Source organism: Octopus bimaculoides, chromosome 25, assembly GCF_046866305.1.
Source record: "Octopus bimaculoides isolate indiv1 chromosome 25, ASM4686630v1, whole genome shotgun sequence".
Lineage (NCBI taxonomy): Eukaryota > Metazoa > Mollusca > Cephalopoda > Octopoda > Octopodidae > Octopus > Octopus bimaculoides.
Window position 1 is genome coordinate 21,950,422 of NC_142952.1, and position 144,179 is coordinate 22,094,600.

A 144,179-nucleotide genomic window follows, 5' to 3' on the forward strand; every position below is an offset into this window, starting at 1 on the left:
ACCAGACAAAATCCTTAACAGTGTTCTATTTGTCTTTCTGTCCTCAAATTCTTCCAAGGTCAACTTTGCTTTTTTCATCCTCTCAGAGTCGATGAGGTCAATAAAATAAGTACCAGTTGAACATCGTGGCTGATGTAATTGATTTACCCCCTCCCCGAAATTACTGGCCTTGTGCCAAAATGTGAAATCATCATCATCATCATTTAACATCTATTCTACATGCTTCCATGGGTTGAATGATTTGACTGAAAACTGGTAAGCTGGGGAGCTGCACTAGGTTTCAATCTGATTTGGCAGGGTTTCTACAGCTGGATGCCCGTCCTAACGTCAACCGCTCCATGAGTGTAGTGGGTGCTTTTTGCATGCCACCGGCAAGGGTGCCAGTTATGAAACACCAGCATCAGCCATGATTACAATCTTGCTTGCTTGACAGGTTTTCTCAAGCACAGTATATTGCCAAAGGTCTCAGTCACTTGTCACTGCCTCCGTGAGGCCCAAAGCTTGAAGGTTGAAGGTTGCCAGATATGCAACACTGGCATTGGCCACAACTACAATTTCATTTGGTTTAATGGGCCTTCTCAAGAAAGCATATCACCCAACATTTAAAGGGTGCTTTTTATGTGCCACCAGCACGAGTGCCAGTTACATGACACTGGCATCAGCCACAACTTACGATTTCACTTGGCTTGCCGGATCTTCTCAAGCATGGCATATCACTTATCATTGCCTCCATGAGACCCAACGTTCAAAGATTATGCCTCATCACCTTGTCCCATGTCTTCTGCAGCTTCCCTCCACAGATAGAGATCAGCACTTCTTCACACAGCTGTCCTTGTCCAAATGCATTACATGACCATACCAGCACAGCCGTCTCCCTTGAGCATCACACCTGATGCCTCTTATGCCCAACTTTTCTCTCAAGATGCTTACATTCTGTCATACATGCACACTGACATTGCACATCCACTGACAGTGCACAATTCTGTCAAGCTTACACATGTCCTCAGTGGTCACAGACCATGTTTCATTACTGTGTAGCATGGCTGTTCACACACAGGCATCATACAATCTGCCTTTCACTCTGAGATAAAGGCCCTTTGTTACAAGCAGAGGTAGGAGCTCTCTGAACCTTGCCAAGCCTATTCTTATTCTAGCAGCTATGCTCTCAGAACATCCACCTCTGCCACTGACTTTGTTCCTAGGTAACGGAAGCTATCAGCTACTTCTAGTTTTTCCTCCTGGCATTTGATGGAGTCTGTTTTCTGTACATTTTTAGTGTTAATTGTATTTGTTCACCTTCCACACACGAAAAGTATTTTCCCTGTTAACCTTCCTCTGATATTGCTGCACCTCTTATGTACACCAGGTACATCTTATGGAATTACTACCTATGCCTTTTCTACAAATCGAGCAGGGTCATCTACCTGAAGGGACTTGTGATTTGTCTGCTCTCCTACTTACTAAGACTTCGATCTTTGCTAAATTAATTCTAAGGCCCTTTGATTCTAGACCTTGCTTCCACACCTGAAATTTCTTCTCTAGTTCTGGTAAGGATTCAGCTACAAGAACAAGGTCATCAGCTTAGAGAAGCTCCCGAGAGCAACCCATCTTAAATTCTTGTTTATTGCCTGGAGGACTATGATGAACAAGAGGGGGCTGAGGACTGATCCTTGGTGAATCCCTACTTTTACCCTGAATTCCTTGCTATACTTATTGCTGTCCTTCACCTTACTGACAGCATGGCTTGTACAGCTCTCACCAACCACTCATCTATCCCTAGCATTCACTTGGACCACCAGATAAGGGATCAGGACTCTGTCAAAAGCTTCCTCTATGTCAACAAAAGCTAGATACAGGGGTTTATTTTTGGCTAGATATTTCTCCTGCAGTTGCCTAACCAGGACTTTAGCATCAGTTGTGCTCCTGCCTGGCACAGATCTGAACTACATCTTATCTACACTAACTCTCTCCCTAATTCATTGAGCTATGACCCTTTCTGTGACTTTCATCACGTGGTCCAGTAGTTTGAAACTTCTCTAATTATTCCTGTTTAAGGCATTACCTTTGCCTTTGTAGCAGTTGACTATGATGCTGCTACACCAATCATTAGGTATGACTCCCTCATGGACAACCTGATTAACTATACAGGTGTGATTAACTATGAAGTTGGATTAACTATTTGGGTGAGATTAACTATTATTATTTTATTTTGGTTTGACTCAGGCTTAGTCTTATTCCTGGTAGGATTTATGTGGGTAGCAGATTACTACCTGTAACCTTAGGTATCCACAAGTTTTTGGTAGTCTTTCAAGTGCTTAGAAACCTCCTGATAATCCTTGTTGTCCCTAAGAGACAGATCTACAAGACATTCTATTCCAATCTCCTTCAGCCATTTCTCTATATCTTTGCTTACTGTTCCCAATGCACTAATTATTATAGGCACAACCTTTACAGTTCTCATACTCCAAATTCTTCTTATTTCAAATTTCAAGGGATTGTATTTTTTTGTTTTTCATCCTCTTTCTTTATGATTCTGGAATCAAACATCCATAAACCACAGGTTGTTTACTTTCACCCTGCCTAGCATGTACCCCACACACATCTTTATTAAAACACTCATTAGTGGCAGTATGCAGACAATAAATATTATTATGATTATTATTATTATTATTATTATTATTATTATTATTATTATTATAGAGTGGATTGACCAATCCATTAAAACATTGAACAAAATGCTTTGCAGTATTTGTTCTGGTCTTCTACCATCTGATTTCAAATTCCACTAAGATCAACTTTGCCTTTCATCCTTCCAGTGTCAATAAAATGGATTTCCTGTCCAGTACTACAAGCTCCACCACCATTATAAACACACGGACCTCCATCGTGGTTTTTCCACCATTACAACCCAAGAGTTCAGCAAAGACAACACCAAACTATGCACTCATAAACACACATATGTAGGTGCATCCAAACATGAGGTTAAAGATTTGGTCACCAGCCCAATACCTCCTCCAACCCATCCACCCCAACACACATACCAACCCTAACCAACTTTTACTGGCAAATACAACAATCGAGGTTCTTTTGATACAAGAGAAGACTTCCTCTCTTAACTAACTTCATTTCACCTTTTTCACAGCACCCACTAACCAGACGTCATACTTCCTCACCTCCAATATCAGAGAACAGTCACTATTTTTCCACACTAGCCATCTCTGATTATGTGATATCCTGTGTGAAAACATTTAGTAAGATCAGCTGTGATGGATCTATAATAGCATATACTTTCATTAATATATGCACTGAAGTGTGTGTGTGTGTGTGTGTGTGTGTGTGTGTGTGTGTGTGTGCACGTGTGCATGTGTGTGTCAGTGAAGGCATGGCTGTGTAGTAAGAAGCTTGCTTCCCAATCACACGGTTTCAAGTTCACTTCTATTCTACTATAGACCCTGGCCAAGTAAAACCTTGTGAGTGGATTTGGTTGGTAGAAACTGAAAGAAACCCATCATATATATGTACATATGTGTTTGTGAGAGTGTTTATGTTTGTGTTTCCTTGTCTTGACATCACATGATAGTTGTAAATGAGTGTCATTGTCAGACAAGTTATGTCAACCAGTTTCAATATTCTACAAAGATTTGCCTGGCCATAGGGAAAGCTTGCAAGAGTACAAATCCTGAGATAGACTAGCATATATATTAATGGGTCCAAAAAATGTTCAGTGTGTTCTCTTGAAAAACTATCTTTTAAAAAACTCAAGAACCTCCAATGACTACACAAATTTCAGGAATTTAAAAGTAGACCACTGGACAGTTAGTAAACCATTAACATCTTGTTTACATGTGCTTGACATTGAATTATTGTATCATTGGTTATCTCCCTTGTGTTTTCCCTCTTGTCTTCTTTTCTAGCATCTCTTGCTTAAATGTTATCAACTCAAAAGACAACTGACAAACAGTTTTGTTTTCAGCTTGATAAATGGAAGAACAAATTATTATTTCAACCAGGAAACCTTGGGTAGCTGTATTTACAAGATTTGTGGTTTTTAATTATAAGTGTGTGTGTGTGTGTGTGTGTGTGTGTGTGTGTGTGTGTGCGCGCGTACAGGGTGAGGCAAAAGTCACACACCATAGGAATTAATTAATTAATAATGTTTTAAAAGTATAATTTGCTCTTATATTTTCTTATTTGCAGAAACAATTTTGATGAAGTAAGATGGGTGAAAAACTAATGAAAGATGAACAAGTTACCTTAGTGTTCATATATGGCAGTGGTTCCCAAACTTTTTAGAGACACGACCCACTATTTATGACACCAGTTTATGGCGACCCACTTAACTCTATTGGGTAAAAACATTAATGAAAGAAACAAATTTATTTCAGATTACATTTTCGTTGAGGCCTGTGAGAAGGATGAGCCTGTTTCTTGCTTCGCTCGATAATAGAATTAACATCAGGTTCAATGCGTGATGCATCGTGGTCATGGATCTTCTTCAACACCATTCCATGTAAATCCCATTTTTAAGTACTCGTAATCATACTTTCTCAATACTTTTCTTCGCTTTGACTGGACTTTTCTTCGTTTCAATTCACTGAAGACTCGTCGTCATCAACTTCAACTGACTTTTTTAACCATTTATCCATAAAATAAAGGACTGAGTAAATACGAAAAAATCGAATTTAGAAAGATAGACAATTTTGACTTACCGATAAATTTGACAGAATTAAAGTACAACGCTTGAGATCATGCGTCACTCTATAATTAATAATAAGCGTCGTTTCAATCGATATGCTGCTATTCAAACCATTTATCAGATAGACTCTATTGATCCATCTACCGTCTAGCTGCTGTCTATTCCAATCATTTCATTGGCTAATTAATAGCCTCCTGGTGATCACTCCTATACTTTTTTGAATAATTTATAAACTTATTAGTGAAATCCATACTGTCTTATTTATTTAAATTCTTTACTATTTATATTAGATGTGAAACAAAACGTTTTATAACTGTTTCAACGTCTCCATACCCTATGGGCAGGTATTAACTCTAATACAAAACCTCGAAGCAGTAACTGTTATCGGCTTGATCAGTGTTGTACTGCGCCTAGTTAAAGTTCTCTATAAATAGGTAAGAACAGACTTTTCCTTTTTACGAATACGTACGAATAAATAACTTGAGAAAATGACCACCTCTGATTTGTTAAGTTCGTGAAAAAAGTCTACTGCTTGATAAAACAACCAGTCTGGTATTGAAAACATGAGTCTTGAACTATCTTGATAGACAGCAGTTAATCAAAGCTAATGCGTAATTTTATAACTTTTTGCGACCCACTAGGATTCTGTTCGCGACCCACTGATGGGTCGCGACTCATAGTTTGGGAACCACAGATATATGGGACACAGATCTGTTGCAGAGGAATTTAACAGGCAGAATCCACGCCAACTTCCAATTGATAAGTCAACTGCTGGACATATAATTAACCATTTTAAAGAAACTGATAGTGGCAGTGACCACCCTCAAATTGGCAACCAATGCAACCAATCCAACATCAATGGCAGTTGTTTTAGAAACTCCTACAAACAACCCCCAAAACTGACAAGGAATTTAAGTCAAGAGACAGGTGTTTGCCAAAGGGAAGTACTTTTTGGGGACAGCACATATAACAATTGAATAACTAGCAAATAAAAATTTGTGTAATTATACTTTTAATAAATTATCCCTATGATGCGTGACTTTTGCCTCACCCCGTATATATTCTGTCATTCTTCTACTTGTTTCAGTCATTTGATTGTGGCCATGCTGGAGCACCACCTTTAGTCAAACAAATCAACCCCAGGACTTATTCTTTGTAAGCCTAGTACTTATTCTATCAGTCTATTTTGTTGAAATGCTAAGTTACAGGGACATAAACACACCAACATCAGTTGTCAAGTGATGGTGAGAAACAAACACAGACACACACAAACATATACATACATATATATATATATATATATATATATATATACATATATATATATATATATATATATATATATATATATATATATATATATATATATATATATATATATATACATACACACACACACACACACACACACAATGGGCTTCTTTCAGTTTCTGCTTACCACATCCACTCACAAGGTTTTGGTTGGTCCAAGGTTATAGAAGACACTTGCCTAAGGTGCCATGCAGTGGAACTGAACCCAGAACCATGTGGCTGGAAAGCAAACTTCTTACCACACAGCCACATGTGTGTGTGTGTGTGTGTGTGTGTGTGTGTGTGTGTGTGTATTTATATACAAAATTTAATTACTAAAATGAAGTAAGTTCTGTATAGTATTAAGAATTGCTTCATTCATATATTACATCTTTTATACATCTTCTACTGTATAAATATTATATAGTTATGTATGTGTGTTTAGCCTTGAAAAGCTCTGAAATGGTGCATCTACAAGAAAAACAAATCTCATTTTCAAAATCTGCATCCCAAAAAGAGGCTTGTCTGTAAATAATAATAATTTTTCTAGAATAAATGAATCACAAAATTGGATTCATGAAAAAGAACACATCAATATACCATATCTGGAAATTTTCACTTAATTTTAAAATTTCAAAATCTGTGACAGCAACAGAAAATCTCTCTCTCTCTCTCTCTCCCTCTCTCTCTCTCCCTCTCTCTCTCTCTCTCTCTCTCTCTCTCTCTCTCTCTCTCTCTCTCTCTCTCTCTCTCTCCTCTCTCTCTCTCTCTCTCTCTCTCTCTCTCTATTTGTCTATCTCTTTCGTTTTTTGCCTTTCTCATGGGAAACTTCCCCCTCTATATATATATTTACTACTCTCCCTCTCACTCTATAAAAAGTATATCATTCATGCTGTGTGTGTGCATGTTACTGTCTCTGCTTTTGCACAATAGTTGTAAATGAACATTACCATCATGCAAGCAGAGTCCTTTGTTTTCTTCTGGCCATGGGGAAATAATTGCCTTGCTTGGAAACAAGTGAGTGTTGGCAACGGGAAGTGCATCAGGCTGTAGAATACCCCCCCCCCCCCCGCAACAAATTCTATCCAACCCATGCAAGCATTGGTTGAAGACACATGGCTTAGTGATTAGGGTGTTGGAGTTGTGATCATAGGATTGTGGTTTCGATTCCTGGGCGATGCATTGTATTCTTCTGCAAAACACTTCATTTCGTGTTAGTCCACTCCACTCAGCTGATAAAAATGAGTAATCCTGCGATGGTCTGGAGTCCAAGGAGGAATATATATACTCCAGAGAAACTGAGAAACCAACCCTGTGCTCCTTACAGAGTAATGTGAACCCACCACCAACCCATGCAAACATGGAAAAGATGACAAAACAATGATGCTGATGATGTTGTTTTCCCTCCCACTCTTATTCATTTTCCTTCCTTACTTTTCTCCTCCTCCTCCTTCTCTATCTCTTCTTCCTTTTCATCATCTTTCACTAACTCTCTTCCAACTCACTATTTTTCTCCCTATTTCACTCTCTCCACTGCCCCCTCTTTCATCTTTTCTTCTCTTTCCTTTCCTCCTCTCACTCTGCACCTCCACCTCATCTTTTGTACCCTCTTTCTTCTCCTTAATTCATCTTATTTCACTTCACTTTCCACTTGCTTCTCTCTCCACCTACCCTCCTTTTCACCCCTTATTACCTCTGTTATTCTCCACCCACCCCTCGCCAATCTCATATTCTCCTCCTCTTTCCCTTCACCTCTTTGCTTTCCCTTCATTTTCCCCTCCTCCCTTCCTCAACCTTCCTTATGACCACCTTCTTCTCCTCCTTCTCCCTCAGCTACACCCCTAGCTTATCAGCTACCTCCTCCTCCCCCTGCTCCCTCTTTCCCCCCCCCCCGTATCTCTTTTATTCAGCTATTTCTCTTTGCATCTCCTCCCTCCCTCCTTCACTCCCTTACTCTATCAGCTACCTTTTCCTTCCTCCCCCCTTCTATCACCTTTATTCCACTACTTTTTATACTCCTCTCCTCCCTCCAATCTCTACTTTATCATCTATCCCCACCTCTTCCTTAACCTTATTTTCCAACAATACCCTCAATGTATTACACAATAAAGACAGGTTTATAAACTAACCCACATATCAAAATATCAAAATTGCATCTACTCCTGACATGATATATATATATATTTTTTTTTTTTTTTTTGCTTACCCATATTTTTTTTCTTTTAGTTAAAGTGTGTGTAGGTGCTTAATCTCTTTTACTACTCATTACTCTATTTACTGCAAGTCATCAAGGTAGCCTTTATGTGGACACTCAGTCTGCTAGTAATAGTAATAATATCTTCTTTAAATGACTCCCTGCTATCAAAAAGAAAATGGAAGGACACATTGCATAAGTCAAAGGGTCGATTCATTCCCCTAGCATTTCTGTTATGGGAAATTCAGGTTCTGACATTCTTTTATTCTTGTTTCAGTCATTAGACCCCTGCTATGCCTGGGCACAACCTTGAAGAATTTTAGTTAAATGAATTGATCCCTGTACTTTTTTTTTTTTTTTTAAGCCTGTTACTTATTTTATCAGTCAGTTTTGTTGAACTACTAAGTTATGGGGCATAAACACACCAGCACTAGTTGTGAAGTGGTGGTGGGAGACAAACATGCATGCACGTGTGCACACACAAACACACATAGACAATAGGCTTCTTTCAGTTTCTATCTACCAAATTTACTCGCAAGGCTTCGGTTAGTCTGACACTTGCCCAAGGTGCCACACAGTGGAACTGAACCTAGAATCATGTGGTTGGGAATCAAACTTCTTATTATCACGCAGCCACTCCTGCACCTATTAATCTTTTTTACTAATTTCCCCCATTCTTAGGCTCTATTTATGCATTTTGACTGGTCTAGTATAGAATTAAACGTTGGCATAACATCCATTGCTTGGTAATCCTGGTGGCACCTGTCTCCTTTTCAGGATATTGGTGCTGGTGCTAGAGTTAGTGACATCTGAAGAGCTTATCTGCCACTGACAAGTTTTATTTTTAATACTGTTGGGTGCCCATAGTCACTCTTTACTCTGTAGGGGCCAGTTTAGTTGCCAACATCTTCATCTCAAGTAGGGAATATTTCATGGCTTCTCGTACAAGGTTCCTGTCAGCTTGTGAAGGAATTAATCCTGGCCTAACTGGTTAGGACAAAAACATTTTATGTCCAAATACTTAAGGAAGGGAAGGTCATGGCTGGAGTATCTTTGATCATAGGTCTTCTGGATCAGGACTGATCAGATGTTAAATAGCAAAAATCAAATACTGGCAGATATTTTTCCCACAAATTACACCCTACCATCATAAAAATAAGAGAACTCATTAGCTAATGTAGTCCTGAAAAATGAATAATGTAAAGAGCAGGAGTGGCTGTGTGGTAAGTAGCTTGCTTACCAACCACATGGTTCCGGGTTCAGTCCCACTGTGTGACACCTTGGGCAAGTGTCTTCTACTATAGCCTCGGGCCGACCAAAGCCTTGTGAGTGGATTTGGTAGATGGAAACTGAAAGAAGCCCTTCGTATATATGTATATATATATGTATATATTTATATATATATATATATATATATATATATATATATATATATATATATATATATATATATATATATATATGTATGTATGTGTGTTTGTGGGTCTATGTTTGTCCCCCCAACATTGCTTGACAACTGATGCTGGTGTGTTTACGTCCCCGTAACTTAGCGGTTCGGCAAAAAGAGACCAATAGAATAAGTACTAGGCTTACAAAGAATAAGTCCTGGGGTCGATTTTCTCGAATAAAAGGCGGTGCTCCAGCACAGCCGCAGTCAAATGACTGAAACAAGTAAAAGAGAGCATGATTGGAATACTTTCCTCATGGTTTTTCTACCTCAAGGCTGACCTTGGGTTAAGCAACAACTTTCAAGAAGTAGCAGCAAAATCTTACCCCTCTCTCTAGATAAAAAAAAGAAAGGAAGGATACAGCATCATTTTAACAACCACTTTTCTATGCTTGCAAAGGTTGAATGTAGTTTTTTGAGGCAGATTTTCTATGGACGGATGCCCTTCTTATCACAATTTCTCATCTGTTCCCAAGTAAAGTAATATTTCCTCATGGCCAGACATTGTTCTTGCAGAATACTAATACAGGAAATGACTTGACATGGCTTGTTTATACAAGTGACAATCATTTTACAACAATCACACATAGAGATACAAACATAAACTCTCTCTCTCTCTTTCTCTCTCTCTCTCTTTCTCTCTCTTTCTCTCTTTCTCTCTCACACACACACACGCATACATACATACATACATATTGCATATATGTGATGGGTTTCGTTCAGTTTCTGTCTACCAAATCCACTCACAAAATTTTGATCATTCTGGAGCTATAATAGAAGACACTTGCTCAAGGTAGTACACAGTGGGACTGGATCTGGAACCATATGGTTAGAAAGAAAACTTCTTATCACACAATCATGTCTGCATCAACACATTAAATAATATTTTACAAGAGACACTATAAACAATGAGTTGGTAGAGTCATTAAATCAACATTCCATGTTCTTTGAGTTTGGTTAATAAGAAAAGTGCCAGTCCAGTGTTGCAGTCAGTTTTTCTTCTCATGCTTTTACTCTTTCTCTATTTCTTCCTGGAAAAAAACCCAGCTTTCTTTAGATATGGAAGGTTGAACTCCATAATTCCTTCAAGATTTGAGGGCCAAATGAAGAAAATATACTATGTGTGAAAAATAAAACATGATCTTTGCTCAGTCAGGAATGATGTATTACCAGGGGCTAAATAAAACCAATCCCAAAACATTTACTTCCCCAAATTACACTATTTTTCCAGTCTGACATGTCCAGTCTTCAAGCTTAGTCTAACAAAGTTATTATAAGATACTTTACAGCTGCTAGTTGTTCATTCTGCTCAATGGAGAATCAAATAATCTTAAAAACTTTCTGCTGTTTTTGGAAAACAATGATGGAATGATCAAATAGGAGCACTTCTTGAGGCAGTGAAATGTCTCTCAATTATATTACATCCCACTTTCTTAAAAACAAGACAGTAAGATTGGATGATGTAGTTGTCCTAAATACACTACTTCTGATATAAAAAAAGAATAATCACAACTTTACAAGTTTGCAAACTTTCTTGATCATGTCCTGTCTATGCAATATCTTTGACAAAATCCAAATCATAACATCATCTCAATGCCCAGTATGAGTTCATGGCCTTTTCAATTAATCTGTTTGAAAACATGTATGAACTCTGTTAAGACACAAAGAGGAAATTTTATTAATGATTTAATGTGAAAAGTACGCATATATGACTATCTAAAATCAAAAAGGTTTTAAAAAAATGTACCTACATATAGATGAGCAAAGTGGCAGGATGTTCCACATCTGAACTTGAAAAGTTGGGCAGCATTTGGTGGATTTGCCAGCTTTAGGAATTTAAAAACTAACAAAAATAAATCATTATAAAAACTAGAATTGTAGTCAAGAGTTCAATGTTTGTTTTCTATGGTAGTAAAACATAACCACTGTGCAGAAATGATGTATTCTATCATGTGTCTGCTCAGAAATCTACAGGCAACATACAGAGACTTAATCACAAATGCAAGAAAATTCTGGAGAACAAGACAGAAGGAACTAAACAAGAAGGTTAAGGTGACTGGACCAAGAATTGAGAATAAATGATGGAACGATATTCAAAAATGCACTGGAACATAAATCTGATGATGACAAATGAGCAATGGGTAGGTCTAAGTTGACATGACAAAAATGCATAAGAGAGGACAACAACAGGACAACAACAGGGTTGACATATAGGATGAGCAGGGGAGTGTTCATCCCAGGACATTAACAGATATATCTGATGACAACAAGTCTAGTATTACACAAAACCCAGAGTTATGTGACCTATTTTGTTTGTGTCATTTTATGGTTGAGTAATATTTTTTTCTTTTGTTTTGGCTATGAACCAGACCCTATCGCATATATGTGAATGTGTATATATGTACACACATGCATATATATGCATACATCTATATATATAAAAATGAGAATGTGTGTCTGTCTGTCTGTCTGTCTGTGTGAATCCCTAAAACTCGAGAACTACGCAACCAATTTCATTCAAATTTTACAGATGCCTTACTTAGGGTTCCAGTTGTGTTTTAGTCAAAAAAAATTTTTAACTTCTTGCTGAGTTCGAGCCCACAGCAACATAATATCTCCTCCACTATTTAAAGAAAGAGAGAGAGAGAGAGAGAGGGGGAGGGAGAGGGAGAGAGAGAAAGAGAGAGAGAGATGTATATGTATACATATAGATGTATATGTACACGTTATTCCACTAACTGAAACAATCACATTTCGATACTTTCAGAGAGAGAGAAAGAGAGAGAAAGAGATGTATATGTATACATATACATGTATATGTATATGCATGTATACGTATATGCATAGATATATATATATATATATATAGATATAGATCTATATGCATACATGTATATGTATACACATGTGTAGATGTATATATATATAGATGTACATGTAATATGTACACATATATACACATATATACATGCATACAGATATCTATACATATATACACCCATCACACACAAACACATGCACACAAACACACACATTAGTCATTTGTTTTCTTATCCAAAACTACGTCAAAAGTACTGAACGGATCTTTATGAAATTTGGAAATTATATTCTATGTATAACGGCCATAACTCCCATGAAAATTCATATATTTTTGATGTTGATGAAATTTTAACCCGAACATAACAGATGAGCATTATTTGTAATTCAACGGTACAACAGTGTAGGACTACCCTTTCAGATATACTTTCATTGGGATTTCTGCAATGTGGTGCATAAATTGTCAAGTAAATGAGACGCATCTTTGCCTCCACTGATTCACTTGCAAAATGTTGAGTAAAATTATTTCGTTGCAGACCTCCTTTGGGTCTTTTTATTATCACTACGACACACATAGTCCCCAGTTGGTAACATTGATTTCAAGGCCCTCCTAGATGAGAGACTGGCATTCCACTTAATGTCTATGTTCCATGCTGGCTTGGATTGGATAGTTATTAATGTAGAAATATGGTATCGTAGCTACTAACAGTTGAGGGTTGCATAGTCTAGACAGCGTTTTTAGATTTCATTATTCTCTTTAACCCGGGCAAAGCCGGGTATTTCTGCTAGTATAGAATAATTTTTACTTATAAATCATTTTTTAATGTTTAATGAGGATGACATGGTAGTGAATCACCCATGCTTGGCGATGAGGATTCAGATGTCCAGTCAACCAAGTTATCAATTCTTGAAATAACATATAAGTGGCTGAGTATTCCATCCTTAGTGTAATACTCCAACAGAATCAGCATAACACAATTGTATGACAAGGCTGTATCTGACAAGCTTCTATACAGTTTCTGTCTGTCCAGCTTCACTCACAATGGATGGGTCAATCCAAGGCTTTAGAAAATGTCATTCGTCTAAGATGCTATGCATTGTGATTGAACTCAGGGACTCGTGCATGTGAAGCAAACATCTTAATCCTTCAGCTCTCATACACTTTTGCAGTGCATTGATGACACTACAACAAAAGTCTTCCTGATTCAGCATAAATTCTCTGACTTCTCCCATTAGACAAAGCCATAATGTTCCTTTATTCTGTCTTTCTTGTAGTGTTTTCTTTACTAGCATACTGGGGTGGTTTGCCATTGCTTTTCCTAATTGGTTGGTCATTGGACCACAAGGAACTCATCCGCCCTTCAACAAGTCTTGTTTTTAGTTCTGCTGAGTGTCCAGACACCCTCTTCACAAGAGTAACAAGCTATTCAAGATGGGGCAGCCAGTTTAGTCACTGACCACACAACTATGAAACAGGCAGTACTGGTTTACATGGTTCCAATTGCAAGTTTCATCGGCTTCTCATGAGACCCCTGATCAGCTATACTGCCCCCGCAAAATGTTTAATATTGTGTATTTCAATTTTCATTATCACCAATGTATTCTTTTATTTTTCAACTCTCACTTGTTTCAGTCATTAGACTTCGGCCATGCTGGAGCACCACCTTGAAGAGCTTTATGTCAAGCAAATTGACCCAAGTACTTTTTTTAATTCTGTTACTCATTCTATCAGTTTCTTTTGCTGAACTGCTAAGTTACAGGGACATAAACAAACCAACACCAGTTCCCAAGTGGTTGTGGAGGACAAACACTGACATGAACACACACACACACATGCATACGTGACAGGTTTCTTTTAGTTTACACCTACCAAATCCACTCACAAGGCTTTGGTCGGCTCGAGGCTATAATAGAAGATACTTGCTCAAGGTTTCATGCAGTGAGACTGATCCTGGAACCATGTGGTTGGGAAGCAGGCTTCTTACCACACAGCCATGCATGCACTTATCATCCTCATCATCATCATTTAATGTCCGCCTTCCATGCTAGCATGGATGGGATGGTACTACAAGAGCCAGCCAGGCCGAAGTCTGCACCGGACTTCTGTGACTGTTTTGGCAGGATTTTTACAGCTGGATGCCCTTCCTAACACCAACCACTCAGCAGAGTGGACTTAGTGCTTTTTACGCAGCACAAGCACAGGTGAGGTCAGTTTTAGCAAAATTTTTACAGCTGGATGCCCTTCCGAACACCAACCACTTTATTGCAGTGTGGACTGGGTGCTTTTAAGTGGCACCTACACTGACAAGTACTTGCAAGACAAAAAAAAGAAGATTTCAAGAGGGAAGAGGGCAATGGAGGGGTGATCTTGTGTCAGATGATAAAAGGTTATAGTGAGACAGAGACGCAGGAACAGGTGTCTTGCTGTAGAGGAAGTACAAGGTTACTCGGCTGGAAAGAGAGAGAGAGGGAGAAAGGGAGAGATCAAGAATGAAGACAGAAACAGGTGTGCTACCGTAAAGGAAATACATGGTTACCCAACCTGAGGGAAGTGCAAGAGAAGGAGACAGCAGGATGGAGATGGTGGGCAAATGTCGGGCATACTCACAAGGGACGGGGATCAGAATATAAATGGGAAGGTTGAGTAAAGAAAGAGAGAGATATAGATAGTGTAAAGTGCCAGGGCATACCATTGAGGTTCAAAAACCATAATATAAGTGGCAGGATATAGTGAAGGAAATGTAGTTAAAGAGTGCAAGGGGGGGGGGGGGCAGTGGGGAAAACATGGGTGTATATAGAGTTAGGGAGGGGGCTACTGGATAGCAGTGATACAGAGGAACAGGGCCGTGAGGACAGGATTGGGGAGTGAGAGCTAAGCATGTAAATTGGTTTGTTGGGGTAGGGTGAGTGAAAAATTTAGCTTAACATATATTAATTTTTGTTATCTTCAATGTATTATATATTGTCGTAAAGGAGGCAGAATTGGTTACTCTACTGAAATTATTGACAATAATGCAAGTCTGCCATAACTTTCTTACATACATGTACCTAGTTACAATACCCAGTTGTATTGAGATAACCAGCAGCCTGCTTCATTTACAGAATTTTCAGACTTAAAATACCCATTCTACATTATATTTTCCTATTTATAATCAGTATATATATATATATATATATATACATACATACATACAGCAATACCTCACTTTATGAGGACCCACTTTGTGAGACCCTAGGTTTATGAGTTTCATTTCTCCAGCACAAGATCCAAATTTTGAACGAAATGCAAAAGCTTCTGCTACCATAAAAAATGCTTCTGCGTGTTACTGAGAAGTTTATAGGGAGTGAAAAAAAGCTTCTTCTAAGCAAAAAATTCTAGAATTGTTTTTTAAAAAGAAATCTTCAAGTCCATCTATGAGTGCTTGTGAATCGGCAATCGTGTCTACAAGTGATGGTGTACACAAGTCTAGTGCGAGTGAAAGTGATTCAGAAAACGATTATAATAATAATATTTTTTATCATAAGTGATTTTGACATTATTTTACTTTACATAAAATATTCTAGCCTCAAAGGCAATGACTGGTGACCAAGATCTTTCACGATATGCTGTGCTTGAGAGGACCCATCAAGCCAAATAGACCTGTGCTGGTGGCATGTAAAGAATGACTTTTGAACATTGGGCCTCACGGAGGCAAAGTGGCTGAGTTCCTCTTAAGCACTGGGCTTGATGGAGGCAAAGTGGATGAGTTCTACTTGATCGTGGGACCTCGCGGAGGCAAAATGGCTGAGTTCCTATTGAGCATTGGGCCTGATGGAGGCAAAGTGGCTGAGTTCCTTTTGAATGTTGGGTCTCACAGAGGCAAGGTGGCTGAGTTCCTTTCGAATTTTGGGCCTCACGGAAGTAATGACCAAGACCTTTGGCATTATGTCGTGCTTGAGAAGACCCATCAAGAAGCCTAGCAAAATCGCAGTCGTGACAGATACCTGTGCCAGGCAAATTGGCACCCGTGCCAGTGGCATGTAAATGCACACCACTGTCATGCAAATGGCACCCGTGCCGCTAGCATGTAAAAGCACCCATTACACTCTCAGAGTGGTTGGTGTTAGGTGGGGCATTCAGTCGTAGAAAACCATGCCAAATCAAACTGGAGTTTGGTGTATCCTTCAAGTGTGCCAGCCCAGTCAAACCATCTAACCCATGCCAGCATGGACAAGGGACGTTAAATGATGATGATGGTTCTACTGTTGTGTTCATTCTATTTATTTACTAGTATCATCAGTAATCCATTACAAAAGCATGTAATTTATAAAACCATAAAGTCAAGAAGTATGAGAGGTGAATAGAGGTTATGTACCTTCAGTGATTCCTATACTGTTAAGCACTTTATAGGTGCAAAATCAATGGTCACTCTATGACCAGCCATAACTTTTAACTTCCTAAAAAACATATTGTGCTTCTTTTTCAGATATGTGAACTACTGATAATATATATATATATATATATATATATATATATATATATATATATATATATATATATATATATCATCATCATCATCATCATCATCGTTTAACGTCCGCTTTCCATGCTAGCATGGGTTGGACGATTTGACTGAGGACTGGTGCAACCGGATGGCTGCACCAGGCTCCAATCTAATTTGGCGGAGTTTCTACAGCTGGATGCCCTTCCTAACGCCAACCACTCAGAGAGTGTAGTGGGTGCTTTTACGTGTCACCCGCAAGAAAATGGCCACGCTCGAAATGGTGTCTTTTATGTGCCACCCGCACAAGAGCCAGTCCAGGGGCACTGGCAACGATCTCGCTCGAAAACCCTACAAGGCCAGTCAGGCGGTACTGGCAACGGTCACGCTCAGGATGGTACATCTTATATATATATATATATATATATAAGATGTACCATCCTGAGCGTGACCATTGCCAGTACCGCCTGACTGGCCTTGTGTATGCTCCGAAGCCAGTATGCTCCGTTGGATGTGTAATGTCAATGTGAATACCCGTCAGAGTGTAAGTATCTTGAGAGAAAAGCTGAACATTAGAAGCATCAGTTGTGGCGTGCAAGAGAGACGATTGCGCTGGTATGGACATGTGGTGAGAATGGAGGAGGATAGCTGCGTGAAAAAGTGCCACACCCTAACAGTTGAGGGAACCCGTGGAAGAGGTAGGCCCAGGAAGACCTGGGCTGAGGTGGTGAGGCAAGACCTTCGTACATTGGGCCTCACCGAGGCGATGACTACGGACCGAGACCTTTGGAAATGGGCTGTGCGTGAGAAGACCCGGCAAGCCAAGTAAGATCGTTGCCAGTGCCCCTGGACTGGTTCTTGTGCGGGTGGCACATGAGATGCACCATTTTGAGCGTGGCCGTTGCCAGTACCGCCTGACTGGCTCCCGTAGGATTTTCGAGCGAGATCGTTGCCAGTGCCCTGGACTGGCTTGTGCGGGTGGCACATAAAAGACACCATTTCGAGCGTGGCCGTTTTCGTGCGGGTGACACGTAAAAGCACCCACTACACTCTCTGAGTGGTTGGCGTTAGGAAGGGCATCCAGCTGTAGAAACTCTGCCAAATCAGACTGGAGCCTGGTGTTGCCATCCGGTTTCACCAGTCCTCAGTCAAATCGTCCAACCCATGCTAGCATGGAAAGCGGACGTTAAACGATGATGATGATGATGATGATATATATATATATATATATATATATATATATATATATATGTATATGTATATGTTTATACAATCAACATGGTTTTTTCTGTTGTCAACTCCAGGAGAAATGCATCAAGCATCGCATAGCTCTTCACCAGGTATTTGTTGATTTAACAAAAGCCTTCGACACTGTTAATAGGACCATTCTCTGGACCATTCTTGGTAAACTTGGATGTCCACCTCAATTTGTCAACTTGTTTAAGCAAATTAATAGTGATATGAAAGCTCATCTTAACTTCAGTGAGTCACTATCGGAACTAATTTCCTTCGATAATGAAGTTAAACAAGGTGATATTGCTGCTCCAATACTTTTTTCCATATATTTTACTCTAACTATCTTGCATGCTTTCCAAGACTGTGATATCGGCATCCATATTCACTTCAGAACCACAGGTAAGGTCTTTGATGTTAAATGCTTTAGTGCAAAGTCAAAGACACTCCAGGCCTTTGTTCGAGAGCTCCTTTATGCTGATGATATAGTTCTTGTTGCTCACACTGAGGAGGACATGCAGGCTATATTAGATCTCTTCTTTAGAGCTTGTATTGCTAAAGAAAACAAAGATCCTGTTCTCTCAGCCACCAAGCCAACCCTATGTGGAACCTAATATTTTCGTCCAGGGTACATGATTAGATGTGGCTGACTCATTCATCTACTTTGGCAGCACTCTCTCTAGAGATGGATCTCTTGATTCTGAAATAAACCTGAGAATTGAAAAAGCCAGCAAAGCATTTGGAAGGCTTGAAAATTGTGTGTGGTCTGGTAGAGGTATCACCTTCAAAACCAAGCTTAGTATCTATGAATCTTGCATTTTACGGTCCTCCTGTACTTTTCTGAGACTTGAATGACATATCAGCATCACATCAAGGCTTTAGAAAGATTCCATCAGACTTGTCTAAGGAGGATACTAGACATCAAATGGAAATGATTAACACCAGACACTGTCGTTCTTCAGCAAGCTAACACATCCAGTGTTGAAATGATCCTCAAACGCAATCAGATGCGTTGGGTTGGGCACCTTGCTATGATGCATGACAGGTTGCCAAAGCAGTTGTTTTACAGGGAGTTAAAGCATAGCAAACGTCCAAGACAAACCTAAGAAACGTTTTAAGGATGCTGTCAAAAGGCTTTTAATGTGAAAGTTGAAGACTGGGAGCAGATGATGCAAGACTGATTGGTTTGGAAACCAATGATCTACAACAGATGTAAAGCATTTGAAGCTCGAACAATTGAACAATCTATCTTGAAATGAGCATTTTGTAGACAGGACTTAACTACAATCCCAGACACTTTTCTGCTTAAAAATATTTGTAAGGCCTGCAGTAGAGTTTGTTTGTCAAGAGCAGGATTTGCTAGTCATATAGGATCTCATGACAGTATTTATTAATTGAAGAGATGGCCTTCTTCTGTAAAGAAGTGGAAATCATCATATGTATATACAAGTAAGTGGACAAACAAAAGAAGAGCACTCAACCAGTTTATTCGGTGTTACGTTAATAGATCAAAGCAGTTTGATTCAAATTCGCTAGTACTCTTGAGCCATTTTGAATTCAAAATGGCTGTCAACTAGCATCACACTTAAAACTAAATAAATTTGAATCAAACTCTTTTGATCCATATATATGTATATATATATGTGTGTGTGTGTGTGTGTGTATATATATTTATATATATATCAGGTCATCCCATAAGCTCTGTCCAATTTTATCTTTTTTTAAATTGAATGAAATTTAATAGTATTTAGAATGTCTAATGAAATTAAAAATTATTTTTATGCATTTGTGTACATTTAAACTAATTAAACATTATTTTACAGAATAACAGAATTAAATTTCTTTGATTAAAACGCTTTCTAACATGGAATTATCCAAAGAGCATTTGAGGCACATAATGCTTTATGAGTGCAAAAAAGGAAACTCTGCAGCCGAAGCTACTCCAAACATACACCCAGTTTATGGGAAAGAATGCTTGAATGAAAGAACTTGCAGAAGATGGTTTGCAAAATTCAGAAGTGGAGATTTCACTCTTGAAGATGAAGATCGAACAGGACGTCCAGTTGAGTTTTATGATAAGCTCCTTGAGGCATTACTTGAAGAAAATCCTGCATTATCAGTTGAAGAATTGGCAATAAAGCTTAGCTCAAACTATACAACTGTTCATCATCATCTTCAACAACTTGGAAAGGTTCCTAAACTTGGAAAATGGGTGCCTCATGAATTGTCTGAAAGCAGCTGCAAATCCCAAGTTGACATCTGCTCTTCTCTCCATTCTCGCAAACTCAGTTTACCCTTTTTGGATAGACTTGTGACTGGTGACGAAAAATGGATCTATCGAAATGTTAAACGTTGTAAACAGTGGCTTGGTGAAAGGGAAAAAGCTCAACCACAACCGAGAAGAGAACTTCATGGAAAAAAGATTTTTCTCTCTATCTGGTGGGATTGCAAAGGAGTAATTCCCTTTGAATTGTTACCACCTAATGCAACAATCAATGCTCAAGTCTACTGTTAGCAATTAGAGCGTTTGAACCAAGTTTTGAAGAAAAAACAAATTACCCTCTTAAGTGAATCGAAAAGGAATGATGCTTCATCAGGACAATGCACGACTCCACACTGCAAAGATCACATCATAGAAGATCGAAGAGCTTGGTTGGGAAAAAATTCCTCATCCACCTTATTCTCCCGACCTTGCTCCTTCAGACTACCATTTGTTTTGTAGTTTATAGAATCATTTGGGGAACATAACTTTCGCAAGCCAGGAAGAGGTCAAAACTGACATTTCAGAGTTCTTCGCTTTGAAACCAAAAGAGTTTTACACTGATGGGATTAAAAAGCTTGTAAATAGATGAAAGGAAGTCATAGATAATCAGGGAAAGTACATTGATGATTAAATTTCAATTGATAACTTGTTTTCTTTATTCAAAATTCGAATAGAACTTATGGGATGACCTGATATATATATATATATATATATATATATATATATATATATATATATATATATATATATATATATATATATGTATGTATGTATCTATATATATATATATATGTACATATTTATATACATATATATATATATATATATATATATATATATATATATATATATATATATATATGTATGTGTGTGTGTGTGTGTGTGTATATATATATATATATATGTGTGTATGTATGTATGTATGTGTGTATATATATATCACAATTTAGGCTAGTTGAAATATGTTTGTCACATATTTCAACTGCTAAAGGAAGATACACTGCAATTATCATGGAGAAAAAAATCTCTCTTATGGTAAAAAGGTGTGAAACACCCTGTTCGTTCAGTGTCACCTTCTCTCAGGAATCTGAGACATTGATGTTTCAAGTTTGTTGACTTATGTCAATTCGATGTACCTGAGAGGGGCAACCCTGAACGAACTGACAAAGCTAATAGCTTTCTATATAATTCAGCCAACACATTGACTGATTTGCGCTAGTAGATCGCCCAATTGAGAAAAATATCAGAGTAAATGCGCTAAGCAGTGTTTATGTTTAATCACAGTTTAGGTTAGTTGAAACATATTTGTCATATATTTCAATTGCTAAAGGCAAATACACTGCAGTTCATTTGAAATGTTGAAATATGTGACAAACATATTTCAACTAACCTAAATTGTGATTAGACGTAAACACTGCTTTAGTGCATTTACTCTGATATATATATATATATATATATATATATATATATATATATATCATCATCATTATCATTGTTTAACGTCCACTTTCCATGCTAGCATGGGTTGTACGATTTGACTGAGGACTGGCAAACCAGATGGCTGCACCAGGCATCAATCTGATCTGGCAGAGTTTCTACAGCTGGATGCCCTTCCTAACGCCAACCACTCCGAGAGTGTAGTGGGTGCTTCTCTATGTGCCACAGGCATGAGGGCCAGTCTGGCAGTACTGGCAACAGCCACGCTCAAATGGTGTTTTTTACGTGCCACCTGCACTGGCAACAACCTCGCTTGAATGTTTTGTTCACATGCCACCGGCACAAGTGCCAGTAAGGCAACACTGGTAACGATTACGCTCAAATGGTGCTTTTTGCATGCCACCTGCACGGAAGCCAGACAGCTGCTCTGGCAGTGATCCCGCTCGGATGGAGCTATTAGCGCTCCACTGGCACGGGTGCCAGTCATCGAATTTGGTTCAATTTTGATTTCACTTGCCCCAGCAGGTATTCGCAAGCAGAGTTTAGTGTCCAATAAGGAAGGTTGGCATGGGTGCCAGTCATTGAATTTGGTTCGATTTTGAATTTGATTAATTTCGATTGTTTAATTTTATAGTTCCAGTGATGGCTTGGCTTTTTAGTCTTCAAATTAGCTTTTTCCTTTCCGGTTTACAGAAGCCTAATTTGTCAAGACTGATGTTTAGGCAGTGGGTTACATATCCCAGGGCCCTAATAATTACAGGTACAAACCTGAACTTGTAATCTGGATAGAGTAACTGCAGATTTCTCAATAGTTCAGCATAGATGTTCTCCTTTTCACTGATCTTCAGCTTTATGTTAACATTCGCTGGGCAGCTAATTTCCACAACTGTGTACAGTTTCTCTTCTCTATCCCAAATGTATGGATGTATGTATTTGTGCAGATTTGTATGTTTCGTTTTATCTATGCATTCTCATGCATAGACATGCTCATGTATATTTAAATGATATACTTCTGGAAAATTTTGCACAAAAATTTTCCAGCGATGGATTGGACATGTAGTCTTTGAATTAACTTTCTCCTTTCTGGAGTATGTATGTATGTGTAATGGTTGTTGTTAAGGTGTTGGTTGCTAGTGTGCAAGATGGAAGAAAAAGAGTGATCGAAGTTTTTAAGAAAATACTTATATAGATGTGTGTGTATATATATATATATATATATATTTATTTTGTATGTGTATTTCGTGTGCAAGATTCTTGATGTGGATATGTGTGTTGAAAGAAATACAATTAAACCTTGGGAGAGGCATTATGCCAGTAATTCAAAATAAATGGAAGTGGAGAGACAAGTTACTGAAGAGATTGCAAGAGTGCAATGAAATAATTTAACAAAAAACTATATAAATTAATAAAGGACTGAACCAGTGCGTGTGTTTATTACCGGCATAATGCCTCTCCCAAGGTTTAATTGTATATATATATATATATATATATATATATATATATATATATATAATACATATATAGATGTGTGTATATATGCATGTGCATATATATCGATGTATATATAATGCGAATATAGATGTGTAGATATATATATATACATACATGTACATTTATCTATATCTATCTATCAATATATGTATACATAATCTTTTTACTCAGGGACTAGTAGACCTGACAACATTCAGTATTCGGTGTGCATTCAAAGCAATGATTATGAAACCGGTATGCTTTTGAATCTCTTTAACAACTCATAATAATGACTTTTAATACTTTTATTCCTACCTCAGTTCATCTAATTGTATATATCTATCGTTACTTTTCATAAAAAGCCTTTACTTTTTTTGATTTCCAATGTGCATTTTCGCTTATTTTTCTTCTTACTTTCCCCTTACATTTCAACGTGTAGTTTCTATTTTGTTTTTGTAACATATTTCTATTATATATATCTATATCTATATATATATATATATATATATATTCATACATCTATGTATATATACATACGTATAATATATAAACTATACTTACATACATATATACATCCATCCATACATACATACATACACATACATAACTTCTCTCTCTCTCTCTCTCTCTTACACATACACACACACCAGCACCATTGTTCTCTCTGTCTCTTTCGCTTTTACGCCGACTTCAAAAGAAGACCCCCCCCCCCCCATATGTAAAAAAAAAAAAAAAATTTTTACGGAAAGCGACGATCTTGTTCAGAAACATAAACAAATGTACGTGGTGTATTTTGACATTTATAGTACTTATGTCGAATGTTTGCCAAAGCGAGGGACCTCTGGAAGTTGTCCATAGGTCCTGGGCCGAAGGTCCTTCGATGCAGGTTGGCAAGCTGACTTTCATCGAAACCTAGAGTCTCCCCCAGGCCGTCATCACACTTGCCGTCTATCAGCCCTCTATAGTACGCCGAGGTGGTATCCCGTCCGCCGGCATTACTCGTTCGGGAGAGAAGCATGGGCGCCTGTCGACACTGCTTGCCAAGCTCCCAGCCTTGGTCTACGCCTGATCCAACTTTCCAGTTTACCAAAAGAGGTGAACCTGGGAAATATCTCGTCAACGAACGGAGACCACACACGCTCACCATACAGGTAGAGCCAGAGATGCCTCAACCTCAGCGCAGGCCTGCACATCTTTAATCACAATTGTAAAATTAGCTAAACATATGACAGGGGAAACAACTCTTAACTAATTGTAAATATGTAAATACATTTTCACAGCCATGAAATTTCTTTTGACTATTATTTTTCTTATATTTATTCATAGATTATTCAAATTTTATAATCAATTCTTGAAAAGAACCAAGCACAGTTACCTAAGAAAAGAGGGTAATTTTCTTTTTAACAAAGATGTTTCCACCAAACTAAGTAACTTTTTTGACACTGGGATTATATTGCCTGGAAATTATTTCTAAGGAGTATTCATTCTCAGCTTCACCGCCGCCATTACTATTTTTGTATTTTTGTAAACTTCGAAGAAATACTCAAATTTTAATTAAAAATATTAAAAATTATACAACTTTATTTGGATTTTTTGAATTTGCTAAAGAGAAACAAGCGAAATGGCTTTTCCCAAAAAATCATCAGGAGAAAAAAAGGAATCCGGTTAGTAATTATATTTAATTATAATTATTTTATATTCTTTGTTTACTTTTGTAAATTATGTTCTATTCACGAAATTATTGCAAATACTTACATTATGGTTCAAACCGACATATCGATAGTTCATTTAATCGTTCTAGTACTTTACTGGTTCGTTATTTCATCGAGAATTTTAAAAATAGAATAGACTTAGGCATGGTTCGAACTCAGAACGTGACTCAGTCTAAGACATTTAGTGCGTCCGCTCTACTTATTTTGGCATGTTCTTTTATAAGTGTGTGTTTGCAATGAAACCATTACAGAAAAACAACTAAAAACTAGTCTCGCTTTACAAAATCATTTATAGGTATATTATTAAAAATATTCTCGAGTATAGTGGCTCTATATGGAATCCGCAAAGGAAAGTAGCAGCAATCCCGAATCAATTCAAAGAAAACCTTAGATGCGTGCATATTTTGACAGAGAAGAGGCTGGTGGGCTCGCAGAGACAAAAAATTGAGTGCTCTAATAATTGACCACGAACAAATATATAGGGAAAACTTGGCACATGAAACCAGAACTATTGTTTTAAGGGATACGGTAAATTAGGAGATCATTTTTTAAAAGTCACATGCTAATGGTAATACACAACTTTCAAAACCAACCACTTACTAAAGGCAACATATAACTAAAACAGACTTTTATTGTATTCCCCTGTGGCTTCCAGACTTATTCTGAAACCCACATCTATATTCTCATTAAATTATTTTTAAAAAACAGACACCTTATCTTGCGGAACCCCAAAGTTTTTTTTCCACGGACCCCTAAGGATTTCTTAGAACCCACTTTGGGAAATATTGCTATGGAACAGGAAACTTTGCCCTGATTGAGTACAACTCACTCTTGCCCGCAGCCGACAACTGAGGAGTTCAAACTGCATAATGGATAGAAGACACGTACAAATGACTAAGATAGTTCTTTCACGTTTCCTAAATGAAAACTAATTTATAATCAAAAACTTTGAAAGTCTTCTCTGACACCTTATCATTCAGTTCTAGCTCCACCCACATCCTCTCTTTTTAAACGTGAGAAGTCATGTTACACCTCTTCAACAAAAAAAACCACTTCTGCTCTGGCCCTTTTTCTCTCATACTATACTGCTCTCTGCTCCTTATTCTCCTAGAATAAAGTTCCATCTCACTTGAAGTTCATAGTTTTGCAAACTGCATGGCAACCTAAATAATGGTACATTCCACAGTATTCTGTATGTTGTGGAGGGGAAAATCAGAAGTGCTTTTCTCATAATAATTTTTTAACATTTTGACATTTGAGTGTGTTTGGGCTTCTAGTTTTTACAAAGTCACCTGTGCCACTGTGTGACTTTTTCATATGATGATCTCCTGATGCTGTAGAATACAAAATTTGTGCCATTGCGGAGGGGAACAGAAAATTTCCTTTTTCTAAAGCTTTGATTTTATTTTTAAATTCTCTGAATCTTGAAACAATATACAGAAACTTATTGAATGCTGAATTACAATATTTTATGTTTGTCAAAAAGATAACAGAAAGAAATTCCATTCTTTCAGGTTTTCTGAGTGGGACGGTAACTTTTAAGACAGTATACGGTTGCAGAGGTGAAAATGTGTCCACTTCAGTAACTTATAAATCAAACATTTATACTGCAATTGTATCAACAATATACTTTAATTTCCATATTTATTTCAATTGTACTAAGTTTTCATAAATTTCCACAAAGTTTGAAGCAAATCTACATTTAGCTTTAAAATGGGAATCTAGAAAATAAATATATAGAAATGAGCATTAATTAAAATGAAAATATTATAAATATTTATTTAAGAACACTCAATCTAAACTTTTTGTGCACATGAAGGAGTTATTATATTGACCAAATGCATGTATTACATACTCTAGCTCCTTTTCAGTTTTGTCAAACTTGCTCTAAAAAAGGCATAGTTATTAAATATAAAAATTATGAATAATTATATCATGCCGGTGGCACGTAAAAAGCACCATCTGATCATGGTCGATGCCAGCTCCTCTGGCCCCTGTGTCGGTGGCACATAAAAAGCACCCACTACACTCTTGGAGTGGTTGGCGTTAGGAAGGGCATCCAGCTGTAGAAACGCTGCCAGATCAGATTGGGACCTGGTGCAGTCTCCTGGCTTCCCAGACCCCAGTCGAACTGTCCAACCCATGCCAGCATGGAAAAAAGACGTTAAACGATGATGATGATGATGATGAATAAATATATAATTGTATACAAAGTCTTGACTGTTTACAAAAATCACTCATCATCAAATTTCAAATCAAAAGGGTAAGTTTTGTCTTTTAAGCCAGAATATTTTTAAAATCATTAAAAACACACTCAGGACAAAGGTCTCTTTGAAAACAAATACTTTTACAGTGGTTTTTTATGAGAAGAGCAGATGCTTTCTTGATGTTTTCCAGCTCAACAACTGTAAAAGACCCAGTGCCAACCAGCTGAATAGGACCATAGATTACATTATATTTATGACAAGTGTTAATATCATCCCTTCTGAGCCAGTTAAAGGTGTTGATACCAGCATCAACAGATCTATGAAGAAACTTGAACTTAATCATACAACCAGAGACATGTTCTAAGGCCCTGCCAATGTAGAATTGGTGAAGACAGTCAACAGCATAGTACTGCTCTACATGCACTGTGATACCATTGGGAGAACCTGGCACTACAGGAACTGCTGGTGCAGTTGGGGTTGATCTAGTTTCCTCAAGTGTTGGTGACAGTGAATTCTGTGCATGGTTCTTGGACTTTGAATTGGAAATTCTTGGCATTGATGATTTAGCCAGCATCAGCTTTTGCATGAGTATTTGGGATTGCCCTGCAATCAGTCCATCTTTGCTCCAACTTCTCTGAGTGGCTATTGATAGATGATTGTGGAATGAAAAGCATATGAATTTTTTGGCACACTTTCTTGGTCACACAATAGAACTCTTTTGCATTTGTCACAACCTCTTTATCTTGCTAAATCAATCGCCAAACTGCACATCTGACTTCACCAACACCATCCACAGGTCCCTTTCCATGTAATCTCAAAAAATGATCATGAAGCTTCTGCACCAAAGTCATGCTCATGATAAAGCAAGTTCGCCAGGATGTACTTGTTTTTGAACCGAGAGCCAGCAGTTGGTGTGTTTATGTCCCTATAACTTAGCAGTTTGGCAAAAGTGACCAATAGAATAAATACCAGGCTGGGGTCAATTCAATTAAAAATTCTTCAAGGCAATGCCCAAGCATGGCTACAGTCTAATGACTGAAACAAGTAAAAAGAGATGAGTAATTTTGAAGATAATTACAGGATAATAATAACAACTGAGAGCTATTGATAATGGCTGTGTCGAAAGCCCAGACACTGCTTTTCATGCTTCATTTCATCAGAAACAACTACATATGATGCATGCTCAAGTTCACCTTCTTTGCCCTTGAAGTAAGCCATGGCAGTGAAGAGAGTGACCATGTCACTGGATCAATGAGCTGTCATCACTTCTTTCTGGTGTTTCAGTTGAAAATTTTCTGAAAAATCTTCTTGAATGATCACAACACCAGTTTTCAGGTTTTCTTTCAGGAACTTGAGCTCTGCAAACTGCCGCTTAATGTCATAAATGTATCTGCTGAACAGCTGTAGTAGCACCACAAGATCTTCTTTTGCCTCAGCAATCGTGCATTCTTGCAACTGCTTTCTCACTCGCTTATCTTTGCCAGTCACCCACTGATAATAAGACACCATGGAACCTTCATTAGCATCAGCAAACACTTCATCTACTGGCTCAGTAACTCCACATTTTTGACATTCTCTGTCTACACAACACATCTGCTCAAGACTGAAGACTGTTTGCATTAGGACTTCACACTTTTTCTGCAACAGACTTCCCCTCCGCAACAAAAATATACTTAATGTACCTTGGACAGAGCAAAAGACCATCTAGCCATTTTGAAAACATCATTGAGTAGCTCTGGCCTAAAAACAGAGGTTCTGAAATGCAAGTTCTGAATTGGCCATTTGTGCAAGAACTAACAAAACTTAAAGGCCTTAAAATGTTGTGGAGGGGAAAAATCATTTATTGGACAAGTAACGCTGCTGTTTCTCTGAAGCAGATTTAAGTTTTCAATATTACTGAATATTTGTTCCCTTGTGGAGTTCATGTTCCAGTACTTTTAACCAGTTAAGGTTTTTTCTATTTCTCTCAACCAGAAAAAAAAAAAACATTTTCCCCTCAGCAATGGCCAAAATTAGAAATTATGAAAATTATGATACTTTGTGCATAAGCAACAGAAGACCGAGAATCATTTTCTCCATTTTCACAAACTATGACTATTATTCAAAAAAATTAATAAGAAATTTTTTTCCAAATAAACAAACTTTATTTTTGATTTTTGCATAAATAAAATTCTGTGGAATGGCCCTAATGCTGGCAGCATGAAAAAAAAGCACCCAGTATATGCTGTATAGTGTTTAGTGTTAGGAAGGGTATCCAACCATCGAAACCATGCCAATGTAGACATTGGAGCACAGTCCTTGGACCCATTGGATCCTCTTAAACTATCCGGTCCGTGCCAGCATGGAACATGGATGTAAAAATGATGACAATGATGAGTTGACTGACCTATTGTCAAATATGTTCCAGCCAGGACTATCTCACCTTTAATTTCAAACTGTTTATGTAGGACTCCTCATCATTATCGCTTAACGTCCACCTTCCATGCTGTCATGGGTGGCATGGTTTGACAAGGATCTGGCCAGGCAGAAGCCTGCACCAGACTTCTGCAACTGTTTTGGCAGGATTTTTACAGTTAGATGCCCTTCTTAACACCAACCACTCAGCAGAGTGGACTACAATATCTAATGTGTCAAGGGATGGTTTAAGATGTTAGTCAAGGTTTTTACTCTGTGTGACCAGAAGATGGTAAAGCTTTCAATGATCACAAAATAATTGTTTGATTTCTGTTGTGTTATCTTCACCCAAACTATAGGTCGAATCCGTGAAGCTGACAAGAAACGGATTCTTGATGACGCTGCTCGTAAACGACGAGCAAGGAAAGCCTTGGAGGCCCTTGAATCTGACAACTTCCAAGCTGATCCACATGCTGATTTGAAAATGAGTAAGAAGGCACCCAAATTTGAAGAATACATGGATATTATGAATTCTGGTTGGTATTCTTTTTATTATTATTATTATTATTATTATTATTATTATTTTTATTATTATTATTATTGCCTTTGCACAGCTTCTAATGCTGGAGATGTACTACAGTGTCAGCTGTTCACTACCAGTGAACTAAGGTAACACCTTTTATTTTTTGAGCATCTTCCCGAGTATTCGAGCGGTTCCAAGCAGTGCTGTTTTCTGCAAGTGCTCCACTTTTATGATTTTATTTACATGGCTATGTGGTAAGAAGCTTGCTTCTCAACCACATGGTTCTGGTTACAGCCCTTATTTGTTCCCCGTGCTTCTCAAGATTTTTACTCACAGTTCCCAGGGCTCCGACAATTATTGGTACTACTGCTACCTTTTTCATCGACCACAACTGCTTAACTTCCCAAGCTAACCTGTCATATCTCTCAACTTTTCTTTCTTCCTTATCACATACCTTGTTGTCAGCTCGGAATGCTATGTCTATGATCCAGCATAGTTTATTTTCTTTCTCAATTAAGACTATGTCCGGCTTCCTATTCTCTATCTCATGGTCGCACTGAATCATAAAATCCCATAGGATCTTTGCATTTCCATTTTCGATGATGTCTTCAGGTTTGTGGTTGTACTAATTTTTTGCTGTCAATTCCATACGTGTTGCAAAGTGTCCAATGGACAAGCCTGGCTATATTGTCATGACGCCTTGTTGTTGTTCTTGTTGCTGCTGTTGCTGCTGTTGTTGTTGTTGCTGCTGCTGCTGCTGCTGTTGTTGTTAATAATGATAATAATAATATTTGACTTTCACAGTGTGGAAACCTTGTTTTTCTTCTCTTTGCAAGACATAATTTATTCAAGCATTACTTTGTAAAAGAAACTATAATTACCTAAGGAAGACCTGCTCTCAGTACCTGGGGTAGGCAATAAAAAAAAAAATGGTTTGTATTACAAACTTTTATGATTTTATTTACATGGCTATGTGGTAAGAAGCTTGCTTCTCAACCACATGGTTCTGGGTTCACTCCCATTGTGTGACATTTGGGCAAGTGTTTTCCACTATTGCCTTGGGCTAACCAAAGTCTTATGTGTAGATTTGGTAGATGGAAACTGAAAGAAGCCCGTTTTATGTATGTGTGTCTGTGTTTGTCTCCCCCATCACTCCTTGACAACTAGTGTTGGTGTGTTTATGTCCTCGTAACTTAGTGGTATGGCAAAAGTGACCAATAGAATAAATACCAGGCTGTGGTTGATTCATTCAATTAAAAATTCTTCAAGGCAGTACCAAAGCATGGCTTCAGTCTAATGAATGAAACAAGTAAAAGAAGATAAGTAATTTTGAAGATGCTGACAGGAGTAACAACAACAGCAAAAGAGATGATTACATAAATTCAAATACTGTGATCCATTCATACAGTAGAATATGTATATATATGTGTGTGTGTGTGTATATATAACGTCCGCTTTCCATGCTGGCATGGGTTGGACAGTTTAACTGGGGACTGGTGAGCCAGATGGCTGCACCAGGCTCCAATCTGATCTGGCAGAGATTCTACAGCTGGATGCTCTTCCTAATGCCAACCACTCCGAGAGTGTAGTGGGTGCTTTTATGCACCACCAGCACGAGGGCCAGTCAGGCACTACTGGCAACAGCCACGTTCAAATGGTGTTTTTACGTGTCACCTGCACAGGAGCCAGTCCAGCGGCACTGGCAACGCCCTCGCTCGAGTGTTGTTTTCCACGTACCACCAGCACAAGTGCCAATAAGGTTACACTGGTAACGATCACACTCGAATGGTGCTTTTTATATGCCACCAGCACAGAGGCCAGTCAGTGGCCCTGGTAACGATCACACTAGGATGGTGCTCTTAGCGCTCCACTAGCACGGATGCCAGTCATGCGGCACTGTCATCGAATTTCATTTCGATTTCACTTGCCTCAACAGGTCTTCACAAGCAGAGTTTAGTGTCCAATGAAAGAAAGATACGCCTAAGGGAGCTGGTTACACCACTGGCATAGGCCACATGTTATGGTCTCACTTGGCTTGCCGGGTCTTCTCAAGCACAGCATATTTCCAAATGTCTTGGTCACTAGTCATTACCTCAGTGAGGCCTAATGTTTGAAGGTCATGTTTCACCACCTCATCCCAGGTCTTCCCGGGTCTACCTCTTCCACAGGTTCCCTCAAATGCTAGGGTGTGGCACTTTTTCACACAGCTATCCTCATCCATTCTCACCACATGTCTATACCAGCGCAATCGTCTCTCTTGCACACCACATCTGATGCTTCTTAGGTCCAACTTTTCTCTCAAGGCACTTATACTCTGTTGAGTATGCACACTGACATTACACATCCAGCGGAGCATACTGGCTTTGTTCCTTGCAAGCTTACACATGTCCTCAGCAGTCACGGCCCATGTTTCACTGCCATGTAGCATGGCGGTTCGTACACATGTGTCATACAGTCTGCCTTTTACTCTGAGTGAGAGGCTCTTTGCCACCAGCAGTGGTAGGAGTTCTCTGAACTTTGCCCAGGCTATTCTTATTCTAGCAGCTACACTTTCAGAGCACCCACCCGGCTACTAACTTGGTCACCTAGGTAACGGAAGTTATTAACTACTTGTAGTTTTTCTCCCTGGAATGAGATAGAGGTTGTTCTCTGCACATTTTCAGTGTTTATAGCCCCTGAGCATTTACCACATACAAAAACTATCTTCCCGGTTAGCCTTCCTTTGATATAGCTGCACCTCTTATGTGTCCATAGCTTACACTGGGTACATCTTATAGAGTTTCTACCTACGCCTTTTCTCCAGATCGAGCAGGGCCATCTACCTGAAGGGGTTTGTGGTTTGACTGCCTTTCTACTTATTAGGACTCTAAGGCCCTTCGATTCTAACCCTTGCTTCCACACCTGAAACTTCTCTAGTTCTGATACTGACTTGGCAATTAGAGCAAGATCATCCACATAGAGGAGCTCCCAGGGGCATCCTGTCTTGAATTCCTGTGTTATTGCCTGGAGGACTATGATAAATAGGAGGGGGCTGAGGACTGAACCTTGGTAGACCCCTACCTCTACCCAGAATTCTTCACTGTACTCGTTGCCTCACCTTACTGACAGCGTCCCTGTACATGGCTCGCACATCTCTCACTAACCATTCTTCTATCCATAGTTTCCTCATTGACCACTAGATGAGGGATCGGGGGACCCTGTCAAAGGCTTTCTCCATGTCAACGAAAGCCAGGTACAGAGGTTTATCCTTGGCTAGGTATTTCTCCTGCAGCTGTCTTACCAGAAATATAGCATCAGTGGTGCTTTTCGCAGGCACGAACCCAAACTGCATCACGTCTAAACTGACCTGCTCCCTGAGTAGTTGGGCTTTGACCCTCTCCGTGACTTTCATTACCTGATCTAACAACTTGATACCCCTGTAATTATTTGTATCTAAAGCATCACCTTTGTAACAGTTGACTATGGTGCTGCTACACCAGTCATTGGGTATGACTCCTTCGTGTATCACCTGGTTAACTATACGGGTGACTAGGCTATACTGACACTGCCAGATATTTTGAGCATCCCTGCAGTGATTCCTGAAGGGCCAGGGGCTTTCCCTGTCTTCATACTCTTAATAGCTTTATCTACCATGGTACTGTCAACTCGAATCGCTGGTCCCTCTGTTGGGACGACATTCGGCAGACTCTCTTTCTCCCATTCATTCTCTTTATTGAGCAACCTTTCATAGTGGCATCTCCAAACCTCTTTCTTTGCAGCCTTGTTTAGTGCAAGTGAACCATCATCCATGCAGACACATTTCTCTCTTACAACATCACGATTCTCTCTCACACACTGTCTTGCAACATGAAATACCTGAAGTCTTTGATCTACATGGCGCAGAATATTGACAAATTTTTTGTTATCTGCTTCCCCTCTGGCTAAATAAACCGGTCTCCTAGCTTCCCTTCTGGCAGTCTGATACAATTCCCTGCTACCTCCATTCTTCCAATTATTTTTATATACAGTAAATTAATTTTGGTTAGTTTATATTAAAATTAAAGTTAATTATATTGTATTTATAATTTCAGTTTAACTTAAAACTTCGTTTAAATTGTATTTTAAACAAAAGATTTGTTAAGATAAGCTTTGCATTTAATATTTCTGTTAGTTTATATTCTAATAAACATAAAGTTAATAATGTCACGCTTATAATTATATATAAGAGCTGGCTACACCAGCAGAGGTAGGAGGTCTCTGAACTTTGCCCAGGCTATTCTTATTCTAGCAACTACACTTTCAGAGCACCCTCCCCCACTACTAACCTGGTCACTTAGATAGCGGAAGCTATCTCCCTGGAATGTGGCAGAAGTTGTTTTCTGCATATTTACAGTGTTTATAGCTCCTGAACATCTACTACATACAAAAACTAACTTCCTAGTTAACCTTCCTTTGATATTGTTGCACCTCTTATGTGTCCATAGCTTGCACTGGGTGCATCTTATAGAGTTTCTACCTACACCTTTTCTACAGATCGAGCAGGGCCATCGACCTGAAGGTGTTTGTGATTTTTCGACCTTCCTACTTATTAGGACTTTGGTTTTAGCTAGGTTGATTCTAAGGCCCTTTGATTCTAGTCCTTGCTTCCACACCTGAAACTTCTCTTCTAGTTCTGATAGTGACTCAGCAATTAGTGCAAGGTCATCAACATAGAGGAGCTCCCAGGGGCATCCTGTCTTGAATTCCTCTGTTATAGCCTGGACAACTATGATAAATAGGAGGGGGCTGAGGACAGAACCTTGGTGGACCCCTACCTCTACCCGGAATTCTTCACTGTACTCATTGCCAACCCTCACCTTACTGACAGTGTCTCTGAACATAGCTCGCACAGCTCTCACTAACCATTCTTCTATCCCTAGTTTCCTCATTGACCACCAGATGAGGGGTCAGGGGACCTTGTCAAAGGCTTTCTCCATGTCAACGAAAGCCAGGTACAGAGGTTTATCCTTGGCTAGGTATTTCTCCTGAAGCTGTCTTACCAGAAATATAGCATCAGTGATGCTTTTCCCAATATATATATCTATATATATATCCCCATATATATATATCCCCATATATATATATATCCCCATATATATATATATATATATCCCCATATATATATATCCCCATATATATATATCCCCATATATATATATATATATATATATATATCCATATATATGTATCCATATCATCATCATCGTTTAACGTCCGCTTTCCATGCTAGCATGGGTTGGATGATTTGACTGAGGACTGGCGAGCCAGAAGGCTGCACCACGCTCCAATCTGATCTGGCAGGGTTTCTACAGCTGGATGCCCTTCCTAACGCCAACCACTCCGAGAGTGTAGTGGGTGCTTTTACGTGCCACCAGCACGAGGGACAGTCATACGGTACTGGCAACGACCTCACTCGAATGATTTTCTAACGTGCCACCAGCACGAGGGACAGTCATACGGTACTGGCAACGACCTCACTCGAATGATTTTCTAACGTGCCACCAGCACAAGTGCTAGAAGTGCTGGTAACGATTACGCTCAAATGGTGCTATTTACAGGCCACTAGCATAGAAGCCAGACAGCTGCTCTGGCAATGAACACACTCTGGCAGTGCTGTTAGTGCTCCACTGGCGTGGTGCCAGTCATCGAGTATGGTTCAATTACGATTTCACTGGCCCCCAACAGGTCTTCACAAGCAGAGTTTAGTGTCCAATGAAGGAGAGGTTGGCATGGGTGCCAGTCGTCAGATTCTGTTCGATTTCGATTTCAAATTCCAAATTCACTTGCCTCAACAGGTCTTCGCAAGCAGAGTTTTTAATGTCATATATATATATATATATATATATGTATATGTATATATATGTATATATATGTATGTATATATATGTATATATATGTATATATATATATATATATATATATATATATATATATATATATATCCATATATCGTTACTGTTGTTTGCAGGAATTGGACGGAAGAAAAAGAAGAACAAAGTGGAGCAACTGAAAAGATGCAAAAAATCTTTCAATGCATTGTTGGAAGAAGAGGTAAGAAGTCTTCTATTGTTTCTAGTTAACCCTTTCATTACTGACTTCTATTTCTGTCCAAGCCACTATTAGGGGTAATTTTGAAAGGGGATAAAAAATAAAAACATTTACCATCTATTTCCTGTACCATGGTTTCAAGCTATCTTCAGCAAATAAAATAATTTGCTAGGCGCAGCTATCATCAGCAGGAAAGCCAAGATTAACATATAAATACGAGGCAATATTTGCTGCTGATAAAAAACTGCACTTGCGCAGTGGATTTATAAAATTATAACATGTAAGCACGAGGCATGTTCTGTATTGCCTCGTATATATATGTTAATCTTGGCTTTCCTGCTGATGATTGGCGCAAACGCCTAGCAAATTATTTTATTTGCTGAAGATAGCTTGAAACCATGGTATAGGAAATAAATGGTAAATGTTTTTATTTTCATTCCCTTCCAAAATTACCCCTAACAGTGGTTTAGATTTTAACTACTTCTTCTAGTGGGTTAGATGCCCTATTATGGCCATTTCTTATGTGTTTAAATGTACACTGTATTTATATGGATGATATATATATTATGTATTTATATGAATAATATATATATATATATATATATATATATATATATATATATCATCGTCATCATCGTGATGACTTGCGACTGTGACCTTCGACTGTGACCTTTGACTGTGACCGTGAGAAGACCCGGCAAGCCAAGTGAGACCAAAATCCAAGGCCTCTGCCAGGGATGTAGCCAGCCCACTTACACGTAACATTCCTTCATTGGAAACTAAACTCTGCTTGCGAAGACATGGTGAGGCAAGTGAAATCGAAATGGAACTATATTTGTAGGCACACTAAACTCGGCTTGCGAAGACTTGTTGGGGCAAGCAAAAGCGAAATCGTGATGGCTCCTGTACCAGTGGAGCACTAAGAGCACTGTTCGAGCGCGATCGTTGCCAGTGCCGATGGACTGGCTCTTGTGCGGGTGGCACATAAAATACACCATTTCGAGTGTGGACGTCGACAGTACCACCTAACTGGCACGTAAAAGCACCCACTACACTCTCAGAGTGGTTGGCGTTAGGAAGGGCATCCAGCTGTAGAAACTCTGTCAAATCAGATTGGAGTCTGGTGCAGCCATCTGGTTCACCAGTCCTCAGTCAAATCGTCCAACCCATACTAGCATGGAAAGCGGACGTTAAATGACGACGATGATGATGATGATGATGATGTATACATATGTATATATATATGATACAAGAAGAATAACAACCCGTATATGAATATCTTTCTACTGCTTTATCAGTGATTTATAAAAATATATTAAATTATTTACTGAAATTCATTTTGCCAGTTATCTATAATCTATGTTTTTCCTTTTCTCTAGCAACTGGCCATTAAAAAGACACCAAATTACTTCTCTGCCGTGGTTCCACCATCAAAATTTCCAGAAAAGCATTTCTGTGCCATTTGTGGATATCCTTTTACCTGCTGTGTTATTCTTTTAGCTTTGTCTTTTATTCCTTTCAGTCACTTAACTGTGTCTGGATTTTTTTTTAAGCTTAATACTTATTCTACTGGTCTCTTTTGCTGAACCACTAAGTTACAGCAACATAAACATACCAACACTAATTATCAAGCAGTGGTGGGGGACAAACACACACACACACACACACATTTGGTTAATGAGAGACAGAAGATGGAAGATATGACAATCTTTATTAATCACTACAATTGTTTTGACACATCTAGCATTGATCCCTCATGGGTAGGATACTTAACTGGTTCAGGAGCATCTAACAGTACAGATGTGTCTCTTTGGGTGATAAATAGACATAACTCGTTAAAATAACAGTTCTGCAATGTATCTTCTCATTTTGTGTAAAGGAAAGCAGCAAATTAAAGGATATATCTTTATTTATATAGAAGATCAATAATAAAATCACAGATACAAAAAAGAAACGAACATGCAATACAGTAATAAAAGTATTAAATATAACCATTAACAGATATGGATGTATAAACACCCTTGTGCAGGTTGTATGGCGCCTGTACACGTGCTCATACAAGCATCCATAAAGATGTAAGCATAGACACACATGGTGTGGTGCACATATGTTCACATAGTTAGTTAAATAGCTACTTGGTGTTTATAAGAATGGGGAGATTAAACCTAAATTTAATTCATCTTTACCTTAAGGTGAATTATGTCAACAGTTACTCAAATTCATTTCCACTGCATTGTGCAAAAGTGCATTTATATGCATGGAAGCATCTTGAGAATCCTTCAGAAATTGTATTAATGATTTTCTCATTGGTCCACGGAATAGACAGGGGTTCCTCAGAGCAGAGACAGTATCTCTTGGAAATGGTATTATATGGTATTGCATGCCTTACTATGAACCAAGTTATGTTATATTTAATTTTATCTTCCTTAAGTCATCACAAAATTTGCCAAAGATGTTGAATGTCTCTTATTGATTTTCTTGAAGCTGGTGGCATGGTTGCAATATTGATTCTTAAATGAATCAGCCATTGCTCCAGTGTAAACATACAGCCCTCCCTTTGTGTGCACAGTACATTTGTGTACAAGATTTGTACTCATACATATATATTATGACAGGCTTCTTTCAACCTGGGGCTATAGTAGGAGACACTTGCCCAAGGTTCAACACAGTGGGACTGAACCTAGAATCATATGGTTCAGAAGGAAGCTTCTTACGACACAGCCACGCCTGCACCTTATATAATCATTATTTAGTTATCCCTAACTATTACTCTTCCATTAACCCCATTCTCCTCAACAAAGTTCTTATTTTAGCTATGAAATATGCATAACTATTTGGGCGAGATATAGGTACCATATTAGTGGCTAGGGAAAGGATTATTGAATAAGAGATTAAATACTGGGCTGTGTAAAGTAGATCTAACAACTTTGATATAACTACGGGATCACATGACTCAGCACAAGTTACAGATCTAGCAGGTATTTACACATTACACTATCAATAAGGAATTCCCAGAAATAGTAGGATAGTTTTTATAGGGAATACACTCTATTCACTCTCCATATATGGTAATGTATTATTGTAAAAAGATAAGAAGAAAACTTGGAAAATTCTTTAAACATATAGGACTTTTTTATTTCTTTAGAGCTTGACTGTGAAGCAGTGAACTATCTGGACATAACATTGGACCTTGAACTTGGAGTTTGAGTTTATCATTTGCATGATGTCTGGTATATAAGTATATGATACACACACACACACATACATATGTATGTGTGTATGTATATATTTGTGTGTGTGTGTGTATGTTGTAGGGAATTAGTAATAATAGTACACCCCTCTCATGTGGGGAATGGAATAACCTAGTCACTATAAGTAAAGAGAAGTACATGAAGTACCAGAGTATATAGTAGGCAGTCAGAGATAACGTGTCTTTACTGGTTTTACTAAGTTTACAGTATACCGAGGTGGGCATTATAACAATCCAATATTGTAAGGAATGAGGATTTAAATAACTCACAAGGAATTAATAAACTCGACGAGTAAAGTTAATAGAAACTTGAAGAGGAGTTAATAAATTCACAAAGTTGGTGTACGAATTTTACGAAAAATTTTAGAAGTATAGAAAATTGTCAGCAGGTGTTCTGAATGACCAGCAATTCCTGGTAGTGAATCTATAAAGTTGGTGAAAGTTCTAAACCAATGATTACAAGTCTTGTCAGCATTTGTGGAGTTTAGGTCGGCATTCAATCTGTCTGCTTTCAAGTATCTTTCCATATATGATATCCTTCCCAATTCATACTCATCTTTTCATTAATCTTGTTCTCTATAGATTATTCAACAACTTCTTCAAGATTTTGAAATTATCTTTTTTGATTGTTATGAATGACTAGTAATTCTTGGCTCAAAGAAACTAATTTCCAATCATAGTCCAAAACAATAAAGTATCATATAGTGCTGTCCGTGATATTTTCGATTAAACATATGTTATTCAAAATGGCCATTCTCTCTCCCTGATTATCAAATGTGCATGCCCTTTATGTCAAAGGAAATCACTGAAATCTTAGCACAATTTATATAAAAGCAGGTGTGCTTGAGTTGCAGAAACAGCAACAACAGCAGAAATAACTGCAAGAGCAACAACAACAACAAATGATATTAAGCAACAAATGCTGCAATTACTGAAGTCATCAGGAAAGTCAGAAAAAGTGTTCTCGACAGACTACGCCACAAATTCCATAACAGAGTTCAAATATGAACCTGATGAAGGAGTTACCTTTGAGACATACTACAGAAAATATGAGCAAATCTTCAATAAAGAATGTAAAGGTTGGGATGACAAGATGGAAACACGTTTGTGCTTAAGAAAACTGGTGGCAGCAGAACATGAGCATTACTCTCAAGAAAACCTGGCATAAACTTTAATGACAATAGATATATATATTGTGTAAAATTTTTAGTGAAAAAAGCTCATTGATCAACACATATTGGAAGTGTCTGAAAATAGAAAAACACAATGACAAAGACTACATTACATATGCTGGTAGAGTTAACAGGGAATGCAAGAAGTTTAAACTGGAGGAATTAACATCATAAATGCCTGATTTTTACACAGGGACTTACTGCCAAAAAGAACGCAGAAGTTAGAACTAGAACTCGCAAAGTTGAAACAAAACCAGGTTGTAACCCTACAACAAGTGTCTGAAGAATGTGAAAGAATAGTCAAATTAAGACAATACACAGAAGAAATTGAACATAAAGATTGTTTCCAAGTAAAGCAAGTGCAAAATAGTCAGAATAGAGACAAAGTGTTTTCTAAAAACACAACGAAAATCAGGAAATAAACCCATGTTTTGCAAGTGGCAATATACACCTGAGGAAAAATTGTCCATTTAAAAAAAGTGGAGTCCGTTCATTGTGGTAATATAGGACATATAAAGACGCACTGTAGAATAAAGATGGTAAAATGGCAGAACAAAGGAAAAAGAATAAATAGTATGTCATTGGAAGAAATTGGAAATATAACAATAAGAAAATTCGTAAAGGTGAAAATCAGAAATACAAGTGTTGAAATGCAATTGGACACTGGTAGTGACATCACTATTATAAATGAAAAATACTTGGAAATATGTCAGTAAGTCAAAATTAAATTGTTAAAGGTAGCATATGGTGTTACAGGAAAAAGATTATATTTTTTCACTGAATTCATATGCAATGTAACATTTTGAGGTTAAACAAAAAAAGCAAAGATATATGTATTAAAATATTTACTTAATCTATTTGGCACAGAGTAGATGGAGCTATTCAAATTGTGGGATATATTTCTGTGGGGAAATATAGTTGGGTCAGTCAAAGGTTCAAATGAAGCCGAAGGACTGAAACAAAAAATTAAAAAATTATTTTCAGATGTTTTTTCGGAAGAACTGGGTTGTTGTACAAAAACAAAAGCTAAGATTGTTGTAAAACAAGATGCAACATCAGTTTTTAGACTAAAACAGAATGTACCATTTGATCAGGTTAACAAAGAACTTGAAAGACTGGAAAGTCTTGATATAATTGTAAAGACAGACCACACAGACTGGGCAGCACCGACAGTTTACGTGAAAAAGAAGAATAACAAACTAAGAGTCTGTGCAGATTCTTCAACTGGGTTGAATGATTGTCTAGTTGCACATAACTACCCATTGCCCATTCTGGAGGAAGTGTTTGCAAAATTGAATGGAGGGAAATTCTTCTCTAACTTAAACCTCTCAGAGGCATATCTACAGATACAAGAAGAATGTGCTCATTTATTAACAATTAACACACGCCATGGCTTATTTAAATTTAAGCAGCTTCTCTTTGGTGTAAAAGTGGCTCCTGCCATATTTCAGTAAGTAATGGACGCAATGCTGAGTGATTGTGATTTCGCTATCATCTATCTAGACGATATTTTGATAAAGAGTGAAACGGAAGAAAAAAAAACATATGGAACATGTTAAGAGTATTTGAGAAAATAAGAAAATGCAGGTTCAAGTTAACAGAGGGAAAATGTCAGTTCTTGTTGAATAAAATCAAATACTTAGGACAAGTAATTGACAAAAACTGTAGAAAACTGGATGCATCAAGAGCAACAGCGATAAAGAATATGCCCACACCAAAAAATGTAACTATGCTGCAAGCATTCTTGGGTTTGGTAAACTATTACCAAATTTACATTCCAAACATACATAATGTAAGGGCCCCACTCAATGATCTGTTGAAAAAGAATACAGAATGGTGTTGGATGAATAAGTGCCAGAAGACATTCAAGGAATTGAAAAGTATTTTAACTTTGGACCTATTACTGACACATTTTGATCCAAAGTTGGATACTCTACTGGCTACAGATGCAAGCGAGTATGGTGTAGGAGCCATACTCCTGCACAAATACGACAATGGCAGTAAAAAAGCTATAGCTCATGTGTCAAGATCATTATTGCCAGCTGAAAAGAATTATAGTCGGATAGAAAAAGAAGCATTGGCAATCATATTTGGTGTCAAGAAGTTCCATTCAGTAACAATAATAGATTTAAATTATCCTCGACAATTTTTAGTTTTACCAATTTTGAATATATCACTCCTGTTTAAAACTTCTTACCTACTTGACTGTTGCATTTCTAGCTTTGCCTTGAAGGAAGCTTTACTCCTTGGACTCATGTTTTTGTGCGCAACAATGTTATTAAACCTCCGTTAACAACACCATATGCAGGTCCTTTCCATTTTCTTACACGCATGGATAAATTTTTTACTATAGACCTTAATGGTCGTAAAGACACTATATCAGTGGATAGACTAGAAAAGGCCTTCATAGAGAAAACTGTCTCTGTTCCCACTGCAGACGACACACACAGCCAGCACACCCACCTTCACATTTCATGACTACAATTGGGATTGATCAGGTACCGGACAAGGATTCTGGATTATTTTTCCAGTTTTTTTACTTAAATGTTGAGAGTAGTCCAGTTCGTTTTTAGTATTCTTGTTTGTGAGAGCAGTCGAGTTTATTTCAGATATTCTCATTTTAAAAATCATCTCTGGCTAATCGTTGAGGTTTGCACTCTCTGAGTGCTCTTGCTGTTGTTGTTGTTATTATTATTATTATGTGTCAATCATTTACATATGTATCACTCAAGCACCTTAACAGTTATAACATTTCCATCTAATTATAAGTGTGTATCTTGTGGTGCACGCTACTGTTGTACAAAGTGTCTTGGAACACATCAAGATACACGGTGAGTTTCAGCATTTTACTTTCTTATTTCTGTATTCCTCTCTCTTTCGTTATATATGTGTTTATGTGTGTGTTCATTCACCATCATCATCATCGTTTAACATCCACTTTCCATGGACAGTTTGACAGGAACTGGCCAGGCAGAAGACTGCACAGACTTCTGTGTCTGTTTTGGCATGGTTTTAATGGCTGGATGCCCTTCCTAACACCACCCATCTTGCAGAGTGGACCGAGTGCTTTTTCTGTGGCACCAGCCCAGGCTTATATGTCCACCAGACTGATAAGTGATTAGGTGTCTGGCTGGTTTTCTGAAGTTAGTGTTGCAGATCATGAGATCTTTTGCATCACAGAATTCCAGTAGCCTTGTTCCCTCCTCATTCCTAGGACCAAAGCCAATACCATCATACACACCATAGGATCCATGAGAATGCTGCCCCATGTGTCCATTAAAATCACCAGCCACAATAACATCTCTGTCATTTCTTGTTGAGGTAGCATGCAGAAGGACCTCGTAAAATTGGTCCTCAGCCAACTCAGACTGTGGAGCATAGGCAGAAATAAATGTAACTCTTAATTTATCTATGACGAGTCTCAGCTTGATAGCCCTATTACATACTCTGACTACCTCAATTACCTTATCTACCCACTTTTCTGCTAAGAGTATGCCTACCCACTGCATTATTTCTGCCTACAGAAGAATTTGAACCTTTGTTTCTTACCTGCGAGAAATCTAGCAGAGGCTCCCATCCATCTTCTTACATACCACGCGCACTAACATGGCAATGCTCCAGCATTTCAATAATCTCACCTGACCCTCCTTTCATTGTGCCAACATTGATGATAGCAGCCCTAAAACTGTATACTTGGGAGTGACAGTTGCTGTGGAACATTTGTCAGCACCTGAAAAGAAGATCAGTGCAAATGCTCAGATCTATGCTACTTGCCAGGTAGCATAGAACTTTGGTACTTCCTCAATCCCATACAACATCCAGATTAAGGGCTAATGAGGATAGAAGTAAAGAGGTCATGAAAGTAGGGCATGCAGGTTGACCAGGAAGAAAGGTGGGGTGGCCACATAACATGGTATAAATTTTATGCTTATATATATATTTAAGACCTGTCAAGCCAAGTGAAATTGTAGTCGTCTCCAATGCTGGTGTCATGTAACTGGCACTTGTGTGGGTGGCACGTATAAAGCACTTTTCGAGCATTAGGCCTCATAGAGGCAAAGTAGCCAATGCCGGTGGCACATGAAAAGCACCTTTCGAGTGTTAGGCCTCATGGAGGCAATGACAAATGACTGAAACCTTTGGCATTATGCCATGCTTGACAAGAAAACCTATCAAGCCAAGTAAAATTGCAATCATGGCAGATACTGGTGTCACGCAAATGGCACCTGTGCCGGTGGAATATAAAAGCACTCTTGGAGTGATTGGCATTAGGAAGGTCATCCAGCCATAGAAACCATGCCAAATCAGACTGGAGTCTGGTGCAGCTTTCCAGCTTGTCAGCCCTGGTCAAACTGGTTAAATGATGATGATATGTATGTACACGTTACACACACACACATACATACATACATATATATATATATATATATATATATATATATATGCACACACACACACACATATACAGTCCACGTAAATGTACACTTAGATGTGTATAAGTAGCTAAGGAAGCAAGCCATGTATGTTTAGATTAAAATGGTGGAGGTGGTGGTTTGTAATGGGTTTGTGAAAATTGACTGTGCTCAGAGCCTACACAAAAAAATAATAATAGTTCCTAATTATTATTTGCTAAACAGACTTACAATAAATTGTAATATTTAATTATTATTAATACAATATTTATACACATGTACAGCATATTTATTGTATAAACATATAAGCAATGAGGAGGATCACTAAACTACATGGTCTTAGCAAGTGGGATGTTGATGGGAGAGAGGAAATTTAAGGTATAGATCGAGTTACATTTGAATAAAATAAGAACTTAGCTGTTGTTTTGTGAACAGGCTATAGGCCAAAGTGAATGATAATAACAAACTATTCTTCAAATAGTTAAAATACTGTCATGGGTTAGGTGAATACTAATTCATCTTTCCATCATTTTACTAAATCGTCTTCCCATCATCTTTGAGGCCTCTGAGTAGTCTTTTCCAATCTCTTGGATACCTCTCTGCAACTTTGTGTTTTCACCTGTTGTCTGACAATAGAGAGTTAGGGGAGTCTTCAGTCTTGCTAAGGGTAACCTCTCTAGTGCTGGGTGGGTGGGTGAAAATCTAATTGAGTACTATGTATACATCTAAGACTATGGCAGCTGAAGGTGATCAAAGAGTAAACCAATCAAAATGAAGAGGTGTAAATATTTGTAAAATATACATTCTAAAGATGAAGTTAATTAAAAGTTTGATGGGAAATTATTATTGAACTTGTAATTTAATTTTATTTTCTTACTCATTTAGATGCCTAAAATATACTGCATGATGAGCTGATGATGAAGTTCAGAAGGAGCCATATTTAAAGGTGTCATTTGAAGCCACTGGAGTAAAATGTAACAGAATATGACCAACAGATACACAGTCCATTCCATTTGCCTGCACACATCAGATGAAGAAAAAAAAGAGGAATAAACAACAGAATTGGTGATTTTTATTACAAGCTACTTTTGCTGTTTTAAATGTGATGAAAATATCAGGCAAAACAGCAAAATATAACATTGTTGCTGTTTCATACTAAACTCAATTAGTGATGAGGAAGTGATGAGAAACAGTTTTTTAATCTAAAGTTGGAATCTATCTGACATTGTAAATAACAGCTTTCTTTTTTGTTTTTCAATAAACCAAATAATCTTAAAAGATTCTCAATGACTTCAGTACTTGATGTTATTTTAACCCTTTAGCATTCAGATTATCCTGTCAAATGTAATGCTTATTTATTCATATTGTTTGGAATTAGTCATGCATTACCTTGTAACTTAGAGTTATTTTTTATTTATTCCATTTGTCTTCACAGGGCAGAAAACCCAAATGTCAAAAGGAATGTAAAAACTACAGGATATCAGCTCTCTCTTTCTCACACACACACACACACACATAAACACAAACACATATGTATGTTGTCTCAGCATGTCTTCATATTGACACCTTTTGAGCAAAAAAACAAGATGACATCAGGAAGGGAATCCTTTCATAGAATAATTTCTAAAGAAATCTTGTCCAGTCTACACCAGGATGGAAAAGCCTACTCAAAAATTGATGTTTACTCTCTCTCACACACACACACACACAGAAGTTCACACAACATTGGTCAACTCTAATCTACAGCAGGTAACACCAGCACAAGTGCCATTCACTCTGAAATTACATGGTTGCAAAATGAGCTTCTTACCCCGCAACTATATTCCCACTAATAAAGGACACATCTAAAAGGACACATGAAAAAATGAAAACAAACAAATAAATATCTTATAATTTATTAAATCCATCTTTTCTGACCCAGCCTTTTTTTTTTTTTTTTTTAAATCCTTTGCTATGAAATCTAATGTGGTTGGCATTGATCTTCAGCCAATCACATGAAATAAGATTATTTCAGTCATACTCTGATCCGATAGCAATACTCACCTCTTTAAGATGGATGTAAGTAGAATGATACCACTGATTGGTGTCCAATATAACTACAAGACAAAAGGAAATAAATTATCATAAATATAAATATACACAGATTTATATGCATAGCACATATTCATGATATCACATAATTCACAGGAAAACATATTCTTTTATTTGTTTCAGTCATTTGACTGCGGCCATGCTAGAGCACCGCCTATAGTCAAACAAATCGACCCCAGGACTTATTCTTTGTAAGCCTAGTACCTATTCTATCAGTCTTTTTTGCCAAACCGCTAAGTTATGGGGATGTAAACACATCAACATTGGTTGTCAAGCAATGGTGGGGGACAAACACAGACACACAAAAAAATATATATATATAAATTATACGACAGGCTTCTTTCAGTTTCCGTCTACCAAATCCACTCACAAGGATTTGGTCGGTCTGAGGCTATAGTAGAAGACACTTGTCCAAGGTGCCACGCAGTGGGACTGAACTTGGGACCTTGTGGTTGGCAAGCAAGCTACTTATCACACAGCCACTCCTGCACCTTAGATGAACTTATTAACTCCTCAATCCATGAACCAAGTTTGACATAAAAAATTCTATGAAATCTCATAAATAATTATATGCACATATTCAAACAGGAACAAAATGCATATTGCAGGGATGTGTGAATGCAAAAATGATTTTTCTTAAATATTCTTTTATTCTTTTACTTGTTTCAGTCATTTGACTGTGGCCATGCTGGAGCACCACCTTTAGTCGAACAAATCGACCCCAGGACTTATTCTTTGGAAGCCTAGTACTTAGTCTGTCGTTCTCTATTGCTGAATCACTAAGTCACAGGAACGTAAACACACCAACATTGGTTGTCAAGCAATGGTTGGGGGGGGACAAACACAGACACACAAATACATACATACACACATATATAAAGAACATTAATACTCATGAGAGATAATAATGTTAGTGGCCACAAGGTAAAGACCGTATAGGAAAAATTGATAGATATATATATAAGAGTGATATATAATAAGGGTGCTGTGAAGCACCAGCTTTGCTAAAAATAGGAGTCAAAAATACTCTGAAGCCACAAAAATTAACACTAGATTTTCACGGGCATGGTTAGAAAAAAACTAAGTGAATAAGGATTGCATCTTACCTTTGCAAAATTGCAAGAAGGAATGCCAGTTAACCTGGTATGGCCAAAAGCACTTGATTCTCTTCAGCCAAGTCTACTCACAACAAACCTATGTATCACTTTAACCAATGCTTGTGTTCGTTTCAGTGCCCAAACCACATTGAGAAAACAAACTGAGTGAATAATATTTTTAAATATATAAAGAACATTAATAATCATGACAGATAATAATGTTAGTGGCCGCAAGCTAAAAACTGTATAGGCAAAATTGATATCTATAAGAATTATATATAACAAGGGCGCTATGAAGCACCAGCCTCAGTAATAATAGGAGTCAAAAATGCTCCAAAGCCACAAAAGTTAACACTTGTTATTAACTGGCATTCCTTCTTGCAATTTTGCAAAGGTAAGATGCAATCCTTATTCACTTAGTTTTTTTTTCCAACCATGCCCGTGAAAATCTAGTGTTAATTTTTGTGGCATCAGAGTATTTTTGACTCCTATTTTTAGCAAAGTTGGTACTTCATAGCTTTCTTGTTTTATATATGTATATATAAATATATTTGTATGTGAGTGTGTGTCTGCGAGTGCATATATATACACACGAGGGAGTACTCCCAAAAAACTGGAATTTTGCAGTATTAATTTATTCACTTAGCTTTACATGTTTACACTTTTATTGCCTTCAAAGTATTCTCCATTTGAAGCAATGCATCAATCCAGATGCGTTTTCCACAGTTCGAAGCAGTCCTGGAACTCTTGCGAAGTGATGCCTTTTAACACTTCTGTCGTTTTTTTTTTCTTCACCTCTTCCGCATCTGCAAAACGTCTTCCTTTAAGGACTTTTTTCATTTGAGGTAACAGAAAAAAGTCACAGGGAGCAAGTTCGAGTGAATAGGAAGGGTGGGTAAGCAAGGTCATGCCACTTTTGGCAAAAACTGTCTCACACTCAAAGCAGCGTGTGCAGGCACATGGTCATGATAAAACCACCACTTTCCACTTTCCCACAGGTCAGAGCATTTTTGTCTCACTGCGTCTCGTAAACACTTCAGAACTGCTAAGTAAAATGTCTGGTTAGCAGTTTGACCAGGAGGAACAAATTCTATGTGGACAATTCCCTTTGCATCAATGAAACAAATCAGAATCGTCTTGATATTGGACTTCACTTGATGCGCTTTTTTGAGGCATGGTGACACTGAATGCTTCGATTGCCTTGATTGCTGCTTCATTTCCAGGTTGTAGCCATAGCATCAGCTTTTGTCACCCGTGATGACCTTCGGAAAAAGGTCCAGATCAACTTCCAACTGTTATTTTAGTTGTGATTGCTTTTGACCTTCCTTGAGCAAGTGAGGCACAAATTTTGCTGCAACACTTTTCTTTCACAATTCCTTGCTCAAAATTCTTTGGCTGGAACTCCAGGATACACCAATCATATCAACAAGTTCTTCAATTGTTCAGCAACAATCCTCCAAGATCAGTTCATGAATTTCCATGATGTCGCCCTGAACGAGGTTGGTCTTCAAGTGACAAAAGACCATTCCTAAAGCATGAAAACCACTTGTAAACTTGTGTTTTGCTGATGGCAGCATTCTTGTAAGCTGTTTGAAGTATGGCAACTGTTTCGGCTGCCACTTTCCCCAGCAGAAAACAGAATTTCTTGGAAGCATGCTGTTCCTTCATTTCAGCCATCACAGAAATTGACAAATGGGAAAAGCACTGCAAAGCAAAGACGCACCATGTGGCAGTACAACTTCAGTCAATGACACCGGTTGGCAGACTGATGCCTGAGGGTCGCATCAAGTGGCTTCTAGCAGTAAAAGCCTGGACCACCACAGGCTTGTCCCATAGAGAACATTTCTGGTTACGTTTGGTTACACCCTTATATAATGTTATCAAAAAGTTCTGGGACTAGTTATGCTTAATAAAAAATAACTTATTTACCTAAGTTCTCATATAAACATTGGCATGCACAAGCTTTCTCGCATAAGATAATTAAGGAATTAATTTTGCAATGCAAGGTAGATACCAATCAAGATATTCTTATAAGTTGCCTCCAGTGATCTGTGCATTTATTTCAAAATCCCATTCAGTCTCATGTAACCTTGCACATTCTCCTCTAAAATGGGGACAAGTACCAACACTTCTGTGTGGCATGCTTGAACAATTGTGAAAATCTCTTCACATGAAGCCATTGGTTGCCTTGTTAACCCATAAATAAGTAAGTATATTTATATATATACAACATTAAAACATTGCCCAAATGAAATTTAAAATCTACCAATAATCAACATTATAGTCAATTAGGAATACATAAATTCATTATTAATTATTGAACTTAGATAATTAATCTGAATGGATCTAACATCACATCAATGACCATGTTCTATTCAAATAATGACATTTTTCAACAAGATACTAACCTAATTTTTACTTAAATCATACTCATTGTATTTTTACCTTGTTCACAATATGTAAAAGATATAAGATTGAAACTCAGAACATGAGTTGCTCTAAAAACTGCAAGAGCCAATGAAGTAGCCTGTCAATTACATCCTTCTAATTATAAAAAAAAAACAGAAGGGCACATCAAATAATGTAAATCTGGAAATACACTCCTGGGGTACTTTTGGCTGTACCTTGTTTACATGGAATAAAATTCTTCAATGAAATCGTGTTTTGTACATGAAGACCCCTTCTAATGCTAACATTTTTAGTCACCTCTTATAATACATAGGAATGTGGTTAATTATTCTGAACTGGGAATTATTGAATAGAAGAAGTGGATTGAGCTCAGTAATGATAACTAAAGTGAGGTGCATATGGAAGAAATTCTGGAAGCAGTGGAGAAGAAATTAAGAAGGGGATTGTTACTGAAGAGAAAAGTATATGCTGTAAGGTGAACAGAACATAAATCTCATTAGTTCAGTGAATGAGTTTGGAGAGGAAACCAAACAATGAATTGCAGCGTATGATAAAATAGAACCACTGATGGGTGTTGTGAAGAGAAATGGAATGGAATGGTTGAGTCATGTACTGAAAAGATGAAAGTGAGCAAAGGAATGAATGTGGAAAGGAAGTAGATGAAGGAGAAAACTATTGATTCTTCTACCCACAGACTTTGTAAAACTTTATGATAATAATTGTTTCTAATAAGACCAGAAATTTTTTGGAGGAATCAGTTGATTACATAAACGTCAGTACTTGACAGCTACTTTATTTTATTGACTCAACACAGGAAGGATAAAAGGTTATGTGTCTTTGGGTAGCTTTTATCTCAGAATGTAAATTACAGGAACCAATATCACAAAACATTTTGTTTTACAGTGCTCTATTGATTTTCCTATCCAATGGTCTTTGTGATGATTTATAATAATTTTGGGTAGTGTAGCAAGGTCTAGACTCAAAGAGCCTTAGAGTTAATCTAGCAAAAACCAAAGTCTTAGTAAATAGGAAAGCAGACAAATCACAAATCACTGCTCAATCTGTAGAAAAGGCATAGGTAGAAATTCCATAAGATGTACCTGGTATAAGCTATGGATACATAAGAAGTGTAGCAATATCAGAGAAAGGTTAACAGGGAAAATATTTTTCATGTGTGGAAGGTGCACAGGTACAATTAACACTAAAAATGTACACCAAATGCCAGGGAGGATACCTAGAAGCAGTTGATAGCTTCTGTTATCTAGATGACCAAGTCAGTAGCAGAGGTGGATGCTCCAAGACCATAACTGCTAGAATACGAATAGGCTGGACAATATTCAGAGAGTTCCTACCTCTGTTCGGCAGATTGTATGATGCCTCTGTGTGAACAGCCATGCTACACAGCAGTGAAACAGGGCTGTGACTGCTGAGAACATGCATAGGCTTGAAAGAAATGAAGCTGGTATGCTTCACTGGATGTGCAATGTCAGTGTGCATGTACGACAGAGTGTAAGCATCTTGAGAGAAAAGTTGAGTATAAGAGGCATCAGATTTGGTGTGCAAGGGAGACGACTGTGCTGGTATGGTCATGTGATGCATATGGATGAGGATAGCTGTGTGAAGAAGTGCCGATCTCTAAAAGTGGAGGGAAACCCAGGAACACACTGGAGGAGGTGGTGAAGCATGATCTTCAAATGTTGGGTCTCACAGAGGCAATGACTAGTGATTGGGACCTTTAGTGGTGTACCATGCTTGAGAAGATCCATCGAGCCAAGTGAAATCATAGTTGTGGTTGTTGTCAGTATCACATAACTGCCACCCATGCTGGTGGCATGTAAATAGCACCTTTCGAGTATTGGGCCTCATGGAGGTAATGCGGCTGATGCTGGTGTCATGTAACTAGTACCCTTGCTAGTGACATGTAAGAAGCACCTTTCAAGTGTTGGGCCTCACAGAAGCCATAACAAATAACCAAGACCTTTGGCAATATGCTGTGCTTGAGAAAAAGGCCCATCAAGCCAAGTGAAATTGTAGTTGCGACAGATACTGGTGTCATGCAACTGGCACATGTGCCAGTGGTACACAAAAGCACCGTTACACTCTCAGAGTGGTTGGCATTAGGAAAGGCAACCAGCCATAGAAACCATTCCAAATCAGACTGGAGTCTGGTGCAGTCCCTCAGCTTACCAGCCCTGGTCAAACTGTCCAACCCAAGCCAGCATGGACAACAGATGTTAAACGATGATGATGATGATTATGTTTCTGATTTAGGTACAATGACAGCAAGTTTAAAGAAAGGAGTTAGTACCATCTGCTAGTACTAGACTGGTACTTTATTTTATGGATTCTGGAGAGATGAAAGGCAAAGTTAACCTCAGTGGGATTTCGATTCAGAAGATAAAGAGCCAGAACAAATACTGCAATATATTATCTCTGTTACTAATGTTTGTATGAAGCAACAATGACAAGAACAGCAAAGTAAAAAATGAGAACAAGTGACTCACGAATATCTCCAGTTTCCATGGTAACATTCAGAGTATATTTGCATAAATGTTCACACTCCGGAGGAACAATAAGCATAAATGTTTTCTTACCAGCTATCATAGCTTGCCATGATGGGCGTTTTACTGCATCAATCTATAATAGAATGAGGATGGTGCAACCATTGAGAACAAGATGATGATTAAAGATTGTCATTTAGTGCAACTTGAAGTTATAGAAACATATTGTTTAGATATGGGAACACCATAATCATCACATTTGTCATGTTTGACCAAATTTAATTGTTATGAATAAAAATTTCCACTCACTAACATAAAGTCTATACATATATAAATGTGTGTGTATATGGTGTGTACACACATGCATATGTCTAAATTTAACAGAGCAAGGTATTTAAGAAATAATTATATATCTATGTAACTTTTGCTAAACCAAAGATTTTCAAGAAAAATCTTTGAACTCCCAATTTGCATAAAAATATGCTGTTTATGGTCCTTTGTTAATGCAGTTTTCAACTGCACAAAATGAATCTTAATTCACTGCAACATCTACTTCGTGTTTCCATCTATAAATATATTCATGACTAACTTCTGACTCAAATGAGTGCATTCGTCTCTCACTTGCAGTGGCATACATACCTATACTAATTGGTTCCAGGAGACACGACTTAGGTTGGAAAATGATTTAAGTCGAATTAACTTGTCTCTAGGCTAGGCTAGGCTGATAAGAACCATTCCCAGTTCTGTACTTTATTTATGAATGCATTTTCAATAATACATGGTTAATAAAACCCATTTTAAGCTTACAAACAAATAATTTTTATTTTTTAATACTGTACAGTAAAAAAAAAAGTAATCTAAATTTATGAATACAATTTGGAGGTGTTTACCATACATCACAGACGCTTTATTTATGAATGTGGTTTGCAATAAGACATGGTAAAATAAAAGTCTTTTTTAAGCTCAAAAAACAAATTCAGTAATTATTATTATTTTGCAATATTAAAAAAAAAATTGATTATTTTAAATTTACCAATATGTACATACAATTTAGTGGTTCTGTGATTTCATGATTTCATTCACTAAGCGACACTACTTTATGATGTGTATCTTAACATTTACTGTACATATGATTTTATATGCTTTTATTCTTATTTATTGTACAGTAACATGATTTTATGTGCTTTTAACAGTTTTGTAGTGATTTTATGATTCCAATCTTTGTGGTGACAGACGTAAAGTCAAGTAAAATGATTTTTTATTTTTCCATATCTTATTTTTGAAAACCGAAGTATAATCAAGAATGACTTAAATCAAAATGACTTAAGCCGAGGTATGCCTGTACTTAAAAGCAACAAGCTGACAGAATGGGGAAAATTCTTTGGATGCATTTCGTCCATCCTTACATTCTGAGTTCAGATTCCATCAAAGTTAGCTTTGCCTTTCATCCGTTTGGGGTTGAGAAAATAAAAAATAAATACTGTAGTGAAACTACTTCCCGCCATTAGATACAAACTACTATCGCCATTACATACATTCTTCTCATTTAAATATAAATAAATGCGAGCGTAGTAGAGAACCCATTCCTTGTCATCACGTGACTGATCATTATTCGAATCGGCAACTTCTTCGAACCGTTCCCGTCAGAACGCAAACTGACCAATCACGGCCCCTAATAAGGTCACGTGATAGAGTAAAATTCTGAAGGCATTTGGAGCCCTCTTAACGCTATATATAGATCAACTCATACCCCACAATTGGTCTCGGTCCAGTTTCTCTTTGAGAACTGTTCTGTGTACCACACGACAGCAGCAGCAGTTCCAGCGACCACTTCAACAGCTTCGTCCAGCCAATGATGACCACCGCCGTCGCCACATCAGCAATACGAGTCTACGACTACTATCCAGCATCATCGTCATGACCAACACGATTACTACCAAACAGCCTCTACACCACCAGCGTCAACACGACTTACTATGTACACCAAACTACCGCGGCACATCTCTCTCTTCGATTCTGTTAGGTGACTCAGCTTCACCACGGTAAATAAACAGACAAGAGTTCTCAGCCAACGATGAACATCTGTAAAACAAGAATCACGGCCCGGCATCGATGCCACGACATCACAACTAGTGATCAGCTCTGCCACACTCATCCCCCTCACTCTCACATATAGAACTCTTCCTATAGTGTACACAAGAACTGGTATATAATTGCTCACGTGTTATTGACTCTCTTTCTATCTGCTGTAAACACTCATACACACATGTATCACTCACATACACACTTTTCTTTGTATGACGGCCTGTCTTTGATTATGTTCTTATATGCCGCATTCACACTCACACACAGACATACATCTTTAACGCTACAATAAATATCTCTGTTATTCATCTAATACGGTTGTGGTCTTTCATTACTGGTCATCTATGTTATCGTCGTATAACATATCATGTATATCATCATCTCTGATATATATATTTTGTGTTCGACCGTGTGACGCGTTTAAATAAAAGGAGTCCTCTGTTTTTCCATTCGTCACCATATCTCCTTTTTGAGTTTGCATGGTCGTCCCTTACAATACCATTTGAGCATTGGGGGGGGGGGCAATGTAATCAACTTAGCCCCTCCCCTGAAATTGTTGGCGTTGGACCAAAATTTGAAACCAATATTCATATACTTAAGTTTTGAAGATATACACAGACTTCTCAGATTTCATTATTGTAAACAGTGAGATGTTACATAACAACCATAACTTACTTGTGACATTACAGCCAACATTTGTGTCATTAACCCTTTCGTTACTGTATTTCTTTTGAGATGCTTTGTGTTTCTTTCAATTATTTTAAATATAACAAAGAATTTAGTAAAATAACTTAGTTATCATTCAGCTAGTGTTAGGAACATAAATTGTGACTAAGGTTTGGTGGAAGATTTTAATTGAAAACTTATGAAAACAAGACATTTGTACTCAGAGCTGGTTTCAGCTCGGTTGGTAACAAAACAGTTAAGGCCACCACTGTGGTATCATTTAAACTACTTGTACTGTCTTATTACAATCAGTACTCATCTGTGTCACTGAAACATTACCAAAATGTTTCCCAACATGACTACTGAGTTATTATTGGTGTTGATGTGTTTATGCCCCCCAAACTTAGCAGATTGGCAAAAGAGACCAATGTTCCAGGCATAAAAACAAAAAACAGGTACTGGTGTCAATTCATTCGACTAAAAATTCTTCAAGGCAGTGCCCTAGCATGGCCACAGCCTAATAAATGAAACAATTAAAAAGTACATTATTTACATTTGACGGATATTTGTCCTCATCTTATTTGTTGTTAACACATTTTGGCTGATATACCCTCCAGCCTTCTTCAGGTGTCTTGCGGAAATTTCGAACCAAGCTTCTCATTCCTAAGGTATTTTTCAATGTAAGAATTGTTGTTGTTGTTGTTTAGGTCACTGTTTGGAATCGAAATCGGAATCTTGGGGTTAGTAGCCTGCGCTCTTAACCACTACCCCATATGGCGTAGTGGTTAAGAGCGCGGGCTACTAACCCCAAGATTCTGAGTTCGATTCCAGGCAGTGACCTGAATAATAAAAATAATAACATCAAAAAATACCTTAGGAATGAGAACCCAGGTTCGAAATTTACCCACACACCTGAAGAAGGCTGGAGGGTACATCAGCTGAAACGTTGTGTTAACAACAAACAAGATGAGGACAAATATCCGTCAAATGTAAAAAATGTAAATAATTCCATATCTCTTAAATATAGAACTAAATTAAAAAGTAATAGGTAAAAGGAACCCCAGAACTAATAAGACTGCTTACTCAGTTTCCATGGAGATCAAGACTACAACAGTACACTTGAATGTGATGCTGGTCAATTGCAGGGTTCAAGGCCAGCAACTTTTGAGGGGAGGAAGAAGCAAGTTGATTACAGAGATTGCCATGTTGGGTGACACATATGGCAGTCAAAGTAGTTGAACAGAAATGGAGTGAAGCCACCCTCAATGCATTGCTCCATCATAGGTCTACGAAGGTCCCTGTCAATAATCTGGGGCTAGTTTATCTTGAGACATCCACTAAAGGACTTGGTGAGATTGACATGTTGGAGAAAACATAATTGAGAGATAACTAAGGTAGAGAACCCAAATTCCATTTTCGATACCAGCTCAAGGCCGCTCTCCTCCACTGTTCCATTGACCCAAATACCTGGGAGACAATCACCAAGGACCACCCAAGATGGCAGCATGTCATCATCAAAGGAACAGATAAGAAAGAAAATAACAGACGTCAAGAGGCAGAGATCAGATGTTGAAGTGACAAAGTGCAATTCACACATCCTCATCCCCTGCCAACCTTCCCTTGCAATAAATGCTCCTGGTTCTTCTATACCACCCTTGGCCTGAACAGCCACATCCGGCACAAGCACCCATCACACCATTAGGATGAAGATGCTCAATTACTCGCTACAGATTAAGTACTTGGACACAAGTTAATGCCAATGATGATGACATGTGAGAAGGATTTAAATGCCTGCAATAGAATGAGCTCTGCTAAAAGAATTACTGAAGTACTATATGATGGATTACACTGGATCAGGTATAAGGTCTGATACTTACATGAATGTGAGCACCCTTGCCAAATCCACCCATAAAAATCCAATCCACTGAAGTTGTTTCTGAATCCCCTGGCAGAAAATAAGGTTTCTCATAATGCTTCCTCAATTCAACAGAAATTTCTGGATCACAATTGCTCCTTAGAAGAAGAAAAAGAAAATTAGTTTTAAGTAACAAAATATAACTAAATGACTGTTGTGGTGAGAGTCATTGACACCCCTGGGGGATTGGAAGAATAGACTAGCCGAACTCTTATAAGAGTAGAGGTTGGTAGTAGTGAGTAGAGAGCGTTTTGGTAGTCTCGTAAAGTATGCTGTGTGAACACATTGATCAAATCTCTGCTGCGTAATTTATATATCTAACGTGTGTACAAGGATATAAAAGTGGTGACAAGATATTCGAAGCTTGTGTCGGGTGTTTAAATTTTTTTTTTTTTGGTACGTAACCAAAGAAAGAATCATTTTAACATGAAAAATTTGTTGGCTCACATGACTCACAACAACTGCAACAGCAACAACAATAGTCACAACAAATACAACAGCAACAACAACAAAACCAACAGTTACTGGAAGTAATGTTGAAGGAGTTTGAAAATACTTCAGGTTCATTCTCATCAGACAGTGTAGCAAATTCATTTGGAGAATTTATTTATAACTCAGAAGGTACTACTTTTTCTGCATATTTTAGAAGATACAAAGAAATCTTCAAAGAAGAATGTAAAAATTGGAATGATGAGAAAAAGGTGTGACTACTTTTAAGAAAGTTATCCCCTCCTAAACACAAAAAATACTGAAATTATATCCTGCCAAAGAAACCAGGTGAGATTTGTTTCAATGAAACAGTTAATCTGTTATCGAGAATTTTCACTGAAAGAAGTTCTCTGTTCAATACTTGTTCGCCGTGTTTAAATTTAGTTAAAAAAGATGAAGGTTTTGTCACCTATATGGGGTCATTAATAGAGAGTGTGAAAAATTCAAATTAAATGAATTAACTTTGGATTTGTTCAAATGTTTAATTTTTGTTTAAGAGTTAACAGCAAGAAAAAATGCTGATATATGTTCCCTTTTATTAACAAAATTAGAACAGGACCAAAAATTAACTCTACAGGCAGTGGCTGAAGAATGCCAAAGGATTATAAATTGAAGACATGACACTGATAAAATTGAAGAAAAAGATTGCTCTTAGATACATTACGTGTTGACCTGAAATGAATAAGAAAGAAAGAAAATGAATGTCAAGACCAAATCCATGCTATGGTTACGGAGGTTTACATTTTAAAAGTAATTGTCCTTTCAAATGTCATAAATGTTTTGATTGTGGAAAAATTGGACATAAAATATCACATTGTATAGCAAAGCAAAAAAAATTCTAGACAGAATGTATTGTTAAAAAAAATTCTAAGCAAGGATCAGAAAAGAAAATATGTGTCCATAAAAATGAATAATGTGAATATCAAGTTACAATTGGATACGGGCAATGATATCATGATAATTAATACAGATACATGGGGAAAAAATAAGGAAACCTAGATTAAAGGAAACTTCAAAAATTGTGCGAGGTGTTTCAGGAAAAAAATTGCATTTTATGGGCGAAAGGATAAGTGATGTTACATTTTGTGGAAAAACTTTGAAAGCCAAAGATTTTGTGTTGAAAAATACAAATTTATTTGGAACAGACTGGATGGAATTATTTAACTTATGGGACCTACCCATAAATATTTCTTGTAAAAATATGAATGGTTTTTCCGCCAGTACAAATAAGGCATCAGATGATTTATAAAAAAACAATTTAAAAAATTTTTTCCTACAGTTTTTTCTGAGGAATTGGGTCTTTGCACCAAAACAGAGGCAAAGAAAATGCTATACTGATTTTTAAACCAAAAAGAACGGTACCTTTTGCAGTGTTGAAAGAAGTCAACGAAGAATTGGATAGACTTGAAAAGCTTGGCATTATTGAAAAAATTGATTACTCAAAATGGGTGTCCCCAACAGTTTATGTCAAGAGAAAAATAATAAAATCTGAGTATGCGCTGATTTCTCAATGGGATTAAACAAATGTTTGATGCCATATAATTATCTGTTACTTAGTCTGGAAGAAATTTTTCGCTAAGTTGAATGGAGGAAAACTTTTTTCAAAGTTGGACCTATCTGAAGCATATTTGCAGGTAAAAGTCAATGAGGAATGTTCCAAATTATTGACAATAAATACCTATAAAGGGTTGTATAAATTTAATTGACTCCCCTTTGGTATAAAGGTAGCACCTGGCATATTCCAACAAATTATGGACATTATGCTTGTAGGTTTGGATTTCGCTGTAGTTTACCTTGATGACATACGTGTAAAAAGTGAGTCTCAATGTCAGCATGTTGAGCATGTTAAAAAGGTCTTCAAAAGAATAAAAGAGAATAGTTTTAAGCTCAGCGAGGAAAAGTGTGAATTTTTTATGCCAAGAATAAAATATCTAGGGCAGATTTATTGATGAAAATGGATGCAGACCAGATCCGTCTAGGGTGAGTGCAATAAAAAATATGCCTCTCCCAACAAACACTACATCACAAGCATTTTTGGGGCTTGCAAATTACTACCACGTATACATACCGAATATGCATGATTTAAGAGCACCTCTCAATGATTTATTAATGTCTTAACGTCGGAATTGTCGTTAACACATTTTGACCTGAATTTAGGAAAAGTAGTGGCAGCAGATGCTAGTGAAAGTGGTATTGGAGCTGTGATTTTACACAAGTATGAAGATGGTAGCCTGTTCATTATTGCCAGTAGAGAAAAGCTACAGTCAAATAGAAAAAGAAGTATTTGCCATCATATATGTGGTAAAAAAATTCCATAAATTTATACATGGAAGAAGGTTCCATCTGCAGACAGACCACCACCTGTTATTGTCGATCCACAAATCAAAAAAGGGTATCCCTACTCATACAGCCAACAGATTGCAGCGCTGGGAAACAATCCTCTTAAATTACAACTTCAAGATGGAGTATATGCCATTGAAAAAATTGGAACATGCAGATGGTTTATCAAGATTGATACCAAAATACAGTGAACCACTAAAAGACACAGTGATAGACTTCTAATAGTGGTAGATAGCTATACAAAATGGCCAGACATGTGTAAATGTAGCAAACTGATATCCACAGCAACAGTTGAATTTCTACATGAACTTTTGCTAGATATGGTGTCCTAGATACCATAGTCTCTGATAACAGTACACAATTCACAGCGAATGAATTTAAGACTTTTTACAAGATGTACTCAATTGAATATATTACTACTCCTCTGTATCACCCAAGATCTAACAGGCAAGCTGAAAGGTAGGTTCATGGATACATTTAAAAGAGCATTAAAGAAATTAAGAAACGACCTAGTTGATGATGCAGTATTGACACAACTCTTGAAGGTTTATAGGATAACACCAAACCCAGACACTTTTTCAGGCAAGTCACCTGTGGAACTAATGTTTGCTCGAAAAATAAAGTCAAATTCTGACAAGCTGCTACCAGTAAGAAAAACAAATAGAGAAAAGACTAAAAATATGATAGTTTTTTAATATTGGTGTCAAGGTGTTTTTCAAAATATATAAAAATGGAAGACGCGGTTGGGAAGACAGAGTAGTAACAAAAAGAATGAAGCGAAAAATGGGAACATAAAAGGCATTTAAACCATCTAAAAAAAAAATATACAGAAAAAAGAAAAGAGATACCCATAGAAGTGTTCGATGACACCTTTGACGTTCCAATGCCACAAGAAATTGAACTTAGGCGTAGCAGCACAAGAAAGAGAAAACAAACAGAAGGGTTGAAAGCAGTGCCAAAACGGAAGAAATATTAAACTTCCCTAGAAGGAAAACTTCAAAAAGGGGGATGTGATGAAAGAAAAATAAATAAATAAAAATAATAATATTAACTTCGAATGGAAGTCAATCTCAAAGGAGGAGATGTTGTAGCGAAAGTCATTGACACCCCTGGGGGATTGGAAGAATGGACTAGCTAAACTCTTATAAAGAGTAGAGGTTGGTAGTAGTCAGTAGAGAGTGTTTTGATAGTCTCACAAAGTATATCATGTGAACATATTGATCAAAGCTCTTCATGTAATTTATATATTCAACATGTGTACAAGGATATAAAATGGATCAAGGACACAGACGTAGTTTCAGTAGAGGATCAAATCCCGGTCAGGGGATCAGTTATGCAATAAATTTAAATGAGGGCTGCTGAAAAGTTTCTGACTTTGGATAAGAGAAAATACAGGAGGATCAGTTAATTATGATTTTATCATTGAACATATTCCCCTTTCAGATTCACACACTTACTTGCAGTGGTCCTTTAGTTTTTCTAAACCTTGTAAAAGAACTTTAAAGATTGGGCCCCCAACCAAGCCTTTCACAATACCCTTAAAGCCAGGAACTTTTTAGCACCCACTCATATTTTCCAAAAGTAGTAATTTCTCATAGCAGCATGAAAGCTACCTTTTCCCTAATCTGTAGTAATAATTATTTCTTAGATTTCCCTTTCTGTAAAGTAGTGGTGGCCCTGATGATGATGATGATGATGATGATGATGATGCCAATAAGGATGATGACAATGATGATATGCCTGGTAGCAAAGAGAAATAAAGTTCTTTCCCATATCATATAAACTCATAGAGCTGGTTTCCTCACCTGGATGACATGCCAGTCCATTTCAGGAATACTCTGAGTGGACTGGAGCAACATGAAATGAAGTGTTTTGCTCAAGAACACAACAAATTGCCTGATCCAGGAATCAAAACCACAATCTTACAATTATGAGTCCAACACCCTAACCACTAAGCCATGCACCTCTATACATGCTTGGTATTGACTAGAGAAGGAAGAAAGTGCTTGTTTTTGTTATTATAGTCGTTGTTCTGCTTCACCATCACCCCCACCCCAACAGGCCAAATCAAACAGAGATAAGATTGAAAGCCATTCCACTCATGACCATCTTCCTTTGATCAAGTTTCATGACACACTTGAGATCAGATAAAAAATGTTTACTGGTACACACAAAAGGGAAGTATAAAGCCAAACTGCTAAGTCATCGGTATGTAAATGCACCAACAGTTGTTGTCGAGCAATAGTGGGAGGGGGGACAAGCACTAACATAAAGACACATACACTCACACGCACACAAACATATATAATGGTTTCTTTCAGTTTCCGTCGACCAAATTCACGCACAAGGCTTTGGTCGTCCCGAGGCTATAGTAGACATTTGCCCAAGGTATAATGTAGTGGGACTGAACCTGGTACTATGTGGTTGGGAAGCAAGCTTCTTATCACACAACCACACCTGCATATAAACAAATGATAAATTACACATTTTCAAGGTGCTGAAGTTTTGGTGTGGATTTTCTAAAGTCTCAAATTATATTTTTAAAAATCAATGACACACTTAGAATTCCTTTACAGCACAGCATTCAAAAAGCACCAGACAAAATCATAAAACAAAATATCAAACAAACACAACACAAAGAATAAAACAAAATACACACAAATGCACCAATATGTGTAAGCAATGATGACTAAAGCAAACTAAAGAATCTGCACATGTCTAGCCAGTATATAGTATGAATGATTAAAGACACAACTTTCTAAAATCTTTGCCTCCATTCTAAAGTCAAATTATTAAGCACAGCTGTCCCAACAATTTTTTAAAAATAACTTAGCCACCTCCAGTCCACAAACACTCCAGTTTTTATAGGAATGTTTCCCCTCATAAGAGATGAAAGATCTGTTATACTACAAAGTAGGCCAAAAGTCATGCACCAATACATTTGACAATTATTTATGTTAATTACATTATTTTTATTATTATTGGTGTTTCGCCCGTTGCTACATTCTGAGTTCAAATTCTGCCAAGGTTGACTTTGCCTTTCATCCTTTTGGGGTCGATAAATTAAGTACCAGTTGCGTACTGGGGTCGATCTAATTGACTGGCCCCCTCCCCCAAAATTTTGGGCCTTCTGCCTAAAGTAGAAAAGATTATTATAATTATTATTCATAGGATGGCGAGCTGGCAGAATCATTAGCATACCAGGTGAAATGCTTAGTGATATTTCATCTGCCTTCACGTTCTGAGTTCAAATTCCACCAAGGTCAATTTTGCATTTCATCCTTTCAAGGTCAATAAAATAAGTACCAGTCGAGTACTGGAGTCGATGTAATTGACTACCCCTCTCCCACACATTTCAGGCCTTGGCCTAAAGTAGAAAGAATTATCATTATTCATTTTGTTCATCATGTACATGTGTATTCATCATTATTTTATTTATTTTATTCAATTTTAAAAAATTGAAGCATGTCTTTGACAATTCCGGAGTGTATCGAACTTATTTTGTGGATGACTTTAGGCCCAGCCCGTATATTATGTGTGTGTTTTTACATGGCTCTACCAACAAATCAAAATATTCTCATTATCATCATTTTAACACTCATTTTACCATGCATACATGATTTGGGTGGAATTTGTTGGAGGCAGATTTTCAATGGCTAGATACCCTTCCTGTTGCCAATGTTCCCCTGTTTCCAAGAAACACAATATTTCTGCATGACCAGACATATTTTCACAGAATATTGGAAACAAGAGACACCACTTGCTTGGTGATGTTAAGGCAAAGAGACAGTAACATACACACACACACATGACAGGCTTCTTTTTGTTTCCACCTACCAAATCCATTTACAAAGCTTTGGTAGGCCCGAGGTTATAGCAGAAGACAATTTGCCAAAGGTGCCAGACAGTCGCATTCAGTCTGGAATCATGTAGTTGGGAAGCCAACTTCTTACCACACAGCCATGCCTGTGCCTGCACCTATAGAAATAGAAATCAACGAAAATCCTGAGTTACTTACCATCCAACATACCAAGGTAATTGACCAGGATCAAACCGAGCCCTGGCCAGGGGCATTCCTAAGAACTGAGCAAAACTTGTAAAATTAGTGTTGTATGGGAAAAACATGCATTCTTCCAAATGGCTCAGTCTTGAACTAAAAAGTTTATGGAAGAAGTTGAAATTGAACATCTTCAGAGCTGTCCAGTTAGTTGTAGCATTTTTGATCAAAACAGGATGTCCAGTATATGCATATTTTTGCATGAAGTTTTCTGTGCTGATGTTAAATTCTGTTGGCACTGAATCCATTCCAAGACACAGCTCTTCACAGTTTGAAGCTGGTCTCAATACTTCCATCAGGATTTCATTGTTTTCAAGCAAACATGGTGAGTTATGAAGCCAATCCTGAAATGTTGGTGAAAGAACAAGACAAAGGGTGAATGCAATGACGATAATGTGATGTAGTGTTTTCTTCCATTGCCATATAACCATTGTCAGCTTCCTCTCTTCAGTAAGTTGCAGATGTGATCTAACAAGACAGTGGACCATATTAATATCAATACCAGAAAGTCTTGCTTTTTCATATATTATTTCCAGTTTCCTAGTCAAATCTAACAATTGCTCTGGTTCTTTTAAAGATGTATCACTATTTTTAGTTGTCTTTGAGGGTGGGAAATTTCTAAGTCTGTTTCTGGTTACCATTCTTGTGCAAAAGGCAGAACTTGCTGTCTTTTTGGAAGACTAAAAGAAGTAAATTCAACTTATACTGCTGGAGTTCTTAGTTTACAACTAATCCTTGTGTGTGTGATGTGTGCATGTGTGTATGTGCATGTGTGTGTATGTGCATGTGTGTGTACGTACATGCATGTGTAAGCATGAATGTGTGGGGTGGTCTTTGTGTATTCGCATGTGTGTATAGAAAAGCAGCTGGCAGGTGTTATGAGGATGATAGGAGCATGTCAATAATGTAACAATTAAGTCACGTTCCACACTCAGTACTACATTTCAGGCACATGCATGTGTGTGTGTGTGTGTGTGTGTATGTGTGCATGCATATGTGATTCAAATAATTGTTGACTTTATTTTCTATCTAAACTCACTTAAGAGAAAGAGAGACAGAGAGATGTGCAATGAAGAAGAAGAAGAAAAAGAAGATGATGAAAAGAAGAGAAGGAGGTTAAGTGAGTCATGTGTGTGAACCATCAAATAGTAAAATGAGTTTGTGTATATTCAGATGTCTATAAAATAGATACTTTTGTTAATTATATAAAGGAAACAAAATGAACCAACAAACCAGTATGGAAAGTAGACATAAAATTATTATGTTGATGATGATGGTATATGAATGTGTGCGTGTTTGTGTGTGTGTGTATGTGTGTAAATATATATATTTTTTTATACATATATATATATTTAAGTGTTGGGTATGTTTCCTAGAAGTATGCCAATAAAGCACATTCACTGTCTATGGCTACCTGGTATCATCCACAATAATTACATAATTGTTGCTGGTTCTACTTCAGGAGATCTGCAGTGTACATTGAGTATAAAACAAACGATAGAGATGGAAAATGGAATACATGGGAAACTTTATTGTTCACAATGATTGTTTTGACACATCCTGCATCGATCCCTCATGGGTGGGAAACTATACAACTTGCTGTGGTGCACCCCTTGGTGCAGAAGCGTCTTGTCAGGTGACATAATAAGAGGTATCTCGTTAAATGAACTCTGTTTCACTCGGATTAATACAGCATGTTGTTAGTGTCCATAGTTTAAGGCTGTTGGGCCAATATTATTTTGTTAGAATGCTGGACAAAATGCTTAGTGACATTTTGTCTGTCTTTATGTTCTGAGTTCAAATTCTGCCAGGGTTGACTTTGCTTTCATCCTTTCAGGGTCAATAAAATAAGTATCGGCTGAGCACTGGGGTCAATTTAATTGACTTACCCCTTCTCCCAAACTACTGGCCTTGTACCGAAATTTGAAACCAATATATGAAACATTGGAAGATGTTGTCCTATAACTTATTGAACTGTCCTACCCATGTCAGCATGGAAAGTGGACATAACAGGATGATAATGGTGATGATGATAATATATGTGTGTGATGACAGTTGACTTGCAATCCCATTTCCTTTTGAGATGTAGTACTCCCTGTCATAGGTTCTTACAATGAAGACATATATCACAATGTCAAGACAAGAATCCATCTCCAAGACACTGACATCACGTGAATGGAGTACATAACCATGTAGGCAATGGGGGGGGGGGGAATCACAGCAGCTCCAGTGTACACCACATCTTTCATGTGACCTAACAAGTGGGGAAGCTATGAATGTGGCAATATTTCATTATATGTCCATACAATACCCTGGCATCTGCAATGAAAGACATACCATTTGCTTGTAGTTGTAAGAATTTTGAGGTTTGACTTCATCATCATTTAAGCCCACTTTTCCAGTGCTAGTATGAATTGAATGGGTTGCCACAGTGCATTCTCATTAAATAGGCTTTGGATCCCATCATGTTCATATATTACCTTACATGGGATGATTTCTTAAATTGGATGCTCTTTTTATCACCAATCGTTTTACAGAATGTCCTGGGTACACTTTACCATTGTACCAGCACTAAAGAGGTTGCCATGATCTTAGCAACACTTAAGAGCCCCCACTACCCTGTGTTGCATTTGTTTCTTCACCAATAATAATTTAAAAAAAGACCCCCTCTTGCCTGCTTTGTCTCCATTTATTTGTACTATTAATTCATACTACTTGATAGGAAGAGCCAATGTGAGAGGATGATAAAAGAGAGAGACAGTTACATGATGGTTGTTGGTAAAGAGACTGGATAGAAATAGCATGAGCAAGAGAGATCAAAGTCTAAACATGAAACATCCCATAATGGTGGGGGAGGAGAGAGAGTGACAGGTGAAAGATAGATGTTCATAAATGTTTCTAACTGAAGAACAAAGCCTTTGAAGACAGAGGTCAGTCAGTTAAATTAACCCCAGTAGTTGACTGGTACTTTATTTTGACTTAACCCAGAGGGATGAAAAGCAAAATTGTCCTCAGCAGGATTTGAATGGAGAATGCAAAATGTCAGAACAAGTATCTCAAAGCATTTTGCTTGGCACTAACAATTCTGCCAATCTACTATCTTAATGCATACCAATAAAGAATTAAAGAGGAGTGGAGAGATATATGAGAGGGAGAGAGGAGTAACAATAAAGATGGGAGATGGTAAGAGAGAGAGATGCATGCCAATTATGACCACCACCACCATTATTATATCCATTTTACCATGCTTGCTTGGGTTGGAAAGGTCTTGTCAATCAACACTTCACCATTTGATGCAATCCTTTGCTGTCTCTTACATCTGTGTTAGACTCTTGTGAATAGTCTTCACCTCTTCATCTTTTTCCAGAACTTCTGATTACTTGGAACTCTTAGCACTTCTTTATACAACTTACACCTGTCATAGGTATCACTTACCAGCACAGTTTTTTCTTTTCTTACACACCGTTTGATCCTTCTTGTATCCAGTTTTCTCTCAGCTGATTTGTGCTTTGACATTTGTTCACACTAACATCACACAACCAGTGAAACATAGTCATCTCTTTCTTTCTCCAGCCTTCACGAATTCTCTTTATTCAGGGTCCACATCCCACTACTGTGCAGTACAACACTTTAAATACAAATACTGCATTTTCTAGTAGCAAGTTGACATAGTATATAATGTATATGTAGTGTCAACATTCAAGCATCATCACTATCTCTCCAAATGCTGCTGCATTTCACATGGAATTTTTGATCCTCCAAAGTGAACCCATCCCTTTTGGGCTGTAAATTTTGGTCTGAAAAGTTTGACTTGTAAACCAGAATATACAGTGTCATACAATCTGCTCCTCACACAAATAAAGAATCTTTCTTACTCTGCCAGCTATACTTTTAGAACACCCACCTTCACTGCAAATTATAGACTGCTGAGTAACAAAAGTTACCTTTTCTCGGGTGTCTTCTGAACATGAGATTTATTTCATGCGTACTTTTACTGTTAATTTCTGTGTATCTGCCACATTTGAAGATTACATATTCCCAGTCTGTGATCCCATGACATCTTCTGCACCTATGGTTTACATAGGGTCCAATATTGAATTTCTACCTACTCTTTTTCTGCATATCAATTCTGGTATTTGATTGGTACTTTATTTTATCAATTGTAAAAGGATGAAAATTAAAGTGACTTCCAGGCATGGTTTGAACTTACATACTATAATACTGTGTAACAATTTTTGTCCTTGGGTAGCAACTGTTATTTCCTATTTGCTTACTTCTAGAAAGTAAGAAAAATGGTTAACAGTTCCTTTTGTTACATTTATTCAAACCCCAAAGAATCCTTCTCAACACATGGCTATGATGCTCCCCCTATTACTCTTGTTCATGATCAGAGATGCACATATTGTCAGTCACTAAGGAACATGCTCAAGTGGTTAAGGTGAATTTGGTATTGAGCAGAATATTTGCTGTAATGATAGTTCTGCTTCAGCAACTCAGTGCTGAATCTGTCTGAAATGTAATGGAAAATAGGTCAGTTTCAAAACATTGATGTCCAGGTTACAAAAGCAAACATTGACGAGAATAGTTACCATTTCCTTTGATTTCTAGAGAGAAGCAAATAGGAAATAACACTTACTGACCAATGACAAAAAAAAAATAAATGTAACCAAGATATTTTACTCATCATTTATGCCACTTCACCACTCTTTAAAAGACCATAAAGGCAACAAAATTATATTTTTAAACTCTTTCAATACAAGCTCATCTTCAGTTTTATGATACAAAACTTCTTGTTTTAAACTTCCTATTTAAATTTATATCTATCATTATTTTCCTTTGTAAGAATCTTTTGTGTCCCAAAATACTGACTTGAAAAACAATAATGAATTATTTTACTTCTCAGTAAAATTCTTGCTAGTTTTCAAAATGAACTTACACACATTAGCAGTGCAGTATTTTGTTAAAGAGATTCACAACAGGGCTAAACAGAAGCACAACATTAATTACTGGATTGGTGGGACAGAGTTTAACTTGGCTCCAGCAAGACTTGAATTCAGAATCTTTAATCTGATTTTCTATTGTTTCCCCTGTTCAATAATCACATCATAGCTGATCAGATCAAATTAAAGAAAACTGTTTCCATTGATTTTTCAATTGCTGCTATAGGAAAGTTGGTTATACATCATTAGATGTACACCTGCTTTCCTATATTAAATTAGAATGAACAGAACGCACGAACTCCAAACTATCAACTCAACAATATTTATTCATGGTGGAAAATATACAGCTTTAATCTTGTTTGTTGAGGCGCCTTCTGTGTGTGAGAACATGGTTGTTGGGACGTTGATGTGAGCTGTCTAGCGTAAGTTCGAAAGATGGAGCGAGCTAGACACGTCCATGCTCAATCGCTGGCCAGTAAGAAAGAGACAGAATAAAGCGGGAAACGCTTGGATGTTGAATTCCACGCATGCGTGAGACTACGCATGCGCACGGCGTTACTACAGGGCTCCCCTCGCCAGTGTGGAACGCACGATAATATAATTTTTTTTGGAGGAACGCCTGAGGCAGGATGGCCACTGAAAACCACCCACAAGATGTAGCACAAACACACACAAAGAAAAATGAAATAAATGAAATGTACACTCGTGTGATACATGCATGCAATGTACTGAAAGGAAAGAAAATATATGAGTGCACAAGTGTGTGTGAGAAAAAACACAGAATATATTAAAAGTGTCTGTAGAGAAAAAAAACTATATATCCAGTTCGTAAAAGAATTACACAAGTTGAATGTCCGTACACAGGAAGTCGTGGTCAGTTGGCAGAGCTGTAGTTGAGCATCGAGGCGAGATTGCGACCTGTTACCTGGTACTAAATATCCTAGTCGGCTAGCTCTGACTGTTGTGCGTGAGGGAAAAATTCCACTCATACAGTGAAGATAAAACCGAGTGTGTTGATCTGGTGTGTCCCTGGTGGTGGGGTTGTTGGCACACAACATTGTGGTAGACAGTACATTGATGGAGAAGACGTCGGCGCAGGAACTGTAATATAGCTGTGTTCTGTATGTGTGGTGGTAATGATGTCCTGTTGAAACTGTTGGCGATGTTTGGGGAATGCTTGTAGTTGGTAGTAGTAGTTGATGTCGTCACTGTAAAACTGGCTGTTCTGTATGTGTGGTGGTAATGTTGACAGTGGTGTTCGAAAAGGTACGCTTTTACAGACGGTCGACAGAAACTCTCTGTACGACCATTAGCGTCGACCTTGATGAGATTTTTTTTTTGTTTTTAACCCAAGACTACGGGTTGTGAGTGAAATTGTTCGCATGTGACGAGCATGTTGCTGCTATTTTTAGCAAGTAGACGACGCTGTGTAAAAATGAATTTGACGTCTCGTATAGTATTATTGGTTGGTAGTCCAGAATCCATGGCCGCGTTTGTTCTTTAGTCGGGGTCACCACTATAGGAAAGTTGGTTATACATCATTAGATGTACACCTGCTTTCCTATATTAAATTAGAATGAACAGAACGCACGAACTCCAAACTATCAACTCAACAATATTTATTCATGGTGGAAAATATACAGCTTTAATCTTGTTTGTTGAGGCGCCTTCTGTGTGTGAGAACATGGTTGTTGGGACGTTGATGTGAGCTGTCTAGCGTAAGTTCGAAAGATGGAGCGAGCTAGACACGTCCATGCTCAATCGCTGGCCAGTAAGAAAGAGACAGAATAAAGCGGGAAACGCTTGGATGTTGAATTCCACGCATGCGTGAGACTACGCATGCGCACGGCGTTACTACACTACTATTATCTGTTGATTGCAACTCTTGATAAAATGGTCATTTTTTTTTCCTTCCTGGTGAAAAGGAAATGGGATTTGAAATCAGAACATACAGATCTGGAACAGACACTAAGGCAATACAACCAAGCTACTCCTCTAGACAAGTATATATTTATTGACCTCAGAAAAATTAAAAGCAAAATTGACCCAAGCAGGGTCTGAGCTTAGAGAATCAGAACAAATATCGCAAAAACATTTTATCCAATACTAGCAATTTAATGTTAGAAAAACCCATCTTCACCCATTATTCCTGGCATAAAGTTCTTGGGCACTTCTTCCATATCAGAAGTAACATTAATTAGTTTCCAGCTGGATTCCCAAGTCTGACCAACTGAGACTATGGATCTTATCCAACCATTTTATTCTTGGTCTATCCTTCTTTCTATTTTGTTTCAGTCATTAAACTGCAGCCATGTTGGGGCATACACCTCGAGGAATTTTAGTTGAACTAGTCAACCCCAGTAATTATTTTCTTTTTAAACCTGGTACTTATTCTACTGATTTCTCTTGCCAAAGCACTAATGGGGAAGTAAACACACCAATACCAGTTGTCAAGTAGATACAAAGACACACATATAAATACTCATATATATATATGACAGGCTTGTTTCAGTTCCTGTCTACCAAATCCACTCACAAGGCTTTGGTCAGCCTGAAGCTATTGTAGAAGACACTTGCCCAAGGTGCCACACAGTGGGACTGAACCTGGAACCATGTAGTTAGGGAGCAAACTTTTTACCACACAGCCATGCCTGTCTCTTAAATGAGATATTGGAACATGTAGTCCTAGCCTGCTGGATTGGGTTGAAGAATCTGTCATGCAATTCTTTCCAGCATTGATGTAATCACATGTCTGTAGCACCAGAGCTGTGACCTTTTGGTGAAGAAGTAGCAACTCGACCAAGAGAGACTCTCTGAGCTATGCACCCTGTCAAGTAATGTTATTCCAGAGATCATTCAGAGGAACCCCATTTCAGTTACTTGTATCCAATAATAATGGTATCAGTGACAATAATCTTCACAATAGCAATCATTATCATCGGTTAATGTTCCTTTTTCCGTGTTAGCCTTGGTTCAGCAGATTTCCCTCCCATGCCACCAATCACAATCCTTTGTCATCTGGTACATACAGTAAGTAACAGAGAAAACACCAAACCTTTGCTCACCATCATCACTGTTTAAAGTCCATTTTTCCATGCTTGTATGAGTCAGACAGAATTTGTTGAGGTGGGTTTTCTACAGTTGGATGTAGTTGTTGTTTACAACTATCGCATGAAGTCAAGGGAAGGAGACAGTAACACACACACATATTTTGTTATACTTGGGGATGGTCATCTTTTGCCAATTAAACACACACATTTATTTATTTGATCTTTGCTTTAGTTTTATTATCATTATTTTTTAAAATTCATTTGTCCGTCAAAGTTCTTTCATCACACACTCTGTAACCTCTTCAGTGACTCTCCATTCCATGTATCTCCTCTTGCCCTGCCTATTCCATCTTCATATATATATATATATATATATATATATACATATACACACACACACACACACACAGTGGGCTCCTTTCTGTTTTTGTATACCAAATGCACTCACAAAGCTTTGTTGGGCTATAGTAAAAGACACTTGCCCAAGATGCCATGCAGTGGGACTGAACCCAAAACAATGTAGTTAGGAAGCAAACTTCTAACCACACAATCATGTCCGTGCCTTTGTTATTGTACATATTTGTCTACAATTGGTTATCCTTCCAATTACAAGCCACTTTGGAATAGTTTAACTGTATCACCAACACTGGAGAGGTTATCTACAGCAAGATTGAGAAGTAGTAATAGCACTCACAATAATGATATAAAACAACCACAAGAACCTTGGTGATAAGATGTATAGTGGATTACATGAACCCTGGTAGTTGACTGTTGCTTGTTGTTGTTTAGCTCTGGATGTATCCTGTGAAAGCCCGTGGCTAAGTGGTTAGGGTATTTGGCTCATGATTGTAAGGTTGTGAGTTCAATACCTGGCGATGTGTTGTGTCCTTGAGCAAGACACCTTATTTCACATTGCTCCAGTCCACTCAGCTGGCAAAAATGAGTTGTACCTGCATTTCAAAGGGCCAGCCTTGTCGCACTCTGCGTCATACTGAATCTCCTTGAGATCTACAGGTGTCTGTGGAGTGCTCAGCCACTTGCATGTTAGTCACAAGCAGGTTGTTCTGTTGATCGGATCAACTGGAACCTTCACCATTGTAACCGACACAGTACCACGGGTCCTGAATAATTAAATGTTCAGCCAAAGACAATCTAGCAATGACCAGTTCATCTTGTTTCCTGGAGTACCATAGCCCAGACTACAACACCAGATAAGCCATTTTGGGTACTGCTTGAAGGAGAACTTTGATACTGCTTCCATAATAGTTTCACTGTTGACTCATTGCTGTTTCCTTTATTAATATCAGGTAGGATTTGAATGCAAAGCATAAAAGGATATAATAGCTCAATACAAGGCATTTTACCTGTAATAACTAAAAGATCAAGTGATGACATTAAGGAACACAAAGAAAAATTTACTCTCGACATTCTTTATTATTTTTCTTATTATTTCCCAAATTTCGACAAAATATTCATGACAAACACAAAACATTTTTAAACAATAGGTTGTCATGTGAGATAGAGAGAAGGAAAAAGAGGGATCAACAAAACAGCAAATAAAAGCATTGACAGAGAGAGAGAGAGAGAAGGAGTGTGATGGATAATAAAATTATTAGAATAAACAAAGTGAAAGAAGGGAAAAAGAGGAAAAAATATGTCAGAGTATTAATCAAAAAATAGTATTTAGAAAATAAAACAAAAACGAGTCAAAATAAAAAAAAAATTTTTTTCCTTTTGTTTTTAAAGCCAGGAGAGAAAATTATTGGAAAATGAAATTTAATAATAAAAAATAAGTTGAGGAGACTTGAAATGTATGGACGAAGAAGAAACAGCTTATTGTTAAACAACAAAAACATTACAATGTGAGTACAGAGTTTTGCAGGATTAAAACAAAAAAAAACCCCCCAAAATATGTTAAATGTATGCATTAGTGTGTGTAATTTATATTCTTTAGCTAAACAAACCAAAATTAAGCAGTAATAAAATTAATTTTAAAATATAGCTTTGTATGCATATATGAGTTTGTGTGTGTGTGTGTGTGCGTGTGCATGTGTACACATTTGTGTGACTATGTTCATAATAAATAACAAACTAAAACATCAGAAATCAAATCAAAAATAATCTTGGAATTTTTAGCTATTTAACTACTGGAAAAACATTTTTAAAAACAAATAGTAATAATAACAACACTATTAATAATGAAATAACCCTTATGTATGCAAAATACCCAAGTACTACATGAACATTTTGGAATATTGTAGAAATAAAGAAATTAAAACAGCAAGACAGAAACCTTAGCTATAAAATCATTTAAATATTTTCGTCTATGGTAAGTAAAGTTCTCTATGAAATAGCAGAGGGCAGACAGATAGATTCAGGTTTAAGCTTATTTATCTCTACAAGACAAAACTGCTTCTAACTGATATAAGATAGATATATGTATTATATAATCACAAACATTCAAACAGACCAGGCAGAGTTCTGATATAAAAAAAAACAAAAAGAAAAAAATCTTATCTTTTGGTACTGCCAATAATTGGTTAGGAGGCTGAGCTTGTCTGAACTGAGAATTATTTATGAAAAAAATTGCTGTGATGACAGGGGCAGGGGAGGAAGAGGACATGAATCAACTCTGACATCAACATCCAAAAAATTCTAATATAACCACAATCATGAAATTTGTAAATTTTGAAAAGATTGGAGGGTGGTGGGTCATCAAAATTGTAAATTCTGACAGATTGGAGAGGGTGGATGAGTATGAATAGAGCAGGCAAAGGGCAATCAAAATATTCAAATCTGACAGATTGGGATGCGAGATTCAATTCTGACAGGCCAAACTTGTCTGAATTTAACTTGTAGCAATGTAAGCTGTGCAAGACTCAGATGTCAACAAAGAATTCGGTTCCTCAGACATGGTTAATAGAGAGTAGGAGAGGTAAAAGGGACAGCCCTTCTCTAGTAGTAAATATTTAAGTTAATTATGGATCTCCTGATAGATAGAGGCAACTAAAACTTGACTAGCATTGACAAAACCCTACTGGGTGTATACACAGACAGGGATGGGGATGAACTTGTAATGAAATTAACACACCAGAACAAGTGCAAAACAAACGTTGACAAATCTACACATGCATATATGTAGATATGTATATGGATGTGTTCATGCATGTTTATATATCACACACATAAAGACAATATCACAAGAAATAATGAGAGTGCTTTTAATCAGGAAGAGATTAACAATAGAATCAGTTATATTGAATACGTGTTCAATACTTGTTTGGTATCCCATAGTTCCAAAAGCGGGCAGCTAGCTGCATAGAGACGCGTTAACAAAATAAATCAAGAAGTATTGGGAGTGCAGGGTAGGTTTGTTTGGGTGTTGAAGGGGCCAGGCATTGCCTCCCACTGGTTTGTGCACATCCAAATCATTGTTTAAATAAAGTAGCAGAGAAACTAGAAAATATGAACACATACACATACTGTGTCTCAAAACTAATTAGAAAACTAATCTTAATTAAGGAAAATGATAATTAACAAAATAAAATCACAATCAAATAACAGACAGACTGTCAAGACAGCAAGCATGGATGGATACATGGATGGATGAAGTGTTTGGTGAAATTAAAAAGACAAAAAAAAAACCCCTTTTTTCTGGTTTTTAATTTTACATTCAAAGTAAAAAGAACAAAAGTTAAGAGAGTTTAATTTGAGACAAGTTTGGCCAAGAAAGAATTGTGCCTGTTAACACTGTATGCTACATTAAATTTCAATAATGTATTCTCATGTGTCGAGACACAATAAATAGCAAGGACCAATGGCTTTAAGGTAAGACCCAAAATATAGCAACATGACAAATGCTGTTAAATGATGGCCCAAACACCACCTTCCAGTAAAATTGCAAAAAGAAGTGCTGCCAACTGATACCTGGCCCAGCAAATGTGATGATGGTAGGGATAGAAACCAGGAAAAAAATTCTTCACAGAAGAACTCTTCACTCTGGGCAGTCAGTTGCTAATATTGCCAGATGCTGCACAAAGTTGTTTTTTTGTATCTTCCTCTTTTTTTCTCTTTTGTGTGTGCTGCTTGCCTCCATCCCACATCAAAAATACTGCCACTTGCCGAGGATAGCATCTTTAATGGCATCTACATACTGAGCTGGAACCCAGTACACCCAATAACGAGATGCTTCAGTTGTTCCAAGCTGAATTCCCTAAAAATTAAGAAAAAAAAAATTATAATTTAAAAACACTAATATGTTAGAGAAAAACAGTCAGCATAGGGACAAAAAAAGGTGGGAGGGGGGACACTATAATAACAGTTTCTTAAATGTTTAGTATTTAAACCAGCCATATCTGGTCAAAATATTCTACCTCCTTTTTGTTTAAACTGTCCAGATCTGGCCTCTCACACCTAACCATATCAAAATCTTAAAGCTATGAGATAATGCATGATTAATTCAAAACAATGTGAATATACATGCATTGTATTTTAAAGAGTTTTCTCAATGCTAAAGGATTAAATAAATATACAAACTGCATTTTCTGTTGTTTTAAAAAAAGCCAACAAGGAAGCCTCTATTTTAGGGGATATGAGATGACATTTTACGGGATGTAGTAAACAAAAGTATAGACTTTATATTTTATATATTTCAGGGGGTGTAGCAAACAGAGAATGTATATTTAACTTAATTGAAATTACTTTACAGGATAAAATAATTAATGAGTTCTTAAAAATGACTTCTACTAAGCACACCAAAAATTCCACATCTGTAGATGTAACCTGTAAGAGGTTACGGCCAAGAGCTGTACCCTCATTCCACTTGCAGCAATATATTTCAGGTTCAATCCCACTGCATGGCATACCTAAAGTGTCTTCTATTTTAGTTCTGGGTCAACCAAAACTTTGCAAGTGGATCTGGCAGATGGAAACTGAAAGAAGCCAATCATATAAGAGTGTGTGTGTGTGTGCGTGTGTGAGAGAGGGAGAGCAAAAGAGAGAGAGTTCTTATTTTCCTCACATTTGCTGGTTTGTATACAATGGCTCCCACCAGTTCACCAAAAAAAGCATGTCCGGGCTTCTCAATATGTCTCGACATGTCGCATGATCTCTGTTAGCATACAGTGTTGTTTGCTTCCAGTGTGTTGTGGGAAGGGCAAAGCAAAGAAAAGGTTGGAAACCACTGATGTATGTAGTTGCTTAACCTACAAGAAATAGCAGCCAAAACACACTTTACCATTTTAAAAGGGGACATATTAGATAATGTAGTCCAAAATATCCCTAAAAAGATATTATGATTACAGTGCAACACTTTTTTAATCATAGTTCTGCTTGATCAAAATTAACCTGGGATTAAAACACAATCACACCCAGAGTTTTTAAGGACAGAGACACACTCGAGTTTTGGCACTCATACTTTTCCACATATCCCCTATACCTACCTCCCAGCCACTCCAATTCCTTTCACTGTCATTTTGTTAAATGATGAGGAAAAATAGAAAGTGCATTGCCAAATATACTCTTATGCAAGCATGGAAAAAGATGTACTAAAACAATGATGATATATGTGGTTGTGTAGATATGTACATATATGTGTGTGTATTTGTACACACACACAAGGGAATATACACACTGCCAAAATGAACTCCTTGCAGACCGATATATTCAACTATTTTTCATTGTGGCCAACGACAGTACTGCCTGATTGGCACTCATGCCAGTGGAATGTTAAAAGCACATCCGAACGTGGGGTGTAACCGGCCCACTTATGAGTACCCCTCATTCATTGGACAATGAACTTTGCTTGTGAAGACCAATTGAGGCAAGTGTAAACAAATCAAAATCACTGCCGTGGCCGATGACAGTACCGCCTGATTGGCACTCGTGCCATTGGAATGTTAAAAGAAGCATATCCAAGCGTGATCATTGACAGGGCCACGGATTGGCTCCCATGCCGGTGACACGTGAAAAGCACCATTCGAGTGTGATCGTTGCCAGCATTGCCTTACCGGCACATGTGCCAGTGGCATGTGAAAAACAACATTCGAGCATGGTCGTTGCCAGTATTGCCAGACTGGCTCCCTGCAGGTAGCACATAAAAAACACCTTTTGAGCATGGTCATTGCCAGAACCACCTGACTGGCTCTTGTGCCGATGGCACGTAAAAGGCACCCACTACACTCTTGGAGTGGTTGGTGTTAGGAATGGCATCCAGCTGTAGAAACTTTACCAGATCAGATTGAGCCTGGTGCAGCCTCTGGCTCACCAGTCCTCAGTCAAACTGTCCAACCCATGCCATCATGGAAAGCGGACATATGATGATGATGATTCATAATTGGCAAATAGAAAAGGATATACGGAAAGCTAAAGAAATGTTTAACATTTAATGCACAAAACATGCATTGTATGAAAACGAACAATATTTTGCTGGTCAAAAATTTAAGACCATGACAAAAAGTTTAAATCTAGTATAAACTATAAAAATTCAGGCATTTATGTCCAAGCTTTCTCCGTGTCAACAACTGCCAGTCACTCCTTGCCTATTTCACAACAACAATGGGCAAAGCTAAAATATTGACAGATTTTGAATGTGGTAGAACTGTAGGGCTCCAGAAGCAAAGTCTTTCTCAACATGCCATCTCCAGTGAAATTGGTTGCAGTAAAACCACCATTGCGAACTTCTTAAAAGACTGAGGCATATGGATCAAAAAAATTGACCGTCCAACCAAAGAAAATTTCACCAGCATTGAGTAGAAGGATTCGATGGGACACTAGTGATTCATCAAACCAGATTAAGGCACTTACAGACGTGGAATGCAACTCAAGGTTAATAAAAACGACATTTGACAGAGAAAGGTTTAAAAGAGACCCCATCTTCTTCCACATCACAAAACTACTTGTTTAGAATTTGCTCAGAATCACCAGACCTGGGACGTTCACAACTGGAAGAAAGTTTTATTCTCAGATGAGATATTCCACTGGAGACTTTTTCAATGAGGCACAGTGGTGGAAGCTCTATCATGGTATGGGATGCTTCCTTGTACAGCGGAACCATGGAACTTCAGATTGTGCAGGTGCATCAAACAGCAACTGGCTAAGTTGGCATGTTGGAGCAGGCATCACTTTTGACTGAAGGCCCTTTTGCGGAGAAGACTGGATTTAACAGGATAATGCTACAATCCATAATGCTCACAAGCCAAAGGATTTCTTCAGAACAAATAACGTTTATTTCCTGAATAATCCTCCAAGTTCCCCTGACCTAAACCCCATTGATAATCTTTGGAGATGGATGGCAAGAAATGTTTACAAAAATGGAATGCAATTTGAGACTGCAGATGCTCTTTGCTAGGCAGTAACATTCTGGACAACCACCTGCAAACACTTGTGTCAAGTATGCCACGGAAAATTTTTCAAGTTATTTGCAGGAATGGTAACTATTGAGCCCCCTTGTTCATTGTTTTCATTTGTTATTTGTCATAGTCTTAAACTTATGATCAAGCAAAATATTGTTAGTTTTCATACAATGCATATTTTGTACATTAAGTGTTAAACATTTCTTTAGGTTTTCGTATATCTTTTTCTATTTACCAATAATGAATCTATAGTGCAAAATAGTCAAATATATCAGTTTGCAAGGAGTTCATTTCAGCAGTTCTTTCATTTATCTTAAGATTCAGTGCAGCAGTGTATGTGAATATGAATATATGTGTGTGTGTGTGTGTGTGTGTGTGTGCATGTTTGTGAGTATGCACATATATGAATATATTCTTGTGGTTAAGAAGTATCTGATGCAATCATATTAAAATCTACTGCACAGCACCTTGCATAAAGCATCTGATAACATAGATTCAATGCCAACCAAATTCTTGTCAGTGGAACTGGGCAAATAGAAACATGGGGGCATATCACACGTCATTGTTTTAACATCCACTTTTCCATGTTTGCATGGAGTTTGTTGGGGTGGATTTTTTGAAGTCAGATACCCTCCTTGTCCCTTATTGCCAACCCCTACCAGTGTCCAAAGAAGGTAATATTTCTCCCATAGCTGAATATGTTTACATGGAATGTCAGAAATGAAGTATATTGCTTGCATGATGGTAACACTCACAACTATCACATAATATCAAGGCAAGGAGACAGTAACACACACACACACCTCTGAGAGGTACAAGACTCTATTCTCTGTAGCCACCTGCTGTCAACTTTTCCCCATCTTCTAAAGATGTTTATCCAATTTTCTAGGCTGTTTCCACAGCTATCCTGCATTCAAAACTTACTTTATTTCTGTTATTACCAACCCACTCGATACTTCTATTTTTTATTTATAAAAAAGTGTATATTATATATATATATATATACACACACACACACACAATGGGTTTCTTTCAGTTTCTGTGAACCAAATCCACTCACAAGGTCTTGGTCAACCAGGGTTATAGTAGAAGACACTTGCCTAGGGTGCGCCATGCAGTGGGTCTGAACCCTAAACCATGTGATTAGGACAGAAACTTCTTAGCACCGGCCATGCCTAAAATGCATCAGCCTTGAGATGCCAAATTCAATCAGACTTTGTGGCATCTTTTATAATATTAAATCAGCTGAAGTCTGGAGTGATAGTGGGTAGGTGGGATGGAAACTGTGGAAGCCTCTCAGATATTCCTATAATTCAAAAGTTCCGAGTCATACTGATTCTGCCAGGAATACTCAGCCACTTATACTATAAGTCTATGAGTAACCAGTTTGATTTATTGAACAACTGCAGTACTCTTTTATTGGCAAAATAAGAAACACATTTGCTTGTAAACATCATCATCATTGCTTTAATGTTCACTTTTCCATGCTTGAATGGGTTGAATGAAATTTGTTGAGGCAGATTTCCTATGGTCAGGTGCCCTTCTTTCCACCAATCCTTACCTGTTTCAAACCTAGGTAATATTTCCTCATGGCCAGACATGTTTCCACAGAATATTGGAAATGATATTCATTTATGACAATCACACACTGTCAAGACAAGTGTGTGTATATATATATATATATATATATATATATATATATATATGTACATACACACACAAATATGATGGGCTTCTTTTAATTTCCACTTACCAAATCCACTCACAAGGCTTTAGTTGGCCCAGGGCTACAGTTGTTAAAAGGTGCAACACAGCAGGATTGAACCGGAAACTATGTGGTTGGGAAGCAAACTCATCAACCACACAGCCATACCAGTGTGTGTGTGTGTGTGTGCGTTGTATATAACATGCACACATTTATATATTGGCAAGAGATGGCAGAATCACCTCAAACAAAAATACCAAGTGGTATTTGGTCCTGTCTCTTTATGCCCAGGTCAACTTTGACAAAGAAAGTACTAGGCTTTACTGTGTAACATGATTTTTGTCCTTGGGTAGCAACTGTTATTTCCTATTTGTTTACACCTAGAAAGTATGAAAAATGGCTAACAGTTCCTTCAAACTTTTGTTACATTTATTCAAACCCCAAAGAATTCCTCTCAATACATGGCTATGATGCTCCCCACAGTGCTCTTGCAAATGATCAGAGATGCAAAGTGTCATCCACTAAAGGACATGCTCAAGTGGTTATGGTCAAGCAACTGTTAAGCAAATCTGTGGTACTGTGCACAATATTTGCTATAATGATATTTCTGCTACAGCAACTCAGTGCTGAATCTGTCTGAAATGTAATGTAAAATAGGTCAGTTTCAAAACATTGATGGCCAGGCCACAAAAGCAAAGTTTGAAGAGAAGAGTAGTCAATTCCTTTGATTTTTAGATAGAAGCAAAACGGTAATAACAATTGCTGACCAAAGACAAAAACAAAATGTTTAATGACTATGCCCTAGTATAGCTACACTCTGACTAAAACCAGGTAAAAAAATAAAAGAATACACGTACCATTATATGATAATCTTCGTGTCCTTCTAAAGCTTCTGTGACAACAGCTTTAATGGTATTCATGGGAATTTTATCAGTTCTTTCTGAAAAAAAAAAGTCACTACACAGAGTTAGATAATTTGGAATCATTCTGCACTACATTTGAACTTATCCATAATTATTCGATTAAAACAGATTATGAAATTACTCCAAAGTGGTTATTAAAAGTCCACAGATTTGAATAGTGCATTTATAATGCAAGAAATTCAATACACAAACATCAGAATCAAAATTGGATGCTAACATTATACTAGAATGTAAATAAACAGACAACAGGATAAAAATATATATCACTAATTTTTAGGTACAAAATGTTGGGTTACATTATATTTGAGACAATACAGTACTCAAGTAAATACAGTAGGTTTGTATGCTATGTATATGGGGGAATGAGTTGTAATGTTTGGAGCAAAGTAACAAATGGTGCTACTGTTCACCATGACATGAAAATAAATACACAAACAGGTTTAGTAAACTTATTTTGCCAGTTCTATACTAAACATTTTAAATTTCTCCCTCTGAATGACGGTTTTGTTCAAAATATTACACACTAGCTACTATATACATGTACCATTAATGCACATATCTATTATACAAGTGTACATTTTTGCATATGTATGCACAAAGTATCATCACAAATATGTATATCCTAACATACAAACTACACACATACACAAACATATCCAAAACATTTACATATTCAAGCACATAATACACAGTTCTAACAAACTGTACATGCCAACAAGGAAGAAGCTAAAAAGTGGCTTAACTAGAAATAGCAGCCAAATATCCATGAAAATCACACCCTTAAAAAATTAAAACGAAATAAAAAAGAATACTGTGGCTGAAATATTTTCAGATAGATTTGTCATGAACAAAATATTACTGATCATGTCTGTTAGATCAGAAGCAACTGGAGACTAACCAATGACTACTACCAATCCATTGCTGTACCTAGTTTAAAAAAATACATACCTTTTGTACCTATCCATAATTGATCAAGTTCTAATTTAAAGGTAAGCCGTACTTTCCCGCCAGACTTATTGTACATTCCGGAAATTGGTTGAGAAGGCAGTGGATATTTCTTGCCCTGAAAGCCTGGCAGCACATCCTCAGGCTTATTATATTTCTCCAACACCTTTTTATGTACCTGTCACAGAAACGAGATAAATCAATAAGACTAATGTTCAGAAATTATGCAAAAGAATATTCAGTGTTGCCCTTCCTTTCTCACTCCCACTTACATTTTGTCTGTTGTGTGTGTATGTATGTAGGTGTGCGCGCGCGTGTGTGTGTGTGTGTGCATATATATATATATATATATATACACACATCCAAGAATGTCAGGGGTTGTGAATCCAACCCACTAAGGGATAATATCTATCCAATACACTGCCGGAAGAATACCCAATTATAATTACACTAGTGTTTTTCCTTCAAGTGCAATAAATGGGTGCGGGTAAAAGGATATTTTACCCTTAATTTATATAGCAATAAGAAAATGGAAGGGAATAGGTGGTATTCATCAACTTGAAGACATTGTATTATGTCAATTTATCTGTTTATTTGTTAACTAAGAGGACAATAATAACAATATACAAACACATGCGACACACACACATATATATCATCATCATCATCATCATCGTTTAACGTCCGCTTTCCATGCTAGCATGGGTTGGACGATTTGACTGAGGACTGGTGAAACCGGATGGCAACACCAGGCTCCAGTCTGATTTGGCAGAGTTTCTACAGCTGGATGCCCTTCCTAACGCCAACCACTCAGAGAGTGTAGTGGGTGCTTTTACGTGTCACCCGCACGAAAACGGCCACGCTCGAAATGGTGTCTTTTATGTGCCACCCGCACAAGCCAGTCCAGGGGCACTGGCAACGATCTCGCTCGAAAATCCTACAGGAGCCAGTCAGGCGGTACTGGCAACGGCCACGCTCAAAATGGTGCATCTCATGTGCCACCCGCACAAGAACCAGTCCAGGGGCACTGGCAACGATCTTACTTGGCTTGCCGGGTCTTCTCACGCACAGCCCATTTCCAAAGGTCTCGGTCCGTAGTCATCGCCTCGGTGAGGCCCAATGTACGAAGGTCTTGCCTCACCACCTCAGCCCAGGTCTTCCTGGGCCTACCTCTTCCACGGGTTCCCTCAACTGTTAGGGTGTGGCACTTTTTCACGCAGCTATCCTCCTCCATTCTCACCACATGTCCATACCAGCGCAATCGTCTCTCTTGCACGCCACAACTGATGCTTCTAATGTTCAGCTTTTCTCTCAAGATACTTACACTCTGACGGGTATTCACATTGACATTACACATCCAACGGAGCATACTGGCTTCATTCCTTGCGAGCTTACGTATGTCCTCAGCAGTTACAGCCCATGTTTCACTGCCATGTAGCATGGTTGTTCGTACGCATGCGTCATACAGTCTGCCTTTTACTCTGAGTGAGAGTCCCTTTGTCGCCAGCAGGGGTAAGAGCTCTCTAAACTTTGCCCAGGCTATTCTTATTCTAGCAGCTACACTTTCAGCGCACCCACCCCCACTACTAACTTGGTCGCCCAGATAGCGGAAGCTATCGACTACCTCTAGTTTTTCACCCTGGAATGAGATATATATATATACATACACATAAAATTAAAAAAAGCACATCTAGTGACCCACAGTTATTTTAAACTCTAACTCAACTAACCCATTTATATATATATATATATATATATATATATATAATAATATTAGGGACAAAATCCAAAATTACAGGTAAAAAACTCAATTAAAATCAATTTATAAAAAATTAAAATTAAATTGAGCCTTATAGATAAAGTATATATAAAATATATAGTTTTAGGGAAAATAACCAATTTTCAAGAACTCATCGATGAAAATCCACTATCACATATAGAAAAATTAATAATTAAAAGAACAATAAATGAGTATAATATAAAGTAAAGTAAATATCATAAGATAAATATAATAAAAAGATTACACGTGTTTCATAACCAATTTTCAAATAGAAAAGAAATTTAAATCGATTAAAATCAATTGAAATTATCGAAAATAAATTCTAAATACAAGTTGAACGAAGTTTAAGTTTAAAATAATAATGAAGATGAAATTAGTACATATTTAGTTTGAATTACGGAAAAATTTGGATAAGTACTGTTTTCACTTTGCTAAAGATTTTCTACTATTTGAAAATAATATGTATTCTTGTTTTTATACTATTCATTTGGTTCTTTATAGATTATTTTTAATAGATAACTTATTTAACACTAAATTATTTAGAAGTTATAGTTTCATTTCAACATAATATTAGAACTTCGATTTGAATAGTGTTGATATATTTTCGATTATTTTTGATTAATAATATTTGATTAATTATTAATCTTTATAGTTTATAATATCGTTAAAGTTTTTTTAAATCAAAACTTTGTATATATATAAAGTTTAATCTTTTATTCTTAATAATTTTTTCTTTCCTAATTTTTTCATTCATAATTTTTCCATTCATAATTTTTTCATTCATATTTTTTATTATTACGTTTGTAGAAATAAATAATCTTGTATTTTTCTATTATTCAATTGATCTTTAATTATAATTAAATAAACGTCTTTAGCTTTAAATAGTATAGCTTTAACTATTACACTGGTTAAATATGTACTAATTTTATCTTCATTATTATTTTAAACTTAAACTTCGTTCAACTTGTATTTAAAACAATGATAATTTAAAACAATGATAATTTATGTAAGATGTTTTTTGTATATAATATACATGTTATTATAATGGATGAAGGGATGATTATTGAATGGTTATTATTTTGATATTATGATATTTTTAAAATAATTTTTCTATCGTTATATAATAAGTATTTCATATTAATTCATTTGGTACTTATTGTTGGTTGAGATATATATCTAATTATTGTTCTACTTACGATCTGACGAGTAGCTATACTTTTGAATAGAATTTATTTTTGATAATTTCAATTGATTTTAATTGATTTAAATTTCTTTTCTATTTGAAAATTGGTTATGAAACACGTGTAATCTTTTTATTATATTTATCTTATGATATTTACTTTACTTTATATTATACTCATTTATTGTGCTTTTAATTATTAATTTTTCTATATGTGATAGTGGATTTTCATCGATGAGTTCTTGAAAATTGGTTATTTTCCCTAAAACTATATATTTTATATATATATATATATATATATATATATATATATATATATATATATATATATATAGAGCACCTGTTGCTAAGCAGTAGGGTTGGGGTGGGAGACAAAGACACATACATATAGACATATACAAAGGCTTCTTTTAGTTTCTGCCTACCAAATCCTCACACAAGGCCTTCATCAGTTTGGGGCTACAGTAGAAGATATTTGTTCAAGGTGCCATGCAGTGGGGTTGAACCTGGAATTATGTGGTTGAGAAGCAAACTTCTTACCACATGGAATTTCAGTTGTCATCATCTTTTACTGTCCATTCCCCATGCTGGCATGAGTTGGACAGTTAGACAGGAGTTGGTCAGCTTGAGGGCTGCTTGGGTGTCATTTGTCTGTTTTGGCTTGGTTTCTGAAGTGAGATTCCTTCCTAACACCAGCAACTTTACAAAGTGTATTGGGTGCTTTTATGTGGCACCAGCACCCACAAGCCTGCAAGACTAAGATCTTTTGGCTGAGTAAGGGATGTAGAAGACATGCCTCCATGCATGAACAACCACTTTCCCAGATTTTAAATCCAGTTGTTAAAAATATATCTCTTGTTTCAGTCATTAGACCGTGACTATGCCGGATCAGTGCATTGAAGAATTTTAGCTGAATGAATTGATCCCAGTACCTACTTTTTTTAAGTCTGATACTTATTCTATCAGTCTCTTTTGCCATACTGCTAAGTCAAGTGATGGTGGGAGACAAACACAGACATACACAAACAGGCTTCTTTCAGTTTCTGCCTACCAAATCCACTCGCAAGGCTTTGGTCAAATGAAGACACTTGCCCACAGTGCAACACAGTGGGACTGAATCTGGAACTATGTTGTTGGGAAGCATGCTTCTTACTACAGTCATGCTTGTGCCTATGTTGATTAAGATTTTACACCATTCACCTTCACTTTAATATAGAAAACATTCTTCCTTATAAGATTTTGGCCAAGGTCACATCATGTCAAAGACAGACAGTGATTATAACAAATTTTTGACCTCTGCTTAACCACATGGTCATGAAGAAAGCTTCTTAACCACATAGCCTGTGCCTGCACCAGCTGAGAGAAGAAAAGACTAACCCTTTTGATATCAACCTGCCTGAGACTGTCCTTGGTTCAATGATATAAACTCTGTTTTACAGTGATCTAAATTAAAACCTTCCCTCAAAATTTCATGTTGAGATATGTTCCAAACATCAACTTAATAATGACAAAATTATTTTACTCAATTCTTCATTATTTTCAAAATTAACTGAAACAAAAGCAGTGTATATCAACAGAAATATGGTAAGGAAAGGATCAATCAAATTATAAGGGAGGGCAGCAGTTTAAAAAAAATCTTACCTTTTGTTGAGATAAAGGCTCTTTTGAAGTGGCAGCCTCTTTGGTTTCATCTTTATCTTCCCCTGTGGGAGTACTCACAGAAAGAACATCAGTTAAAGTGGAACCAACCACAAGCATTTTGGCACCTTTGGTAACTTTTAGCTCCCGCAATGTCATATCATCTCTTGCTAAACCTGATTTTTTTTTTTTGGTGACAGAAGAAAGAGAAAATTTAAATCCCTATTTACAAAATTTAAACATTGATGTTTATTTTGACATAAGCTACGGAAAATGCACAAATTAAATATATGTACAGAATATAACATGTAACAGTATTATCAAAGGTTTACTCAAGAGGTACAAACTATCTATGACCTATACAGCTTTAAGGTATCACAAAAGGCCTGGTTGGAAGACCAACCTTCCATGTTTTTTTACAAGGCTTAGAAAAACTGAAGGATCACTGCAATAAATATGTGAATCTGAGAGGGGAATACGTTCAATAAAATCAATTAACTGATCCTCCTGTATTTTCTTTTTATCAAAGCCAGGAACTTTTCAGCACCCACTCATACATACTTTCCCAGAAGCCTTAGTTCTTTACATATCTAAACAAATCAATTTCTCATAGAACACAGTTTAATGAAATAATTCAAAATACCTTTAAACATAATTTTTTGCATGGTAGCAGGAACACCTAGAATAAGATAAGGAAAAGAAAAAAACAGTTAAGTGAAAAGTTCATAAAAAACAGAAGAGAATCTAACTGTTGTGCTGGTGACAACTGAAATTAATGGTAAGAGAGACAGAAATGTCGAAAATTGAGAGTAACTGTGGTGACAAACTATGTTGTTGTTTAGGTTCTCGTCAGCTCTAATTGAGAAAACCATAACCATTGCATCATTTATTGCTCTGTACCAGACATCTGCCACTCCCTCCATTCACTCCTGACACCCCTGCCCCACTCATACCTTGAAGGTCCACTCTGATACCTCATCACCACTTACAAACTCTCCAGTTCCACCATCTCTTCCAAAATGTGAGAAGTTATATAGCTCCTCTTCAGCAAGAAACCAGTTCTGCTCTGGCCCTTTATCTCTCCCTACTCCTTATTCTCTTAACACAAAGTTCCTCTTCCCAAACTCTAGGTTTGTAGTCAATCATGTTGCATGACAACTTCACTAGTGCTGTTAGTAAAAAAAAAAAAAGTACCCAGTGGACATTGTAAAGTGGTTAGCATTCCGAAGGACATCCACTTATAGAAACCATGTCAAAGCTGACACTAGAGCATGATGCAGTCCTTGGGCTAACTGAATTCTGTTTAAAGCATTCAACCCATGCCAGCATGGGACATGGACATTAAAGGATGATGAATATGATAGTCCAATCAGTACCTTTTTGATTTAGGATTATGATGATGAAAGTAGTGAGGGTGAGGAATGTCACAAATGGAAAAATGCTTAACAATCCAGGCCCATATATAATCGACTAAAGCCCTATTTTTTTGGTATAATATTAACTTTTTAGCAAACTTCCAAAGTTTGTGCTTCATTTTGCCAAGGACAAGCAATCTCCACCCCACACACTAGACATTTGAGGGAACTCGAGTTCTGTGCTGGCATCTGTCCATCTCAAGAGATAAAATGGAGTTTGCACTACTGGTCAGTAAATGCTCCAGGACAGAAGTCTGGGTTAGGTATATGGAGGTCCTAAGTCACCCAGGTACTAGAATCTCCCTCACAGCCATGCTAGTGTGATCCAAAAGAGTACAGAGCAGTATATTTGGAACTTGACACTAAACCAATACCTCATGCAAGAGTTGCTGGATTAGTGTCAAGTCAAACACAAGGGAGACAAGTATTTAAAAGTTAACCAGAAATAATTTATACATTGAATAAACTACAATATTAGTTAAGTTTATTTCAATCATGCAAGGGAAACAACTCAAGACACATTTTCCTTGTAAAAGATCTCTTCAGCAAAGTATAAACTTCTCTCAAAAATATACAGCTGATTTGACAGAGAATTAAATACCTTACAGAATATATTCCAACTCTCTGCATTCTGAGTTCAAATCCTGCTGAGGTATACTTTGCCTTTAATCATTTTGGGGTCAATAAAATAATTATAGAACTGCTAAAGCATCAAACAAAGATGTCTTTGCATCTGGAGTTTTTGTGTGGTGCCCAGTTAATATTACCACTTTGTCTTTAGCAGAATTCATCTTAATGTAAGCATTTGGGCAAAGTTTCCAGTTTGAGAACATCCTCTCACTAGTCTCGGAGGCTCTAGAAAAATAAACAGTAATGGGTGCTGCCCTTCCCTCTCTGACTAAACAGTGACAAAAAGAAAAATAAGAGTTCACTAATGTGTGTAAAAAACTGGCCTATTTTAGAGAATTACTCAGACACCAGCAGTACAAAGTGCTGCAAATATAGTATGCATGTGGATGATATATATATTGGTTTCAAATTTTAGCACAAGGCTAGCAATTTCGTAGGAAGGATTAAGTCGATTACATTGATCCCCCAGTGTTCGACTGGTACTTATTTTATCAACCCCAAAAAGATGAAAGGCAAAGTCGATCCAGTGACATCTGAATTCAGAAAGTAAAAGAAAGACAAAATGCCATTGGGCATCTTGCCTAGCGTGCTAACAATTCTTCCAGGTTGCTGCCTTATGGACGATAAATATTGAGAGAGAGAGAGAGAGAGAAAGAGAGATACAGTTAGGTACTGAGATAAATTAGCCTGTGAATATGATTAGGCTTTATAAAATAGGAACTAACATGCAATGTGACAAGGATTAAATAGATATTTTATTAAAAGATATTCTTAATTTGCAATAACATGAAAAATTGTCAGTGTTGGCAAATATCATTTGTGGGCCAAAATGCCATTTAGAATATGCATAGACAGGAATGTAATTATACATCAATGTGGATGTATTGGGAGGCATGAATGAATGCAGAGACAGATTTATATGCATGATTACATATAAGGTGATGATGAGTTTTGGGACAAAATGCCATCTAGAATATGCATAGACAGGAATGACAATAATAATCAGAATTGAGTTGTTCACCACCTGGTGGTATATCACAGAAACTCAGCTCCTAGCTTCATTCTTGTTTCATCTTTCAATGGCTGAGTCTACTTTCTAAGAGCAAATATTGGAAAGAACCTATAATAACCAAACATGTAACATTGCCTGTATCTATAGTTGCATACATTTGTATCCATGCATATGTGTGTTTGTTTGTTTATAGTTTTAGCTTAGAGCTGCGGCCATGCTGATGCACCGCCGTGTTAAAGTGTGCGATGCTTACAGCACCTAGGTTTCCCAAGTGGTCACCCATCTAAGTACTCACTAGGCTCGACGTTGCTTAACTTCGGTGATCGGACGAGAACCGGTGCTCTCAGCATGATATGGCCGTAAGCCATATGTGTTTGTGTGTGTAACATTTTTTATGATACAATCATCAAACGTCATAGACTGAGAAGTAACAATAAATAAGAAATGATAAAAATAGAGAAATTGTAACAAATACAGTGTAAGATGAGCATGACGAAAAGACAATTTATAAGAAGCACCAAGTAACTTACCAATAATTTTTTCAATGCTGCTCTTCACCTGGCTGATTGTTTTATCCAAATCAAACTCGACATCAAATTTCTGTTTATTAAATACTACTTTAAACGGTACGCATTCTTTTGGGGTATCTGCAGTACTGCAATTTGGAGTTTCTGTAGAGAAGAAAACAAAAAGCAAATATTATCTCAAGTTACATATTTTAGAGATGGGACAATTGATTAGTCTTGGGACAATCATAATTTAGAGAAAACCAAATGACAAGTATTCCAAGTGTAACCATCTCCTGTCTTTCACTCAGAACACAACAGATATGGGATTACACTAATCAACATGCCCCAACAATCTTTTTAAGATGGCAGTGTGTATTTTGAGGGAGATTTGGGGATTCCTGCAATAGGTCAGGTGACAACATAAAATAGACAATAAAGGCTAAAAGTTGAAAAACAAAATCATTAGAAAATATCAATAGGTTACATTTTTATAAGTTTTCATAAAATTTCCTTGGTCGAGTACATAATCTATACATATAAATTTGACATGGGTGATTCTTTCTTGTCTTGGGATTCACAGTGAAACGGCTGGGTGGAATTGCACAAAAAATTACACAGATGTGTAGAATGATCTGGTGGTGATGCTGGGCTTTGTATTTTTTTCATAGTTCCCATGGTTACCGAGATAATCTACTATAATAATACTCTTGTGTTTATGAATGAGAAAGGAAAGGGTGAAAGCTGAATAAGGAAGGAAGGGGTGATGTCATACTTAGTAGTGGGATAATGAAAATTGTACGCTGAAAGAATAAATCAAACAGCGTTTCAACTGTGTGAATATATGTGTGTGTATATAAAAGGGGGAGCATGTGAATGTGTGCTTGTGTGTGTGCGCGTGCATGTGCAATGGAAGTGGGATGGTTCATCTTTGTTCGCTTAGTATTTGGGGTTTTTTTTGATTTGGTTGAATCTTGGTTGTTTTTTTTTTTTTGTTGGTCAGTTATTTTTAGCGTCTTGACAGAAAAAAGTCATTCTAAAATTGTTTTTTAACGTAAACATGCCCAAACAAGTCGAATGCTTACACAGAGCAGGTGTTACAGCCACCTCATCCAAACCGACCGGGTGAAACGGAGCTTAGCTGCTAGTAATGTATAAAGGGCATTGCATTAACAAAAACGTTGGCAACCTACATTAAATAAATATTTTTTTTGCTATTTTTTTTTTACCCTTTTATCTCATGACAAGAATACTATATATATTTGTAAATTCCATCATTACCTTCTGCGGTAATTTGCTTGATGAAATTCAAAGACAGAAAAAGACTGACAACCAAAATAAAAACTATATACAAATGTGTTTGTGTGTGTATGTATGAATGTATGTGCGTGTGTGTGTGTGTATATATATATATATCTATATATATATATATATATGTATATACACACACACACACATACATACATGTAGTTATACTTAGGATGGTCATATTTTGTCAAACACCATGCACTATATTTTCAGTGGTAATTTGCCTGATGAAACTCAGAGGGATCAAGAGGCTGACAACCAAAATAAAAACTATATATATATATATATATATATATATATATACACACACACACACACACACACATATTGTTTCACTTAGAGATGGTCATATTTTGCCAATTAAACACATGCACTGTGTCTAATTGGCAAAATATGACCACCCCCAAGTAATAATATCTGTTTCAACCCACAATTTCACATCAAGAATCTTACAAAACAAATGCATAAACACACACACAGATTCTGAGATCAAATCATGTTACATTCACTACTAGAATTTCAGTGAAATAAAGTACCAGTAATACACCTGTGTCAATATTAATTCAACTGTTTATTACTTAAAGAAAAAAATAGTCTATTTAAAAATAAATTGATATATAAGATCGTCTTGATAAAAGAAAAACAAAAAACACTGAGTTTGGCAAGAGAACAAGTAAGAAGTGTTTAAACCCTTTTGAGATTCTTATAAAATGGGAGAAAATTGAAGGAAGTTAGACATTGATCAGTTTCAGGTTTAAGATTGTAGACAGACCGGAACCAAATGTTTATGTCATTCATAAACAATAGGTCTACCTTGATCAAGCTTACAGACATATGATACAAAGGATTTCAGTCAAGATCCTCCAAGCTTACAGCATGTGAAAAACTTTGTTATGTAGATACCATTTTTTAAAGATGATAAGGTTTAATTTGAAACAAATTTAGGTATTTCTAGCAGGTCAAATGATTTCAGAGATAGCCCCCATATTAGTTTGTAATATGAAGAAGTATTTGAAGGGTGAAACAGGATAAAACACGAGAGATGAGAAGAGAGATAGACAGACAGACTGCTCCTTAACAATTATTTTAATTAAATATTCAGGATAAGTATTAATTCCTGGTTGAAGCCACTTCCCTTTCATCAATAAAATTCTCTCCAAAAATTTGGCTTCTTGGTTCTTATGCAAAAACATTCTAATCACAGACATCACATGTATGTTGGTTTATAGAATAGGTACATCATATCCTGAGGTATTGTAAGAGACTAAATAGGTTGGTGCCAGGAAGGGCATCTGGCCATAAAACACTGCCTTAATAAGTCCCATGTAAGCATGAAAAAGGATTATGATGATGATTAAGCCACTGTAATCAGCTGAGCATACAACCCTATCTTTCTCACAAATAATGGTTTTAAAAACTGGGAAATCATTTACAATAAACTATCTCTGACCTTGTTGCAGCTTTATTTATTAACTGGGTACAATTGAGAGCTGCAGACAAAATGTGAATCAGAAAGTCCAAACCAATTTGGAACATATAAAAAAGTACATAATTTGTACTTTTGTAATTTGGTCTAGCTAGGCATGCTGGGACTATGCCAAGTCATTGTAAGCATACTAGCTCCGTATATATAATGTATATAGAATATCAGATTAGTAAGCTGTTTGAGTGCCAATTAATTAGTAAAGGAGCTGATAGCTCATGTTCACAATAACAGTGGCATGTTATGACAAAGTGAAGCCCTTTCATCTCTAAATAATTTTTTTTTAAAATCAATCCACCGAGTTGTAAATGGATTACATGAAAATGTTACAGTTCATCAATGAAAGCAATGAAGCAAAATAAATTTGTTGAATACGCTTGCTTTGTTTACAATACTGATATTTGAATCCATCTATCTAAGCACAGTTAAGACAACCCAATATAGTGTTTCTAAATGATGCAGAACTCATTCCATTGAAAACAAAATGGTTTAATCACTGACAGTGATTAAACATTTAGTAAGTGATCGAGTATAAATAATGAGTAGAATCACTAAAACCATTGAAGGTAGTGACAACCTGTGGTCACAGTCCAATAACTGCATGCACATACATTTATTTATATATATATAGACATATATATAAACTTACTTGGAAATAGATGCATGGCATTCAATCAAATAATAATATAAATAATATATATATGCATATATGGGTACAGGACATCACAAAACATAACATGAAATACGAAAATAAAATTGGGTACGCAAACAACGAGAGAAACAAACGGAAGACAAGTAACGTAAAAAACGATCCTTCATCAGTTGTTGGCTGTCCTTCTACTCCCTATTTCGAACATTGAATGACAATGCTTGAAATAGGGAGTAGAAGGACAGCTGACAACTGATGAAGGATCGTTTTTTACGTTGTCTTCCGTTTGTTTCTCTCGTTGTTTGCGTACCCAATTTTATTTTCGTATTTCATGTTATGTTTTGTGACGCCCTGTACCCATATATGCATATCTACATACATATATGTATGTATGTATATATGAGTATATACATATATTATTTATATTATTATATATATATATATATATATATATATACAGGCGCAGATGTGGCTATGTGGTAAGAAGTTTACTTCTGAACCACATGGCTCTGGGTTCAGTCCTATATGTCTTCTACTATAGCTTTGGGCTGACCGAAGCCTTGTAAGGGGATTTGGTAGGTGGAAACTGAAAGAAGCTCATTGTATGTGTGTGTGTGTGTCTTGTGCCTGTGTTTGTCCCCTACCACTGCTTGACAACCAGAGCAGCGAAAGAGACTAGGGGTCAATTCACATGACTAAGAATCTTTCAAGGCGATGCCCATCATGGCTGCAGTCTAACAACTGAAACAAGTAAAAGATAAAACGTGTATGTATGTGTGTGTGTATACAAACATACATACACACACATGTATATGTGAAAGCAAAGACAGTTGTCATATATGTAGATGGTATAAAATTCATGGAAAACTGGACTAATAGCAGTACTGAACAGCCTAGTCCACCCAACAGTGGTCAGTCAATATCAAAGGTTGTTTGCTGCACCAATGTAAGCAGTGAACTTGAGCTAATCACACCATCATAAGTCCTACATATTTCGGCAAGTCAAAATGATTTATCAAAGTGTGTGTATGTATGTATATAAATAAAATATAAAGAAAGAGAGGTATCATAACCAAATGGGTTTATTGGATTTCAAATGCATCGAACTATGCATTACATCCCTTTGTTTTGTTTCGGTCTACTATGTGGTTTGTAGCCTGATCCATTAAAGGTTTTTTTTATGTACACCACTGGATAAGTTAAATCCATATACACACACACACACACACACACACACACACACACACACACACACACACAGAGAGAAACTAAGGAAGGTCAAAATCACATGATCTGGTGATCTTGGAACTAGAGGTTGTAGGGATTCAGCTCCCTGCTAGCAATATAAACAAGAATGCATTTTGCATCAAAAGCCAATAGGAGAGTTTCTCTCATGGTATCTACCACAGCATAGTTTGTTGTAAAAGAACATCCACATTTAAGTGGCAATAAATGTTACCTCTTGGTATTAATACACACATCTATTGGTACTCCATTGGGGATGATGACAAGGGGTCCAGTTGATCTGATCAACAGAACAGTCTGCTCATGAAATTAACAGGCAAGTGGCTGAGCACTCCACAGACACACATACCCTTAATATAGTTCTCTGGGAGATTCAGTGTGACACAGAATGTGACAAGGCCGGCCCTTTGAAATACAGGTACAACTCATTTCTGACAGCTGAGTGGACTGGAGCAATATGAAATAAAGTGTCTTGCTCAAGGACACAACACACTGCCAGGAATTGAGCTCACAACCTCATGATCATGAGCCAAATACCCTAGCCACTAAACCACATGCCTTCACTATACGCACACACACACACACACATACACACACACACACACACACACACACACATACACACAAACTTGTTATGTAGCCTAGACTTGAGTGACTAAATTGGCACCCACCAGGTTACCTAGCAACCCAATAGGATAAAAACAAAACCTGTTGAGAGGACAGATGAATTGAGCATCAAGTCAATAACTAGCTAGCGATTGTGTATGACGACAGAAATACTTGATACAGTGATCAAGCACATTGTGAGAGCTCCTTCCTCAAGATTTTGTGACAACAGGTGTCTAAGAGAGGATCAGACAACGCTGCTTATGGTATGACCTGCCTACACCACCCTGATGCCTTATGGAGGATTCAAAAAAAAAAAAAAAAGAGTTAAGGGAATACATCCTGAAAGAAAACAAGTGGTATCAGTTTGGTTTAACCCTTTTGATACCAAACTACCTGCGACTATCTTGGTTCCATAGTATAACTGTCTGGTTTCCAAAAGTTCTGAATTAAAATCTTCCATTAAAACTGTTAATTTAAGTTCCTAATACCAGCTTGATAATAACAAAATCACTTTATTAAATCCTTCACTCTATTTTAAATTGAAGTAGACACAAGTATCTCAACAGAAATATGGAAATAAAAGGGTTAAAGTGATCTACATAAAAACATTCCATTGAAATTTCAAAACACCTGCTTAATAATGACAAAATAATTTTGCTAAATTCTTCATTATTTTCAGAAATAATTAAACCAAAAGCAATGTATTTCAACAGAAATATAGTAACAAAAGGTTTAAGCTGGTTTCCAACAAACTGGCCTGGAATCATTCTTGCCACTGGATTTATCTCCCTCAGAGTTAAGACAGTGATACTGGCAAATGTTCACCCCAATACCACTACACAACCTCACTGCATAGGTATCTCCTCCTGCAATGAGGAACATGGATCTTGAGTAGGGCTGTTGAAGAGTGCAATCCACAATACGAGATCAAGATTATAAACAGAGTAGGGGATATTTGATGCATGGTATCCTCTTCTGACTACATGAGATGTTATGACTCATCTTCTGAGAGACGAGTCATAACAGCTAGTCATGTTGTAAGAAGACAAACATCAAGGGTACGTGTGCATGTGCACGTACAGACATCATCATCATCATCATCATCATCGTTTAACGTCTGCTTTTCATGCTAGCATGGGTTGGACGATTTGACTGAGGACTGGTGAAACCGGATGGCAACACCAGGCTCCAGTCTGATTTGGCAGAGTTTCTACATCTATATATGTATAAAAATGAGAATGTTTATCTGTGTGTGTGTGTGTGTGTGTGAATCCCTAAAACTCCAGAACTACACAACCAATTTCACACTTAGTGTCCCGGTTGTGTTTCAGTCAAAAAAAACTTTTAACTTCTTGCATAGTTCGAGCCCACAGCAACATCATATCTCCTCCACTATTTAAGTATTATGAGTCAAAAGTGAAACAAAAACACTCATGTCAAATACTTTCTCTTTAAAAATGAAACCTTTCCACTATTTCAGTATCAGAACTGAAACAATCACATTTCGATACTGTAATGACAGATACTTCCACTTTAATGGTTTCATTTTCATACAGAATCTACTACAGTGAAACTATACTCTCACATATATACAGGCATACATACATACATATATACATACATACATGCATGTACAAATGTATCCATATACATGTATATATATATATATAAATTGTAAATCCAAAAAATAACAACATAACTACATATATATATATGTATATATATATATATATATATATATATAGAGAGAGAGAGAGAGAGAGAGAGAGAGATGTATATGTATACATGTATACATATAGATGTATATGTACACGTATATGTATATATATATATATATATATATATATATATATATATATATATATATATAAATAAGCAATGTTAATTCTCTAAATGAGGAGATGTCCTCCTGGGGCTAAAAGCAACAGTAACATCCACCCCTAGGAGTCAGCCACATTTAAGTGGCAATATACTTCACTTTATATATATATAGATATACATCTATATGCATACATGTATATGTATACATATGTAGATGTATATATTTAGATGTACATGTAATATGTACACATATATACAGGCATACAGATATCTATACCTATATACACCCATACACACACACACACACACATGCACACAAACACACACATTATTCATTTGTTTTTTTATCCAAAACTACATCAAAAGTACTGAAGGGATCTTTATGAAATTTGGAAATTATATTCTATGCATAACGGCCATAACCCTCATGAAAATTCATATGTTTTTGATGATGAAATTTTAACCATACATATTACACACAAATAAAGTAATATTTCTAAAATTTCTTCTTCTTAGAAGTTACAAAGACCCCTTAATGGGGACTTCACATGCACAATTTAGTCATTTTTCCTAAGCAAAGACGAATACAGTTGTACCATTGGTAGCTATAGGGTCACCCAAACATAACAGATGAGCATTATTTCTAATTCAACGGTACAACAGTGTAAGACTATCCTTTCAGATATAGTTACATTGTGATTTCTGCAATGTGGTGCATAAATTGTCAAGTAAATGAGATGCATTTTTGCCTCCACTGATTCACTTGCAAAGTGTTGAGTAAAATTATTTCGTTGCAGACCTCCTTTGAGTTTTTTTATTATCACTGGGTCACACATAGTCACCAGTTGGTAACATTGATTTCAAGGCCTTCCCAGATGAGTGACTGGTTGTTCTAAGACGTCAGGTATCTCTGCTAGTACATATATACATACATATGTGTGTGCAGTGAGAGCTAGCAGTGACCTTCATGAATCAGTGTGCCAAGTGACATTGCCGTGTTTACTTTGCAGGTTGTGAAATTTGTTTTTGTGATCACAGGTATGCTGTAGTCTGCGATTTTCTCATGGAGAGGAACAAAGAACCAATGCAAAATCCTGTGTTAAACTTGGGATGTCTGCTACAGAGACATTGAGCAAGCTTACAGCGACAGGGCAAAGGGTCTTACGCAATGTTTTGAGAGGCACAGGTGCTTCAAAAGAGGAAGAACATCCCTAGAAGACAAACCACAAACATCGCCCCCAGAAATGTAGTACTGCGCATTGAGAATTTGTCCTCCAGGGCTAGACCATCAATTGAGAGTTCTACTATGATGTTTTGAAGCATTTGAGGGAGAACATTCAACAAAAGCAACCAGATCTGTGGAGTGTGAAGAATTGGATTCTCATGACGACAATGCACCCTGTCATTGAGCTCTCCCACTTGCGAGTTTCTTGCCAAAAACAACATGGTATCGCTTCTGCACCCACCCTGTTCACCAGATTTAGCCTCTGCAGGCTTCCATCTCTTCCCCAACATGAAAATGCAGCTCAATGGTTGCCATTTTAACACTGTTGTCAAGATCCAGAGCGAATCCCAGGTTCTCGACCTACTTACAGAAAATGACTTCCAGGCTGGATTCCAGTAGTAGCCAGAATGCTGAGACCAGAGCCAGCTCAAAGTACTGGCAACTCAGGCATGACAAAGACAAAAATTATACTTGTAAGGGCACCAAATTTCAGCTTGCCAAGGGCACCTGGCTGGTACCAGTGTATTGCTGTGCGAGATGACTATTTCAAAGAAAATGATGTTAAAACTTAGGTAAATAAGTTATTTCTTATTAAACATAGTTAGTCTGGGAACATTTTTCATACCACCTCACATACACACGTAGGTCTATATATATCATTATTGTTGTTTAACGTCTGCTTTTCATGACGGCATGGGTTGGACAGTTTGACTGAGGACTGGCGAGCCAGAAGGCTGCACCAGGCTCCAATCTGATCTTGCAAAGTTTCTACAGCTGGATGCCCACCCTAATACCAACCATATATATATATATATATATATATATATATATACACACCTATGAATTTCCATCCTCTTGCTATTGTTGTTATTACACACACAGATATAGGAGGGGAGAAAGAGAGAGCATAATATAAGTGAATGAAAATAGAACAGGGATCAGCTTCGTTAATTAATGAAGTTGATAACTTAATTGCTGTTCCCTTGTTTATTTAATTTCATATTACGCTCTGTACTTGCCTAACAATTTATCCTGAAGCATATGCATCCTAAGCTGTAACAGGTTATTAGTACTGGTATGTTCAAGTGAAATTATAATTGACACATGTGTAAAACACATAATTATTAGTGAGGGATTATCAATTTGGGCAAAATACTTTATAAGCTCATTGTTAGTAAACCAGGCTAACAATATTGTTTAGATTAGTAAAGAGATCTGTATCTTGTGATAGGATCCAAGGTTATCACCATTCTATAATGTAAATCCATGGTTGCAATCCAGTTATACTGTTTTGATTTTTTTTTACACAATGATATACAAAACTAGGCATAAATAATGATTATTACTTATTTTTCAGTATTGTAGTAAATTTGACTTAGAGCTGTTTCCAGTAATCATTATAGGTTCATTATTGATAAGTTTACTCAATTGGCCCATTGATTGGTTGAGAAAAACTGAATGACCTAGAAAGTTAATGCTACTTTTGTTCCAGGGTCGATTGAGTAAACCCATCAATAATGAACTTATGACTACTGGAAATAGCTGAGAGTCAAATTTACTACAATACAGAAAAATATGGAATGACCATTATTTCTGCCTTGTCTTGTGTACACACACACTTGTTAGAGCCAACAGAAGTGATATTGTTCATTGCCAGTAAAACAAAAGTCCATTTATTGTATTATTGATGATATGAAAAGGTCATTGACTAAATGGGACATTCATCTGTCTTGGCTCATAGGATAGTAGAGTTCAGTTGATGTGAGCATTAGTAGCTTGATTTAACTGAAGAGCTCTTAAAAAGACAAACACTGCAAAAATCACCAGGACTAAATACATAACAGCAAAGCCTCAACAAACACACCCAACATGCTAGAACTAGCAAGCAAATCTTCCTCAAATTATATCCATCTCCTTCACTAAAAAAAAGACACATCAGACAATGTTGTCCTGTACACACCTAAAAGAATAAAGGATGATCAAGGCAAAAACACTTGATTGTAGCATTGCTCTTTGAAGACTGACTTTTAGACACTAGATGAAGCTTTCTGTGCTGTTCAGTGAGTTAATGTATTTTTACATGACTTAACAGAAAACAATCATTATTTAATGTCCATTTTCCATGTTAGCATGGGTTGGACAGTTTGAAAGGAGATGGTGAGCCAGAGGACTGCCCAGTTCCAATGTCTGCTTTGGCATGGTTTCTATGGCTGGATCCCCCTTCCTAATGCCAACTGTTTTACAGAGGGTACTGGGTGCTTTTTATGTAGCACCAGCAAGGTCACCAAGTAATTTGTAAAATCAAAGACCCCCCCCCCTCAACTGAGGAGGGTGGTAATATTGAGAGAGTTGTCTCTATGTGAGGTGATGAGAGATTAAAGTATGACAGAGAGACAGATGCATGTGTCATAATGTAGGGGAGACATATATATGGTCACTCCCGTTAAAAAGAGAGAGAGCAATAAGATAGCAATGAAGATGTGCCAGGGCCTACTCTTGAACTGCAGGAAGGTGAATGTAAGACAATAAAGCAATCATCATAATCATTTAATGTCTGCTTTCCATGCTCGCAGGAGTTGGACAGTCTGACAGGAAAGAGCCAGCTGGAGAGCTGCCCAGGCTCCACAGATCTGTTTTGGTATGGTTTCTATGGTTGGATGCCCCTCCTAAAGCCAACCGCATTACAGAGTGTAGTCCTCTGAAAAAGTCATCTTGCACAGCAATACACTGGTCCGAGCGTTCCTGCCACTTTTGGAATCCAGTCTGGAAGTCGTTTTCTTTAAGCGAGTCGAGGACCTTCTGCGATTTGCTCTTGATCTAGACAATGGTGTTAAAACTGTAAACTTTGAGCTGCATTTTCAGATACAATCCATCCCATTCTTATAAAAATTATAATTCTGTCCAAATTGGTGTGCTGAACTCAAACTGTTGTTTCTGCTCAGCATTAAAATTTACTCCACAAATGTTTTGTTAATGCTGCACTTGCCCAAATCACCTGTTCCAACGTAACTGCAATATATATATATATATATATATATATATATACACACACACACACACAAGCTATGCCATTTTAATCCTGAGCAATGCTAGGTATCTCTGCTAGTGTATGTATGTATGTATGTGTGTGTGTGTGTGTGTGTGTGTGTGTGTGTGTGTGTGTGTGTGTGTGTGTGTGTGTGTGTGTGTGTGTGTGTGTGTATGTATGTATGTATATATATATATATATATATATATCATCATCATCATCATCATCATCATCATCGTTTAACGTCCGCTTTCCATGCTAGCATGGGTTGGACGATTTGACTGAGGACTGGTGAAACCGGATGGCAACACCAGGCTCCAGTCTGATTTGGCAGAGTTTCTACAGCTGGATGCCCTTCCTAACGCCAACCACTCAGAGAGTGTAGTGGGTGCTTTTACGTGTCACCCGCACGAAAACGGCCACGCTCGAAATGGTGTCTTTTATGTGCCACCCGCACAAGCCAGTCCAGGGGCACTGGCAACGATCTCGCTCGAAAATCCTACAGGAGCCAGTCAGGCGGTACTGGCAACGGCCACGCTCAAAATGGTGCATCTCATGTGCCACCCGCACAAGAACCAGTCCAGGGGCACTGGCAACGATCTTACTTGGCTTGCCGGGTCTTCTCACGCACAGCCCATTTCCAAAGGTCTCGGTCCGTAGTCATCGCCTCGGTGAGGCCCAATGTACGAAGGTCTTGCCTCACCACCTCAGCCCAGGTCTTCCTGGGCCTACCTCTTCCACGGGTTCCCTCAACTGTTAGGGTGTGGCACTTTTTCACGCAGCTATCCTCCTCCATTCTCACCACATGTCCATACCAGCGCAATCGTCTCTCTTGCACGCCACAACTGATGCTTCTAATGTTCAGCTTTTCTCTCAAGATACTTACACTCTGACGGGTATTCACATTGACATTACACATCCAACGGAGCATACTGGCTTCATTCCTTGCGAGCTTACGTATGTCCTCAGCAGTTACAGCCCATGTTTCACTGCCATGTAGCATGGTTGTTCGTACGCATGCGTCATACAGTCTGCCTTTTACTCTGAGTGAGAGTCCCTTTGTCGCCAGCAGGGGTAAGAGCTCTCTAAACTTTGCCCAGGCTATTCTTATTCTAGCAGCTACACTTTCAGCGCACCCACCCCCACTACTAACTTGGTCGCCCAGATAGCGGAAGCTATCGACTACCTCTAGTTTTTCACCCTGGAATGAGATAGAAGTTGTTTCCTGTTTGTTTGCAGTCTTTATTGCACCTGAACATCTGCCACAAACAAAAACTAACTTGCTAGTTAACCTGCCTTTGATGTTGCTGCACCTCTTATGTGTCCATAGCTTGCACCGGGTACATCTTATAGAGTTACTACCTACTCCTTTTCTACATACTGAGCAGGGCCATCTACCTGAAGGGGTTTGTGTTTTATCTACCTTCCTACTTATTAGGATTTTGGTTTTAGCTAGGTTGACTCTAAGGCCCTTCAATTCTAGACCTTGCTTCCACACCTGAAACTTCTCCTCTAGTTCTGATAGTGACTCCGCAATTAGGGCAAGGTCATCAGCATAGAGGAGCTCCCAGGGGCAACCTGTCTTGAACTCCTCTGTGATTGCCTGGAGGACTATGGTAAATAATAGGGGGCTGAGGACGGAACCTTGGTGGACCCCTACCTCTACCCGGAATTCATTGCTGTACTCATTTCCAACCCTCACCTTACTGGCCGCATCTCTGTACATGGCTCGCACAGCTCTCACTAGCCATTCTTCTATCCCAAGTTTCCTCATTGACCACCAGATAAGGGATCGGGGGACCCTGTCAAAGGCTTTCTCCATGTCAACGAAAGCCAGGTACAGAGGTTTATCCTTGGCTAGGTATTTCTCTTGCAACTGTCTCACTAGAAATAAGGCATCAGTAGTGCTTTTACCTGGCACGAACCCAAACTGCATCTCATCTAAATTGATTCGCTCCCTAATTAGTTGGGCTATGACCCTCTCTGTAACTTTCATAACCTGATCTAACAGCTTGATGCCTCTGTAATTATTTGTATCTAAAGCGTCCCCTTTACCTTTGTAGCAGTTGACTATGATGCTGCTACACCAGTCATAGGGTATGACTCCTTCGTGTATCACCTGGTTCGTAATACGGGTGACTAGGCTATAGCCAACACTGCCAGATATTTTGAGCATCTCTGCAGTGATTCCTGATGGGCCGGGGGCTTTCCCGGTCTTCATACTCTTAATTGCTTTATCTACCCTGGTACTATCAACTCGGATAGCTGGTCCCTCTATTGGGTCGACATAAGGCAGGCTCTCTTTCTCCCATTCATTCTCTTTATTAAGCAATCTATCGTAGTGGCATCTCCAGACCTCTTTCTTTGCATCCTCATTTAATGCAAGCGTACCATCATCCATGCGAACACATTTCTCTCCTACAACATCACTATTCTCTCTCCTACACTGTCTTGCAACCCGAAATACCTCGAGTCTTTGGTCCTCACGGCGCAGAACATTGGCAAATCTTTCCTTATCTGCTTCCCCTCTGGCTAAATAAACCTGTCGCCTAGCCTCCCTTCTGGCACATTGGTACAATTCCCTGCTACCACCGTTCTTCCAGTCCTTCCAAGCTTGTTTCTTTTGTCTAATAGCCCTGTCTACCTCCTTGTTCCACCACCACGTTACTCTGGGTTGGGAGGGGACCTTACACCACCCACAAATCTGGTCGGTGGCTTTCAACAGGTTGTCCCGCAGAAATCTCCAATTGTCTTCCACGTTGTATGATGCTATATCCCCTTCTATTTCGTTAAATGCTTCAAGTAACTTGTCTCTAAGTCTCTGTCCGTTTGCAGGGTCTTTAAGCTTCCACACCCTTCTTCTCCAAGCCTGTCTAATTCTGGGCACCCATTTTGCCTTGATCCCAAAGTCGCTAACTACTAATCTATGTTGTGGGGTACATTCTTCGCCAGGGTAGGTTTTGGCATTTATAAGCCGCCCTCTTTCCCTATTTCTGGCGAGGATGTAGTCGATTTGGCTAGAGTGTCTGCCGGAGCGGTAGGTGACTAGGTGACTGGCAGGTTTCCTGAAGTTGGTATTGCAGACTATAAGATTGGTTGCATCACAGAACTCCAGCAGTCTGGTTCCCTCCTCGTTGCGGGAACCGAAGCCATAGCCTCCATGTATGCCATGGAAGCCCCCAGCACGACGTCCGACATGACCGTTGAAGTCTCCAGCCACAAAGAGAAGGTCCCTGTCACTCGTCGACGAGGTAGTTTGCAAGAGGGTGTCATAGAATTGGTCTTTCAGACCATCTGGTAGCCCAGGTTGAGGTGCATAGGCTGAGATGACAGTAGCTAATCTATGATGAAGCACTAGTCTGATCTTAAGTACTCTGTCACTTACTCTAACGACCTCGATTACCTTATCCACCCATTTCTCCGCTAGAAGTATTCCTACGCCCCCGACCCCGTCAGTGTTCCCTGCCCAGAAAATCTTGTACCTGTGTTCTTTGCCTGTGAGGAACCTTGCAGAACCTCCTCTCCATCTTACTTCCTGGATGCAGCACATATCTACGCATCTCCGTTCAAGCATCTCAACAATTTCACCAGATCTACCTTTCAGCGTGCCGACGTTGAGAGTGCCAATCCTAACAGTATGGGTGTTGGGGGTGTGGGCCTGTAGCCTGGGAAGAGGAAAAGCAGTGTCGTGTACCTGAAAAGAAAACTTGCAATTGGAAGAATTCATAAGCAAAACATTACCTACAACCTGCAAACATTTCTCAACCTTAATGCGCTACCCAAAGGTAGGGGAGAGGATGGCCAAGGCCACTAGATGGGTTCCGGGAGACAGCCGAGGTTGACAGGATGACAAAGGGATGAACTTCCGGTGGAGGGGGCGGGATGACAGAGGAATGAACTTCCGGTGGAGGGGGTGGGATGACAGAGGAATGAACTTCCGGTGGAGGGGGTGGGATGACAGAGGAATGAACTTCCGGTGGAGGGGTGGGATGACAGAGGAATGAACTTCCGGTGGAGGGGTGGGATGACAGAGGAATGAACTTCCGGTGGAGGGGTGGGATGACAGAGGAATGAACTTCCGGTGGAGGGGGTGGGATGACAGAGGAATGAACTTCCGGTGGAGGGGGCGGGATGACAGAGAAATGAACTTCCGGTGGAGGGGGTGGGATGGCAGAGGAATGAACTTCCGGTGGAGGGGGTGCGATGACAGAGGAATGAACTTCCGGTGGAGGGGGTGGGATGACAGAGGAATGAACTTCCGGTGGAGGGGTGGGATGACAGGGGAATGAACTTCCGGTGGAGGGGGGGTGGCAGAGGAATGAACTTCCGGTGGAGGGGGTGGGATGACAGAGGAATGAACTTCCGGTGGAGGGGGTGGGATGGCAGAGGAATGAACTTCCGGTGGAGGGGGTGGGATGACAGAGGAATGAAACTTCCGGTGGAGGGGGTGGGATGACAGAGGAATGACAGACGAATGAACTTCCGGTGGAGGGGGTGGGAGGGCGGGTTACCGCCAGCGAGTAGAGAGGGCTCTTAATTGTAGATTTTAAATATTTGAGAGACAACAATGCATAAATCGTAATTTTTTTAAAAGAGCAATGAATTCTGGGTGATTAGAATATAACGTAGCATGAATTTAGGAAGCTTAGAAAATGAATAAGCATGAATTTAAGACAACAACTGAATTCAATTGAATTTCATGGAGAGAAACAAGAAAGCGCAAGGTATTGAGATGTTTGAGGCCGTAAATAAATAAAAATCTCTATCTTATCTGCATCTTGGGTATTTCGTCGTAGTACGTCAGCTAGATAATTTAGAATGGGTTTCTCATTTATATATAGCCAGAACCTGAAGACCTTAAAGGAAAAACTACGAAGGGGGAGAGAGAGGATGGAGGGGTAGACAGAGGCATGGCGGGAGAAAAGATCATCATCATCATCATCATATATATATATAAAGAGAGAGAGAGAGAGAGAGAGGGAGAGGGGGGACCAGTCAAGCAGCACATCACGCTGTAATTCTTGGGCTGAGAAATCAACACTTAAAAGCCATAATTTTAAGGAGCGATAAGAATTTTTGAATAAAGGAAAATGGGTAGTGGTGGTGGGTAGGTACCGCCAGCGAGTAGAGAGGGCTCTTAATTGTAGATTTTAAATATTTGAGAGACAACAATGCATAAATCGTAATTTTTTTAAAAGAGCAATGAATTCTGGGTGATTAGAATATAACGTAGCATGAATTTAGGAAGCTTAGAAAATGAATAAGCATGAATTTAAGACAACAACTGAATTCAATTGAATTTCATGGAGAGAAACAAGAAAGCGCAAGGTATTGAGATGTTTGAGGCCGTAAATAAATAAAAATCTCTATCTTATCTGCATCTTGGGTATTTCGTCGTAGTACGTCAGCTAGATAATTTAGAATGGGTTTCTCATTTATATATAGCCAGAACCTGAAGACCTTAAAGGAAAAACTACGAAGGGGGAGAGAGAGGATGGAGGGGTAGACAGAGGCATGGCGGGAGAAAAGATCATCATCATCATCATCATATATATATATAAAGAGAGAGAGAGAGAGAGAGAGGGAGAGGGGGGACCAGTCAAGCAGCACATCACGCTGTAATTCTTGGGCTGAGAAATCAACACTTAAAAGCCATAATTTTAAGGAGCGATAAGAATTTTTGAATAAAGGAAAATGGGTAGTGGTGGTGGGTAGGTACCGCCAGCGAGTAGAGAGGGCTCTTAATTGTAGATTTTAAATATTTGAGAGACAACAATGCATAAATCGTAATTTTTTTAAAAGAGCAATGAATTCTGGGTGATTAGAATATAACGTAGCATGAATTTAGGAAGCTTAGAAAATGAATAAGCATGAATTTAAGACAACAACTGAATTCAATTGAATTTCATGGAGAGAAACAAGAAAGCGCAAGGTATTGAGATGTTTGAGGCCGTAAATAAATAAAAATCTCTATCTTATCTGCATCTTGGGTATTTCGTCGTAGTACGTCAGCTAGATAATTTAGAATGGGTTTCTCATTTATATATAGCCAGAACCTGAAGACCTTAAAGGAAAAACTACGAAGGGGGAGAGAGAGGATGGAGGGGTAGACAGAGGCATGGCGGGAGAAAAGATCATCATCATCATCATCATATATATATATAAAGAGAGAGAGAGAGAGAGAGAGGGAGAGGGGGGACCATAATAATAATAATAATAATATCAAGGGTAATGAGAAATATTAGAAATTTCTACTACCAGTAGCCTCGTGTGTAAAAATTTAGTCCAATGACTATAAATTATTCAAATAAATAGTGTACATTTAAACACATAAGAGGTATTTATCACAGGATTCCTTGCACACTAGAAAGAACAGCTAAGTTCCAAACCACTATTAGGGATAAAAACTTCGAAGGGAATGAAAAATAAAAACATTTACCATCTAGCTCTTGAACCATGGTTTCTGGCTTTTTTTTAGCAAATAAAATAATTTGCCAGGCAAAGTCTTCTTCAGCAGGCACACCCAGATTAAACATATATACATGAGGCCTCGTGTATTTATATATATATATAATGTAAAGTTCCATGAAGGTGTGTGTTAGCAATGGTTGGTAAACTTTAACGCCTGCAACAAGAGATGCAGAAAAGAAAAAAAGACAACACCACTGACCTGTTGTTGGTTGAGCATCTTTGTCTGTTATTTCCACGTTATTAGGTAATGAATCGTTGACAGCAGCTGAACATTCAAACTGTTCATTTTCCATTTTTAATGCACTCAGTTCAGAATTTTCTATTAAAATGAAAATGAAAAATAAACAATCAATAGTTGTTAAAAACAAAATATATAAAAATTTTTTTTAATAAATACAAAATTGCGAATATTTTCTTTTATAATACAGGAAAATTATCTAAAATTATGATGCTTGAGAAGTAAATTAGTCAGTCAAGATTACAATTGTGTTCTGGAATGTTACTTCAGGTTATTAATAAAATCCCACTCCCCAGCCCCAACCTAGCACTTGCTACATGCTTACTGAATTACCTGTAAATGGCTGAGTATTCCATAGACGTACCTTTAATGTAATTCTCACGGTCAGTATGACAGTTTGACAAGACTGCATGTTTGACATACAGGCACAATCCATTCAACATACTTTTGCAATTTCAATCTATCCAATTTCACTTTCAAGGCTTGGGTCAATTGAAAGGTACAGGAAATTGCCCAAAATGCAAAACAGGGAGATGGAACCCAAAACTATGAAGGAGGAGGCCAGAGCTTCAGGATTTAAGGCTTACAAAGATCGTGTCACAATTTTGTGTGGAAATGCTACAGGCTGGTTGAGGCTATGGACTCAGATGATAACTTCTCATTGAAAGAGTACTGGCGTGGGTGTATCACTGCAACTTCTCTCGAAAATATTCAGAAGGCCATAAAGATGAAGAATGAAACTTTGAATGCCAGCTGAAAGAAATTGTGGTCAGAAGCAGTCCATGATGAAATCTATCACTTTGCAGTAGATAAGGCAGTGAAGCTGGCAAAATTGCTTGGAGATGGCTTCAACAATACGACTACCAAGGATGTTAATAACCTGATCCAGGCCCATCCAGAAGATCTGTCAGAGATGACGAAGTCAGCAAGTGAGAAAGAAGAACAAGAGGATCCTGGGGAAGAAGTTGGCCTAGCACTAGAACACCTCTCAACTCTAGCAAAAACAGCAAAAGAACTTCAGAGAATGGTAGAAGATTGGGACCCCCAGATGATTTGTGTGTTGCAGTTCAACAATGCAATTGACGGAGCTGTGGAAGTTTACAAAAACCTCCTTCCACAGAAGAAAAGACAGTGCCAGCAACATGCCCGCAAAAAAAGAGAAAACACGGGTACTCCGAAGAGTTTGGGGAGAGTTTATAAAAGCTTAAATATATAAAAATAATAAAATATATATATACAAATTATAAAAATCAAAAAATATACAGTACAGTTTCTACTTCGTGGATTTACACTTATCACAGTGGGAACGTAACACCCACAATAATTGAGGGATTACTGTACATGCACACACACACATATGTGCAGGAGTGGTTGTGTGGTAAGAAGTTTGCTTCCCAACCATATGGTTCCAGGTTCAGTCCTACTGTGTGACACCTTGGGCAAGTGTCTTCTACTATAGCCTCAGGCCAACCAAAGCCTTGTGAGTGGATTTGGTAGATGGAAACTGAAAGAAGCCAGTCATTGGTAAAGTATTATTATTATTATTATGCCGTATGTAAACAAACAAGTTTGTTTTTCGAAGCGCTGAAATGTGTGGTAGAACAAGTAGAAAGATAAATTTTATTCAGCGTGCCTTCGTAGGATTTTCGAGCGAGATCATTGCCAGTGCCCCTGGACTGGCTCTTGTGCGGGTGGCACATAAAATACACCATTTTGAGCGTGGCCGTTGCCAGTACCGCCTGACTGGCCTTCGTGCAGGTGACACGTAAAAGCACCCACTACACTCTCTGAGTGGTTGGCATTAGGAAGGGCATCCAGTTGTAGAAACTCTGCCAAATCAGATTGGAGCCTGGTGTTGCCATCTGGTTTCACCAGTCTTCAGTCAAATCGTCCAACCCATGCTAGCATGGAAAGCGAACATTAAACGATGATGATGTATGTATTTATGTGTCTATGTTTATCAGCCCACTATCGCTTGACAACCTATGTTGGTGTGTTTATATCCCCATAACATAGCAGGTCTGCAAAAAAGACTGATAGAATAAGTACTAGGTTTACAAAGAATAAGTCCTGGGGTCAGTTTGTTCGACTAAAGGTTGTGCTCCAGCATGGCTGCAGTCAAATGACTGAAACAAGTAAAAGAATAAAAGAATATATATATATATATTTTTTTTTCACGGTGGTGCACCAGCATGACCGCAGCCACTTGGCTGAAACACATAAATAAATAAATAAATATATATATATTAGCAGAGACTCCATCTAAGAATATCTGAAGAAGGAATTGTATTCCAAAATATCATCAGACTATAGATAACTAAATTACAACAGGTATATAGTCCTTTTTTTTTTGTATTTGTATTATAGTGCATTGTTGTACCATTCAAAACTTTTTATTCTTTATACATATATATATATATATATATATATATATATATATATATATATAAACAGGTTAAGGGGTGCAAGGCAGAGGAGGAAAGCAGCTGCAAATACACTGTCTGCACTGACTCGTAATCCCCATACAAGCAACATCTGTGGGCTTATTTGCATATTGTTAGCAGGACTCAAATATCACATGGAACAAAAGTATTATGACTGACAAAGAAAGTGTGGGCTGTCAGATCTTGATATGTCAAAACCGACAGGAGAGTCCATCATATATGTGTGTGTGTATGTGTTTGCATATGTCAGTGCCAGTATGTATGTTACTATACCTCCTTGCTTTGACATCATGAAATAGTAGTAAATGTGTGTCACTGTCATACAATCAGTGTCCTTATATTCTATGAAAATGTATCTGGTTATCGGGAAATATTATCTTGCTGGGGAAACAAGTAAGGGTTAGTTAGGGATGACAAAAGGGGCATCTGGCTGTAGAAAATCTGCCTCAAAAAATTCTGTCCAACCCATATAAGCATGGAAAAGTCTAATGTTAAAAAACAAATTCACACTGACAACAGTTTGCCTGGATGTAGTGTTCAGCAAGTAAATCATATTAAATTTTTCAACATGAGAATAAGTAAAGCAAAGCCATTAAGAAGTTTGTTTTGTAGCTAGTTATTTAGAGTTTGAGCTCACTGCATGCTGCCTTAGGCAAGTGTCTTCAACTGCAGCTGTAAGTTGACCAATATCTCATAGGTAGAATTTGGTGGATGAAAACTGTGCAGAAACAGTATATACATATATCATCATTTAACATCCATGTTCCATGCTGACATGGGTAAGATGGACCGACAAGATCTGAAAGGTCCTAGGACATTTTGCTCCTATATCTCCTTTGGCACGATTTCTATGGCTGGATGTGTGTCTGTTGTCCCCACCACACACACCCACACTTGACAACTGGTGTTGGTTGGCTTACATCTCTGTAACTTACCAGTTTGGCAATGAGAACAATAGAATAAGTACCAAGCTTAAAAATAAAATACTGGGGTTGATTCATTTGACTGAAAATCCTTCAAGACTGTGCCCCAGTATGGCAAGTCTAATGAGATTCAACAATCCCACATTGTGCTTTTAGAATCTCAGTTTTGCAGAGATGGGTGGGTTTTCTTGAGAACTGTAGATCGCCAATCATCCTGATCCTCTGTCATCTCCTCCACAAAATTCAAAATCTTTGGATAAGTTTCCACCACTTCCTTTATGGCTTCCTGAGTCTCCCGCTTCCAAAAGCACCATCCACATTAAGTGATCAGCCCTTCTTTATACAGTTGTCCTTGTCCATATGCCCCATATCAGCATAGTCTCCTTTCTTTCACACTATATCCAATTCCTCTCATACACCGGTTTTTCTCTCCATACATTTATATTTTGTCATTCATGCACACACTGCACATCCAACAGACCGTGCTAGCTTTATTTCTACTCTCCACAAATCAACACACATTTTCACATCAAGAATCTTGCAAAACAAATACATAAACATGTGTATATATACGTATGTATGTGTGTGTGTGTGTGTATATACATTTGTGTGCAGTGTGTTTTTATATTGACCAGTGTTCTCCTCTCCCTGACAAAATTTAATTTAATGATTCAATAAATATCAGACTGAAATATAGAGACCACTTTGTCTGAAACTCTTGATGCCCTAGCATAGCCTCAGTCAATTGATATAGTGTGTATGTGTGTGCATTTGTATATATACAAAAATATACAGCTATTAACACACATACACACATATATATCTGTTAATTGTAATTATATAACTACCAAGCTACTAATGATTGAGTTTAATTGTTATTCCTTTTATTTTCAACCAGCAACTGTTCACATCCATCTTTTGTAACAGATACATAAACAACAAAATGTAAGTTGTCATGATCTAATGCCATGTCCTACTTCATCATGACTTATAGAATTTATCTCTGCTGCTCTAGTAACCATTCTAGTCAAGAACACCATTATCTATCATTACTTAATAATAAACCTGAACACACCCAAAGCACTACTTCACAAGGTTCAAAAAAAAAAACAAAAAAAATAAAGACTTGTTCACAAACCCATTCTTCAACTGCAATCCCTGAACATATAACAAAGAAAACATACCAAAGCAAATAAGACAAAAAAACTTGTGGTTGACCATGTCCAAACTATGAAATTAAACATTAAAATGAACCTGCAAGGGAACTTCTAAAACTGTTGTTCTGAACCGTTTTTTTGCCCCATGGACCCTTCTGATCCCTATTTTACTCTACTGCCTCGCCCACACCCTTAGCCATTCAATGGATATAAAAAAAATTCTACTGCATCTTTATAATTAAATATTATTAGGAATTGTATAAAGAAGAATTAAATATTGTGGAAATATAAGCAAATTATTGCATATAAAATTTAACAATAAAATTTTTCACGAACACCCAAGGGCCATATGGACCTTGATTGAGAACCGCCGCTCATTTGACCTGCTAGAAATAGCAGCCACACCTCTTTCAAGTCACTCCCTACCGTGTTGGAAAAAATAGAAGACACACTGAATATAGTCCTAAATACATTGTCATTGTTCTAATGTCCATACCTGCATGGGTTGGACAAATTTATTAAGAGAAGTTTTCTAAGGTTGGATGCCCTTTCTGTCACTAATCTTTAACCTGTTTGCATTATATGTCCAGCAACATATAATCCAAAGACATTCCAACCATGATCATCCTATTTTATTTCCATCTAAGATGATGCTATCTTTTCTTTTTTTATTATTCAACTGTTTTAGTCATTAGACTGCAGTCATTGACACAAGTGCAGTTTTTTGCTGCTTTTGCTGAACCACCAAATTAGAGACATAAACACACCAACCAGCTGTCAAGTGGTGGTGAGAAACAAATAGACACAAAGGCACACATTTTTGACGGGCTTCTTTCAGTTTCTGTTCACGAAATCCACAGACAAGGCCTGGCTGGTCCAGGGTTATAGAAGACACTTGCTCAGGGAGTCACGCAGTAGGACTGAACCTGGAACCATGTGGTTGGGAAGCGAACTTTTTACCATATAGCCACACCTGTGCCTATGTGATCCTTCTTGTTTTAAGATGGAAGGACATAAGATGAGAGAGCTTTGGCAGCTGTTTTAAGCAAGTTAGCAGCTCCAACAAGTTGTTTGCCAGGAAGAAATCTAAAAATGGCATAGTTTCTGTGAACAACGTATGAATTGCCACTGAAAGAACTGCATGTTTTTTTTCTCCAGGCAAAAGTGATGGTCTTATCTGTTTAACCTTATGCCTGGTCTGAGGCACCTTTAGCCAGATTTCAAGTCTGAGTATAACTTCCGTTTACTAGTCTTAGTGATCCTGAAAAAGGGTCATGGATATTGCTCCTCCCCTTCTGACTAAAGCATAATGAAAAAAAAAAAATTTTATGTGCACTTCTCTATCATTTCTAAAACAAAGCTGGAATCCATGCAAAACCATGTATGTATAAAGTGCACTTCATGTTCATTTAGGCTAAACTGTAGAAACTGTTGTTTCGGTTTGTTGTTAAAAATCCCTGTATTTTGTGGGGATAGGTTGGAGGAGGGGGGGGGTTAATTTTTTTATTATTTTTAACATATTCGTTATCTCCGACATGTAAAACTTAGAAATCAGAATAAACATTTTCAGAAAAATGCATTTTTCATGGTGAGATGCGATTCTGCATTAGCCCCCATTGCGGACTTACGAAAGAGCATATGGACTTACTGATAAGTGGATTTTTTTTCTTTTTTCAAAAAAAAAAAGAAAAAGAATAAAAATTGTGGTAATCTTTAAAGAAAATTATCAATAAGGACTTTTGGTGTCTACAGCTTAGCCGGCGTTAAAATGTCTTTCAGAAATTTATCAAAGTCGAGCTTAAAAACCACAAAGCTTTAGACAAAACCAATCAAGATTTTTTTATCCGGCTTTCTAGATAAAATAAAATTATTATACACTGAAAATAGGCCTCAGAAATTTAAGACACTAAAAGTTACGAAATTAGACTCCTGAAATATTAAGGATTTTTTTTTTAATACATAAAGAACTCCGTTCACGGGATCTTCAATCAAAATAATTATTAAAAATAAAATTGCTACTAATTCCCATAAGAAAAACAATTAAGTCAATCATGCAAATATTGAAATCCAAGTCAGCCCTGCAAGAACGGATTTATAATTAAACCATTCTACTCGTGACCACCCTGTCCTATCGCATTGTGCTTTCCCTTTTTAACTGAAAACATTAAGGAAATTAAGTTGGTAATTCTTAGCAGGTCGGGTGATCACGTATAAAGCTTTCCGTCAACTCGAACCATGCGAATTAATGTGGTTTATTTAGGTTGTGTGCCTTCTTGCTTAAAGTTTAGGCAACAAACACTTAAAGGGCTACCAAAATAGGATTTACTCATCCTGTCGACAAATAAGTGTTGGTTTTGTTATTTATTCATTAATTCTTGGCTCCTATTAAAATAAAACACATTCACACACGCACACGTAATACACGTCAACATTAGTTTTCGAGTGGAAGGTTCGAGAAAGTGGCATTCGCATTAGGTTGAAGTAGCTCTCGTAAATTTGCGAATACCATGCAAATGGAAGCAGAACGGTGCTTCAAAGAAGACTGACAGGCATTTTGGGGAATAAACTGGCAAATTTTGCGTGTTTCTATGACGTCAGCCAAGCATCTTAATATACTCGGACTGCAAATTGGGGTGAGATAGTGGAATGGCCAGTAAACCAGTGGGCAGCAGAGAATTTGGTTTTAAGTGTAAGGGAGGAAAAAAAAGGGCACACACACACATATATATATATATAGTGCAAAGATTCTAAGTTAAAAATACGCACACATGTGTTGTGTATTAGTGGATATGTGTGCATGAGTGTGTGTGTGTGTATGTATGTATGTATGTGTGTGTGTGTATATATATATATCTATATATAAAATTTAATAATAAGGGTAGAAATTGATATATTTATAAAGAGCCAGTTAGCTTTTTCATGCTCCCTGCAGTAAACTGTTTAGGTATATACACACACAAACACGCGTTAAGTGTGTGTGTATATATATATTCTATCTTCATTTAGGCTAAACTATAAAAACTGTTGTTTCGGTTTGCTGTTAAAATCCCCGTATTTATACAGATATATATACACTTTTATATACATTTTATAGACCTACATATATATGTGTGTGTGTAGACACGCACATACTGTTGTGTCATTTGTGTATATATGGCGTTAGCAACATATGTATAAATTACGCTCCGCTCAAATATGGTACAACCAAAGGAGCAAGTATGTAGCATTTACCCTCCAATACAATACATAACCAACTACTAAACTTATACTAATTCTGTACAAACAACAAATTCAGTTCAGTATAAAATATGGCTTTTTCGAAAATCCATTTCAAAATATCTATATATAATATAGTTTGGGTTTATAAATGAAATGTGAAGAATATATGCCTCGCTGGATTTCTTGGGAATCTCTCTAACTTCCTCTGTGTGTATAAATATATATATAACATTATTCGAAAAAGAAAACTCTAGAAAAACACGAAATTCGTTTTTCAAAATCAGTATGGGGGTTGTATTTAAGTAACCTGTTTCTTCGACGTACGTACAATGCTTTTGTTATTCCAAAATTATAAATAACATGTGTAATAGTATCATAAATAAATTTAAGAATAGCAAACTTTAAACTGTAATAGAAATATTCTGTAACCACATTTTTATGGTTGAAAAAATAAGGGTGAAAGGAGCTCCTCTGTCTAAGAGACATTCTCTCTTGTATGTATGTATGTATATCTATGTATGTATGTATATATATATATGCAGCACGTGTGTTTAATATCAGTTAATAAAAAAGGTATGGAGCGAGGTATCTACACACTCACAAGTTCCAACAAGTTATAATCCTCACCTGCAGCTTCAGCCATGTTATCATTTCCTGAAAATGAAATCAAAACCAACAACAACAAAACCTTTTGCAACTGACACAGGAGAGTTCCACTAACTTCAACACAGAAGATTTCTACGCACACACACTTTCTCTTTCTCATCTTTTATGTATGTGTGTGTGTGTGTATTATTCTTATACAAGAATGTTGTTGACAGTGAAATAATAAATTTGTACCCTACAAAAGTATCAAGTAACCCATCAAAGTTGTTTTTTTATTATAACTAAATATAAAAACAAAGATCGATATACTCTTTTATTTGTTTCAGTCATTTGACTGCGGCCTTTAGTCGAACGAATCGACCCCGGGACTTATTCCTTGTAAGCCAAGTACTTATTCTATCGGTCTCTTGTCAAGCGAGGGTGGGAGGACAGATACACACAAACATATACCATCATCATCATCATCGTTGTCGTCGTTTAACGTCCGCTTTCTATGCTGGCATGGGTTTGACTGAGGACTGGTGAGCCAGAAGGCTGCACCAGGCTCCAATCTGATTTGGCAAAGTTTCTACAGCTGGATGCCCTTCTTAACGCCAACCACTTTTACGTGCCACCGGCACGAGGGCCAGTCAGGCGGTTTTGGCAACTACCACGCTCAAATGTTTTTCACGTGTCACCAGCACATGTGCTGGTAAGGCAACGCTAGCAACAATCAAGCTCGAATGGTGCTTTTAACGTGCCACCGGCACGATATATATCTATATACGACGGGATTCTTTCAGTTTCCATCTACCAAATCTACTCACAAAGCTTTGGTTGGCCTGCACGCAGTGGGACTGAACCCAGTACCATGTCGTTGGTAAGCAAGCCACTTTTCTTCTTTTAAATTGCCATAAAGGCATTACATAGAGGGGGACAGTACAACACATGTGGGGACATATAACAATTAAAATAAAAATATGATGCTATGAATGACACATGAAAAACATCAAAATCAAAATATTAAAATAATGATACATGAATGATAAATGGGAAATGAGAATATGAAAAGTGTGTTACCTTACACTACCACTCGCCACCTCTGAGTCCTGAGTCCTCTTTAGTCTTTGATCTAGTCTTTCATTTACTGATTTCCCTATCGTTGAGTGACAACACTCTCTCCTCCATGTAGACGTAACCTTTTCACCTGGGGAGGGGTCTTGTAAATTTTGTGGTGTCTGTTCTTTTTTTTTCTATGGGGAAAGGGGTGGGTGGGTTTGGTGCCTGTATGGGAAGGGTGGGTTTGAGTGGTCTTGGGTGGGATGGAGTTGGTCTGGGGTCCCACATCACACTGACTGTTCTTCCTCTTCTTTCTCTTTTTTCCTTTTATTCTCTGTTACTGTCCATTCATCCTCCTTGTTCCTTCCATCCATCTGTACTTTCTCCTTTTTCTCCTCCGTCTCCACCACCGCTTCTTCTGCCGTTTTCCTCTGCAGAGGGCAGTGCGCTCTAATGTGTCCCTTTTGGCCACATTTAAAACATCATGGAATTCTGCCCTCCACCCACACTCTCAACACAATCTTTCCCAACGTCACCGTCTCCGCCAAACTCTCCAATTGCCTCTCCTCTGCCTGTATAATGGACTCCTCATTTGGACAGTGTTTTTCCTCTCCATCTTCCGTCCTCCGTTTCCTTGGCTTGGAGGACAACTACCTCCTCCTCACTTCCAATGAGGACGGCTGCTGCAACCCAAGCCACTTCTATATCGGGTGGAATTCCTTCAGCTTAGAAGTCTTTCTTCCAAGGTATGTGGGTAGAAGTACTATTTCCTCCATTTTGACAGTTGCACTCGCCAGCCTCTTTGCCTCCTCCACTGTCCTAAACTGGACAACCACCATCCCATATCCATTTCCTTTCGCTGTGTATGTCACTTCCTTCGAAAGCTCCTTCAATGCTTCTTCTACTTTTTCCATCTCCATCCGCTCCACTTTCCTACTCTCCACTGAATACACCTTGTAGGTAATGGACTTCTTTTCCATATTTTCCATAACCCTTTTTGGGAGTAATAACTTTATGTCAACGCCCACCTCCTGTCATCTTACCCAGCTCCTTCAGTCCGGCTAGGTCCATATTCCTTTTCTTCACCTCTGCAGCCTCAGCAAAACTCTTTACTCTTTCCAAATGTTCGTCCATTCTATTTACTGCCTTAACGAGCTCCTCCTCCGCTGAGGACAGCTCATACTCGCTAAGGTCTGAATACATTTTCTCCACTAGTATAACACCCACTGACAACCACTGCCAAGCAGCTCAAAAAATCCCGTCCGAGTCTTTAAAAATCAACACAGCGAATAGACCGACACATGCGCCAGAAGCAAGCTTCTTACCACACAGCTATGCCTGGTAAGCAAGCCACTTACCACACATATATACATACATACATATATATATATATATATATATATATATATATATATATAGAGAGAGAGAGAGAGAGAGAGGGTATGAGAGGTACTGGTGTCAAGAAGACCCAAAGGTATCAGGTAATGCTGAGTAAGTGCTATGGACAGACTATAGTTAAGCTCCAGGTTCGGTAATGATACAAATGAGAAGTCCAACGTAGGTTGTGTATTAGCAAGCATATATATAAAAATTGACAGAATGAGATTAAAAAATCCAAGACTGTGAATAGTTTTCAGAACATTTATAAATAAAACGTCTTACAGTTGTTTCCAGGATATTTTATATGTCCCTTCATCAGAGATGGTGCGAGAAAATGTTTAAGCAATAGTTATTATAGAGAAGATATGAAATACAGAGTGAAGTGGAGGAATGAAAACAGACATGAGATACGTAAGGATATTGCATCTGCAGTTCCATTATTTAAGCAGTGTATATATAAGAGTGGTGTGTGTGTGTGTGTGTATACATATATATATATATGTACATAGTAAATCAAAAAAAAAACTGAAGAACAAACACAACAAAAAAAAACAATGCGTGGAACTGGTGCATGCAAAGTATTAGCGGACACTCTGGGAAGGAAAGAAAGGTAGTTTTACGCTTTGAGCAAAGCTCTTCTTCAGAAACAGAAGATGGGGTAGAGTCCAAGAGATAAAAGAAAGACGGAGGAAGAAAATCACCAATGATCCACACACACATACACACATACACACACACACATATACAAATTAAAATCCAGAAAATGGAGAAGTAGCATTAATATAATTTATTAACTGCAAAAATTCAACATGTTCACTTACAGCTCTTTCGATTTTGCGCAAAAGAATTAAATTCCAGTAATTAAAACATCTTATTGGACAAAATCTCAACAGACTGCTGAGATGTTTTGGAAGAGTAACATGTAATAACCTAACGATATGTCTTTTTTACTCCTCTGAGGAGATTTTTCCCAATAAAATGTTTTAAATACTGGAATTTAATTCTTTTGGGCAAAATTGAAACAGCTGTAAGTGAACATGTTGAATTTTTGCTGTTAATAAATTATATTAATGCTACTTCTCCATTTTAATTTGAATATCTATAAACCAAGATTTATATCTAAACCTATTATTTCAGGAATATTACTATTCACAAGAAAATAATAGGTAACAAACCAGTAATTCATTGGATATTTTCTATCCCTTAAGATGGTTTTTTTAACCTCTATTTAAATGTATATATATATAATTAGCACAAAGCCTTAAGGATGCAGTGAGCATCAACCTATTTAGAAATGAGAGCTAAAGTTTCAATTCAACTACCAGAAGGCACCAAAATAATAGAAAATAACACAGTATGCGAGGAAATGGACAAAGAATTAAAAAATATACCTATAAAGATTATGTTGTTCAGATGCTCATATACCATGGTTTCGGATGTTGGCCCAAGGACCTTAACCCTCCTCAGTATGGGTTACTGGGCAAAAGAAGTTCCAAATCCACCATGTTATAAATCCATTTGTGCTCTGGCTTGTTTTGTGCCAAAAACCAGCAATGCATGGTGCAAAGTATTTATGAGCAAAAATGATGTTACTATTATTAATACCATCTGTGGCAAATATTTTTAATTGATAATATTAACAACAGTAACATGGGCGGTTCACAGGTTACTGCTATTAATATTATCAATTAAAAATATTTGCCATAGATGCTATTAACAATAGTAACATCTTATTTTGAATGTAAGCATTTGAATGTTTTTGCTGCTTATACATACATACATATATATATATATATAAATGCCAATGCACATTGATAAGTGCTAATGCACAAAACTCGTACATTGTGGCACTCTTTTGCTTATGCTAAATATTAATAAAAGAATACATATACTCATATTTTGAGTTAAATTTTTCCTGCTTGCGTTACTATAACTGTACATACATACATGCATGGAGGCATGCGTACGTGCATGTGTATGTACTTCAATTTTTTAAACTCTAATACTTATTGTATTGGTTTCTTTGGTGGAACCACTAAGTTATGAGAATCTAACAAACTAACATTGGCAGTCAAGCACAAACATAAAGACATGCAAACATATATATAGGTAGACAGACAGATAGATATACAAATGTGCGTATATGTATATATATATATATTCTCTTTTACTTGTTTCAGTCATTTGACTGCGGCCATGCTGGAGCACCACCTTTAGTCGAGTAGGACTTATTCTTTGTAAGCCTAGTACTTATTCTATCAGTCTCTTTTGCTGAACTGCTAGGTTACGGGGAAGTAAACACACCACCATCGGTTATCAAGCGATGGCGGAGCGACAAGCACAGACACACAAACATATATATATACATATATACAATGGACTTCTTTCAGTTTCCATCAACTAAATCCACTCACAAAGCATTTGTCGGCCCGAGGCTATAGTAGAAGACACTTGCCCAATGTGCCACACAGTGGGAATGGACCTGGAACTATGTGGTTGGTAAGCAAGCTACTTACCACACAGCCACTCCTGCGCCCATATATGTATATATATATATATATATATATATATATATATATATATATATTTATAGACATGTGTGTGTATATATATATATTTATATGTATATATATATATATATATATACATACAGAGGGACCAGCTATCCGAGTTGATAGTACCAGGGTAGATAAAGCAATTAAGAGTATGAAGACCGGGAAAGCCCCCGGCCCATCAGGAATCACTGCAGAGATGCTCAAAATATCTGGCAGTGTTGGCTATAGCCTAGTCACCCGTATTACGAACCAGGTGATACACGAAGGAGTCATACCCTATGACTGGTGTAGCAGCATCATAGTCAACTGCTACAAAGGTAAAGGGGACGCTTTAGATACAAATAATTACAGAGGCATCAAACTGTTAGATCAGGTTAGGAAAGTTACAGAGAGGGTCATAGCCCAACTAATTAGGGAGCGAATCAATTTAGATGAGATGCAGTTTGGGTTCGTGCCAGGTAAAAGCACTACTGATGCCTTATTTCTAGTGAGACAGTTGCAGGAGAAATACCTAGCTAAGGATAAACCTCTGTACCTGGCTTTCGTTGACCTGGAGAAAGCCTTTGACAGGGTCCCCCGATCCCTTATCTGGTGGTCAATGAGGAAACTTGGGATAGCAGAATGGTTAGTGAGAGCTGTGCGAGCCATGTACAGAGATGCTGCCAGTAAGGTGAGGGTTGGAAATGAGTACAGCAATGAATTCCGGGTAGAGGTAGGGGTCCACCAAGGTTCCGTCCTCAGCCCCCTATTATTTACCATAGTCCTCCAGGCAATCACAGAGGAGTTCAAGACAAGTTGCCCCTGGGAGCTCCTCTATGCTGATGACCTTGCCCTAATTGCGGAGTCACTATCAGAACTAGAGGAGAAGTTTCAGGTGTGGAAGCAAGGTCTAGAATTGAAGGGCCTTAGAGTCAACCTAGCTAAAACCAAAATCCTAATAAGTAGGAAGGTAGATAAAACACAAACCCCTTCAGGTAGATGGCCCTGCTCAGTATGTAGAAAAGGAGTAGGTAGTAACTCTATAAGATGTACCCGGTGCAAGCTATGGACACATAAGAGGTGCAGCAACATCAAAGGCAGGTTAACTAGCAAGTTAGTTTTTGTTTGTGGCAGATGTTCAGGTGCAATAAAGACTGCAAACAAACAGGAAACAACTTCTATCTCATTCCAGGGTGAAAAACTAGAGGTAGTCGATAGCTTCCGCTATCTGGGTGACCAAGTTAGTAGTGGGGGTGGGTGCGCTGAAAGTGTAGCTGCTAGAATAAGAATAGCCTGGGCAAAGTTTAGAGAGCTCTTACCCCTGCTGGCGACAAAGGGACTCTCACTCAGAGTAAAAGGCAGACTGTATGACGCATGCGTACGAACAACCATGCTACATGGCAGTGAAACATGGGCTGTAACTGCTGAGGACATACGTAAGCTCGCAAGGAATGAAGCCAGTATGCTCCGTTGGATGTGTAATGTCAATGTGAATACCTGTCAGAGTGTAAGTATCTTGAGAGAAAAGCTGAACATTAGAAGCATCAGTTGTGGTGTGCAAGAGAGACGATTGCGCTGGTATGGACATGTGGTGAGAATGGAGGAGGATAGCTGCGTGAAAAAGTGCCACACCCTAACAGTTGAGGGAACCCGTGGAAGAGGTAGGCCCAAGAAGACCTGGGCTGAGGTGGTGAGGCAAGACCTTCGTACATTGGGCCTCACCGAGGCGATGACTACTGACCGAGACCTTTGGAAATGTGCTGTGCGTGAGAAGACCCGGCAAGCCAAGTAAGATCGTTGCCAGTGCCCCTGGACTGGTTCTTGTGCGGGTGGCACATGAGATGCACCATTTTGAGCGTGGCCGTTGCCAGTACTGCCTGACTGGCTCCTGTAGGATTTTCGAGCGAGATCGTTGCCAGTGCCCCTGGACTGGCTTGTGCGGGTGGCACATAAAAGACACCATTTCGAGCGTGGCCGTTTTCGTGCGGGTGACACGTAAAAGCACCCACTACACTCTCTGAGTGGTTGGCGTTAGGAAGGGCATCCAGCTGTAGAAACTCTGCCAAATCAGACTGGAGCCTGGTGTTGCCATCCGGTTTCACCAGTCCTCAGTCAAATCGTCCAACCCATGCTAGCATGGAAAGCGGACGTTAAACGATGATGATGATGATGATGATGATGATGATGATATATATATATCATCATCATCATCATCAATTAATGTCCGTTTTCCATGCTGGCATGGATTGAACAGTTTGACTGGGGACTGGCAAGCGAGGAGGCTGCACCAGGCTCCAATCTGATCTGGCAAGGTTTCTTCATCTGGATACCCTTCCTAATGTCAATCATTCTGAGAGTGTAGTGGGTGCTTTTTACGTGCCACTGGCACGGGAGGCAGTCAGGCAGCACTGGCATCGGCCATGTTCAAATGGTGCTTTTTATGTGCCACCAGCAGAGAAGCCAGTTGGGTGTATGGCATCAAACGCGTTCAGATGGTGCTTTTTACGTGTCACCAGCACAAGAGCCAGTCAGGGTGGGGGTGGGGCATCAACCACATTCAGATGGGACTTTTTATGTGGCACCGACACGGGGAGCCAATCAGGCAGCACTGGCTTCAATCCACGCATGAATGGTGATTACAGTGTGCCATCAGCACAGGAGCCAGTCAGGCAGCACTGGCATCAGCCACATCTACAATTTCCATTTGATTTCGATTTGATTGAGTTTCTGATTGTGATTTTGATTTTGATTTTATTTGACTCATTAGGTCTCCTCAAGCACAGTGTGTCACCTGACAATTCAAAGATACCTTTTAAATGGGCTGATTATGTGACACTGGTATAGGCTACAGCTGTAATCTCACTTTACTTGCCAAGTCTTCTCAATCACAGCATATCTCCAGAGGTCTTGGTCTCTTGTCATTGCCTCTGTGAGGCCCAACGTTCGAAGGTTGTGCTTCGCCACCTCATCCCATGTCTTCCTAGGTCTCCCTCTTCCACAGGTTCCTTCCACTGATAGGGAGTGATACATCTTCACACAGCTCTCCTTATCCATATGCAGCACTTGACCAAGCCAGCACACACCACATCTGATGCTTCTTATGTCCAACATTTCTCTCAGAGTGCCTACATCCTGTTGTGTGTGCACACTGAAATTATACATACAGTGGATCATACTAGCTTCATTTCTTTCAAGCCTACATGTGTCCTCAACAGTCATGGCCCATGGCCCATGTTTCACTGCCGTGTAGCATGGCAGTTCACACACAATGCATCATACAGTCTGCCTTTCACTCTGAGCAAGAGACCCTTTGTCACCAGAAGTAGGAGCTTTCTGAACTTTGCCCAGGCTATTCTTATTTTAGTGGCAACACTCTCAGAGCAACCCCCCCCCCCCCATCACTACAGAGTTGGTCACCTAGGTAGTGGAGGCTATCGACTACTTCTAGTTTTTCCCCCTGGCATGTGATGGAATCAGTTTTCTGAGCATCTGCGGTGTTTATTGCTTCGCACACAAAAACTATCATCCTGGTTAACCTTCCTTTTATGTTGCTGCACCTCATGCATCCATAGCTTACACTGGGTACATCTTATGGAGTTTCTACCTACAGACAGAGCAGGGCCATCTACTTGAAGGGGTTTGTGATTTGTTCACCTTCCTACTTACTAGGACTTTGATTTTTGCAACATTGACTCTAAGGCCCTTTGATTCTAAACCTTGCTTCCATACTTGAAATTTCTTCTCTAGTTCTGGTAGTGATTCAGCTATGAGAGCAAGGTCATCAGCATAGAGGAGCTCCCAGGGGCAGCCAGTCTTGAATTCTTCTATTATTGCCTGGAGGACTATGATGAATGAGGGGGGCTGAAGACTGATCCTTGGTGAACCCCTACTACCCAGAATTTTTCACTATACTCATTGCCAACCCTTACCTTACTGACAGCATCCCTGTACAGCTCTTACTAACCACTTGTCTATCCCTAGTTTCCTCATTGGAAACATTGGAAACAGATAAGGGATCGGGAGACCCTGTCAAAGACTTTCTCCAAGTCAACAAAAGCCAAGTATAGGGGTTTATTTTTTGACTAGGTATTTCTCCTGCAGTTGCCTTACTAGAAATGTAGCATCAGTGGTGCTTCTACCTGGCACAAAACCAAACTGCATCTCATCTAGGCTGAACCTCTCCATGACCTTCACCTGATCCAGCAGTTTGATACCCCTGTAGTTATTTCTATCTAAAGCAATTGTAGCAATTGACTATGGTGCTGCTATACCAGTCATTGGGTATGACTCCTTTGTGAACTACCTGATTTACAACACGGGTGACTAGTCCATAACCTACACAAGCAGATATTTTAAGCATCTCAGCAGTGATTCCTGATGGGCCAGGGGATTTTCCTGACTTCATATCCTTAATTGCTTTATCTATCAGGGTGCTATCAATTCAGGTAGCTGGTCCCTCAACTGGGTCAACATTTGGCACACTCTCCTCCTCCCATTCATTCTCCACATTCAGCAGCCTTTCAAATTGGCTTCTCCAAGCCCCTTTCTTTGCAAAATCATTAAAAGCAAGTGCACCATCATCTATGCAAACACATTTTTCTCCTATGACATCACAATTTTCTCTCTTGCAATCCAAAATACTTCAGTTCTTTGGTCCAAACTTTTCTACTTCTCCCTTGGCTATATATACCTGTCTCCCAGCCTCCCTTCTGGCTATCTGGTACATTTCCCTCTGATAGCCCTGTCTATTGTATTATTCCACCACCACGTTACCCTAGGTCTAGAAGGGACTTGCACCAGCCACAGATTTGGTCTGTGGCACTCAGTAAGCTGTCACATAGCAATTTCCAGTTACCCTCTGTCACAAGTCTGTAGCTCCTCCTCCCTGTCATCAAATTTCTCAATGAGAATAACCATAAATCTTTGACCATGTGAAAAGTTCTTAAGCTTCCAAATCTCTTTTCTGGATTGGTATACTTCTTGGCATCCTTCTGGCCTCAAGTCTAAAGTCACTAATGACTAGTCTATACTGTGGGGTACATTCTTCACCAGGGTGTGTCTTTGTATTTAAGAGCAACCATACATCCCACTGTCTGGTGAGGATGAAATCAATTAGGCTTGCAGAGTTGCCTGATTGATAGGGTATCAGGTGGCTGTCTAACTTCCTGAAGTTGGTGTTGCAAATTAATAGGTTGCTTGCATCACAGAACTCCAGTAGCCTAGTTCCCTCTTCGTCATGGCCCCCATGAACACTATGGAAGAGACCAAATTACTATCCAACATGCCCATTAAAATCTCCAGCCACAAAGATGAGGTCGTTGCCACTCATCTTTGAGGTAGCCTGTGGAAGGATATCATAAAAGTGGTCCTTCTGATCATTTGGTAGGCCTGCTTGTGGGGCGTAGGCAGAGATAATTGTAACTATACTATTCTGCAAGACTAGCCTGAGCTTAAGCACTATTGCATACTCTAACTACCTCTATGACCTTATCCACCCATTTATCTGCAAGGAGTATGCTTACACCCCCTGCTCCATCACTGTTACCTTCCCACAAAAAATCTTATACCTATGTGCCTTGTCTGTTAAGACCCTGGCTGAAGCTCCTCTCCATTTTACCTCATGTATGCAGCATACATCATGTCTCCATTCAAGCATCTCTACAATCTCACTAGACCTACCTTTCAATGTACCTTCATTGACAGTGCCAACTTTAAAAACTGGGAAAGGAATGTGGGAGGAGGTATGGGAAGGGAAGATGTTATTTAGCACCTGAAAATAAGGTTTCCATGTTCGTTTGATAGACATGCTACACCTGTTCTCACTTTTGACCTGTCATCATTCAAACATTCAAGCATGTTAAAATTGTTGCCCCAACTGGGGGGGGGGGGGGTAGGAGTAAGTGTTAGTGGCATTGTAAGTATAAAGGTTATGAACATTGTAAATCTAAATATTATTGGTGATGCAGATATAAGAATAAATAAATAGAAGTAAAGATGAATATCAATATGCCAATGTTAGGTTAAGTAGGTGGGCTACTAAACTAGTTGTGTTAGTCCCTGGAAGAGAGAGGGGGAGAGGAGGGAGGCAAAATTGCAGGAATGATAGAAGACACCACCAGTGAGGGAGGGGGTTTCTGATGAGAGAAGAGAGATATGAGATATTGGTTGTGGGGTGGGAATGGGTGGGTGCACCACAAACAATCAAGGGTTATTTAAGAGATCGTACGAAAAAAATATGTAGCCAACATAGAAACACAGGAGGAAAAAAGAACTAAGGGTATTATAGAGATTTCATTTGGAAATTACATGAAAAATTAAGGAGAAAACTAAGGCTGAGAGAGAGAGATAGAGAGAGAGAACGAGATTAAGAAGTTATATATTGAAGAGTCAATTTAAATAATTGGCTTATGAAAGTACATATTAGTAATGAATGAATGAAAAGATTAAAAAAAACAAGAGAATATCTTAGCTTAGCAGTACCAATAGATACCAACACTGGAATGAGTTGCATGAAAGTCTGGGAGAGCACCAATAGTGATATGTATTTTATATATATGCTACGACTAGAAGTGGACATATTTTCCCTGGGCAATAGGGAATAGCAAAGAGAATAGCACAAGAAGCCAGTGAAAGGAAGGATTAAGAGGTAGTACGAAAAATATACATACATATATATATATATATCATCAACATTTGATATCAGTTTTCTATAATGGCATTGGGTGGATGATTTAAGAAGACTCAACAAGCCAGAGAACTGCACTGAGTTCCATCTGTTTTGGCTAAGTTTCTACTGCTGGATGCCCTTCCTAATGCTAACTACTTCACACAATGCAGTGAATGCTTTTTTTGTGGCATCAGCACTAGTGAAATTGCCATGTAACTCACAAAACTAAAAAACTTCTTTAGAGGAAGGTGACTTTATGCTAGGTATTGATAGGTCAAAGTATGATAGATAGAAAGACAGGAATTGGTTTCTTGCTGTAAAAGAGATACATGAATAATCTGCATTATATAAGAGAAGTAGGAGTAATTAGGGTGGAACTGGAAAGTGTGATAAAGTGTAGTGATGATAAGGTGTTAGGGTAACCCCCTCAAGGTATTAGAAGGTAAATAGAAGAGAGAGTGGAGGTAGAAGATCAGGCAGGGTGGTGGATAAAGTTTACAGGAGCACAGGAAGAGAGAGACTTGGTGAAGAGGTTAATGATGAACAAGGGTGGTAACACGGTTAATGCTAAATATATAAGCGGCTCAGGATTGGGGAAGTTGATGAGTGGCAGTACAGAAAAGTTGAAGGGCATTGAAATAATAATAAAACTGTGAGCATCGTAAGGATAAGAGACAAAGAGATAATGGGGGGGGGGGTAACAATTACAAGAATGTGAGGAGAGAGAGTGAGAGATGGAAGTCAGAGGAATGTATGAGGAAGTGCTGAAAAGTTCTTGTCTTTAAGGGTATCACTAAAGGCCTGGTTGGAGGCACCCTTCCAAGTTCTTTTACAGGGCTTAGAAAGACTGAAGGACTGCTGTGTGAATCTGAGAGGGGAATATGTTCAATAAAATCATAATTAACTGATTCTCCTGTATCTTCTTTTACTTAAAGCCAGGAACTTTTCAGCACCCCCTCATAAGAAGGTAACAAAGGTTGTGGTTGATGGCAGGTATGAGAAGTGGGGTGTCAATGGAATGTGGTTTAGAAGAGAGAGTGAGATTACTTGTGGCAGGTAAATGATTAATGGGAAATCAGAGAAGGGAAGGTTGTTGCTGAAAATGGGGGATAGATGTCAAAAGGAAGTGCTTCCAGAAAGGGAGGGGGGGTGAGATGAATGGAGGCACAAAAAGCAGACGAAATATGTAGTTCTGCTCCCATTTAATTACAACAGCAGAATAAGGCAGAAGAGTGATTGTGGGATGAGGGTAAGGTGGAGAAGGTATTGAGAGAGGGTTATTTCTGTGTCAACACATAAATATAATGCTTTGGGGACCTTAGTTTTGCTATGATGGGTAGGGTCTTCACAAACTCTGCATATTGCCAATTATCTTAGTCCTTTGTTATCTCCTCTGTGAGGCTCAACATCCTGTGATCAAACTTTGCCACATCTTCCTGGGTTTCCCGCTTCCACAGATTCCATCATTCAAACATATCATATCCCCATGCTAACTCAATCTCCTTTCCTGTACCTCTGACTCTGCTTAAGCTTAGTTTTTCTCTCAAAATATTGGTACCCTATCATTTGTGTACAGGAGTGGCTGTGTGGTAAGTAGCTTGCTTACCAACCACATGGTTCCGGGTTCAGTCCCACTGCGTGGCATCTTGGGCAAATGTCTTCTACTATAGCCTCGGGCCGACCAAAGCCTTGTGAGTGGATTTGGTAGATGGAAACTGAAAGAAGCCCGTCGTATATATGTATATACTAGCAGAAATACCCAGCTTTGCCCGGGTTAAAGAGAATAATGAAATCTAAAAACGCTGTCTAGACTACGCAACCCTCAACTGTTAGTAGCTACGATACCATATTTCTACATTAATAACTCTCCAATGCATGCCAGCATGGAACATAGACATTAAGTGGAATGCCAGTCTCTCATCTAGGAGGGCCTTGAAATCAATGTTACCAACTGGGGACTATGTGTGTCACAGTGATAATAAAAAGACCCAAAGGAGGTCTGCAACGAAATAATTTTACTCAACACTTTGCAAGTGAATCAGTGGAGGCAAAGATGCGTCTCATTTACTTGACAATTTATGCACCACATTGCAGAAATCTGTACCGTTGAATTACAAATAATGCTCATCTGTTATGTTCGGGTTAAAATTTCATCAACATCAAAAATATATGAATTTTGATGGGAGTTATGGCCGTTATACATAGAATATAATTTCCAAATTTCATAAAGATTCGTTCAGTACTTTTGGATAAGAAAACAAATGACTAATGTGTGTGTTTGTGTGTGATGGGTGTATATATGTATAGATATCTGTATGCATGTGTATATATATATATATATATATGTGTGTACATATTACATGTACATCTATATATATATACATCTACACATATGTATACATATACATGTATGCATATAGATCTATATCTATATCTATATATATATATATATCTATGCATATACGTGTACATATATATATGTATACATATACATCTCTTTCTCTCTCTCTGAAACTATCTGTCATTACAGTATCGAAATGTGATTGTTTCAGTTAGTGGAATAACGTGTACATATACATCTATATGTATACATATACATCTCTCTCTCTCTCTCTCTGAAAGTATCTGTCGTTACAGTATCGAAATGTGATTGTTTCAGTTAGTAGAATAGTTTCATTTTTAAAGTGAAAGTATTTGACAGGAGTGTTTTTGTTTCACTTTTGACACGTAATACTTAAATAGTGGAGGAGATATTATGTTGCCGTGGGCTTGAACTCTGCAAGAAGTTAAACATTTTTTTTGACTAAAACACAACTGGAACCCTAAGTAAGGCATGTGTAAAATTTGAATGAAATTGGTTGCGTAGTTCTCGAGTTTTAGGGATTCACACACACAGACAGACACACATTCTCATTTTTATATATATAGATATATATATATGTGTGTGTGTGTGTGTTTGTGTGTCTGTGTTTGTCCCCCTAGCATTGCTTGACGACCGATTCTGGTGTGTGTTTATGTCCCCGTCACTTAGCGGTCCGGCAAAAAGAGACTGATAGAATAAGTACTAGGCTTACAAAGAATAAGTCCCGGGGTTGACTTGCTCGACTAAAGGCGGTGCTCCAGCATGGCCGCAGTCAAATGACTGAAACAAGTAAAGAGTAAACATTGCAAATCTGGTGGAGTATGCTTGCTTTATTTCTTTACAGTTTTCCCAATGAATTACTACCATGAGTATTACCTACTATATCTCAGAACCTAGCAGCATATCAGTTGTTAGGCATGTTAATGTTCCAAGTTTGCTTGCAAATCCAGCTGCATTGAGTTAGTCAAAATGCCTGAATGTAGACTGCAAAAGGCTGTTTTCTATTCTGAGCTGCAAATGGAGGGTGCAGTATCGGTGCACCACACAAAACATTCAAAGATGCACCAAAAGATCCTTGAAAGATTACAAGACCAATCTCAGTTCATATGAAGATCTTGCTTGAGACAAGTTTGCATGAAAGATGCTAGCACCAGGGGCTAAAAGACTTTTGAATCTTTCAGAATCTCTGTAGCAGGGGCCAATAGGGAAGATTACAAATTACACCCATAACAAGCCTAGTATAGGTGAACATCAGTGTGTGATCTGGTAGAGAAATACAACAACAAAGGTTCTAGTTGATCTGCCCAATGGAACAGCCTCCTCCTGAAATTAAAGTGCAAGTGACTGAGCACTCCACAGACACATGTACCCTTAATGTAGTTCTCAGGGAGATTCAGCATGACACAGAGTGTAACAAGGTTGACCCTTTCATTTACATGCACAAAACATTTTTGCCAGCTGAGTGGACTGGAGCAATGTGAAATAAAGTGTCTTGCTCAAGAACACAATGCATTGTCAGGAATTGAGCTCACAACCTTACGATTGTGAACTGAATACCTGTACCCACCAAGCCATGTGGTTTCACTTCTCTACTAGAATAGGACTTCTTGGTCACAGCAAAATACTTCTCTACATATTTATTTGTGTTATTTTAATTTTTTTCTGTAGCTGCTAGGTCATTGTCACATAAAGATGACAAATGAATATAACTTATTATCTATATGAGAAAGAGAGGAAGTAAACAGCAATAAGTAGAGAAGAAGAGGAGGAAGAGAGGTATAAGGAGAGACTGGAAGGTTTTTGAGAGCAATAAAAAATAACCAACAATAAAAATTTTGATAACTGCGTAATACTATTACTGCAAACAAACAAACAAATTCATTCATTAAACCCATGCGTTTATTTTTACGGAACTGTTTGTGTGTGATTTTGTATTCAAAGGCATGTTTGTCTGACTGAATTTTAAGTGACTTATACTTATCTCCAAGTGTTATATGTGTCATATACACATGTACACAATTGCATGTTGTGACTCACAACTTGCTCAGGTGGCATCAGAGGGAAAAGAATCTAACATGTGAAATGGTCCCCAAATTATACAGGAGGACAATAACTTGGGACTTGGGACAGTGTTATTTCAGATAGGAATTTTCAGTTATATGCTCTTCCTGTTACCAATCTTTGTTTGTCTATATAAGGGAATTATTTATTCTACAGTTCTTTGAAAGTGTAGAGAAACAGTCATATTGTTAAGAATGAGTGCTAACATAAACATCACTTTGCTCAAGTGGTGACAAGCATGGAATATAAACATTCACATTGATTGTGGCTGTCAGATACATTTGTTGTTTTTGTTCTCATTTATTTTAATCCTTTCCAATGTTATCTGATTGAACACAAAAAATATTTTTATCATCATCTTTTATGGCTTTTTTTCATAGTTCTATTCTTCCTCTACAATTTTTGTTCATAGTTTTTGAAATTTGAATAAATTTTACCTCTTTTCAGATATATGACAACAGAGTGCCAAGCAGAAAAAATATGAAGTTTTCACACATACATTTTAATATTTCACTCAGGCATTGTGATACTAATAACCTGGTGTAGGGCTCAATATATGTATGCTTCTGAACAAAGCATTAGTTGGGTACAGAGTGGCAATAAGAAAAGAGATGACAAAGGAATAACTGAATTATCTTACAGTTGTTTCCACTATATGATGTTATGAACTCATAGTCAAATGCCCAAGAAACACTATATAGCAATGGTTCTCAACCAGGGTCCATAAAAGATTTTGTTGTAAAAATTTATCTATAATAAATTGGTTATACTTCTACAATACACAAAATATTTTAACACTGTTTTTGTACAATTCCTTATATTCTATTATAAATATATAATTTTTTAAACACTGCTTTACAGTTTCATCAGAGCTTCTATCTATATGTATCATCATCATTTTAATACCCATTGTTCCAGGTTTGTATGGGACAGAGTTTATCGAGGCAGATTTTCTATGGTCAGATGTCCTTTCTGTTGCCAACCTTCACCTGTTTCCAAGCAAGATAATATTTCTCTATGGTCAGACATGGAAGACTGGAAATAAACATTATTTGTATGACAGTGATACTCATTTACAACCATATAATGTCAAGACAAGGGTACACACACACGCACACAATGAAGTAAAACAAAGTCATCATCATTGTCATTTTAATGTCCACTTTTCTAGACTTGCATGGGTTAGAGAGAATTTTGTTGAGGTATATTTTCTATAGCTGGTTGCTCTTCCTGTCGCCAACATTTATCGCTTTCCTAATAAAATAGCATTTCCTTATGAGCAGACATGTTTCGATGCATGCATGCTAAAGACAGTAACACACACATACATACACACATATGATGGGTTTCTTTCAGTTTCTATCTACCAAATCCACTCATAAGGCTTTGGTCAGCTCAGGGCTATAGTAGAAGACATTTGCCTAAGATGTCATACAGTGAGATTGAACTGAAAACCGTTAGGTTGAGAAGCAAACTTCTTACCGTACAGCCACACCGGCACATATAACCACCCGTCATCAGAAATAAGGTAACAAGAGTTAGGGACATTAGTGGTGTAACTGAATTTTTATGGTTTTACTCAGTGGTTCCCAAAATGAGTGGTACTGCCCCTCTGGGGGTGGTGGAAAAATCCAGGATGAGGTGGGGTATTGAAATGTAGGGTGATAATGGATGTAAACACAAAAAAATAATGGTTAATTAGGTTAAGTCTTATTTGTGAAATACAGTTATTTTGCAGAAAGTGGTTTATGTTTGTGGTAGTGAGTGGGGTGTGTGTGCTTTGAATGCAGCCTGAGTGCCAAGGGGGCAGCAGCCTGTAAAAGTTTGGGAACCATTGGTTTCACCCATTAGCATTTGAACCAGTCATATCTGGCTCAAATATTCTACCTCTTTAATGTTTAAACTAGCTAGACCTGGCCTCTCATTCCTACCCTACAATGTCATTCTAAAAATAAACACATCATCAAAAACTCAAAGCTACAAAATAATGTACGATTAATTGAAAACAATGTGAATAAATAAATATTACATTAGACATGGAAACCTGAATGTGAAAGGGTTAAATGGGGTCTCAGATCTTCTCTCTAGAGGTTTGCTGCTTCCTAAAGTTCTCATCTCAAAAACAAAAAGACACTTACATGGAAAAAAGACACAAAATACGTAAATCTATAGAAATTAACATTTCCAAGGCAAAATTTTTAATTTTCATAATTTTTTTTTAAAATTCAAATATTCTTGATGTATTTTATTTTATATACAAAATGATGCAAAAATAATCCAGTTTTGTAAATTCAGTAAAAATTTCTTCAATATCAAAACATCTATGTATATGATATATCTATATATATAACAGACACACACACACAAATCCTTTCCTTGTTTGAATTAAATTTATTGGTTTCTTTATAAACCTAATATTTATTCCTCCATTCTATCACATAACTCCAATATAATAGATTTTTGGAAGGTTATGATTGTAAACATGCCCACAATCTGATAAATACCTTGACATTATATATATATATATATATATATATATATATATATATATTGATAGAAAAGGTAAGACAACAAAAGAAAGAAAGAGACCTTGATATTATGTAAATAGAGGAATTTATCTGTAAATAATATGTGACAATTATTCGGTAGCCATGATACACACACACACAAACATATATGTAACACACACATATATATATATACAAATATTCTATAATTATATACATGATTATAATCAGGGATCAGCTAATTGTTTCGCCATGCACTGATTTAGAAATAGGAGCTAAATGCCTTTTTTCTACTACCATAAAAGATCTCTGAGACAGTAAAGACACTTTTTTTACGTAAAAAAGTGTCTTTACTGTCTCAGAGATCTTTTATGGTAGTAGAAAAAAGGCATTTAGCTCCTATTTCTAAATCAGTGCATGGCGAAACAATTAGCTGATCCCTGATTATAATCATGTATATAATTATAGAATATTTGTATAAGTTTACCTAAAATGGTTATTTTTAATGTACTGACTACTTGGTAAAATTATTAGTTATTAATTAATTTATTGATTAATTATATATATATATATATATATATATATATATATACACATACATACATACATACACACACACACACACATATACAATATATTACACATATAATATATTATACATATAATATATATATATATCATAACAGATGTTAGATCTTAACATGAACCAATTTGGAGGTAGAAACATAGGAGTATTTTTAATTCAGTTGGATATTTGTGAAAAAGCCTAAAAACCAAAACATTTAAGAGGTAGGTTGAAGCAAAACAAAAAGTTCTGAGGATGCACCCCGACCATTTCCCCTGTCTCTGAACCCCAAATCCATTTCCTAACTCTTATTTTGTCAGACATAATCAAAGCAACATTAGAGGGATGAAGATAAAGACCAAGATTATGAAATGGTTGGAGTGGTGGGCAGAAGTGGCTTAAATACATCAGCTGTTTGTAGTCATCATTTGCATCACATATCATCATCATCATCCTCATCAGAGCTGTATTATTCAGTCATGTAGTTCTGCAGGCTGTTTCATTCAATAACGAGCTTGCCTTCAGTAAACAGATTATTAATGGCAGTCTGCAAGAGAAATTAAGAAAGGAAAACATCGAAAATGAGAGATTTAAAAAAAATTTTTAATTTTCGAATTTGGTAACATTTTAATTTTGACAGGAAACGAATAGGCAGGGACACACAAGCATAGAATAAACCCCTCAGTGTAATGGGTCCTGATTTAATGGAATGAATACTAACAATAATGCTTTCAAATGTTGGCACAAAATGTAGCAATTTTGAAGGAAGGAGGAAATCAATTACACCAACCCCAGCACTTAACGACAACTACTTATTTAATCTACCCAACGAGAATAAAAGGCAAAGTCAAAGTTGGAAGTATTTGAGCTCAGAATGTAAAAATCTGGAAGAAATGCCACTCAGCATTTTGTCTGGAGCAATAACGACTCACCGCATCCTCATCATCATCTTTAATGAATAATAATCTTTTCTACTACAGGCATAAGGCCTGAAATTTTTAGGGAGGGGTTAAGTTGATTACATCGATCCTGAAAGGATGGAAGGCAAAGTTGGCCTCAGTGGAATTTGAACTCAGAATATAAGGATAGATGAAGGCATTTTGCCTGGCATGCTAATGATTCTGCCAGCTAGCTGCATTACCTTAATGAATAATTATAATAATTCTTTCTACTGTAGGCATAATGCCTGAAATTTTAAGAAAGGGAAGTAGATGATTGCATCAACCCCAGTGCTCAACTGGTACTTATTTTATTGACCCCGAAAGGATGAAAGGCAAAGATGACCTTATTGGAATCTGAACACAGAACATAAAGGTAAAATTTTGCTAATATTTTGTCCAATATAAGGCAGCAAGCTGACAAAATTGTTAGCATACTGGGTGAAATGCTTAGTGACGTTTTGCCTGTCTTCACGCTCTGAGTTCAAATTTCACCAAGGTTGACTTAGCCTTTCATCCTTTTGGGGATCAATAAAATAAGTACCAATTAAGTATTGGGGTCAATGTAATTGACTTACACTTTCCCTGGAAATAGCTGGCCTTGTGCCAAAATCTGAAACCAATATTTTGACCAGCATACTAATGATACATCCAGCTCACCACCTTAATGAATAATAATAATAATAATAATAATAATAATAATAATAATAATAATCCTATCTACTAAAGGCACAAGGCCAGAAATTTTGGGTGAGAGGGAGAGTCAATTACATCGACTCCAGTGTTTGGCACCTAAAGGATGAAAGGCAAAATTAACCTCAGCAGAATTTGAACTCAGAATATAAAGATGGGTAAAATGCTGCAATGCATTTTGTTTAGCATGCTAATAATTCTGCTAGTTTGCCTTAATAACAACAACAACAATCTTTTCTTTTATTGGTCACAAGGGCTAAACACAAAACATAAAAAAGAAGTGGGGCTTAGCACAAAAACACATGTATACAATGAAAACATTAACGATTAATAACAAAATTTAAACAATAAAATTCTCCAAAAAGGAGTGTTCCACTCAGGGCCAACCAAGGACCCCCTCACACATGCTGGTTACCCCATTTGCCTAGGGCACCCCAGACAAGCACCTCTCTTTTCTTCATCTGCTCTGGCCAACAGGCATATGTTCAGTGTAGGCCCATCCACAAGGGCTATCCTTGCCACATTTACCCACCCTTCAACAAAAATACTGGGGGACAGCACTTCCCTCGCCACCCATACTTTCCTTTTCAAGTGTAACTTGAAAAACTTGATGAGGGCTTGGCTGAAAAGGAAAGCATCTATCTTCAGTCCTTTCAACCTCATCTACCACACTACCTTTTTTGCCATAGCCAACAAACAAAAGAAAACTGCCTGTCCTTCCTGGCCAAAGAAGGCAACAAGGCAATCCTTATGATGAATCTGATTGCTAACCAGATCTGTCCTACATGCAACAACAGCTGTTCGACAAAGTTTCACAGATCAGCAATGTTCAGATACTGGACGAGTGCATGCAGAATGGTTTCATTGCCCTGTGTGTATCTTAGACAGGTCTGTCTGACAGCACTTCCATGCCTATAGAACTTGCCTGAACTGACAGAGGCCTCTGCTAGTACCGCCAGGCCGATTTCTGGAAATTATCCATAGACCCCAGCCTGAAAATCCTCTAGAAGAGACCAGCTAATTGATCTTCCATGACACCCAGAGTTTCCCTGAGGATGTCATCATCTGGTTTATTGTTAACACAATGTTTTGGCTGATATACTCTCCAGCTTTCATCAAGTGTCTTGGGGAAATTTCAAACCTGGGTTCTCATTCCTAAGGTATTTTTCAATGTTGTTGTTGTTATTATTATTATTCAGATCACTGTCTGGAATCGAACTCGGAATCTTGAGATTAGTAGCTCATGTTCTTAACCACTATGCCATATGCCTGTGGGCAATTACGGAGTGAATAATCGGGTATAGCTAATCATGCATGGAAAAATGGAGACCACCTTCCCCTGTGGGATGAAGTTAAAATAATAGACAGAGAACACCACTGGAAAATACAAAAACTAAAAGAAGCAGCACATATGTTAGGACACAACAACTTCCTAAGCAGACTGAGTGCAGATATGAATAGCATATGGGAACTGGTATTAAAGAAGGATAGGAGAATATTAGATTTATAAGCCCTAGAACTCACTCCATAACTGCCCACGGGAATATGGCATAGTGGTTAAGGTTTCGAGTTTGATTCCAGGCAGTGACCTCAACAACAACAACAACAGCAGCAGCAGCAGCAACAACAACAACAGCAACAGCAGCAACAACAACAACATTGAAAAATACCATAGGAATGAGAACCCAGGTTCGAAATTTCCCCCAAGATACCTGATGAAGGCTGGAGGGTATATCAGCCAAAACAAATATCCGTCAATTGTAAATAATTTAACTAATGTACATAGTTCCTCATCTCTTAAATATAGAACTGTAGTCATCATTCTTGCCTGCCACTGATCCCCTATAGAACTCCAATGTGGAACCACATTGCCCAACTGGTAGAGAGCTGTGAATGCTTGCTAACACTCCAGGTGCCAAGTTTCAGCATATGTCTGCGCATCATTAGCCATAGCATATATATATTTCTTAGCATATATATATTTCTCTCCATGTTTTTCTCCTTCTTTCTTTCTGTGTTCCTTTCTGTGGAAGAGCATAGGCTCGAAACGTTAAAGACTTTTTCACTTCCCAGTGTTATACTAATACATCTGTTAGTTTTCTACACCACCTGTCTTTGTCTTTTGTTTTTTTTTGTAAATTCTCCTTATATATATATATATATATATATATATATATAAACAAGATTAAGCATAACTTCATTGCTAGAAACACTAAACTCTCCACCTGCCATCATCTCATAAAAATACATAAACCAGGACCAAATTGAAAAATTAAACTGGTCTCCAGTATTAAGGGATCCTTTGATAAAATCTTATAGCTCCTATCAAGAATTCTTAAACCACTACTTCAAACTTTCCCAAGACATGTTGAAAGCTCCACAAGTCATTAACAGACTGAAAGACCTCAACCTTTCCCCTCTTAGAAAAAATAACTACTCTTTTAGTTTAAATATTGTTTCCCTATACACCTTTAACCCCATCCCTCTAGTTATCAGTATAATCTTCTCTCACAACCGTAACTACTTTGGACTTACAACTCAGATATTCTCAAACTGTTGACTATTATAATGAACAGCACCATCTTCCAGTTCTAAGACTCCACTTACAAACAAATCTCTGGACTGTGGCTTAGTTATTATAGCAGTGCTATCCTGTGCATGCAAAGCAACCATTTGCACACTACAGAGTAGAAAAGTTAGCTCGTACTGAGTTATGAGAGGTTGAGAAACACTGATGTAGAAGGGTTCCTCAATGTATCGTCTGTTCTAAGGTGAAAGATAAATGTAAACAAACACCAACCTGTCTTTGCATGACTTGCAGATTGGCTTCTGCTTTTTCTATGAGTTTTTCTACTTTTGAAGTCTCCATTTCTGATATATTTTCTCGGAAAGCATCTTTAGTTCTACGTAATGCATACATTCTGTGAAAACAAGAAAAAAAGAAAAGACAGTCACAAATTATACTTTTAATTCATCATCTTTTTTTACAACTATGTCATATTCATTCAAGCATAAACACAAAGCTAACACCTGCTACAATTTCTGACATTTAAATATTCAGATGAACAAGCACTACACAATGTAAGCAATAAGATTGCAGTGAGGGGAACCTATTTGTTGTTGAACTGAAGACAGCATTAACTGAACAGATCTATATCCAAAAGCATTCCATAAATGAATGGCCATTCCATCTCCTTCCTGAGTCACAATATGCCTAATACCACGTTATTCAATTTGTCCTTCCTTTCTAATTCAGTAAGTGGTGATTTGATTGTTATTTTTAGCAGGTTAAGGGACCACAACAAAACTCTCTTATTGGCACAAATAACCTAGTTTTTGTTATTTGCATCTCTCAATACTCAACTGGTTGATCTTATAATGTGGCTTGGGGGGGGGGGGAGTACATTGGCTAAACAAAAAGTTTATTTCACAGATCCAGTTTCACCATATAACTACCTAGCTGATGACCATGATGTACATTCTACCATGGAACAGTTAATTGTATAGGGCACAGTGTACCAGACAGAACATGTTACACTCTTTCTACTGTCCATTCTATTTCTGTATTACCTATTGTTGATGTTCTTTACTCCAGCTTAGCTCTTCAAAAGCATTCTACCACTGACCGAGCTGCCTTTTTAGATGCATCTTACAACTGCAGTATCTAATGTGTCTTTCCAAAGTTAAAATGATGGGGTTTCACCTGAAGGAAATCTGACTGCTACTTCTGTTGAGTAGTCAGTTTTGTTTTTCTAATACCATTTGAATTGACATGAAAAATATTTTTATCATAGTATTTTATAGCATTATTCTTCCTATACAACTTATGTTTTATCATTTTTGAAATTTGCATAAATTTTATCTTCTTTCAGATGATGGAATGTCAAATGAGCATTTTTAACAACTACTTCTCTTTGCTTTCAATCAAGGTTCCAAAGCTGCCAAAACCACTTCAGATATTTGTGTTGTGTATGGAGAAGGCGTTATTATGGAAGAAATGGTTTTCACACTTCCAGAATGGAAAAGTTGACCTCACAGACACTCCACATTGATTCTAAACATTGCTGAAAACCCTAGTTCACAAATATAAGTAGATAGGAATAGCAAAAGGGGCTCCACACATTTTCTAGACATGGGTTATGTTTAGTTGTTTGAGGTTACTGCAAAATTTCCAGTGTTTTTACAAACCTAATATTTTCTCTTGTTTGAGAAGCCCTGTTTTATGTGGTCAATCAACCTAATACCAAAACATGTCTCCCATACTTGCCTAATTAATGAAAACAATAAAAAAAAACTAGAAATGGAGAAAATGAAAGTACTATTGTCAGCTATGAAAAATTATCAAAACAACAATTATTTATAAAACATAAATATATATTTATTCAGTTGAACATTGTTGGGGTTCTCAATTTGTTGGTCAATATTCAATAATTCATGCAATGTGGCATTTACATTGTGGAAGAGCCATTCTAGTCATTTAACACACACAAAGTTATCAGATTAACTATAAATTTATCTAATGACTATAAGATGAGGAAAAATGATGACCTTGTGAAAGAGCTGACAAAGGAAGGGAAGGCAGCAGAAGTTGGCACACCATGTCAGCTTGGAATCAAAGGTCACAAAAGGACATTAGAGATGTAACATCTGTCAGAGACAGCTGAGAAGAGCTCAATGTAGCTATGGCTAAAGAGAAATGATAGTGGGAGCTGAAAAAGAATACTGCAAGCTGCTAAACAGAGAATAGTAGGAGGAAAACTCAGATTGAAATAAATCCACAGAGCAAGTTCTTTCCGTTGTCTTTGTGGCCAAGTGATATACACCAAAATTCAGGGAAATAAGATCACCTGGATGTTCTGGGCTTTATCCCACTAAAGCTAGCATTTTGAAAACAACAGGAGGACCTCTAGGAGTCAAGACCTGGGTGGGCCTGGCTCCCTAATAGTGTCAGGAACTAATGCACAGAATCATTTGCTTGACAGGGTCCTTCCTTTGAAAATTTCTCTTGCTGTCTGCTTGTCTTGGAGTAGGTTTCCACTTACATGAGGTGGTCAAGTCATTTACTAGACAAGTATAATTCCAGTGGAATGTGTGACTTCTCTAAAATATTGGTACCAATGCCTATTCTTAATAATATCTAAAAGAACATATGCAATATTAGCTAAAATCTTAAAAGCTCATGAACAATATTTCTTTTAGTGTTTAGATTTGCACTATA

General features: G+C 37.7%; 4 protein-coding genes, 1 long non-coding RNA gene and 1 other non-coding gene across 9 annotated transcripts in view; 2 read left to right on the forward strand and 4 right to left on the reverse strand.

Annotated features, from left to right (window-relative positions):
• Positions 1-5,735, forward strand: part of LOC128250709 (uncharacterized) — a 28,026-nt gene extending 22,291 nt beyond the window's left edge. Inside the window, exon 4 of the long non-coding RNA XR_016238439.1 lies at positions 4,198-5,735. This is a non-coding gene — a long non-coding RNA (uncharacterized LOC128250709). The remainder of the gene's footprint in view (positions 1-4,197) is intronic.
• Positions 5,736-24,103: 18,368 nt separating this feature from the next.
• LOC106880223 (zinc finger HIT domain-containing protein 1) lies at positions 24,104-46,346 on the forward strand. Its single transcript, XM_014930085.3, has 6 exons — positions 24,104-24,992; positions 30,001-30,177; positions 36,151-36,233; positions 37,610-37,698; positions 43,403-43,483; positions 45,950-46,346. Exons 1-6 carry the CDS (start codon positions 24,950-24,952, stop codon positions 45,969-45,971), a joined length of 495 nt encoding a protein of 164 aa, XP_014785571.1. The 5' UTR covers positions 24,104-24,949; the 3' UTR covers positions 45,972-46,346.
• Positions 46,347-46,949: 603 nt separating this feature from the next.
• LOC106880219 (bifunctional arginine demethylase and lysyl-hydroxylase PSR) lies at positions 46,950-65,484 on the reverse strand. 3 transcript variants are annotated; one of them, XR_016238440.1, is made up of 5 exons: positions 64,676-65,482; positions 57,791-57,926; positions 53,166-53,298; positions 48,262-48,413; positions 47,040-47,160 (listed from the first exon to the last, which is right to left on the reverse strand). XR_016238440.1 is itself a non-coding variant. In XM_014930081.3 (4 exons), the coding sequence occupies exons 1-4, from the start codon at positions 65,353-65,355 to the stop codon at positions 47,075-47,077; spliced, it is 1,035 nt and encodes a 344-aa protein (XP_014785567.1). In that variant the 5' UTR covers positions 65,356-65,480; the 3' UTR covers positions 46,950-47,074. The 3 variants fall into 3 exon arrangements, 2 of the variants coding, with proteins under 2 accessions (XP_014785567.1, XP_089198409.1); XM_014930081.3 differs by lacking the exon at positions 48,262-48,413 and having other exon boundaries at positions 46,950-47,160; positions 64,676-65,480; XM_089342283.1 differs by lacking the exons at positions 48,262-48,413; positions 53,166-53,298 and having other exon boundaries at positions 46,967-47,160; positions 64,676-65,484.
• Positions 65,485-74,118: 8,634 nt separating this feature from the next.
• Positions 74,119-118,284, reverse strand: LOC106880221 (ubiquitin domain-containing protein UBFD1). 2 transcript variants are annotated; one of them, XM_014930083.3, is made up of 8 exons: positions 118,238-118,284; positions 109,829-109,948; positions 91,815-91,955; positions 88,871-88,906; positions 88,231-88,403; positions 83,633-83,807; positions 82,619-82,701; positions 74,119-76,917 (listed from the first exon to the last, which is right to left on the reverse strand). In XM_014930083.3, the coding sequence occupies exons 1-8, from the start codon at positions 118,251-118,253 to the stop codon at positions 76,807-76,809; spliced, it is 855 nt and encodes a 284-aa protein (XP_014785569.1). In that variant the 5' UTR covers positions 118,254-118,284; the 3' UTR covers positions 74,119-76,806. The 2 variants fall into 2 exon arrangements, with proteins under 2 accessions (XP_014785569.1, XP_014785570.1); XM_014930084.3 differs by having other exon boundaries at positions 118,212-118,284.
• LOC128250735 (5S ribosomal RNA) lies at positions 91,531-91,649 on the reverse strand. The gene has a single exon (XR_008266733.1). It is a non-coding gene; the product is annotated as a 5S ribosomal RNA (ribosomal RNA).
• Positions 118,285-137,702: 19,418 nt separating the features above from the next.
• Positions 137,703-144,179, reverse strand: part of LOC106880225 (LYR motif-containing protein 4-like) — a 20,801-nt gene continuing 14,324 nt past the window's right edge. The window contains exons 2-3 of the mRNA XM_014930089.3: positions 141,762-141,882; positions 137,703-137,877 (exon numbers count right to left, since the gene is read on the reverse strand). Of these exons, the coding sequence (XP_014785575.1) occupies positions 137,830-137,877; positions 141,762-141,882 (169 nt within the window). The 3' untranslated portion in view covers positions 137,703-137,829. The remainder of the gene's footprint in view (positions 137,878-141,761; positions 141,883-144,179) is intronic.

What these genes read in the sequence shown, in the direction of transcription:
- LOC106880223 (XM_014930085.3), top strand. Translation starts at nt 24,950, where the DNA reads ATGGCTTTTCCCAAAAAATCATCAGGAGAAAAAAAGGAATCCG. An exon ending in AGGAGAAAAAAAGGAATCCG is followed by an intron (nt 24,993 to 30,000) that starts GTTAGTAATTAT and finishes CCCAAACTATAG; the next exon opens with GTCGAATCCGTGAAGCTGAC. An exon ending in CATGGATATTATGAATTCTG is followed by an intron (nt 30,178 to 36,150) that starts GTTGGTATTCTT and finishes TGTTGTTTGCAG; the next exon opens with GAATTGGACGGAAGAAAAAG.
- LOC106880219 (XM_014930081.3), bottom strand. Translation starts at nt 65,355, where the DNA reads ATGGTAACCAGAAACAGACTTAGAAATTTCCCACCCTCAAAGACAACT. An exon ending in TTACCTTGGTATGTTGGATG is followed by an intron (nt 57,927 to 64,675) that starts GTAAGTAACTCA and finishes TCTTCTTCTAAG; the next exon opens with GAGCAATTGTGATCCAGAAA. An exon ending in CATGGAAACTGGAGATATTC is followed by an intron (nt 47,161 to 53,165) that starts GTGAGTCACTTG and finishes TTTGTCTTGTAG; the next exon opens with TTATATTGGACACCAATCAG.
- LOC106880221 (XM_014930083.3), bottom strand. An exon ending in CAGCATTGAAAAAATTATTG is followed by an intron (nt 88,907 to 91,814) that starts GTAAGTTACTTG and finishes ATCTTATTCTAG; the next exon opens with GTGTTCCTGCTACCATGCAA. An exon ending in ACGAAGATTATCATATAATG is followed by an intron (nt 76,918 to 82,618) that starts GTACGTGTATTC and finishes CTTAATTTTTAG; the next exon opens with GGAATTCAGCTTGGAACAAC.